This window comes from Pararge aegeria, chromosome 22, assembly GCF_905163445.1.
Source record: "Pararge aegeria chromosome 22, ilParAegt1.1, whole genome shotgun sequence".
In the NCBI taxonomy this organism is placed as follows: domain Eukaryota; kingdom Metazoa; phylum Arthropoda; class Insecta; order Lepidoptera; family Nymphalidae; genus Pararge; species Pararge aegeria.
The window spans coordinates 4,713,567-4,857,745 of NC_053201.1; the positions used below are offsets into that span (position 1 = coordinate 4,713,567).

Consider the following 144,179-nt stretch of genomic DNA (forward strand, 5'->3'; position numbering starts at 1 on the left):
TCTTTTCAATTAAGGAAATCACAGATGGAAATGAATCATAAATCATGTAGGTGGTATTTAGAACCGCATTAACAAATACTTGTTACTCCAAATAAAATATTAATTTATGTTCCATGAAATAAGAAAAAATAGTTGAACTAGGCAAGAATACGAAATAGCGAAGGAACGTCTGCAATTTCTTAGTTTTCAGTCTGATCCAGATAGCTTGCGTCTGCATAATCTAGAATAGAGAGAATTTGCTAACATAACTTTGGTGGGGATCGGAAGAACATACTTTAGAGCACCGTAGTGAGCTCATGGTTGCAAACTCTCCTGCTCTATTTAACACGAGTGGACCAAGATAAATCTTGATCCAAGTGTATGCCTAGTTCTGCGAAGCGACATCCCGATTGCATAGAATTGAGAAGGGAATGTTTATTAAGAAATAGATTCAATTGTTGGTAAACTAGTCTGTACAAAACTTTGGACAGAAAAATTAAAATACGTATAGGACGAAAATCGGCATTTGCGTTTATTGTTACAGAAGATTGAATAATTTAGGATATGGGTTAGGACGAAAAAATAACATCAAGAATAGGAATGATCATATTACGGATAATGCAATCAGTACCAAAATCATTCGAGGCGATGAACATTATGCTCTTCTTAACATCATATTCAGAAAAAGGCACGAAGTTAAAGGGAGGAAAGTCTGGAGTTACGGTAAAAGAAAGAAGCCTAGGGGTATTTTCTTTATTGACACTATCGATTGTATCAGTAGTAGAGAAATGCCGATTCAATCGATATCAAAATTAATAGGAGTTTTATTGGATATACCAACTCCGAGGGACTAAAGAAATTTCCATGTTTTGAAGGTATTTCGTAATTAATGATACTTGACACGGTTGTCGTCAGAGTTATTCACTTTTAACACATCAGACAACCATGGCACTGGCAGGTGACTTTTTTAGGTCTAACTGGAGCATGCGTCTCATACAGCTGCGTGATCAGTGTGTTATAAACCTGTACCTTTCGATCAATCGAGTCGATGTCTGTGACCGCAAATATCGACTCTATTGATTGTGATTGGAATCAAGTAGACTGGCATCATTACGAAAGCGACTGTTGTCGATCCCTCGAAAATTACGCGGCAGAAGTATTCTAGATTACGCATTAGAACGTATTGTGTAGCAGAGAACAATCAAATCATCAAATGAAAAAGCATCAGCCGGGCCACTGACCGTGCTTGAAGACAACATCCGGAGTAGAAATCTAATTGCCTATTGGTTCAATTTTATTTTTAATAACATAGATAAAATACAACTTAAAGGCGAAATACTTTAAAGTAATGTCGCTTATTTTCCAAGGATAGCAACATAATATTTCCATGGATACCCGTGTTTGTGTTCTCATTGGTTTACATTTTTATTATTGAGACTGACCTCGCGTATTGTACAACAGAATGTGTTGCAGTTAGATTAAGAATGAATAAGCTTTAATTAGATATAAAACATATTATTAAATAACTAAAGAGAGTTTTTACTTACCTGATTTAATCTGGCAACCTTACAGTTGCGCCGAGGTGGAAGAAGGCAACTTTAACTTTTGAATTTTGTTGGATAGGGAATCTTATATAGTGAACGACTTTTTTAAACAACTTATGAGAGAAGACCTCTTAAATTTAATTAAGAAAAATGCAATGGTATCCGTACGCAATTTAACTTTTACTTATGATCTATTTGTGTACACTAGTTTATGTATTAGTATGAAGTTATTCGCATGTATGTATTTTAAAAATCTGTACCACCAGCATCCTATTCTCCTCTTTTTTTTCCTAATTAAAAGGTTGCCCAGCATAGATCGCTATTAAGCGATAAGGCCGCCTTTTGTATTCTACTTCTTTTTTTGTTTCTGTTTTTATTATGTTTTGTATATGTTAATGTTGTGGTATACAAATATGGGAGTTTAATAAATAATAATAATAACTGGGCAACCAATTCGCGATATATCAATGAGTATATATATTGTCTATCATTTATATCTTGTCAATAATAAATAAAAGATGAGGGTATAAGCTTCTTATACCGGAACTCGCACTATGTAGTGGTTCAGCAATGGGGTGGTGATGATGATAATTATGATCATCATTCACACAAATATTTTAAATGCAAGTGTGTTTGTTTATAAGGGAAGGGAAGGGAACTCGGGAATAAATTAAACGCATTGTACGAGAATCAGTATTCTTTTTACACAGTAATAAACTACCTCAACCTCGCAACTGACGCTTATATACTTAAAATATTATACGAATCTGGCTCCTTACATAAATTTATTTAATTTTTTAATAAAAATTTCTATCTGTGTGAATATTATAGTCATATTTACGATTTATAAAACGAATGCTACTACAACGAAAGTGTGCATCCTCACTAAAAAATCATGGAATTTTTCTCTTACATCTAAAATCTATCAAAATATGCAATCCGTATTACATAAACGTAATATAAATTCATTAATTCATTTCTAGCACTGAGGATCAACGAATCTCAAGTCCGTTAATCAATAATTATGAATGTATCTATACATTTTCGAAATTAAAACAATTACATGATGTATTTCGCATTACGCTTAGCGTGGGTATTTACAAATTTAATAATGATTCCACCAAGAAATTGTAATGTGATTAAAGGATTAGTTGACACATTAAAAAGTTAAAATATAAATATAATGCGGCGAAAATAAAACGACGTATTTCTAAGTTCAAATAAAATCTGTACATACATAACATTCCCCGCACAGAATTCTTAATTCTAAACTCATTGCAACATTTCAAAAAAATCTATCATATACTATGTTAGACTGTCCTTTTGCAGACTGATATACAAAGTAGAAAAAATATACATTGTTACCACGTTTACAACCATAAGGAAACTGTTCATGAATCAACACCGCTGTTGCCTCCTAAGTAAAGCTCCGCAAGGATGTGGTAGGAATTTGCAAAAAGCTGTCCCAACTTCTTTCATGCCACCAAATGATTGTATGATGAAATCTGGAAAGATTAAACAAAGAAATTATTTATAGTAATTATTTCGATATTTACACAAATTTAGCTGCATATAAATTGATAGCCTATTCATTTTAATCCAAGGCTCACAAGAATTTCAAGAAGTCCTTCTATCGGCTTTCGTTATCCGCACCATATATAAATACATTACAATTTTAAGTAAACAAGAATCTTGTGCCAAACTTGAGCAAGTCTTCTTGCTATCCATCTCCCTTTCTCTTAGAATAAATATAGAAGAAAATATAGATAGAAAGAAAGATCTTTCTATATATATTTTCCCTTCGTCTTCTTTACTTCTCCGTTTGTAGTCTGTAGTTTGTTGTCTGTTTTTCGCCATTTATCCTCACCCGAATAGGGTGGCCAGCCCATCACATAAAAATTATTATATCCCCTGAGAAAGGATATAATTTATGTGTCCATACGCCAAAATATGTATAGCAGGAAATAGCAGGAAACAGCAGGGAACAGCAGAAGTTTACCCCTTTTTAATGGAGAACAAAATAAAAAAGTTGCTCACTTATGCTAGCTGTGGTGTTTAATATTGATTTGCCTACTTCATCACAGGGTTAAGATAGTCATATAAGGGGAAAGCTGCATATAGAATTGTTTATAAATGTGCATATACATTGACATGGCCTGCCTGGATGGTCTAGTGGTTATCAAATTCGACTGCAGATCACAAGGTCCTGGGTTCCAGCTCTGAGTTCTGGTCAATTAATTCAATGAGTGTTTGGCTTATCTATTGACAAAGATTCTAACTACTAGTCCGGACTGGAAATTGGTGGGGATTCACCCCTGTGCCTCGGAGATCACGTTAGTTTTTCTGTGTTTGTGCGCTTGTGTAATATCTCACGTCTAGTTGGAAGAATCTCTCTGGAGATAGACCACGGTGCATGAAATTGGTCAAGGACAATGTTTTTTTTTTAATTTGCAACATTCATTTTATCTCTTCTTTATATTTTGACTTCAATTAGCGACCTATACGCCTGAAGGTAAGTAATGAAGCTAACAATAACTTACCCTAGCTGGTGAGGAGTGCTATGTTTATCTCCTTGACCATTTTGACGCGGTGCAGCATCTTCGCTAACGCGACGCGACTAAGTGGCTGCGTTGAGTACCACACTGGCGAGTCTGGTACACAAGACCTTTCAGGTTGTAGGTAGAAGACATCGTTCCTTGTACGAACAGATTCTGGGCTATTGGAGTTAAAAACACTAAAATTATATTTATTTATTGAATGTTCATCAAAATTCCGCAGTGGTTCAGTAGTTTTTATGTAGTTACCGGGAGTTATGTATGAGATATTGTAGTACAATAAGCATTTTTATTGCTTTTGGGAGTTACTGTTTCTAATAAGAGTGGTTCTTGTGCTAGAAACAAATACCTGAAAAATGTAAACATTTAGTGTCCTTTTGGAGTTAAGAGAAATACAGATAAGTGATCGAAATTGGAGGCCCAAAAACATTTTCATTTTACCAGGTCACATTAAAACTTACAACTGAATATGTTGAGAGTTCAAGCCTAAGCACACAAATCCTTACTGAAGTAGCATTGTGAGCCCTCATTACTATAAGAGAATGCCTGTACATAGTATTGAGAGATTAATGAGTTCATGATGGTGAAGTTTTAGTTATTGAGGGTTCAACTATGTACAGCATCCTGTAAAATGTAACGAGACGGTTAGATAAACATATCCCGTTCGAAGGCTCGAAAATTTATGAAACTTACCATTTTGAAATATAAAACTCGTATAATTTCACAGGACACCTTAAAGGGTTCTCTTCGTTTTCTTGTTGTTCATACACTTTCTTTTTTCTTGAATTCGCCTCTAGAATAAATAATTAAGCATTAAAACACACTAGTAATTGAAATTTTTGAAACTATAGTTTACTAATCATCACCATCATCATCACTTCAACCTATGGAAGTCCATAGCTGGACATAGGTAGTTCAAAAATCCACGGCCCTGGGCCGCTTGTTTCCAGCGGCTCCTGATTCCTAATTAAATCAGAAATTAGACAACTATGCTCTTATAACTATAATTTATTTACTTTGGTATCAATTGAATGATGTAGATTCTGTAGCTCTTTACCCGCTTTAGGCTTTTAATTCTTTTACATACCTCTGTTTAAACATGGATTCTTACATAGATTAATTACGTCTGTTAACATATTTCATACATTTCACGGGTACCTGAGGGTTTTTTATAATTATAATTCACGAATTAAGCAGATGGCTAATCAGATCGCCTCTAGACAGACAACACTTTGAAAGGGTATACAAGGAACCCGTCCTACAAAGTTACACAGAACCACCCTCTTCAGACTGGAACACAGCAATTATTTATTTATCTATTTAAACTCTTTATTTACTCCACTAAATAGTTAGGAAAATAAGGGACGAATAAAGAGAAAAACAAAAGAAAGGCGGCCTTATCGCTTAGAAGCGATCTCTGCCAGGCAACCTTAGGATTAGGAAAAGCAAGAACAGAGGTGTAAAATGATTATAAACCTACATTCAAATAACTACATACAAATACATAAAAAAAATGCTGCGTGGCGGCAGAAATAAGCATGGCGGTAGGTTCTGCCCTGACAAGCTCTGTCATAAAAAGCTATACTTTTGCTACTATTAAATTAATATGACACTATAAATCTCAGAACATTATTTTATATAATTAATAACAATTAAGATTATTATTTATATAATCAAATGTTTCAATTTTGCATGTTGTTGTATCAGCAGAATATGTTAGAACTTTATGTCCTAAACCCCAATAACTACTCGTATCTAGCAAAATAAATATTTCATTTCATTACTAGTAGGCCTTAACAACATATGGCTAGTGATTCTTACCAAGCGCTGATTGTGGAGGATAGAATCGCAGCAATACATTCCTGGAGCCGGGTATCTTGGCTTGACCCGGCTGATTAGGGTTACGTTTCCAATGCTTCATTATGTGCGAAAAGGACAACTGCATGTGCTCATCTACGGTCTGTAAGAATATTAGTATGGGTAAATAAAAGGCAAGGTGCACAAGCGACTATAAAACCCAATTTCAGTATCTTTGTAAAATCTTCTTCGTCTTATCCCCCAAATAGTCTCTAAATAAGCAAGAAATCAAACGTTTTGCCAGTTGTTGCATTTAAATCACTCAAATTGAGTCCTTTTTCAGATAATTTTTATTTTTGTATTTTAATAGATTAAAGCTTTTATTTTACAAAAATATGCCTGCCCTATCACACCTTACTCTATTCTTTTATTTACCATTTTGGCTTTCACAGAAATTGGGGAAGACAAGATGGAATGAAGCACACCTAGCCTAGTTGATTATGTGAAATTATTTTACTTTTGTGTTTTATCCTTTTTCTTTTTATTGTTGTATTGATATTCTGTGTAACCTTTTTGATCCCATAAATTATTATTATTGAGAAATTTGACTTCAGATCACATGTATGTGGGTGCGTAATGCGTATGAATTTATAGGTGAAATATTGTTTTAATAATATCTAGGAAAATCATTATTTTCTTCTGTAACAGAAATCTGTAAACACATTCGACTGGTTGGTTGTGAATACGTATCTCTGTATGAAATCTTTGTACAGTTATTTCTGTCAAAGTATTTATATTTTAATAGCATGAATGCTGTTATACTCCACTCAGTATTTAAAGGCACATTTCGAGTCAGTTCAAAAAGACAAATCAAATTTGTATACATCTAATTAAATATCTCAAAAAAAAGCGATACTTACAACAAGATTAAAATGTTTAGTGTTGAAAAACATAAGTGTGGATAGCAAAACGTGTGGTGAATGTGCTCCTAGCTGTTTGCTCTCCCATAAATGTTCTTCTTCAACCCTAGTTACTATGTATTCTGTAACAAAAACATTTAAATTCAATTTTAATATTTACATAGTGTTATGAGTGTACAGATGGTGTGATAGCCTAGTGGTTAGGAGATCGGCTTTACTTTCGGGGGGCTCAAATTTAAATCCCAGCAAATGCACCAATAACTTTTCTTAGTTATTTGCGTTTCTAAGCAATTAGAATATCACTTCTTTGAGAGTGAGGGAAAAAATCGTGAGAAAAACTGCAAGCCTGAGATTTCTTTATAAGTCCACCAATCCGCCCTGGGCTAGCGTAGTGGGCTACAGCGTTAACCCCTTCTCATTGTGGAAGGAGACCCTTGCCCTATAGTGGGCCGTTAATAGGGTAATATGATGATGTATACATGTGCCGTGTGATGATGGCAGATCAGAATAGCCCCCCTCCACCTTCTGCGATTATCCTACTAGGCGACTAAGAGAAGAATAGAAGCATACTCTGCCACCTACTGCGCCAATCCCTCTGCTCAGATTCGTGATTATGGGCAAACCTTCCTGTTGGTAGAGGCTTTAAGTCCAGCAGCCATTAATAGCCACTTTTCTAATAAAGTTAGAAACTACACACTTGTGGCTGGTGGGAGGCTTCGGCCGCGGCTAGTTAACATTGACGTGCCAACCGGCGATTAGTGTTCTATGTTCTTTTTTTTTGTGTTTTTTGACTACTTTATAAATGAATACATTATTTACTTACATTAAAAATAAAAAAAACACATGTTGAAAAATGACACGAGATTAGAGGAGAGTAATGAGCAAAATACAACCATATCTGAAGGGTTTGGCGAGGTCGAAAATTAACACATGTAATTAGTGGATACCAAAATCACATATTTACGTATACATAATTAAGTAGTTATTCATAAAAAAGTAACCTGTAAGGAAGTATATGGGAAAGTATACTTACGTGAGTCATTGTATAAAACTGAAAACTTTCTCGCAACCTCGTCCAAACAATCCGTGAATTTTTCATAGTACGGGTCTGTGAATATGTTGTCTATCCTACCATTTTCAAAGAGATATTGCTGTATACCTACGAACAAAAAAAGGTTTAATTTACATAAATTGTACCGCCAAGAGCTTTAACGTTTCAATACGATGTGGGTTTAGAACGCAATACATTTTTTTCAAGATGTTCTCGCAATTATATTTTTCCTCTAATTTTAATCGCGTGGTTAAAAATCACAGGATTTATCAGATTCGATAGTAAATTATTATTATGTTATGTTATGTTATGTTATTTATTAATTTGCATCAGGACTTTTCGGACTCCTTTTCCTATAGCGCCGGTACACGATTCAGTCCGACTAGAGGAATAAATCTTAAGATTGTTACGGTCACTGAAAGTGTAACCCCATCTCACCATGTTGCTGGTATATAATAAAGGCGTAGTCGTATTTTAACTTTTGGTCGGCTTCGGCTGTACCACATAAAGACGAGCGTAGAAACCAATTAGGGTTATGGGTTCAATATAATTGCTATAACCCTAACAGGTTAGCCCGTTACCATCTTAGACTGCATCATCACTTATCAGCAGGTGAAAATGCAGTCATGGGCTAACTTTTAGTGGATTAATACAAGTTCGAAACACTCACCTAAAACCAAATAATAAATAGTGTCCGGTGCGTATTCGCTACCGTTGGGTTTCCGCACCTCCTTGACGAAGAGGCAAAGGGAATAGTTGAGCTCGTCTGCGGTCAGCTGCAGGATCTCCGACTTGAACGGCTTCCGTCGTATCGAACTCTTCTCGATTTCCGCGTTCTTCGTCATGACCCATTGCTTCCATGCGTTCACTCCGAATGTGTACTGGAAGAAATAAATATAGGTAATTTAGTTTTTAATTTTAGAATTAATTTACTTTTTCTTACAGATTTTTATTACAAAGGCACGATCGTAAGCGAATAATTATTAGGTTACGATCCTGCGTAAAAATCGAGGGATGACTTTATACCTGACATGCCACTAAAAAGGCTAGCTCGTTACCATCTTAGGCTGCATTCATCAATTACCACCAGTAGCCTTAGTACAAACTTGGCTCGGTCGGAGTCTTATGAAAATTAAGCTATTTCGCGGAGTGTAGCAAATTATGCTACACTCCGCGAAAAGCAGAAGCGATCTGTATGGTGTAATTTATAATTTCTTCAATCCTTATACTCCACACCAAACAGATCTTCGGCAATGTGACGTCTAGGGCCTCTACACACGTTTCGCTCCGAAACCGGAGCATCCTCAGATGTAGACTTTACAATTTGTTAACAATTATTCGCGGAGCAAATGAAGCTTAATTTTCATAATATATCATGGATTTCCGTAAAGTGACGCCTGCTTCTATTCAATATAGCTTGGAGTCGTTTTCGAGTATTAAGCTCCGCATCGTCAAAATAAAATAGACCTAATGCCACTCGCTTGGGAGTCGCAAATCCTGTGCGCAACTTCTGATTTTTGTTTGTTCTACAAAATTGCAGACAAATTTGACTATTTGAAAACGACTATACGAAGTATTTCGATATTTAAAAAGGACTCCTCGATTGAACGGGAGCAAATCTGCGATCAAAAAATTCATTGACTCAATTGTAGACATATTCGCATTTTGCGTGGATTTTCCAGCCGACCGCGGGGTGATTCGGGAGGAACGTGCAGGCGCGGATTCGCTTCGTGCTGGCAGCGGAGGGAGAAGCGTGTCCGCACCTCCCTTACGTATCAACTCACTGTCAAGCACATTCCCATCTGGTTTCTTTTATGGCTCGAGACGCAGGTGCGTTGGAGGATGCCATTTTCCACACCCTCTCTATATAAAAACTAATATGAACTCGCCTTTAGACACACTGTTATTGTTTCTCTGCTATTCGCGGGGTGATTCTGGGAGAAACGTACAGACGCGGGTTAGCATCGTGGCTACGAACTCCGCGTTCTGCTAGCGGCAGGGAGAGAAGCGGTTACGCCGTCCCTTCTTCATATCAAATCACCTTCTAGCATATTTTCCCATCTATCACCTATTGCAGCTCGCGATGGGAGGCACACGTGCGGATAAAGATGCAATTTTCCACAGCTCCCCTATAAATCAACTAGTATGAACTCACCTTTAGACACATATTCGCATCTGGCTTCTCCTGCGGCTCGCGGGGCGGTTCGGGGGCAGGCGCAGGCGCGGGTTCTCTCCGTCGCTTCGAACTCCTCGTTCGACTGGCGGCGGGAGGAGGTGCCCTTTTCCTGGCAGCGCCCGCGTTCACCCCGGCCACGCTAGACGCCCGCAGTGCTGCCACTGCGCGTTGCTGTTCTAGCGCCATCATGTGTTGGTGCATTGCCTCGCCTTCTAAACCTAAATACAAGACAGATTATTACAAGTCACTTTAACATCTTCATCTCATTAAAAACCATTTTTGACGTGACAACGTCTTATAATTCGATGGAGCCGGCTGCACGCACGAAAAAACATGACTCATGCGGCGTTACCTCGCCCTGAGGCGTTCCATTTAAAACTTGAAGTGCAAGCGAGAGCACGGAACGAGCGACGAAGAGGCACAATCGGCCTCCGCGTTCGGAAGCGTTAGACATCTGTCTCTCTCCTACTTGAGTGAACGATGCGTCCGCGTGGACAACTGCTCCAATAATACATTTACTTGTTTTCGTTAAGTATGAAGTGCAGTGAAAAGTGACTGCCGTCAATTGTTTATAGCAAAGATAATTGCGGCGATAAAGGTAATGATTCTTTCGATATTAAATATATGTTCAGTGCTATAGTATCGAATATACATAAATAGTAAAGAGAAAAAAATTGACATAATAATATTTATGCATACAAATAAATTTAACTTGATAAATTCAATTGTGATTTCCAATTTACCTCCTTCTTTATATCCATACAAAATATCTATCAAACAAATTTTCTTTTGAAAAATGCAACCATTCCATCAGTATTTTCTTATGACGTTGTCACTTTCAACTATCATTAGTAAACCGACTTTACAGACAACCGTTTTTTTTTCTCTTCTGGCCTTTTACCCACCCAAAGACACCTGACATTGGCCACAGATTAGCCAATGTCAGGTGTCGTTTTAAAACCAATCATTTTAAATACATTTTGAGTTATAATAAAAAAAATCACCTGGTAATCCTGGATGTGAACTGGGTGTGATTGTGTTAGCTGTCATAGCGGACTCCAGGTCAACGGGCTGGTCTTCATACTCTGTGGCCATCTTCAACGCCATCTGAAGCATGTCTTCCCCGAAGGCATTGTTACCGTCTATACCGCCTACAGGACTGAACCCTTCCTCTAAGGAAAATAGTAAAATGGATTTTTGTTTATCTGTACTCAATTTATACGAATGCCTTAAAAATATGACACTTGAAAAAATATGACACATGCGGCGTTACCTCGCTCTGAGGCGTTCCATTTAAGGCTTGAAATGCAAGCGAGAGCGCGGAACGAGCGACAAAGATGCACAATCGGCCTCCGAGTTCGGAAGCGTTCAACATCTGTCTCTCTCCTACTTGACATTCGTATAAATCTGTCCACAATTTATACGAATTTCTTAAAGCATACATACAATACAAAAACAACAACCACAGTAAGCAAAGCGAAACACTTCTGCATACAGCTATCATAGAATTTGACTATTCAAATATGCTATCTAATGTATTGAGGTAATAGAAATGTCGCAAGTCTAATTCTGAAAATAATTATTGATTTTCGGATGGACAAAATTCGTTATGAATAAATGCTGTATTAAACAATTAAGAAAACCAAGATCAATCTAAAATAAATTTCTTATGTTGTTGACATCCAATCAGCTCGCAGGGAACGTAAGTGTGGTTCGCATTTCCGGGTTTCCTGCAATGTAAGACTTTACTTCTACTCCCCTTGAAGGTGCTCACCTTCAGGGAGAGAAGTAGTAAAATCTCTGCAAAGGCATTTTCTAGGGGCCCCAACCTACAACTCATCATTGCTCGCCATCAAGCAGTGTCTATCTTATCTTTACTAATATTATAAAGCTTGTTTGTTTGGGTGAACGCGCGTATCTCAGAAACTCTCGTTACAAATATAAATACTACTTTTGTGTTGGATTGTAAATTTATCTAGGAATGCTACATAACATCACTGTACAACCAATAATAAGATCTCAATACGACTCAGCATTCCTTTGTTATTCTTACATTAGAATTTTTTTAATTAGGTTATTTCCCCAAATGAATGCGGGTGAAACCGCGGAACGCAGCTAGTTATACGATAAAAAAATACGAACCATTTTCTTCCTCTGTATCAGAATCGCTCTGATCCTTCTTCTTATCACCAGCAACCATTTCAGCCATCATCAATAGTTCAGCTTCAAACGGATCGGTCGGCATTTTATCGTGTATCTTATTAATTTCCTTCATAATCCCCTTCGCAGAATTCCTCGTTGTTGGTATAAATACAGGAGTCGGGATAGGTAGCGGTATGGGAATAGGTATGGGGAAGGGCAATGACCACATAACACAGGGTACGGGGACGTATATGGGGACGGGGACTGGAATAAGTACTTTCCGTTCTAGACTCGAGTCAGTTTGACATTCTTTTGTGCATGGATGGGGACGGCAGGAGACACCTTTTGATACCATCATTGGTTTAGACATGGTAGCTTTATTTGCGACTTCGTTGGGCGGTAACGTTTTAACTATTACATGGTTGTATATTTTTGGGGGTGGCGGCGGAGGTGGTGTTGGTGGTTTTGGCGGGGGTGGAGGTGTCTTAGGTGACTGAGGGGGTTCCGGCTCCGGCGGGGGAGGGGGAGGAGGTTGATTTCGTTTCGATTTGGCACGTGTCACTTGTACAGAGGGTGCGGGTGCGAGCGATAGCACGTTCGATATAACCGGTAGTCCAGATCTTGTTTGTGCTTTAGAGGCTGTGAAAAGAAAATTTTAATATAAAAAAATATTTTTCTCTTTGAAATAAAAAAGAGCATTAACAAATGTAGTACCAAATGCCACAAGATAAAAGCATAATATACAAATTGTAACCTAATTACGAAATACTGTTATAGTTCAAACCAATAGAAGCATATTTATTTTTCCATACAAACTAATTCAAAACAGTGTTTACTTATGACAATTCTATTGAAAATAAAAGACCGACACGCGCATAGTACTACGCTCTGCGACACGTACTTATTAAAGTGAAAGGAGTCACTTGATTTTAATCTTGCATGGGATGTATTTCTATAGCAGTGGTTTACTCAAAAACTATAAGCGATTCGGTTTTACAGATAAGTTTCAGAGACGGTAATTAATGTACTATTAAAGTATGTGAAGTTATATTTCTGTTTTCATTTACACGTTCTATAATATTGACACAAATATAGGATTTATAACGAATTTGACTTCCAGTTGTATACGGGTAGAACGGTAAAGATCGTGCATATATAACAGCGTATATACGGGTATGCTACCATATCATCGTTAACATCATAATATCGCGTATGAATTTTTCTAGTTATGTGTCAGTTTAACTTTGGATGATTGGACAAAAACTGCCGTGCTCCCAAAAGGTTGGAAATGGATGATAAAAATGATACCGGCACGAGCGATATATTTAATACGGTCAAATACTCCATTACCAGAGATTGCTCATATGATGCCTACATTATATGAAAAATGTATGAGATGACGGCGATATTCGTAAACTTAAAACTAAAGCTAAGAGGGTTCCAAACACACCCTGGTCTAAGAAGAAACACGAAACAAACTTAGCCGTGTCTTCTTTTTTGCTATCACCATCTCAGATTTTCATTTAAAATTATTAATATTATTTACATTTATTATTAGCTTTTTTATCGTAATACTGTAATAAGACTTTTCTATAAGCTGGGTTAGATTGTAGTTTGCATTAAGCAAACTTTTTGAGATGCCACACAAACTCCAAGATGCTACGCAATCTCCAAGATGCCAACTAAGAGTTTCTTTTTACTTCTAATGTTAAATTATAACAGTCACATTTTTCCTTAATTTTAGAACGTTTTAAGTACTTACAATTATTCTTATGGGCGGGGGCGTATGTTCTCCTCGGGGCACCGGTTGGTACAGCCTTCGGTTGTTCAACGGCGTCGCCTGCCACCTCTTGTGGTGCTTGCTTTGAATACTGTCCCTGTTTTTAAAAAAAACAAAAAATTATTGACCACATATGTGCGGGATGACTATTAGATAGGACTTCATATACGGTATATATGCGTAATCGTTTGCAAATAGGTATAGGTCGCTTTAATCCCTACTAATATTATAAATGTCAATGTAAGTTTGTTTGTTACGCTTTCACGCAAAAACTACTTAACCAATCCTCATGAAACTTGTTGTGCACATATTCTTGGAAGCTTTAGAAGTAATATAAGAAACTTTTTATCCCCACATTAAGCTCGGTTCCTTTGGGAGAGGGGATGAGTGTTTGACGATTTTACATCATAACTCCGACAAATTACAACCGATTTAAATAACTATTTTTGTACTATAGAGGTTATAATATGAGTTTAATTTTGCCCGAATGTGGTTGGAGATAGAGGACATAACTCCTCAGCGTACAGCAGCAAACCCCTCATTTAAGGCTTAGCGATACTGAATACTTTAATTTTTTTTAGATCTACAACAAAATTTAATGCCACATCAAAAAACAAAATCAGACGCAGACGAAGTCGCGGGCGACAGCTAGTAATTAATAATTGAGGGCTTACTAAATTTCTAAATGTACAGTAATTATTTTGATAGAGTGAGCTTTTTTATTACAATAGAACTCGAATATAATAAAGAATATTCGAGTTCTATCGAATGTAACTTTAGATCAAATTAGTATTGGCACCTCAAATTAGAATTGTATTAGATTTTTATCGGAAATAAAACAGGCTCTCTGATTGGTCGAACTGTGAGCCAATCAGATGGGGTGAATCGATTTATATAAAACACTCACTGTGTTCTCAAGCACTCAATCGAATTAGAAGAATTAGGCAGCAGTACCAGAAGAAATAAAATTATTATTTAGTACACAATGGGCTTGAGTACTTTCGGCTCTCTTGGTTTAACATACACAAGCGTCTAAATATCTACCAAAATTCAGTCCCACAGTGATCTCATATTTTACGAGATAATTGTCATACCACTTTTTCGCCTTATATCTTTATGACGCTAAAATGGGTAGACATAATTATCTAAGCCCTGATTGCTGTATTTTTTAGCAATATGTATTGTCATCTAATAATAAGTTTCTGGTTTGATTTTTACAATGGCGTTTACGGGAAATCATTATTTTTCAATGAGAAATGGGTTACTTAGGTGTGAAAGACTAATGGTTATCACTTTGAAGAAACTTCAATATGGGGTTTTTACCTGGAAACTCATGACACACTGGTACGTACAGAAGTTCCGCACAGTTGCGTCTGACATCGTGAGATGGTACTGCGCCATTGCCCATAACTTGCACATGTCACATTTCATTCTGCAAAAAAAAAAAAAACTTAAAATCGACACGCAAATCTGCGATGCTCTTTGGTGGGATACATGTAACCTTTCTATATATATATTAAAACCGTTAAATTGCTTAATAACATCTCTCACAAGATGGGAAAATTAAATTTAAATTGCACATTGTTAATGTTGAAAAAGAGTTGTCAGCTTCTACAATTTACAATCAGCCTTCCGACCGGTGGTAGTCACTACAAACAGACAAATTGACTTTTCAAAAGTGGTTCTAGAATAATAATTGAAATTTTTGTTTAAATTTTAGCTTAATAAAATCGTATTATTTGGCCTGCTAGTTTTTCAGGAAAATCGTTGTAGAGTGAAAACATCAAAGCTCTGGTTGGCTACAGCCGTAAATCATACGGCTTGAAAATGGGTTAGGTGTTTTCGTGTACGTCATAACAACTAATAAAAGCGAACGATTCTTGAACGTTCACTGGGTTAAATGTCTTTTCGATCTCGCACTTGGAAACGCGTCAGGGCGCGGGCGTCCTTGCATTGTTCCTTTGAGCCTGTATACACGTAGCGGTTTGTTTGATATAGCGTTCCATAAAAATTTTGTCTGAATGAAACTGATTTGCTTAATCTTAGTACATTAAAAACTAATAACAATGGATTCGAAATGGTATGAACCCATTTCTGCATAGAGGTTTTAAAACAGAACATATTGTGATAGTTACCTTCTAGAAGAAACAGCATTAACCGAAACCTGGTAGAGCGTGAGACAGTTGAGAGAGCACATCATTATCATCAGCCCATTGGCCTGCCCCCTCCTTATCATATCAAAGTTGTACTTTTTCACCTTACACCAATTACAGGGCACTATATGTCGAGAGTTGCTTATATAAATGTTCATACACAGTTTGGAACAGAAACAAAATGGCTGAGATGATGTTTCGTAAATAGTGAAAAATAAGCTCACTTTCCTTTCGAAATATTTTTTACACCAACGGCATTGATCTGGAATTAAGAAGTTTATTTTGATTTATTCATCCCAATATTGCAAAGCAACAAAATTTGTACCTTTTTATATATGTTTAGATAACATACACTTTGAATTAACAACAAGGATAGTACCTGGAAACATATTATTGACGAATTTGAATGCAGCAAAACAAGGATCTGAGCACAGCCTTTGCTGAATGTCTTGTCCAACCTCAACTTCAATAGTTGTTGCTTTTTCTAATGAACACACTGCACACTTTGCCCAAACCGGCTGGGGTATGGGATTCTTACTCATCTGATCGAACTTTTCCATACATTGCTGTGAGCAGAAGTCTTTAAACTGGCCTTTATCACCAACAGGAGCTAAAAAGCCTTCATTACCAGATGATATATCCTTCTGACAGTAACAGCATATTTTTAACCCTTTTTTAAACTCTTCCAGACATCCTGAGTTGCAAAATTGTCGTATATCGTAACCGAAGCGCACACAATACTTCCCTAAACTTGTATGCTGCACAGCCTTTTTACAGTTAGCGCACTTAGAACCTATTTTATTCTGGTATTTTCCTAGGCAGACTTCATTGCAGAAGTCCATAGCTTCCCATGTCAGCATTTTCTCTTCATTTGTCAGAATTGAATGACATTGGTAACACGAGCGTAAAAACGTCCGATCTCTCTCATCGCGTGCTGCTTGCACCATTGCTGGTGTTTTCGCTTGTATTTTGTATGCTTCGTCAAGATATTTATCTGTTGCATTACTAATTACTTTAAGTTTTAACAAAGGAGGATTTTGTCGCGGAGTTTTAGGCGTCAGATTTCGTGGAGTCCTTTTCTTCTTTAATATGTACCTACCATTTTCCTTAGAGTTCAAATTCCTTAAACACGTTTGTTCACATATAGACAAAGTTTGCCCATATCTATGCATACCATATGCACACTGCTTGGTTGTTTTGCACACACAGCATGTGTCTTCTATGGGCGATTGTTTTTCTTCTACTGTTATTTTTCGCCATTTATATGTATACCTGTCCCTCTCATCTGCCATCATGCTGTGTAAGCACTCGGTTGAACAATAAACTGTGTCCTCTCCATCAAAATTGTAGAAAAAGTAGCACATTTTTCTTTCTTCGCATTCAGAACAAGTTAATATTTCTGGTGTGATTTCCTCAATCATGTATGAAGCGACCACACTATACATTCCCGGATTTTTTGCTATAAACGGCTTGATACAGTTTGAGGAACAAATGTAACTGTAATTTGAGTCTTTGTTTGAAAACCGGTATATACAGGCTGTGGTTTCTTCGCACTGCACACATGCTGCCCTCGTTTCGTTTATTTGTCTAATAGGGCAATGATCAGTCTCCTCGTGTTCTGCTGTCTCCTCATGCTCATTTTCTTTGTCTGTAAGGTAGATTATATATATATATATATATATTTATTTATTTAAACTCTTTATTTGTACACCACTACACAGTTAGGAAAATAAAGGACGAATAGAGAGAAACACAAAAAACTGGAGTAGAATACAAAAGGCGGCCTTATCGCTAAAAAGCGATCTCTGCCAGGCAACCTTAAGATTAGGAGACAACAAGAGCGAGAACAAATAGGTGGTGTAAAATTATTATAAACCTACATACCAATAACTACATACGAATACATAAACAAAATATACACAAATAAAAACATAAAATAAAATATTTATAAATAAATTTAAAAATAATAAACTAATATATATTCTGAAAAGCTATATTAATTAATAGTGATATAAAAATAAAAACCAGTCGTCTTATTGCGCAAGATAATAAGCTTTAACTGCATTTTTAAACATATCAAGCCATTTTGCCTGTCGTATGTTCGTAGGGAGAGCATTCCACAATTCGATAGCCTGAACTGCGAAGGAAAGCTTATAAAACTTCGTCTTGTGGAATGGCATGCTCAAAGTCAGCATACGACAAGATCTTAAGTCAGATGCCGCTCCTACAAAGTTAAACTTATCCTTCAAGTAAGGAGGTGTTTTGGGATTAAATAACACACAGTACAGAAGCGAAAGTACGTGCAGATCCCGGCGACGGCGAATAGGGAGCCACTTGAGCTTTTGACGAAATTCAGATACGTGGTCATACTTGCGCAAGCCAAATATGAACCGAATAGATATATAATATATATAATGATGAATTTATATATATATATATATATATATATATAAATTCATCATTCAGAATTAGTGGCGTGCACTGAGTTATTTACCAGGGTATGCATACAGCAGGAAGATTACACCAAATGGTAAAAATCCTCCTGCTATATGAGTTATATATCATTTTTAGGATAGGCAGTGCTTTTGTGCATTTATGTGCAAGCCACTGTTCAGAATGCATATTATTTAAAATGTTAAAAAGCGATCTAGTTATTTTTAAGATGGTGTTATCAGGTTTGTATCTTGTATTCAGGTTTCAAATTATGCCTCACCACCGCCATTTTCTTGCAACGCGTCTTCACTCTGGTTTGCGTCCGTAGCGTCAGTATTTTCAGGAATGTCTTCAGTTTGTACTGTTTCTTCCGATGCCCCTTCTACTGGTTCTGTCACATCTGCCTCTTCTTTGGGAACTGCTGCTAATGCTGCTTCTATATTGTATGAAAGCAATAAAAAGTACAAAAATATTATTTCGACCAATGGCACTTTAGATAGCTAGCTCATAGAAAGATAGCTTTCACAGATTTTGCATTTTTTTTTGTATAAGGTCCAAATTAAGAACTGAAAATCTTTTAAAGTATTATGAAAATTAAGCTTAATTTGCTATACTCCGCGAAAAGCAGAGAATCTGTTGGTGTAATTTATAATTTTTTCAATCCTTATACTCCACACCAAACAGATCTGTAATTTATAATTGTTAAGTCAAAACATTCCAAAGCTAAATAAATAATAATAATCGCCATCTAGCCCAAATTAAGCGTAACTTGTGTTATGGGACTAAGATAACTGATTCATATTTTTATGAATAATATACATAAATACTTAGATTATACATATAAACACCCAGACACTGAAAAACATTCATGCTCAGCACTCAAACATTTTCCAGTAGTGGATATCCAACCCACGGCCTTGGACTCAGAAAGCAGGGTCGCTGCCCACTGCGCCACTCGGCCGTTAAAACTGAAAATCTGTTTCTCTTTATCACCCATATAAATTTTCTAGATCTACATATCATGATATCATAGATATTGATAATTAAAAATATAAAATTCCTAAAATAATGATGAATTTAACTAAGTCACGAGTCACAAGTAATTTACAGTATAGACAACATACCTTCATTACGTTTCCGTTTCTCAGCCAACACTTTCTCAGCTTCTGCCTTGTCAGCCTCCGATATCTCACGCTCAGTGTCAGGTAACAAACAAACTTCTTCGTCAGCTCCGGGTTCTTGATGTTCTTCATCTATAATATATAACTTTTTTGAAATGTCTTTTTTTTTGCCTTTATGAATCTCTCTTAACACTCTATCGGAAGGAGTTTATGCATGAGGCAATGATAAGTAACTTACCAGGGGCAGGGGCTTCACTTGGCCCTTGATCTGCATTGGTGTCATCATCATCTTCTTCATCTATATTCACAGTTGTGTTAGCATCTTTGCTTGATGATTCTGTGTTTGTATCTGTACTTTTCAGAAGTGTGTCGAAAGGGTCTAATGCCTGTAATTTTTATACTTCCATTAAATAATTATTAAGATTAACACTCTGCTACTAGATACATCTCAACATTCTCAACGCACTCAATACTCTCAACTACTCTCAACGCACCCACAAAGGTCCATTAGCACCTGCTCTACACTACACTATTTAAAAACTGTTGATATGCACACAACATCAAAGCAAAGATAAAACCAGAATATAAACCAAAAATAGTATTAATAAAATCATTAATAAAGATATCACATACCTGCGTGTGATCTTCTTGCGAGTCATCCAAGACATTTGGGGCAGTCTCAAATTCTGGTTTACCTATTTCTCTCTTCTCATCATCATTAGCTGAAACTACTGAATCATTTTGATCTTTGCTATGACTTGGTTTACTATCCTCTGTTGCTTCAGCATTTTCACCCTCTGTTTTTACATTTTCTACATCATCCTCTTGGGATGTACTTTCTTTATCATCTGAAGTTTCTTCTTTTGTGGGAACATCCTGTTCGGAATCTTGTGAAGTATTTTGTGACGCTGGTTCAGAACTATCTTCTTCAGTTTCTGTAAAATAAAAGAAATTGAGTACTATGCAGACATCAATGTTGGGCATCCTATCATAATTAAATTGAAAGAAAAAGTAGTTTTATATAATAATACAAAAATCAATAAAACATTCTCTAAGAATGTTGACACAATCAAACTGTTAATAATATATTGAAATTTTTTTTTTCAATTTATGTTGTCTTCTAATTGTGAATCTTGAATGCAGTGCATGTTTCTCTAATTAGCAATATTAACACATAAATGATTAAATTTTTAACAGATTATGCCTTTTAAAAAACTAGCTCTACCTGGCCGGGATTTGATATGGCTCAGTCTGCTATTAATATCTGTTCCTGTTTTTTATATATATTATTAAATAGTCATAAATAGACTACAATAAGTAAGCAAGCCAATACACAATAAGTAAGCCCCAAAGTGTAGCTTGTTTTATGTATGATATACACAAATACTTATAGTATACAAATAAACACATTCACACAAACATGTTCCAGTTGTGGGAATCAAACCCACAGCCATGGACTCAGAAAGCAAGGTTACTGCCCACTACAGCAGTCAAGCGTCATTAGAACTTAGGGATAGAAATAATAATTAATATTCTATGCCTTATAATGATTGAAGATTCTCTTAATTTTCAAATTATTTAAAACATAAAAATTTTTATAGTAACTTATGTATAGGAGATATGTATGACAGACCAGCACAACACACAGTTAAATAAGCACATACACAACACACAGACGGAAGTTCGATAGAACATTTTGTTTAGTAGTATCTAAGTTTATCAATTACAAACAATGCAAAGCCCTTTTTATGTATTCAATATTTCCTTCAAGTGTGGATAAAAACCCTTTCAACTTTAAGTGTGATTAAAAGACATGTATAATCAGCATTGGCGGTAAGTGAATTGTATCTTAAATTTCATATAAATAAAATTGAAACAGGCAGCATTTCAACCTGCATCTTTCTAGCAATCTCCTGAGTGCTGTCCTAATTAAATCACCATCATCTCAACCATAGGGCAGCGGTCAAGCATTTTAGTCCATATTTAATTGAAATACCTTTTACAGTACCATCCTCCTTCTGCACATTTTCTTGACTATTATCATTATTTACACTATCACTGTCCTTGTTGCCATGATCCAAATTATTTAGGAGACTATCTTGACTAATAATATCTCTAAATGTGTCATCACTGAGGTTGGCATCAACACTTTCAGCAGGGACGGCTGTGTCATCTGAAGTCTGTGGTTCACCACTGTCTAGGTCCTGGTTCCCTGGTTCCTTTTCCTTATCATCCATATTTAACTTCTATAAGAACCTCTCAAGACAAGAACTAAGCGCATCTGAAAAGAATAATACAATTTTTTTATAATCTGTGTTTGAAAGTCGCCGCGCCCGGCAATATTTTTAGGTTATAAGTGATACGGGATTCTTATATGGTCAACATATAGTGGAATTCTACCCATGTTTATGTTGTGTAAATAACAAACCTGACCGGAATAGTAGTAATTCTGATGAGTAGTACAATTAGACTGCAATTGACGCTATAGGCAAATACAAGCATAATATCCCGCGCTTATTCGTTTTCTTGTTATAACACTGTGGGAAGCGGTTTAATAATCCAATATGGTTTGTCATGTATTTGTAGACACCAGATATATTATTAGTTACATGATTTTATAAATGTAGCAAACATTTACGACTTTACAGTGACTTTATGGTGCTTTGTAACTGAAGAGAGCGTAAGGTCACATACTTATGAAAACGACTTAACATACGTTATGAATTTTATACAAACACAACTTACTACATTTTTCAAAGGCTCAAATGAGTCAATAGAATTAAATTTTACTTACGAAGGCGAAATATTTAACAAATCACTTGAAAGACACAACAAACGTCCACCATTTTGGAATCAACTTGTGCTACAATTTGTTGCGGATATGAACAGACCTATCAAACTGATAACTTATTAATTAATTTCATAGAAACGGTGCACATTGTTATATCGTTTGAAAGTTTAAAACTTCTAGATTTATTTTTCATCTCAATACAGCGTAGAAAAATTAGAAAGAACAATTTCACAGAATAAAAAGTATTCAATCGCTTGAGAGTTACTTTAAAGGATTTTGTTTGTAAAGATGGTAGCAGTGCACTAGCGTCTTTAGTGATGCGTCATGCCACGTTAAAATATCGACTATCGGTAAATGGCAAAAAAATACTTATAGCTATATATAGTGTAAATAGCAGAATATATATTAGTTTTTTATCCATACAGTTGCTTCTTTAAAATTTGTTATCACTTCTTCTATTCCAAGAGCTTAATTCAAACAAAAGTTACGTACGCAAATCTAATTTAAATGTTTCGTTAACGTGTACCATCATGCTATTAGTATGCATGTATTGCACTTGCAACTTCAAAGAGAAATTCTTATATATTTAAAATGTTTATCCTTACAATAAATAGATTACATAAAACATTGTATAGATATTTTCTAACAAATAATTTATCAAACTAAAAGAGGAATCATTTTTAACGTGGGTTATAGGGCAAAGCAATGAAATAACAAAGTATTATGAAAATAATTAAAATTAATTTAATATCATAGCATAAAATATTACACTTACATTGTACAAAATAAAATTACAATAAATTCCATCTTATAAGTTTTTGGCACACTCTATTGTTTCAATAGATTTCTATCGATCTCTGATTATTTATCGGTTCTATTTGAGCTTGATATTATTGAGAGAAAATTGATATTATTTTAACGATTATGATAATTTTAAATTATGAGACAATAAGCAGCGGTGTTTAATACGCTTACAGAAAAGAATAAAACTTATTTTCTTTATTCGTTAACTTAAGGAAGATCAACTATTAAATAGAATGCACCCATAACACACCCACAATAATGTTTCCTATTACAAAATGTATTTCTGTTATCTATTGGTTCTGTGATTGGTGGCTAGTATCTTGAATTTAACGATCATTGGTAAATTTAACATCACCATTATTTATAAAGCAGCCCATTGGATTGAAATGTAACGCTAATAAAAGTACAATCTCGGTCCTCCGGAATTATTATGGCGGGTTCGTGTTTTTTCAAGCTCAAAATCAAAATGAGTAGTTATGTGCGCCGTTCGGGCGGCGACATTGACAGCGATTCGTCGAATATTCTCGTTCGCCATTTTGTGAATGCTTTAAGATTTTGTGTTAAGTAATGAAGCTTGGCTCATCCTGGTGGACCTCGAATTTCGCGTAAGTGTATCTTGGTCTTTGTCTTTACCGGGCCTTGTGTTAATCGATTTTTTCGGGATTTGTGTATGGTAGCTTCAAAATTAGGTATATTAACTTATATTAGATTCTTTTTTGTTTCCCTTACTAGTGAAATGGAGGATAGTTTTTGTTGTTTGGTTAAGAAACTGTGCTGTTCATTTTGCAGCGGCCAGGATGTCTGAGAAGTGTATTGTGGGGAAGCCCGTGCTCAAACGACATGAGGTTGCAAGGCCTATACACATCCAGAGGTTGGAGGCCGCTTTAGATATCAGACCGTTTGTGAGGCAGGTGGAAAGGATACTCAACTCGGACCGTGGGAGCGACAGTGATGATGATTCCGACAGCAAATCCATGGCTAATGAGATGTCGAAAGGCGATAGGAACATGCATGGTGTTGTGACCACTAAACCAGGTAAGTGCATCATTCAAAATTTAAAGCTTAAGTGCCCTAAGTATGCACTGGGAAGATAGGAAACTGCATGTTAAGGAGAAGTAAGTGAAGGAGAAATAACACATCTACTATTGGGATTGTTGATAAAAGCCAACAGATAGGTTTCCATGAGTTTGCTTCTGTGACATCAGTATACTAACTTCTTACTTCCTTTGTCGCTACAATGCTTTGTGGGTCTTCCAATACAAACTGGTTGGGTTATAGAGTCCTACCTAAGAACCCCTAGAGTCCAGATTTTTTTCTTTACAAACCCTTGTAATCCTATAAATTGCAATGGGGATGTATTAGGGAAGACTGTCAAAAAATATTCAAGATGCATTAGGGAAGACTGTCAAAAAATATTCAAGATGCATTAGGGAAGACTGTCAAAAAATAATCAATAATAAAAGACATATCGGGTTACATGGGGGTCTGGATTAGACAGAGTCCGGGTTACCAGGGGTGCACTGAACTCAAAAAAAATGCTTTGATAGTAGAAAGAGTGTTAAAAACAGCAGAGAATTGGAAGGTGGAAGCATCATTTTGTGAAAATGGTTGATGCACTTTTGCCACTGCCACACTTTGATGTGGTGTAAAAAAAACAATGCACTTCACTGTACATACACTTGTCTGATTGTCAGACTAGGAAATTAAGCTTAATTCTATTTATATTTATGTTTTCTTTGTTTTAGAAAGACAGAGCGATCGGCTAAGGCTTTACAACTTGGCATCAGTAGGAGAGGAAAGGCAGTGGCTCAGGGATGTGCTACTATCATCAGAGACAGAGTCGAGCAGTGATGAAGACAGCCCCTCTGCTAAGGACCAGAGGATACGGAGACTGCTGAAGGAGAGGCATCGTCATAACAAATATGCAAAAGACTATTATAAGGACCCAGGAGTAAGAACTTTTAATTTTTTACAATCATTTGCACTGTCATATATATACTATTAGTGTATCTATCTGACTTTGGTTTTGATGCCGCGTGGTTTGATGTTCTTGCATTGAGCAGAGCAAAGAAGTGGATCAGTGTCGCGAAAGTGTCAGTCGTCAGTTTTTGTTGTAGCAAGTGTGGTCGAAATTATCGCTCACAAATTGGTCTGTACAGTCACAGGAGAAAGTGCCTCCGAGACAATGTTTGAATTGTCTAACATAGACAATGAGGCCTGAATGATGATGATGAATACCAGTATTACTGTTGCATGCCCTGTTGCATTTTATGGTAAGTATATACGAAATGACAGACAAAATGAGCATTTTTTCAGGGTATCACCAAGTCAACTTTGTTCTAAGAAACACACAAAAAACTCAGTCAATTTTATTCATTTTGAGAACCATACATTATTATGTGTGATGTATAAAACATGATCATAACTGGATTAATTTTGAGATAACTTTGTTGCCGGCCTTCAACCCATGCGTTGAGGTTTTTGTTACCCAACAGTCTGTTTCAGATTACAGTGTGTGACGAACTGTCACTGTCGGTGAGAAAAAACATAACATTTGATATATTTCCATAGAACTCCCGCTACATGTACTACGGCGCTGGTCTCCTATCAACCATCGACCGCTATCCGGAACGCCGAATCAGTAGGCCGGTACCTTCCGCCGGTAATAGAGGTCGCAGAGGTCGTCCGTCCGAAAGAGGCATGACTAGAGGCCAGAAACCTAGGAGAGGTCGGGCGAAAGATGGACGCGGTTGTGTTGAAGGTAGCGATGTGGTAAGTGGTTTCTAATTAGCAATCTTGTATGGTCTCTACGAGTCAAAATTCATTTATTTCAAGTAGGCCTAATATAAGCACTTTTGAAACGTCAAGTCTGTCTGTGTGTAGGGACTATACCACTGGTTCGGAAGGCAGATTCTACGTAGAAGAAGCCGGCAAGAAACTCAGCAGTTGCTCTTTTCCAATATCAACAATTTACAATGTACATTTTAAAATTTATTTTTCTATCTTGTGAGAGATGAAAGCGGAGCTGGATGCCAAGCAACCTTGTCATTAAGAAATTCATCAATTGTATAGTAACCTCGCTGAAATAAATGTGTTTTAACACATTCTTTAAACATATGCATTGGTAGGTCCAAAATAACCTTGGGAATCATATTATAAAATCGTATACTCAATTCCACAAATGACTTCACGAGTCTATGCATTATGCTGTACTGTAGCCAATTCAAAACACGAAAGCTATTCTAAAAAAAATATTTTTATACATAAGATATGTAACACATATATTTTTTTAGCCCGATGGTATGGACTGGGAAGAGCAACTAAAACATCTCAAGGAGGAAAATGACACCGATGACTTCACTATCGTCGAGAAACCAGGAGTCAGGTATTATATATATATATTAATTTTTAATTTTGGTAACTCCTTCTTGTGTATGTCCGCCTGGCAGAGATCTCTTTTTAGTGATAAGGCCTCCCATTTACCTGTTGGTTTTATTTAGTGTTTTTTTTTGTTTATAATTTCATTCTGTTAGGTGTACAATATTTTCATTTCATTTCATTTTTAATTTATAGTAAGTTACAGTCTTCTGTACTGTTATTTAGAAAGAGTGTTTGAGTATTTATTTTATTAAATTACATCAGCATTTTAGAATCGCCGGTATTTGACAGTCGCTCCGCTATGTTATGTCCGTTTTTACTAAACCTACGAATCGCCTAAATCGAATGCCTAATGATTAAGGCGTTGTCTAGGGAAAAAAAAAAAACCGTTTCACCAACTCTAAAAAATGATTGATGAATAGGCGTCACTTATTCAAGCATAGCCTTCTTCGTTAGAAAAAACGGTCATAACTGTTTTTTTAAATATTCAACTACAAGAGCTACCTTGAGTGCAATCTCTCCTGGTGCAAAATAATCATGCATTGAGATCAGTGGCGTGCATAGCCCTTGGACCCAGGGTATGCACAAGGTGTTCAGCACAAACATAAAGTAAAATTAAAATTTAGATTTTAGATAGGTATGTCGGTTTATAATCAAATTACTTTACGAAAGTTATACCTATTTTTGATTGATTTAATACTATCGTCTATCTACTGGTAATTGAATAAAAGTACATACCCTGATTTACGTCACAAAATTATGACACACCATTCGGCAGCATTTTCTAAGCACACTGATGATGATAATATTTTTCCAATATACCATGTTTTTAGCGTCTTTATGAAAATTATTAAGATCACAATATCCTTTATCATTCCACACTTTACGTATATTGGACAATAAAACAAAAGGAAAGCAAAATAATCGATTGGTAGGTATGTACAAAGCCGCTTAGCCAAGAATAGTTTTCGTAATATTTATTATTACGTGTTACTTTATCACCTTTTTTTGGGATATTTGTAACATTGGTACACTCCTTCCTTTGCGAATGATTTCTAATTTTACGATATAAGTAGGGATAGAAATTAAAGTTTTCTCTAAGTACTTTTTCCAGGCACACTGAACCCAAACAAAGACCGCACAAATATGCTTTCATTATAAAATGAATGAATAAACTATAAATTAACCTTGACACATTAAACTATAACTACTCAAACTTTTACTAAAGGTTAAAGTTACTGAATTTATGCACTTGAACCGTTTATTTATCACCAACGCCATACAGCATTGTTCGAAGGTAAACAATAATGGCGATTGAATATGCTATAGATAATATTGCAATCGAAATTAGTCTTTAATTTTTTGTAAGTATGTGTACGAACGCTATTTTATTTTGATATGTAAACAATAAATAGAAACCATATTTATTGTTAACTCTCTCACTTTCCAATGATTTCTGGAAAACCTAAATTATTCATTTTTCAAAATTTAGACAGCGTTTGGTTTCATAGATTATTTTCAAAACGAAAGACTAACTCGATAATATTAGTTCCTTAATTTTCTTAAAAGACACTAAAAGGTATTTACATTTGTGAATAATGTTTTTAATTCTAAAAAAAGAATAATGGCAGTTAACAACAATAACAAACCAAGCAAATCATTTTATTCATAAAAAAATCAAACACGTAATTGATTATATTATAGTTATATTTTTATATATATATATATATATATATTTTATTTATATTTATATATTTGTATAATTTTTAAATCTTATTTATTGCACCACCTACCTCTTTTCTACGTTTTTTCCTTTTACGCCATTGGTTGCCTGGAAGAAATCGCTATGTAGCGATAAGGCCACCAAATTGTACTCTCTTGATTGTATTTATATCTTTGTAACTACTTTTTGTTTCTTTGGTGTACAATAAAAGTGTATTCATATATTCATTCATCCATTTCCGTAAGCAGTGCTTTTAGACACCCATACATAGAGAATTTATGAATGAAACTGTTCTTGTGTGAACCGATGCTAATCTTGTAAGTACAAGCGCACGATTATAACATTACGCGACACACACTACTAACTTGCACGCACACATCTAGCAGAACGATTCTTTTTTTTGGGCGTGCTTATTTTATTTGATATTTCTATGCAACAGTGGAGGGCGTCATATGTCGAGTGATTCTTAATAATGGATTTACCTTGCAATCGATAACATGAGATTTAAATAATAATATAGGTATTTTTACGTGTTTTAAAAGGTAAATGTTTAGCGTTTACGGTTAAAAATTTAAATACGAAGTAGAAGATTTTATTTTGTACGCTATGCGCCTCGCGCGCGCTGGTTGCGCTGTCGCCTGTCTAGCGACAATTGACCTAGAAGTTTGGCCGCTCATAACTAGATGGCGCTTTCATATATTTTTTACTTAGTGTTTTTTTAATTACAAAACTTTAATGGTCCTATCTGAAGGCTCTTTAAGACCCTGAGGGTAGGGTATGCACTGCTTATTTGCATATATGCAATGCACGCCACTGATTGAGATGTTAGGTCAAGGTAGTTAACTCTATATGGCTTAGCGGTCACAATTTATTAAAGGTTGTTAACAAGCCACTAATGAAGAATCCAACCATACGAAACTTCTAGGTGCATGGTTTAGCCATTTAAGCCACGGTTAGCTTTTGCTGCTGAAATTTAGATATGCATTGCATTTTAAACATTTATCACTTGATTTAACGGTGAAGGAAAAGATCTTGTGTCCGTTACACTTCAGTTCACTGTAGTGGGGCGGTTATTTGTGACAAATGAATGATTAGCGTATTGATACCAAAAAAACTGTTTAGCTGTATTTTTAGTATAGATTACCCACAGAATTAATAACATACAGAAACCGTGTACATGACTTACATTAATTAGCATATAAGCATCAAAAAGCACTCCACTTTAGAATGTTTTCTCAAACAAGCGACCAATCACTTCATACCATTTTGCAGTTGACAGTAATTATTTTACCTCTAATGTTCTAAAGGTTTTTCCATAAAATTTGAAAATGGGATACCATTTAGCAGTTGGCAGTAATTTTTTACCGCTAATGTTCTAAACGTTCATCATAAAATTTGAAAATGGGAAAGACTTTGTGAGCTAGCAACATTCCGCGGGTGTAAAGTGAGAGGCACGTGGAGCGTTTTCACTGCACACTTGGACACAATACATTGCATGCAATAATGGCTGAATGAGAGTTCTGTGTCCTTAATTCAATGAAATTAAAACTTTTCTTGTTGTTACAGAGGTCGTAAAAAGTTATCGACCCTCAAAAGCCCCGAAGCGTTGACGGCTCGCCGCAGACGGCATTGGCAACTGCTAGTCAAAAAGGAATTAGGCAAAGTCCAAAGGGCTAGGACTGCCGCACATAGGGAACTCATGCTGCAGAGGAAAAGATTGGCCACGCTTTGCTGCAAACATTGGCGGCATGTGGCAATGCAGGTAAGACACGCTATCAAACTAGTGACAGTGTATGGTTGGGGCAAGCAATGTTAGGAAATTAGAGTCAAAAGTCAAAAGGACAGTCGCACATAGAGAACCGATGCTACAGAGGAATAGATAAACGTTGCTGGAAGCATTGGCGGCATGTGAAATGCACGTTATCAACAAAGTGAAGGGATAGTAGCAGTATGGCAGATACTAGAACTTTTAGTCAAAAAAGGAATTTGGCAAAGTCCAAAAGGCATGGACTGCCACACTTTGAAAACTGCCATTGAGGAATAAATTGCTCTCACCTGTTGGTGGCATTTGGCTATGCAGGTAAAACTAGTTTGTATGATAGTTGAAGCTATGGTGTAGACGACATTGCCAAATTCTAGTCAAAGAGGAATTTGGCAAAGTGCAAAAGGCAAGGACTGCCACACTTTGTAAACTGCTATTGAGAAATAAATTGCTCCTACCTTTTGGTAGCTATGCAGGTAAGACTCGTTTTTATGATAGTGGAAGTTATGGTGTAGATACTGGCAATAACATTGCCAACTTCCAGTCAAAAAGTAATTGGGCAAAGTGCAAAGGGAAAGAACTGCAACATTTTGAGAACTGAAAGAGGAATAAATTAGCCTCACTTTGTAAAAAAAATGGCGGCACATCGAAATGCAGGTAAGACACATGTTATAAAATAGTGGGCTCATAGTAACATGACTTTCTATTTGATTATGATTTCCTAGAACAATGATTGCACCTATGAATGTACCTTTAAATCACATGTTGACAACATAAAAATGATGTTGATTACTGCAACTTACTGTAAACACTTTATAATTTGTAAAGTAGGTATATAAAGGAGGAGGTTAATATTTCGCCCATCATGATATTATTTTTTTCGCTTATACAATTATTGATAAGCGCAAAAAAAAAATTTTTCCTTATACACGCTCTGATAACCAAAATAATCGTGAATCATTGCGAGTTGAAAAAAAAACTTGTGACTTAAATACACATAAATAATATATACATAATAATATTTTATCACGTAAATATGAATAACAAAATAATGTTTATCTTGAACTCTTTTATAAACCCTCCTGTTTTTATGTATTTTGACGCGATCATTTTTGTACTTTAACACTATCTGTCTGCAATACACCTGACCGTCCATACGAAGACTACAACTCAACGGAGTCCTATGCTGCTAGCAAGATTTTATCACTGTGTACGCGGGGGCATCCATAAAATCAACTATTAATATGTGTATTTAGCTGATTTTATGGCTGTCACCGGGTATATTACAGTGGATTTGAATCATCGGACGACGACGCTGCAACGCTCGGCAAGATTCGAATCCGCCACTCAAAGAACATTCTCAACGCCCGTGGAATCGCCTTAAGTCATTAACTGTGATTGTTGTTATATATTAAATTATTTTATGTGTGTAATCTGTATTAATAAATAATTGGAAATATTTGCAAGTAATAATATATATGTATTTATTGTTAAAATTTAAATTGTAATAAACATTTTACTTTAACAACAGCCATTCACTTAGAATTGCTCTTACAATAGCTCTAAATGTTTACATTTACAATACACCCCACTATTCGGTTTTCTATCTGTTTTCCGAATCCTAAGGTTGCCTGAAAGAGATCGCTACTAGGCGATAAGGCAGCCTTTTATATTGATATATTTCAAGATACTCTAGAATAATGCTATATGAAGAAAATTGTATCAGTATGATCTTGAAAGGTTATTTACTACGTTACTAGTAGTAAATAACATAATTTTCGTATAATAAATACTATATGTTGTTTTTGAAGCGGGGATAGCGGGGACTTCGACTTCACTTTCGAGTTCGAATCCCAGCACGCATCTCTAACTTAGAAAAGTTATGTGCATTTTAAGCAATTGAAATATCACTTGCTTCAACGGTGAAGGAAAACATCGTGAGGAAACCTGCATGCCTGAGAGTTCTCCATAGCGTTCTCAAAGGCATGTGAAGTCCACCAATCCGCACTGGGCCAGCGGACTTAACCCCTTCTCATTGTGGGAGACCTGTGGCCCCCCACTACAGGGAGTGGGCCGGTAATTTGCTGATATGATGATGATGATATGTTGTCTTTATTTTAATTCTCTGTTAACTCTTTCACTTAATACATAATTTTACTGTATTGTTTGTATATTGGATTTTTTGTTGTAGTTTAAGAACAACCTGACTGATACAGTTCTGAATACAGTTGCTGGACTTTTTCCAATAAAACATACTTTTATTCCTTACTGTTCCAGCACGGTGCAGATCGTTCTGTATTTTAGCCTAAGAGCAATTGTGTGAATGATAGTATTTTAATATGATTGTATAGTAGGTTAGGAATGGTTCTTATGTAGGACAGATCACCTGCCTAGCAAAAGAAACCTTACAATAAATAATTTTGTTACCAAATTATTTTGTAGATTTGAATACCTACCACAAAAAATTGTACTTATAGATGGGACCTATGAATACAATTTTTTGTGGTAGGCATCTAAATTCAAAAAGTAGTCTTAATAATTAACTTATTTATTATTGGAAAAAACACAAAAATTAGTAATTTTTTGTAAGAAATAATATTTTATGCCTAAAAATGACGATAGAGAGCCAAAATTTAATATTATTTTTATCCATGTGTTATTGTGGATTTGATACTGTATAACTAAGTATACATACTCTTCAGTGATTTGTCCGGTTTACAGTTTATAAAGAGTTTAAATGAATTTAATTTGTCTGTGGTGTAACTATGAGCTATATCATATATCATATATTTTTCGTGATATTATGATTTAATTGTGCATGTGTGTATATAATTAAATGAAATAAACTTAAACGTTTAATTTATATGGTGAAATGTACTAAAGCCAATTTTGTCTAACCTATCCTATAATGTAAACAATCTTTTCGGTTAATTTTAGCTAAAAGTTTATTTTAAATTGTTATGAAAATAATAGTGGTAACCTGCAGCAATAATAAACTTAAAAACTATTTTAAAGTAAACCGGTACATCAGGAAAACGCAGAAATTGTTAAAGAGTTTTAACAATGACTACAGACCTGTTGACGTGCACTGGCAGCTAAATATTCTGAGTACACGCAGACTACAGATGAAACAGACACACTTTCTGTCACTTTTGAAAATCTTTTTTTTTTTTTTTTTTTTTTTAACACATTTATTATAATTTTATAACATACTTTACACTAAAAAGCGATGTAAAGATTGATTGCATTATAAGTTAAGTTAGAAATGGAGTTTACGTAGCCAACAATGTATCTGAGTTTTTTTTTCATCAACAGTCGCAAAAGAATATGAAGGAAACCGTATGGAGATGTAAGAGGCTCAGTCGAGAGATGCAAGCGTATTGGAGAAGATACGATCGCGCCGAGAGAGAAACCAGAAGACGTATGGAACGGGAGGCCGAAGAGCAAAGGAAGGTAATGTACCCTAATGGGTCTTGTTTTATGTGTTTTATTTCACTACAAGTTGACTCTTACCTTTTGCTAAGTGATGAAAAGTTGGTAGCAGGCAAACCAGTTCCTAAGTCTAATCCTAAACGCTAGAGTGCTCGATATACTTCCCTTCATTGGGATTTTTTTATTCTACACAGATTAGCCTTTGACTGCAATTTCACCTGGTTGTAAGTGATGATGCAGTCTAAGATGGTAGCGGGCTAACCTGTTAGGGAGTATGGTAGTCATACCCCTAATCGGTTTCTACGCGACATCGCAACAGAACACTAAATCGCTTAGCGGCACGTGTTTGTCGGTAAATAGGCACGGCAAAGCCTCCCACCATACCAGAACTGAGAAAATTCAGAAGTTATAGATTTCCAAATATCCCCTGCCGCGAATCGAACTCGGGAACTCCTAGTTTAATTATTTGTCAATCAATAGTAGAGTGTTAAGTGCATTAATCCAGTAATTATAAATTCCCGAATTAGCCGTGCTAGGGATCGAACCGTGTCCTGTCCCAGGGTGATTAACAACAATTTAAAACTCTTCAGTTTCAACAGGCCCATGGTTAAAGGAGACTACTTCCTATATCAGGAGGGCTCTTTGTGCCGCCTGAGTCTTAATACAAGACATAATACATCCATTTCTGGCTTATGCACCCTTATTTGCAACCTCGGGAAGAGGGGTGGTCACAACTCTATTCTGAATTTCCGTCAACACACGCCACTTATAATACAAAGAAATAATAGAATATTTAGATGTAGCGGAATTTTGAAAATTTTAATGTTATTTTCTTCACAGATGGATGTAGAGCTAATGGAAGCGAAACGCCAACGCCGCAAGCTGAATTTCCTTATCACTCAAACTGAGTTGTATGCGCATTTCATGCAAAAGAAACTGAACGCAGGCGAGGTCTGCGACAGCGATGCTGATATGATACTCCAACAGCTGGACGAAGATCGGGATCCGAGGCTGGCAGCTATTGATAACTACGATAGGTGAGAATATTAAGAGTTGGAGGGGCGTGAAGTACCTCTTCACTTTTTTAAAAATATCAATATTTTAGGCGGAAATTTTTGCTTTAGACTCTATTGATGTACCGAAGTTGAGGGTCAGTGATTGGTCCGGATATAACGAGTCAGTGGAATATTACTCCGTATGGATGAAGGCAGACACGCCTACCTTTTAGTAGCGTTGAACTCCACTAGATTGACATTTCGCCAATCAGAAATTTCTTCAAGGATAGTTAGGATTTTTCTTCCAAGAAATTAGTCACGTTGAAATGAATGAAGTCATCCTATTTATTTTAATGTTAATGTTTGGATGTTTTTTACTCAATCACGCAAAAGCGGCTAAACAGATTTGGATGAAACAGATTTGACATGCATGTAGCCTTTGACATGTAAAAAAACATAGGCTACCTTTTATCCCGATTCCTTAAGTAGTTTCCGAAAAATCTTTGAAATTTGGTATGCATGTCACCTATGCTGTAGAAAAGCACATGTTTTTCTATACTGATTGCATTTTTCAAAAGAAAATTTTAATTTTATTTGTTTCATAGATATTATCGTTGCTATAAAAATTTACACCACATTCACTTTTCACTGCACTTCATCCTTGCCGAAAACATGTAAATGTATTATTGTATAGAAGCTGTCCACGCGGACGCATCGCTCACTCAAGTAGGAGAAAGACAGATGTCGAACGCGGAGGCCGACTGTGCCTCTTTATCGCTCGTTCCGCGCTCTCGCTAACACTTCAAGCCTTAAATGGAACGAGCGAGGTAACGCCGCATACGTCATGTTTTATCGTGCGTGCAGCCGGCTCTATCGAATTATAAGACGTTGTCACGTCAAAAATTGTTAACGAGCGATGCTTTAGACCCAATTCTGAAGTCCATGCAGATGAAGTCGCAGGCATTAGCTAGAATATTATAAAGGAGAATGTTTGTATGTTTGTTACTCATTCAAGTCGCAACGATGGAACCGTTTTGGCTAAAATTTGTAACAGTCATAGATGGAATAACATATAGGCTACTGTTTATTTTGGGAAATAAGAGAGTTCCCGCTGGAGTAAGAAACCTTAATCCACGCGAGCGAAGTCGCGGGTCTCATCTAGTAAAAATAACAACAGTTTTTTTTATTCCTCTTAGTGAAGCAATGAAGGCTCGAGCTGCGAAGAACGCCCGGGAAGCATTCCAAGCGGAAAGAGCACGCACTCAAGCTTTAGACGCTTCCGATGGTGCAGATAAGAACGAGCGTAGGGGGGACTACGACCAGCCCGCTATCTTCAACGGAACTCTCAAGGGTTACCAACTTAAAGGGATGAACTGGCTCGCGAACCTTTACGATCAGGTATGTGGCTATCCATAAGCAGGTTAAAAAGTTGAAAAGCCAGAACTTAAGTCCTCAAAGTGATGCTAAAGTACCAGGGTAGCATGAGTTAGCAGGGAACGCGAACTCTGGATGTGTCAGATGGTACAGATAAGAGTCAGCTAAGTGTGACTACGACCAGCCCGCCATCATCAGCGGCATTTTTAAGAGATAATTGGAGCACCTGATCGGAAAGGTGCTCGAGCGAAATGTGGCCATAAGCAGAATTTTCAGCCTGAATGCGTTATTATTTTAGTTGAAAAGCCAGAACTTAAGTTCTGATAGTGATGCTCAAGTACCAGGGTAGCATGAGCGGTGGGAGCGCGAAATCTGGAGACAGATAAGAGTCAGTTCAGGGGTAACTACGGCCAGCCCGCTATCTTCAACGGCGTTCCTTAGGTTTACCAGCTTAAAAGTGTAGCTACCGTCATGATTAAAAAAAGAAATAAGTCCTCAAATACGGGCTTCTTCCTTTATTATTTCCATCAGCCTTACTATTCAGCTTGTATGGGAGGTCTAGAACCAGCTACAATGCTTTTCAATCACTTCTAGTATTAATTAATTAAAAAAAAGGATGTCGGGCAGTCTTTGGGGACGGCCTATAAAATTAAAAACTAATTCTATGTATATACAAACAGCTCATGGAAAGCTTTCGGTGACGATGTTGCGAGTTCCATGATTTATTTCACCAAAAAAGTGCATAACGCGCCTTAAGAAGTTTTTACTTCGAAAACATACACGTCCATGTGTAGACACAGTTTTATTTGTAATGACAGGGTATCAGCGGTATTCTAGCAGATGAAATGGGTCTCGGGAAGACGGTTCAGTGCATAGCATTTCTGTGCCACGTAGCAGAAAGGCTGGGCGTTTGGGGACCCTTTCTGGTAGTGTCACCCGCTTCTACATTGCACAATTGGCAACAGGAGATGCAACGATTTGCGGGTGATTTTAAAGTGGTAAGTTTTAAACTACCCATTGACAACTTGGAGATGTTTCTTAAAAATTTCAAAATTTGTATTAAACGTGAGCTTATAGAAAAGTCCTATTATAGTAAAGTGAGATGGTGATAACAAAAAAACACCTGGCTAAGTTTGTTGTGGACATCTTCTTAGACCAGGACCCGTTTGGAACCCTCGTAGCTTTAGTTTTAAGTTTACGAATATCGTGTTCGCCATCATCTCACTACCTTGTAATTCTCATGTAATGTACGCATCAAAAGTTGCACCTATGGGCCTACTTGAATAAAGATATTTTTGGCTTTGACTTAAATTCCACATAATTAGATCGCGGTAAAAACCGGTAGTGTAATTTACAAGGCTATACTTTTTCCAGGTACCGTATTGGGGTAGTCCGAGCGAGCGTAAAATTCTTCGACAATTCTGGGAACGTAAGGACCTGCACACACCGCAAGCGGCGTTCCACGTAGTAGTGACGTCATACCAGATCGTTGTATCCGATCTCAAGTATCTGAACCGCGTATCATGGCAGTACATGATACTCGACGAAGCGCAGGCTATCAAAAGTTCAGCCAGTATGCGATGGAAGTTATTGCTTGGCTTCAGTTGTAGGAATCGGCTGCTGTTATCAGGTAATAAGAACAGGTAATTTTCTGAATTATATAAATTAATACTGCAATCATTTTTGGATAGATGAATAATTGCTAAGATTGTAAAGTCACAGCCGATCCACTCCACTTACAGTTCTCTAAATGCAGGAACATGATGGCATTACTAAATTGACAAAGAAAAAAGATGGTCATCTTTCAGGCACGTAGTTCAAAAATTTTCCGCTAGATGTCATAAGACCCTAAATAACCAAATACAATCGCACTTCGAAGATTACTGAGATGGCGCTATATGAGCTCTTAAAATAAGTTCTTAGAAATTGCGGCTAGATGGCGTTATCAAATAGTTCCCTGGATATCCACTAGTTAGCATTATACACCTTAACCACGAAGTGACATCGCGCTTCGAAGATTCCCACTCGCGTAATAACCTCATCCCAGTGGCCGTATGAAATTAAGACCTTGCTTCATTGGATCATATCTACGGTAAGCTTCTGATGTCCTCGATGATCGTTCACCTGGGCCCCTCGGGGACCAGTTGGGACACTGTCGCTTTCTGAGCGGCTGTTTTTGACCCCATTTTAAAAAACTTATCTTTAAATTACTATTGCCTTAATTATTTTTATGTATTTTGTATATTATAATATCTTCAATTTTCATTCAGTATTAGTATGTAGAATCTTGTTATCATTAAGTATATTGTACCTTTATTTTACCTTTACCACAATAAAATCATCTTACTCACATCCTGGGGTAGCTGGAAGAAATCTCTTATAGAGACAAGCTTTCCTTCATGGAACTTATGTTCACAATCACAATTTTATGGTACATAAATAATAAATAAGGCTCTCTGATAATAACCTTTATCTTACCACGAACGCGAACTATAAATACCAAGGAAATAGAAGCAGATTTACAAGAATTAGCTTATAACTATTCAATTTAAAATGACCGGGAGTGTCCTTCATAATGGAACAATGAAAGTTCTAGATTATATCTACGCTATATGTAGGTTACTGTAAAACAATAAAACAGACCTTTTTTATTATTATGTTACTTTTCTAGGAACACCAATACAAAACAGTATGGCGGAACTATGGGCATTGCTACATTTCATAATGCCGACGCTGTTTGATTCTCATGACGAGTTTAACGAGTGGTTCTCTAAGGATATCGAGAGCCATGCCGAAAATAAAACTACTATAGATGAGAGTGAGTATCATTAGTTTGACCAGAGTTTCTATGCCCCATTTTTTTTTTTCCAGCAAGCGAATTCTTTCGTTATTTTGAGGGTTCAGTATACAAATGAACAAGACCCTATTTATGAAATGTAAAAGTAATCTTTCAGACGTATAATTGAAAAATCTGTATTAATAATTATATCAAGAATACACACATTAATTATAAAAACTGATACTTTCCTACTTTCAACATTATATAAACCATGTCGAGACCAATTTTTTTATCACAGAAAAACTGGAGCCTTAAAGTATAACAGATTTAGAAAAGCTCTGACCTACGCTACAGGGTAAAAATCCGTATATAAAAAAATAAAACCTATTTAATAAGTCTTCACTATATGTGGGTCGGTTCTTACATTTGTCACAAGGTCAAATCTAAGGTACAGGTTTAGTTAAAATACGGCACGGCAAAAAAAAATAAAGAGAATATTATTCCCATACAAAATCTTAAAAAACAATAATAAAACAAAAATTCAAAAATTTTGCGTTTTCGTAAAAGTCATACTACCCTCAGCGCATTTGAGCGTTATTTTATCAATTTCATTGGAACACATTCGAAATATTTACTTGATTGCTTGCTCTAATTATAGTTTTTGTTACAGAACATCTATCGAGGCTGCACATGATTCTTAAACCATTCATGCTTCGAAGGATCAAGAAGGATGTAGAGAATGAACTATCCGACAAGATAGAGATTATGGTCCACTGCCCGTTGACTATTAGACAGAAACTGTTGTACATAGGTTTGTTTGTCTTTCAATCATATACATTTTGACGGGCCATACGGCTTTCTGACTCCAAGGCTGTGGATTCGATTCCCACAAATGGAAATATTTTGTGCAATGAACATGAATGTTTTTCAGCATCTGGGTGTTTATCTGTATATTATAAGTACATATTTGTGTATATTATACATAAAAATATTCAGCAGTCATCTTAGTACCCATAACACAAGCTACGCTTACTTTGGGGCGAGTATATCTATTTATTTATAAATTAGCAAATGTCTATTCCATATATTTCCATTTATGGTATGCTCAAGAATTATATGTGTTTTCGGACTTATATGTGTTTTAAATCTAAAGCTTACACTGTAAAGGAAAAATCGCTTTTCATATATTTTCTAACAATGTGTTTGCACTTTTTTTTTTTAGCACTAAAGAAGAAAATAAAAATAGAAGAGTTATTACATTATTCTGTTGGTTCGGAATCTGGTCATAATGTAGATAAAAATTTTACATCCAATCTCATGAATTTAGTTATGCAATTTAGAAAGGTAAGACCTTGCATTTGAATACTATGTAATCATTTATTATAGTACCAAATATAACCTAAAATAAACTATATAAAATCTAAAACGTCTTCAAAATCACCGCAGCGAGGCATAGTTCCTAAGATGCTGGCAGCATTGCATGGCCAAACTAATTCTTTGGCCAAGAGCCCGCTCTAGGATCACCGGTAGACTCGATAACCCTTTTTGATAATTCTTTAAAAAGAGCTCGAGCCCCCGGATCCCGCAGTCCCAAAGTCTACTCCAAAAGGCACAAAAACGAAACTGCATCTTTTATAATAAATGTAACATTATAGATTGTGCTAAATAAATTGAAATTGAGACTATAAAATAAAACCGGCTCTTTTTTTCCTTTCCACAAAGATCTGTTTCAGACCTGTCTCTGACCCATTCAGATTGTGTTATAATGACAGAAAGTATTATTCAAAATTCGATGGATTATCCAATTTATAACTTATAGCATGTTTTTTTTTAATTGATGTAAATAAAAAAAATCTATTTAGAGTTTCATATTGCACTAGTATAATTCACACTATAGTCGTAAAAATTTAATAGGCCCGTTTTGACATTTGTGCAAGACCATAGAATGTAACTTGGAACGAAACTGAAAGAAACAAAAAAATAAAAATAAATTACATACAGTGTTTTAAAAAATACGTAAATTTTTTTGGGACGTTAAATAATATGAAAGAATATATCGCGAGTATTCTTTTTGCGCTTACTTCATAGTAGCATGCAATTTATAATTGTTGCGAAACGTTCCGAAAACAGTTACGTTCTCAGTCTTTTTTTTTTATACTAGAGCATAACCATTTTTTTTACTGAATATCGAAATTAAATATTGTGTAGTTATCTTTACTGCAAAGAATGAGCTTGGTTCTCAAAATGGGTTCTAAATAATGAGTCTGAGTTGATGTATCTGACCAAGCGGCACATGACTGAAGCGTCCCCGCGCGCACTGCGCAGTTTTTCGTTCCTCATCTTGTAAAGTTGACTGTGCGCTCGTTTAAGTTTGATATATATTGTTTACCATTACGTTAACTATGGCTCTTCTATTTTGGACATTAATTTAAACATAGTGATTTAACTCGATTTTTGTGTTTGTTGTTATATAGTACTAACTCTGTTTCAACATGTTGAAAAGTGGACGTATAATAAACAGCCAGACACGCGTATTGGTTGTGAAGTTAAAGGAATACTTTGAACGAACGAACACTTTACAATACATAATAATATCAATCCAGTACTGATACAAACTTGAATTGATTTATCGTGAGTATCGAGTACAGAGTCTTATGGTTCCATAACTAGTTACGTCGCGATGACAAATGTCAATACGGGCCTATTACATTTTTACGACTATAATCTGTTTTTGTTGTATTTATAATGAAGTTGTATAACGTTACTTTTAATATTACTTTATATTTTATTAGTATTTATGAAATTTTGATCAGGGCTCGTCTGAAAAAGTACTACCGCCATGCTTATTTCTGCCGCTTAAACAGCATTGTTGCTATGCAGTGTTTCCGTCCGGTTTTTTTACCGGCACATAACGCTTCTTCTTCTTCGAAGAAGAAAACATAACGCTTAATACCTGCACCTCAGGTTGATGGGTACAGGGCGGCACGTTGCAGCACGTTTTCCTCGCATGCCCTGTGAAGTGTTGCTCTGTTTATAGCGTTTAAAAAAAAATTGGTCCGTCAATTATTACTATATAAAAATAAAATACCTTCCAGGTATGCAACCATCCGGAACTATTCGAAAGACGTGACGTACGCTCTCCTTTCGCGATGCAAATCGACGATTACCATTTACCAAAGATAATCGCCGAAGATTGTATCCTACTGAGAAAGATTCCCTCAAAACGACACATTTTATACAACAAACTGTGCGTTCTATCACCCGACTATGTACATAGGAGTATCAGTGATAGTTTGTATAGTGGCTATGCATTTATGAGGTTTATGGATCTATCGCCAATAGAAATGTATAGAGTTATGGTATGCGGCTGGTTGTACGCGTAAGTATTCTTTTATATTTGTAAACCGGCAGACATCGTCTTGCCAACTTTGCTTTGAAATAAACACAATAAAGTTTCATCCAAATCAGTCCAGCCGTTTAGGAGGAGTTCGTTGACACCCCAACTTCTGCCTATAAAACTTTTGTGCACACCTATAGAGAAAAATTAATTATTTTATTTAAATATTCCGATCTATGCAGCTGATATATCAGAAGTGAAGCAGAATATATGCAGCGCACGATATTTCAATCGTGCCAACTGTCAAACTACTGAAAGTTAATCTTAAATAATCGATAAGTTTTCTTAAAAGTTTCTGCGGAACTTTAAGAACCTCCGTCATAGTAGAAAACTTAAAAAAAAAATGGATGAAAATGATGGATGGATGGTAGATGACACTGTACGGGATAAGGTGATACGCTCGACCGTAACAATAGGAAGATTTTTCTCCAAACGGGTGATCGTGCTCGGGGACCGAATTCCATCCATTCTTGTTTGGAAGTTGTAATATGAAGTTGATATGGTCAATTTTTGTGAACACTTTATTAGCGCGATGCAGAATATTTGTGGCGCCATCTAGATTGGTAACGTGAAGACCGCTACAGACACTAAGAAGGCGCAGTTTGGAGTGATAAACTTTCCTGTTCAATCTATCTATTGGAAACTGCATTAAAATTCGTTGCGTAGTTTAATAAATCTAAGCTTACAAACAGTGGGAGCGACTTTTTTTATACCATGTATTGTTTACATAGATGATGATGATGCAAGTAATAAATCTTTTCAGAATACAACACATAGATCAAAGTTTAGAAAAATATGAGAAACTTCGTCATAGACAACAGTGGTGGCTATCAACACCACAGTGTGAGGTGAAACAAGAAATAGACGAAGACACGTGCGACAGTGGGACAGACTATGATAGAGTGAATAGTAAAGACTTTCTTCTGATATGTCCAGATGGCGATGTTTTGAGAAAGAGGAAAGATGATTGTCTTCTATGGAAGGAGCTGTTGTTCACTGATCCACTTTGGGTTGAAGGTAAGTTCACTGTCAAAAAAGTGCATTAGTTGACGTAGCGGTCTATACCCCGTAACACGTTCGCGTAAGCGTCACACGACGTCGTTTTGATTTACGCAACGTCACCCGACGTCCTTAGAACGTCTGTTATAAAGAAAAAAAAAATGGCTGTGGCACGACTTTTGTGTGCCGCAATAGAGAAGATTCTTATAATTTACACCGCTGCTCACGCGAACGTATTAATGAGTTACTTTACTGACAGGACTGTTAACATCTCCACATCACTCACACAGTCTGTGATTGTTAGCGTGTGTTTAATTGTTTTTTTAATAAACTCCTAGTTTATTAAAGAACAAACAATTTGAATAAATCTATTTATTGCACAATGGTTGATATAATTGAACCTCGTTTTCTCGCAATTTTACACTGAATGAGGAGAAAAAAAATACGCGATATTCGCCTGGACCCCTTTCTCTCACGTGAGATTGAATGAGGTTCTGCTCGACCTTCAACCCTTCCTAAATGCCTCGCATATTTATTAGACGCCCCTTACTTCCGTGAGGGTTAGTTGCATAAATAGCTAATGTCTGACCCATAGCACTGGCACCAAAGCAATCATTTCTCAGTGCCCAATGTTAATTTTTTTACCTACGTTTTTTATTCGATCGCGTGAATGTCAAAATTCACGCGATGCGAAAGAGCGCCATCTTCTGACGATACAGTTTTCCAGTATTGTAACTAGATAGCGGTAGAAAATCTCACACTTGGCGTCCAGTACTATTACTTTCTTATTAAACTCTCGTTGGTTTTTGATATCACCAACTATGCGTATTTCGTTATGATAATATAGTGTTCTCATTCAGGTGGTCCATTCTACATCCACACCGAGCACACTTTGCATTACATGTCAGAGACTGTCGAACATCGAGCTTTGAGGACCAGGAACTCTAAACTCATTGATGGACAGGTGAGTTTTGAACATTACTATCTGATTAAACTATACAACGTATAACCGGATTACGAAATAATGTTGGAGGATGCCTGAGTATATTTCATAAGGAAACACCCCAGAAATATTAAATCAAAAGAAGCATATTTATTTTTCCATACAAACTAATTCAAGACATTCTTAGTGTTTACTTATTACAATCCTATTGAAGATGAAAGACCGGCACGCGCATAGTACCTACGCTACGTGGCGTGTGCCTAATAGAGTGACAGGAGTCACATGCTTAAAATTTTGCATGTGATGTTAAGGCCGTATTTGATTTTTCAGTATGAACTATAGCAGTGGTGTACTCAAAAACTATTAGGTTTTCGGTTTTACAGATAAGTCTCAGAGACAGGGCATAATGTACTTCTAAAGCCTGTGAAGTATTATTTTATATAAGCGGTTAATATAGAAGCGATGGAAGCCCAGTACGCATCTAAGTTTCCAAGTTTTATTATCTAATTTTCTAAGTTAAGTATGTTTTGAGCAATTAAAATACCACTTGCTTTAACGGCGAGGAAACCAGTACTCCTGAGAGTTCTCTATAATGTTCTCAAAGGTGTGTGAAATCCACCAATCTGCACTGGGCCAGCGTGGTGGACTACGGCCTTAACCCCTTCTCACTGTGGGAGGAGGCCGATGCCCTGTAGTGGACCGGTAATGGGTTGATATGATGATGATATTATATAAATAAAGAAATGAATGAATGAAAGCAAGCAATTAGCCGTGTGGTGACGGCAGAAGACAATACTGTTGTCACCACCCCTCCTCCCGCGGTTTTCGTACGAGGCGACTAAGAGAATATAACGGAGCGGAATATAACCAGCGGGTTCCGCTGTGCATCTACTTGCGACTGCAATTACTAACCCAGCGTAGTGATCATGGGCAAAACCTAAAGATTTTTCAAACTATAACATTTTGTATGCTTGCCACTCCGCTCCTACTGTCACAAAACAGAAAAATTCTAAAGATAGGTAAACTTTAAAATGGTGTTGGAAAATAGCAATCTGCTGAGTTTCTTGCCGGCTCTTATCAGTAGAATCTACCTTCCGAACCGGTGGTAGAGTCACTACAAACCGACTGACTTGACGTTTCAAAATTGCTTATAAAAAAACGGCCTACTTGAAATAAATGAATTTTGAATTTTTTAAGAAAAAACTTTCCTTCACAGACTGAAATGTTGAGCGAAATAAAAACCGAAGAGGGCGGAGTTATAGCGGTGGAACCCCAGTCGGTGGAGATTCCCGAGTTTCCTCACGTGGAACGACCACCGAGAGTTTACCAAGATGTGCCCACACCGTTACCAGCTTTCCTCTATACTGTACAGCAGAAGGTAATTATGGAACCATCGGAAAGAATATCGAACGTCTTTCATTCTACTAATAGTTAGAGTAGCGTTTGTTACTAACAACTTTTGCAAGAATGCAAACAAAATCATACTCAATAAATATTGCGTACTTTCATGGTGTGATGTCTTTTTATGTGGCAAAGCTGCTGATATCGAAACTTTATTATATTGCAGAAAAGAGATCAATACAATATAAACCTATATGACGCGAATCCCTCCGTGAGAAATTTAATGAAATAGTATAGTATATAATAGTATATGTAGTATTGGTAAGACAAAATAATAATCTTTATAAACAAAAAGTGGTTAAAAACAGTCGACTACAAGAAATGGTCATACATTATTAGTGTCATCTGCATATCGTCTGCGAAAGGAACAGGTGTAAAATGTAAATAGTTGATGTTGGAAAAGAGCAACTGCTGAGTTTCTTGCCGGCTTCTTCTCGGTAGAATCTGCCTTCCGAACCGGTGGTAGAGTTACTACAAACAGATGGACTTGACGTTTCAAAAAGGCTTATATTAGGCCTACTTGAAATAAATGATTCTTGAAATTTTGAATTAGAATTGAATTACTTTTTTTCATTTACTTGTTCCAAAACAGGTTGTTAGCCCCTGGTGGGGTAAGTTATGATGCAGAAAATGTTAACGGGCTAACCTACTAGGGGGTACAAATTCTGTGGGGGCAATATGTTTTCCTGGGATGCCAAAAATGTTGCAAAGTTAGGGCGCAAAGGAACGGCAAAAAACAAACAAATATATTACTAAAAAAACGGTTTGCAAAAGTATATATATATATATATATATATATACATATGTTTGGCCACAACCTCACTCGTTTTTTCGCACGTCCACGTAGGCTGGTAGAAAATCCTTTGGCATTAAGTCCGCCTTTCGTTTTTTTTGGTTCTGCAATAAAGTGAATAAATAAATAAATATAATATTAGTAGGGGTGATCCGTTATAAATAACATTTAAATACAAACTTTAATGTCGCAGGTGCAATCGTTCGCCCTCAAGCCGTTTGCGGTGTCCAGAAGCTTCGCCCACCACTGCGTGCGTCACCAGCACAGCGAGAGTGCAGAGGGCGAACACACCCTCGCCAGACTCGTGGCAGCAGCCCGACCGCCGCAGGGGTGGGCGTCTCTACAAGTGCCAGGTATCAAACAACTAACAGCATTTTTTAACAAGCTTTTATTAGCTTCACCTGTATGTTTGTATGTTTGTAACCGACTTCTTTGGACGCTATTTTGACCCACTTTAAACGGTCAGATTTCGTTCAAACTTTGTAGACATATCGAGGACCGATGTGACGACACTAATTTGAGAAGATTATTCAAATTTTCAATATAAAAAATAAGAATTTTTAGTTTTTTCGAACTATTAATTACAATTACTACAGCGCCATCTAGATCCAAATGTAAACGCTTTTACAAAAAAAAATATATTTTTAATTCACACTACTATTAATTTATATTTATTGAAATTTTTAACACATTTTAAGAAAATAAAGTTTTTATAAATTTAAATTAAGAATATAATTTAAAATTATAAAAAAAAAAATTTCTATTTTTAGTTCGGTTTTCTATAAAAAGCGTGTTTTTTTAGTTTATTTTAAACTATTTTTTATTTACGGTAATGGTAATAGTGTATTAATGTGTCACACGGTATGTGAAAAACCCTCGCCTATAGGCCTAGGGCAACCTCACCCTTCAGACCGGAAGGCAACATAAATAATATATTATTAAGAATGACGCATTCATCAACGCGTAATCGGCTTTAGCCAGTCGGTAAAAGCTCTACGTCTTTACAAGTGTCAGGTATCAATCAATCAATCCTTCAATCAATCAACCAATTAATCAATCAATCCATCAATCAATCAACCAATTAATCAATCAATCCATCAATCAATCAACCAATTAATCAATCAACTAATCAATAAATCCATTGGACTGTACACAGTCAAATTCGACCATTAATATTAATCGCTTATCGCGATGGAGATTAATTGTTTTTTTTTAATCCACTACAAAACAGCCCTTGACCGCCGCAATCTCACCTCGTGGTAAGTGATGATGCAGTCTAAGATGGTTGTGGGCTAACCATGGTTGCGGGAAGGAGGGAAGGGAGGATTGTGTACAGGCCGCTATTAATCAATCAATTCAATCATGACGGTCGATTGGCGTAGTTGGCAGCGACCCTTCTTACTTAGTCCAAAGCCGTGGGTTCGATTCCCACAACTGGAAAATCTTCGTGTGATGAACATGAAGGATTTTAGTTTCTGTGTGTTTATATGTGTTTTGTAAGTATTTATGTTTTTTTTTTTTTTTTTTTTTTATTAAATCCATCTATCAATCGACCAAACATAAATTAAACAATCAATCTATCAATCTATCTTTGAATAAACATGGTCGTCTGCTGATCATAACCGTGCCGCATCACACATATATCACAATAGTCACATTTCATTCGCGTGTACTCTTATTATACTTTCCTTTACTGCCCATTCTTTTCTCTTTTACTTTAAGGTACATTCATTATCTCTAAGAGTTATTTTTTGTCCACCAGATAAAAACCAACTAGTGAGCGACGCTGGCAAACTGACTGTGCTGGATTCACTACTGAAAAGGCTGAAAGAACGCGGCCACCGCGTCCTTATATACAGCCAGATGACCAAAATGATTGACTTGCTGGAGGTATGTTGGACAAAATATATTTAAGGCTATTTGGAATTGGGTCCTTATATACAGCCAGATGACCAAAATGATTCATTGCTGGAGATATGTTTGACAAAATATATTAAGGCTATTTGGAATTGGGTCCTTATATACAGCCAGATGACCAAAATGATTCATTGCTGGAGATATGTTTGACAAAATATATTAAGGCTATTTGGAATTGGGTCCTTATATACAGCCAGATGACCAAAATGATTCATTGCTGGAGATATGTTTGACAAAATATATTAAGGCTATTTGGAATTGGGTCCTTATATACAGCCAGATGACCAAAATGATTCATTGCTGGAGATATGTTTGACAAAATATATTAAGGCTATTTGGAATTGGGTCCTTATATACAGCCAGGTGACCAAAATGATTCACTTGCTGTAGGTATTTTTGACAAAATATATTAAAGGCTATTTGGAATTGGGTACTATGCATTGTATTTTCGTCATCAACAGCATTACAGTATGTAGTATTATTGTAATATCTATGGCGGCAACGGTTTGCAATGCACTCGCTGATGAAAGTCCCTGGAGATTTTTAAGTCTTGTAAAGAGGCGACTATTTGTCGCTATAAGTATGTTAATACTATATGTGTATGTATGTGTATTTATATATGACTATATTTATAATTCTATTTAATTATCTATGTATTTTTAGTGTGCAAATCTATGTAATTATATGTATACAATAGCGATTTCACGTCACTCATTGCCTTATTCCGTTAGTTAAGGTCACTTTTAGATCACTTTTAGTGTTATGGCCGCCTTTTGCACATTATTATATTAAAGTGTTTCGGGTGTGCGTTTCCTATGTTCTGCAATAATATTGTTTAAAAAAAAAACAATATGTATCATTTATAATAGTTATATTCGAATTTATCACCATGTAATATATTTTTATTGCCGCAGAAACCCATTGCTTAGGAATTACTTTCATTAAAGGTAGCCTGGTAGTGATCGTTCTAGCGATTAGACCGCCTTTGTACCCGTAGTTAAACTAGCTAAATCAGCTTTTAAGCTCGTCTATTGTTCCTTTCACTTTATGTGTTTTGCTTTTGAGTGTGCGATAAAAAAAAGCAAACAAACAAACAGCCCATAACAGTCCACTGCTAAACTAAAGGCCTCTCTGTTATATTCCCTTAGTCACCTCTTACCACCTCGCGGCACCTTTCTGCTCAATGAAAAGTTTTTAATACAAGACCATTTGGTCTTGTATTAAAAAGTTTTCGAATTTTATGCACGTATGTTGTTGTTGTACGACGGCCGACGGGTGCAGTGGGCAGTGATCCTGCTTTTCATGTGTGAGTCCATGGATTTGTGAGTTGTGGATTCGATTCCCACAACTGGAACATGTTTGTGTGATGAACATGGATTTTTTTCAGTGACTGGATGTTTATCTGTATATTATAAGTTTTTATGTATATTATTCATAAAAATATTCATTCAGTCATCTTAGTACCCATAACACAAGCTACGCTTACTTTGGGGCTAGATGGCGATGTGTGTATTATCGTAGTATATATATTTTTTTTTATTTGTGTTGGTTTTATTACAATAAACGTTATAATTGTACGACAGGAATACATGTGGCATCGTAAACACAAGTACATGAGATTAGACGGCTCCAGTAAAATCTCTGCACGCCGGGACATGGTTGCTGACTTCCAGGTACGTATACAAAATTATATTTCGCAATTATATTTACTTAAAGATAGGATAGGATTTAACAAAAAGGTTGTACTTGGTGCGGAATAAAGTGACCAAAAATCCTAACGAGAACAATAGAAAGGAGAACTCCGCTTGGTATTCTTATTCATAAAAGTGTTTGCACGACGTCCAGTAGATCCGATTCCAGTTTGGCACCCTTGTATATATAGTTTTTGGTAATTATCATCACCAGTGTAAAAAAATGTATGTACGCATAAAATATGCCGTATATCCAATCCAATATACAAAGTTTATCTATCAAAGGACGATAGTTTGAACGCTAAAATAATAAGCTTTTTATTGTACCAGGCTCGGACAGACATATTCGTGTTCCTACTGTCAACGCGAGCGGGAGGTCTTGGCATCAACCTGACTGCGGCTGATACTGTGAGTGTATTGTCTTTATTTTATTGATTTGTTCATTTATTTAGATGGGCGATGTGTGGGAAACTTCGTGACATATTTTCGTCCTAAATCTCCTAAGTGTGTGAAGACCAAAGTCTTCGAACAGTGCGTATTGCCGCACTGTTCGAAGACGAGAAGATGCAGTGATGACTTACGGATCTATAACTTGGTTGCCTACTATGGGCTTTATAAGATTGCCGGTTTTCACTAAACATAGGGAACGCATTAATCGGTTGTCTAGTGATTTAAGTGATTTCTAGAGAACGTTTCTCCAACTCTTATTTAATGACTAACGCCATTTAAAAATACGACAGGCAGTGCGTATTGTTTAGGGAACTCGTAAAGTGAAACTTGGCTGCTGGAAAAAATATAAATTCGATATATTTTTTTTTAATTTAAATCTGTATGCTAGCACTTTATGCTCGGATGAGGCGTCTTCAATTTTTTATACAACGTGTAAATGAAAACCGAAATAATATGTGACGTCACACATTTTTAAATTTATGTATGTATTTAAAAATAATCGAGAGAAAACAGCTATTTTCATTTTATACTTATTTTTATTAAATAATAGTCTAATAAAATCAAAATTTTTAATTCACATCCAAACTTTGCGTTTTAGTATTTTAAATTTAAACATGTGACGTCACAAAAGTATTGACCCCCCATGCCCCTTGTCACACGATGTCACACTTCGGTGATACCCTCCCTCCCCATTAACGTGTGACGTACTTTATGGTATGGATGGCCCAAATTAGACGTACATCTTGTACAGTCTCTGAGACTTATCTGTGAAACTGAAAGCCTAATAGTTTTTGAGTAAACAACTGCCATAGTTTTACTGAAAGAAATCAGATACCTACTGCCTTGATCACATGCAAAATTAAAATCATGTGACTTCAGTCTCTTTGTTAGGTACTATACGCGTGTCGATCTTTATTATATAAAGCAAACACTTTGAATTCGTTTGTATGGAAAAATAAATATGCTATATTTTTACAGCTTATGAAATATATTTATGCAATTTTTTGATTCACTTTGGTAATTCCATAATTTTAATTCAATATTATTGTAGCACCTTACCTTAACCTAACCTATCAATATATGAATGTTTGTAAAATCAAAAATTATTAAATAGTTCTTTGTTTATAAAAAAAATATTATTATGTAAATAATCACGTTCTGGAAATAAAGTCTACTTTATTTATTGATTTTATATTAACGCTTGTTTCTACTCAACAGATTTAATTTTTTTTTTGTATCGTACAGGTGATATTCTACGACTCCGATTGGAACCCGACAGTGGATCAACAAGCCATGGATCGCGCTCATCGTCTCGGTCAAACAAAACAAGTGACAGTTTACAGGCTCATTTGTAAAGGCACCATCGAAGAGCGAATAATGCAGAGAGCCAGAGAGAAAAGCGAAGTAAGTCATTATAAAAAGAGAACACTACATAACTTTTCCAATTTTTTATAATAAGGCCCAGCACTAGATAGGCTAGCCCGAGCAAGAGAATAGCTTTCCCCGGGGAAAATAATACAATTTTATCTTTCTATATAGTTTTTTAAACTTTCTGAGCATTGGACCTCGAGTGGAAATAACATCTGATTAATATACTTGTAATAATAAACGGGGGTAATAGTCTGCGATTCCCAGTTGCCGCGCTTTGGCAGATGGTGACGTGGTGGACATATAAATAAATAAATATACTACGACAATACACACGTTGTAGTATATTTATTGATTTATTCGCTATCTAGCTCCAAAGTAAGAGTGGCTTGTGTTATGGGTACTAGGATAGCTGGTGCATATTTTCAAAGTCAAAGACAAATATTTCTTTATTCAAATATGCACAGAGATGGCACTTTTGATGCGTACGTTACATGTAAAATATGATATAAACTCAAGCTACGAGGGTTCCAAACGCGCCCTGGTCTAAAAAGAAGCCTACAACAAACTTAGCATATAATACACATAAACACTTGTAATATACAGATAAATCCCTAGACAGTGTAAAACATCCATGTTCATCACACACACATTTTCCAGTTCCAATTATATTGCCTGTCAAGATATAAAAAGACGTGTCCACCTGCCAAATCATGGCAACATCATTTCTAGATATTTTTTTTATTATCTTGATTTGTATACCACAAAATGTTAACAGCACGAAAAGAACAAGAAAAGAAAGACGTTTAAAACTAGGATACCAAGGGCGGCCTTATCGCTGTTATAATGTTATGTTTTAATTTGAATTACTTATACAGATACAAAGAATGGTCATAAGCGGTGGCAATTTCAAACCGGATACGCTGAAGCCGAAGGAAGTTGTATCGCTGCTTTTGGACGATGACGAGATTGAACTAAAATGTAAGTAGAATTTCGTACCTAAACCTTAAGATGGGCCTCGCGAGGGTAAAGTTTAATGGATTCAGTGAAGAACCTTCATATATTTCTTCAATTTTATAGTTAGGCTGTACGGGACGAAGCCCTTAGTGGCAAATATGTCTTTTGCTTTATTCTTGTGGGACTGTTGGAGAGGCTTCGGCCGTAGTTGCATGTGCTGCGAAGTGATTTCGAGTTCCTGTACACTCGTAGAAACAGATTACGGTTATGAATTTTAAAACAACTGTAATAACTGTTAACATGCTAGCCCGGTTCCATCTTAGACTGCATCATCACTTAACACTAGGTGAGATAGCAGTAAAGGTCTAACTGGTAAAGGAATAAAAAAAATACCGGAGCCGATAAATCACAAATGAATAACATAAGAAATATTTTGCAGATCGTCAGAAGTCAGAAGAAAAGAAAATAATAGAAGAAAGAGAACGCAAGAGAAAAATGGGAATACTACCGCCGGTAAAAAAATTGTACAATTTGTTATACGTAAAATGTTTCCATACAAACTTTCATCCCCTAACCCAAAATACCCTTTAAGTGTTTATTGAAAACGCTTTTAGTGTATTTTATATGAAACTATTTAAACTATTTCCTGACTTGGCCTAACCTAACTTAACGAAAGGCACGAGGCGTAGGTTAATTAAAAAAAAACTTTCATCATCAATCCCCATTTCATCTCTTCAGGGGTAGATGTCCTAAATAAAAAAAATCCCTTTATTTAAATATAAACGTTGTATGTTTAAATCGCTATCTTAAGAACTAAATGTCCGGTGTTTAAAAACCTACTAATGTTGAAGACTATATAAATATTTTTGTTTTTTTTATATAACGTGGGTGGTCACCCATTTTAGCTGCACGGTCGTGCATTACAGCTAAACAGCAGACCAAGTGTAAACAAACAAATAAATGACAAGTCTTTCGCCTAGTAAAGAAGGGGTATACAACATACTAAAAAGCCGACTAGAATTAAACTTGGTTTTAATTTTTACAGCAGAATAAAATTTTTACCCATTCTCTACCAACGACCTGTCACTTCTTCGTTTACTTTTGGTCTGCGTATAAATTGGTCGCACTATAGTTATAAATTATTAATACGAGTGATTTGTTTGTATGCAGGCAGCGCCGGTTGAACCGAAGCGGGCGCGCGAATCCGCTTCAGAACCGGGCAGTCCTTTACAAGTGGACGATGATAGCGACCAGTTGCACATAGACGCCTCGCCGCAACCTCATTTACGTGAGTATAGATCAGTGTAAAGAAAAAATAATGTTTCTATTATTTTTTATCGTGTTTAGTGAATTTATTATCATTTAGTGGGTACGTGTTTGATTATTGCTGAGGAAAGGATATTATTCTATCAATTAGTTTTTTAATGTCAAATTGTAATTATTATTTATTATTAATTTTTAATTTGAATTTCGGAACTTTAATTAATTTAATTTTATTTATAAAATGGATATTTCCTCGAAGTGTATGTATAAACACTATGAAAATTATAAAATTATAAAACCGTATCAATGAAATATGGACCTTTGAAAAGTAGATCGAAACCACAATATTTCCTACTAGATGGCGCTACAGTCGCTATAAAACTGATATAAATGCAAATACTAATTTCGGCATCGGCAGTTGGAGAGCCGTAGCTTTGGCGCTCAGGCCGTGATTGCCAGAGAGTTGCAGGCTCAAATCCTGTCGGTTTCGAAATTTTTTAAATGCATTTTGAATTTATAAAATTATACAATTAATGTTTCTTTAAAATGTCCACAGCATACTCCCCGCCCGTCAGATCTAGCTGGACTAGCAGTAGATCGTCCCGCGGAGCCCGACGCGGTAGACCGCGAGGCTCTCGGCACGCGATTGGTCGCCGCCCCGAAGCCACGTCCGCCGACCAGCCGCCCGCTTCCGCTGCTGCCGCTGCCGTGGCCGCACGTGCTGGTAAACTAAGATGAAATATCTTCCTGGGCCTGTTGCCGGACTTAGTTTGCTAGAACCGTCCATTTGTAGGGCCTCTTATTGCGGGTTGCAGACTAATGCCCGTTGTGAGTGGTAAATGTATGTCTAGGATTTCTATTTGATTAGGCGTAACTTACTTAGGCATCGCCTTGTTCGACGTTAGAGTAAACGGGAGACCTACTTATTTTAATTAACTAATAGAGGATAAACGACTATAATACAAAAAATGGTTAAAATTTAAAACAATACATAATAAAAAAAATGTGAGTACTAGGCTTGCATAAACTGAAACAGGTGCAGCGCTGCTCGACTCTGACGGCCCGCTGGAACCGTTGGAGGCGCCGCCTGCTATGGAGGGGCGAGGCAGGAGGGGGCCGGGGCGACCGCGCCTGCGTACCCCCAGCCGGCCCACGCGACCCAGTCGGCGAGCCAGGCGGCCCCGCGAGCCTCTGCTGGTGCCGCTGGCGCCGCCGCCGTAGCCCCGACGCGACCCGCACATACCATACCAGGTACGGGCTTCTACCGTTCATTTTTTAAGTGAAAACTATATAGCCGTTTTTAGATTCCTGGTTTGGAGTTCGTGTAGTTAATTGATAATTTTAAAAAATTCCATAAATTTATAATAATATTCCTTTATTGCCATACTCTATTGTTAATACAAGAACTCGAACTAAATTATTACCAATTTATTATTAACAATATGGCAATTGGCCGCAAACTCAACCTTATGCTGAGCATTGGCAACAATATAATTTCTGGATTTTCCTTGGTCTGGTCTGGTTAGAGGCGTTGACCGTGGCTAGTTATCACCCTACCGACTGACCACCGTGCCAAGACCGGCGAAAATCACGCAATTTTTTTTCTCCAACGTGAGATTAGATGAGATTTGACTCGACCCCCTCCCCCCCTTATACATCTCACGTATTTTATGAACGCCCAAGAGATTAAAGGATTCAAAAGAATGTTTTGCATATTATAGTAGAGATGCCGAGGTCATCTGTGACGCCAACTCAAGTTTTTCCCCCAACCAAAATCTCTAAAGAAATCACTTAAAATTTCTATGCCCAGAAATGGTACAATATGTTGAATATTATGGTTATAGCATAATAATTGATAAATAATAATAGTTTTTAATTGTTTCAGATTAAAAATATTGGAACAGCCTGCAATAAAGGGGTTTACTAGTGGCTCCACCTACTGAAATGCTGTTACAATTAGATAAAATACTCTACTGTACGTGTACAAGTTTGTGTGGGATAAGATATTACCTCTATAGTAATTGTATAGTCTACGATTTATTGCATATTAACTTATGTACAAAAGTTGCTTTTATTCTAAAAGCATTATGTTGCAAAGTTTATAAAACTTTGCTTAAAAGTTACTTGAAATACATGCTAATAGTCTGTATATAAAGTATTTTAGATATTAATTAAAACAAATTAGTGTAATAAAGTATTTTAGATATTAATTAAAACAAATTAGTGTAAAATTAGCTAAATAACTTTGTATTCGTATCGGCAATAAACTTAATTTGTTTGACTAATTATTATTTTTTCCAAAAACTTGCAAGCTTATGTTTGACCAAGAGGAAGTAGGCATTTTTGAAAGAGAGCTTGAGAAAAGATGTTTTTTAGTTCAGCCTATTTTTATGGCCTTCTGGACTGGCCTGTTGAACCGTGATAGTTTCATGATCTATATTTTTAATTATTCTACGTCTGTTTTTATTGGTCTATAACTATTTTAATTGTACAATAAGTAATGTTATGCAACTAATGAAATTAAGTACCATCCTTGATTATGGCACTTGTTTAGAAAAATAAACGCAACGGCTGCCATACTTGTTTTGTTTTATTTATTTTATTACAAAAATATATTATGTTGAACATACTTTAATTATGTATTTTCTGAATTTTATTATTTCATTGATTCAATATTTTTTTTTTTAATATATTAATTTAAAATATAAATCACTCTTGAACTATCCTGCTAGCAGCGAGCTTACTAGTATCGCTTAAATCAGTATTATTTTGAAATAACAGTACATTTGATACCATTACGTACCTTGAAACACTTAACGATTTTAATTCTGTAATAAAATTTTAATATTATTTTAAGCGATGATAGTTAAGAAGCAGTTATTATTTGCTATACTCAAGAACGCTTGAACAAACACTTAATTTTTAGTTAAAAAGCGCCCAAAACTGCTTTTGCTATTTCTCAAAACTGTCTGTGCTCTCGGTCGATAAAGCTAAAGAAATTGTTTTCCTTTTTTAAATTTTATAAAGAAACATACTCGTTTATATTTATTATGCTTTTTGTCGATACTTATGTTAATTTGAACAAAAGGTTTTCAATATTAAGGAATAAAAGATTTTAAATATTTTCTGTTACAAAGTAATTTATTATTTTAAAGTGTTTCGAAGAGAGTATAAATTGAATAGAATGTTGACTTGAATAGAATGTTGTGAATTTTACAGCATGGGCATATTGTGTAGACTCAACATTTTGTGTAAATTTCGTATGATGAAATAAATAAAAATTTGTTTGTATTTCTTGATTTGTTATTTCTATCATTCTAATTTCGTTGTTCCGTCCTAAAATTAATTGATTTAAAAACGTATTCTATCTACCAGACATTAAAAAAAAAAACTGACTTACTGCCAACCTTCCTTGGAGTAGTAGTTTTTTATTCCACTTCAAGTTGACAATTTCACCTGGTGGTAAGTGATGATGCGGTCTAAGCTGATAGCGGGCTAACCTGTTTAGAGTATGTCAGTCAAAAGCCAAAAGTACCCATAATATAAGTGAGATGTGCCTCTCTTATATTTATAATACAAAAATTTCACTAAATTTCGCTAGGTATAAAAGAAATATTTATTTATTTTTACTCTTTGTATACCACATCATTTAGAAAAGAAATACTAAAAACCAACACCTAAAGAATGTAGTTGGATACAAAAGGCGGCAAACTTAGGATTAGGAAAAATAAAAAGAAAAACGAAAAGGTGGGGTACACTGTTTGAAACATACATACTACGACAATCAATACAATAATCATGACAATAATCATGAATGATTTTTCACTTTAAAATTCAAATCATTTGTTATGATGAATTTCTTAATGACAAGGTTGCTTCGTAGCATCCGGCTCCGCTTTCATCTCCCACAAGATAGAAGGATTGAATGTTGAAATGTAAAATTTAAATTGTTGATGTTGTAAAAGAGCAACTGCTGAGTTTCTTGCCGGCGTCTTCTCGGTCTCGGTCTAATCTGCCTTTCGAACCGGTGGTAGAGTCACTACAAACAGACAGACTTGACGTTTCAAAAGTGCTTATATTAGGCCTTCTTAGAATAAATGAATTTTGAATTTTTAATATGTTTAATCATTTTTTTGGTAACTAATTGCGAATAAATTTAATATTTACAAAATTATATAGTTTTGGTCCCCACCTATGTCCAGCAGTGGACGTCTATCGGATGATATGATGATATATTTGGTGTGTGCTTTGACCTGAATGTTTAATTTATATTATTTCAAAACTGATTTTCGATATTCTTTTACACATCAATTACTTCTTTGATTACCGTACCAAAATACAGAACTTTACGGACGTGAGCTGCCAAAATTATCATCCCAAATTGTTTTAAGTCTTACTAGCTGCGCTATAGTTTTATTTTTTTTATCATGTGTACTTCCATCTTGTCATTAACCCGGTAGGTACATGGTTACCACGCCGGAGTCATACAAAAAGCAGTAAATTATCCGCCTGCAATGAATACTAATGCGGCCGTGAAACTTGAGGTATGAGTTGAGAGATCGAGCGAAATCTGTCTGTTCGTATCTAGAGATCAATCTGGGCAGATTTGTGTGGAGGAATTTATATGGGAAAAGCTTTGTAGTTTGTAAAAAAACGCAATGGCGTAGCGGTATATATGTAATGTCGAATCAGTAAGTTGCGGATGATTGTGGAGTCTTAAACACTGCCTGCGATCACGAATTTCAGATACTCATGTACGGAGTTGAAACGTGTACCACCAAGGCAAGAGAAAGGCAGAGGATAGACGCGTTCGAGATCTGGTGCTGGAGGCGTATGTTGAGAATACCCTGGACAGCCAAGCGCACAAATTAGTGTTGCCCAAATTCAGTCTTGGTCTTGCAGTCTTGGTCTTGTTCTTGCGTTTTTGCAAGACCAAGACCAAGAACAAGACCGCGTATTTTTAGCAAGACCAAGACCAAGACTGACCGTGCAAGACTTGAGCAAGAACAAGACATAGCCTGCAAGACTCTTGCGTCTTGCAGCTAGGATTTAGCGCTATTTCACGGAGTAGTTAGGTGTAACAGTTCGGTGTATAGGTAGGTAGGTACGCTTAGGAATTCTATGAGACGCAAAAAACTATATCAAAGAATATGAAAAACTGGACCTATGCGCATTACGACTAATACCATAAACATAGCGAATAAAAAAATATCTATTAAAATCAAACTGAGTGCATGCATAGTTATGTTTTAACCATCGGCACTTTGATAATGCGGCATCAAAGGTTTTGTACTTACTTCTCAAAGAAATTTGCCGCTTTTCGGAAGTACATGGTTATGATACACGCGCCGGCGGCTTCTTTTGAAATCTAAAACAATCGTTGCCGCCGCGCCGAAATCATAACATTTGACACTATTCATGCAAAATAATTTCGAATTTTAAGAGTACCTACAGGTGTTCCAAAGAATAAATAAGTTTCAGATTGGTGATTTTAGATTGGTGGAGGACGCATGAGACAGAGTATCCGATTTTATCGAAAATGGCCCGTGATTTTCTCTCAATACCTGCAACTTCAGTACCTGCTGAGAGGTTATTTTCTAAAGCATCATTAGTAATTAGAAAACATAGAAATAGGTTAAGTGATGAGTCAGCCAGATGGTTACTTTGTATTAATTCTTGGTCAAAAGAATTGATATAAAGTATCATAACCTAATGATAAAGCTGTTGATTTGTGTTGTATTTTATTTTTTATTCAAATAAATGATAAATCGTAAAACTCTTTTATTAAATTTCTTATAAGTTGAGGGTTCAATCTCTTTCTAGACAGATAAGTATTGTTCTTTAAAATACAGTCAAGTTATTGTAATTAATTTGTTTTTTTACATGTTTTAGCAAATGTAAGCTTATAAATCATAAATGTTTATTAAGAAACAGTTACTTCCATGGAAAACGACATATAGGTCAGTTGATTTTTCGAATTTCTTATCAAATCTTCAGTTATTTATTAATCTGCTTGATCTTTACTATGGCTATGTTAATTCAAGCTCACAATGTTCCAATTCTAATACGTTTTTCTAAGATTTAAAGTAAACTTTAATAAATAGTAATAGACTAATAGGTAATTGCAAGACTTGCAAGACTCTTGCTGCAAGACCAAGACCAAGACCAAGACTGGGAGCGCAAGACCAAGACCAAGACCAAGACCAGGTGTATTGGCGCAAGACCAAGACCAAGACTGGCTAAGTCTCGTCTTGTTCTTGCATTTGGGCAACAATAGCACAAATGTGTCTATCCTGGCGTAGCTAGGAGTTAGTGTTCGACTTTTCTCTATATGTTACCAACGTTTGCTTTCGTATTTCGGGCACCTAATGCGGCGGGAGAATAAATAAATAGCCTGGAAAGAATATAGTTACGAGCAACACCGAAGGTAAAATACCTAGAGGCCGGTCCCCAACAAGATGGGCAGATCAGCTGAAAAAATCAAAAGTGGTGCCGCTTCTATCAAATCGCCAAAATGGCCTCCAACAGAAGCCGATGGAGACAGTTTACCAGCGCGAAGTTAAGATCTCACCAGGACCATGATCTTCAGTGATGAAGATAAGAGAGAGAGATGCAGAGGATAATTTTAGAGGATTACGAGTTAGGGGGCCTATACCAATATTGTTAGGTTTTCGGTTATTCTCTACTTTAAGAGAAGATGCTAGTACTAAGCAGACGGGCATAAAGAGGTAATATTAATGATTAAAGAGCTTGGGTGTGAACTATTGCTCTACCAGGTTGCTTTTTAAATATTTTCAAATGCCAATGTGAGATGGTGATAACAAAAAAAACATCCGGCTAAGTTTGTTGAGGGAATTAGACCAGGGCGCGTTTGGATTCGTCGTAGCTTTAGATTTAAGTTTACGAATGTAGTTATCGCCATCACTACTCACTACTATGTACACATTTTGTATGTAATCAACGCATCATTAGTGCTTGCTATGTGCCTATTTGAATAAATAAATATTTGACTTTGACTTGACAATAGTGCCAATTTTTGTCTTTAAAAAAATTACCTACTAAATTGACTTGCCTTAAAATACTTAGTAGATTGCTACTATTCTCATCCATCGAGTACAGAGCGAAAAGGATAGGTATTTTAGATCTGTCAATTTGGTTACGAGATTATGTCATGAGACTCATATTTTTCAGTGTGTAGTCTCATAGGATAATATGTGACAAATCGAGTATTAGGTTAGTCTAGGTTAGAAAATTTCTGTCATGAGGCTTCATCATATCAACCCATTACCAGCCCACTTCATGGCACGGATCTCCTCCCACAATGAGAATGGGTTGAGGCCGTGGGCCACCACGCTGGCTCAGTGCGGACTGGCGGACTCACACACCTTTGAGAACATTATAGAGAATTCTCAGGTTCCCTCACGATGCTTTTCTTCATCGTTGAAGGAAGTGATGTCAAACATCACTTGCTTAAAACGCAAATAACTTTTTACGAAGTTAGAAGTTAGAGTGCGTGCTGGGATTCGAACTCGGCCCCCGAAAGTGAAGCCGATGTCCTCCCAACTAGGCTATCACAGCTGCCGGCAGCTTGTCGGCTTTTCGAAAAAAATATATGTTTATCTGCTGACCTACATCATATAACTTAAATTGAGTATTGGATCCTGCGGGTAAGTCACAGGTTTCACATAATATTATGTACCTAAGTAGTTTTGAACTATTCTATTTACGTTTTGAATTCCTCTATTACAACAGTCCTGCATGGCATTAATAGGCTCGAGATGATTTATTTATTTATTTATTTATTTAAACTCTTTATTTGTATACCACAACATTTAAAATATAACAAAAACAGAAACATCGAAAGAAGTAGTAATACAAAAGGCGGCCTTATCGCTTAATAGCGATCTCTGCCAGGCAACCTTAGAATTAGGAAAAAAAAGAGGAGAATAGACTGCTGGTGGTACAAATATTAAAATACATACATGCAAATAACTACATGCTAATACATAAACTAGTGTGCACAAATAGATAAAAAGTAAATAATATAATAAATAAATAAATATAAAAATAAACTAATATATATAATAACAACACTTACATAATTAAATACTTTTAACATACAATAAATGAGTAGGTAAGTACATATATACATACTATTAAAAGTCGTTAACAATATAATGGGCCTTAACTGCTCTTTTAAATATCGCCAGTGATTTGGATCGTCGTATGCTCAATGGAAGCGCATTCCACAATTCCACAGCTCGTACGCTAAACGAACGCTTATAAAATTTTGTCCTATGATAAGGCATACACAGCGTCAGCGCACGGCACGATCTTACACCAGATTGCTCACCAAGAAAAGTGAACTTCTCTTTTAATTACGAGGGAGTATTTAGATGAAATAACACACAGTACAGAAGAGAAAGTACATGCATATCCCGGCGACGACGAATAGGAAGCCACTTGAGTTTTTGTCGAAATTCGGAAACATGGTAATATTTGCGAAGGCCAAATATGAACCGAATAGCAAGATTTTGAAGACGCTCAAGTTTATTAAGCTGATCCTCGGTCAGATTAAGAAAGCTTGCATCCGCATAATCGAGAATAGATAGAAAGAGAGAATGTGCTAGCATAACTTTGGTCGGAATTGGAAGAAATGATTGCAGCCTTCGCAACGAGCTCATCGCCACAAACACTTTCTGACTCAGCTCTTTGACATGCGCTGTCCATGACAATTCCCGCTGATGCTGATGATATTGGTGCTACAAAAATAATTAAAAAAATTACTTAACAATTATCCATTGTGAAGTCAACATCGCCTGAGGATGCTCTGGTTCCGGATGGAAACCTTCGTAGAGGGTACATTGCCGAAGATCTGTTTGCTGTGGAGTATAAGGATTACAGAAATTATAAAACACACCTTACAGATCGCTCCTGCTTTTCGCGGAGTAAAGCAAATTAAGCTTAATTTTCATAATAAACAACAAAAGTACCAACAGAAATAGAACCTCTTTTTCGGAAGCCGGTTAAAAACGTTTTATCAATTCAGTTAGCGATTGCATGGGTACGTTTACACCTTTATTGGGTTGGTAGCATGTTTAAAGTGGATTTATGGTTTTTGCGGTGCATCATTGACTCATTTACTGGAATCGTGGAAATTTATACAACACTCCGCCTTATTAGCTTCCGAAGTGATTTGTTATTTTTGGTTTTTATTTTGTGCATTTTAGGAACCTTCCCACACATCTCGCTTGAACTCAAGTAAGTACTTGAGGTAAGTGATAACACTCGCCTATAAGCAGGGCACGTTAGGTTAGGTTAGGTTAGCTTCACGTTCCCAGTGTCTATCAAACTGTGGTGCTGAGTCCACGCCCTTCAGACCGGAACACAGCAATACGACAGTGCTGCTGCTTGAAGAAATAAGGACCTGATGGCAGTAATAGTGCGTTGCATAACTTCGTAAATTGAGTTGCTTCGGGTCGTCGCAGTACGGTCGAACGTAGGAATGACTACAATGTGTTGATCCATTGTGACGAAGCAAGGCAACGCACTAATGAGGCATCGCCTTAAATTATTGTATCACAATTTCGCTCTCGTCTCAAGTGGTTACCTATTCGACTTCGCCGGAATTTGCACATTCTTTCTATTCTCTACTGTGTGTTGTTTTTTCCTTCTTCTCCACCTTATTTAAAGGAAAAATTTGAATTCGTTGGTCGCCCTGGTGAAGTTCTCCGTACTGCAAGGAAGTTGATCTTAAGGGTGCATTCACATAATTCATCTTTCTTCCACCGATCTTTCACTGTTCAGGCTGTTAAGCTTTGGAATGCCTTGCCTCTTGAAATCCGAGAGGCACAGTCTATTACCATTTTTAAAATTTACTTTTAATTTGTTATGTTTATGTGGTGTACAATAAAAGTGTATTCATTCATTCATTCATCATTCATAGTTTCATCATCATCATAGCAACCCCGGAAATGGGTAGATGAGATGATGATGATGAGAAGGGTTTAGGCCGTAGTCCACCACGCTGGCCCAGTGCGGATTGGTGGACTCCATACGCCCTTGAGAATATTATGGAGAACTGGCATACTGGTTTCCTCACGATGTTTTCAATACGATGATGTCTCGACAAGTGATATTTTAATTGCTTAGAACGCACACGATTTGGAAAGTTACCTCTAACTTTGTACTGGGATTCGAACTCGGTCCCCAGAATGTGAAGAGCTGTCTGGCCCCATTTAGTTTATATTAGTAAAAGTAGGTACTTTAGGTAGGTCGGTATTTAGCAACGTTAGTTACACGGAATGGGACTATCAACGACTGTATGTAAATTGAAATAAATTATTTTTAAAAATAAACATTTATTCAGTCTTTATCCGTCAATAATGTTTTAAATGCTTGCGAAAATCGTAAATTTTCTCGGTGTTTACTTAAAACCAATTTAAATATTCTACCCGTGTAGAAGGATAAATTATAAAATCTATCTAAAGGGGTTTGCGCTTGACGTTATCATTCGTCAAAGTGAGTTGGCAATATTAAGATGAACAGAATTTTCTTCGGGTTTTTTATCCCCTAAAAGTAAGCCCGTAACTGTAATCTCACATAGTCTAAAGTTGTGGTTGCGGGCTAACTCTTATCTATCTAGTGGCAATTAAATTTATTCCATAACCCTAATCCGTTTTCCAAATTGCCTCTGCCGGTGATCGAACCTGGGTCCCCCGGACCATGTTCAAAACCATAATGCACACTAAGCGAGCGACGTCTACAAAATGTTGGCGGGAGATTATATATTTTAACCATATTATAGTTTATTCATAGGAGTAATGGAGTTCAGTACAACGGTATATCCCCGCTTAGACATTATAAATTAAATGATGTACCTACCATAGAATTAAGAATATATAGAAACTGTGTACACGCTTGATGATTGATGAATCAAAAACCACTCCACTTTGATAGTGTTTCTCTCTCAATGGGGAAAATGACAAAAGTTTTCGAGCTAGCAAAATTCAACGGGCGCGGGCGTGAAGTAAAGTAACGCGGAGCAATTTTACTGTTTTGGACACAATGCACTGCATGCAATTATGCCTGAATGAGGGTTCTGTATTTTCTTAATTCTGTGGGATGTTCTTTACCTTTTATCTTAACTTCTTCAACTCCAAAAACTAATCAGCTCTTAACCTTGAAAAACCACGTCGAATGCCGTTTTGGAAATCGGTTGATTCCTTAGTGAGAAAAAAACCAAGAAAGTGTGTTTTCGTATTTACTTCGAAATTCCTAGGTCGATCAATTCAAACTTAAATATCATGAGGCTTAAAAAACCGTCGAACGCCGCAAAGAACGTGGAAATCGGTAGATTCATTAAAAAGTTATTGCGATTTGAAAACTCCACAAATACATGAGAAACAAACAAACATCGGAATAAATGTCTTTAAACCAACAAATAATGTTTTATTTAATATCTATCAGACTTTTCAGCTCGAAGAACTCAAAAGCATAGAACATCTATATCTTTTTGAGCTCTTGTTTGATTGTCTTAGTAGTAGACGTTTCACGTTTTAGTGGCATAAAAAAAATTCAACATAGGTACCACATCTTAATAAGTTTCATTAAAAAAAATACGCTCAGACAGAAATGAGTGGGTTTAAATATGCGGTTAATCGTGCGTAATCTATGAGTACGTGGTTAATCCGGCACTGCAAATATCACTTTCTTCAACGGTGAAGGAAAACATCTTGAGGAAACCTCCATACCTGAGAAGGCATGCAGGTTTCCCCAAGATGTTCTTAAAGGTGAGTGGAGTCCACGAATCCGCACTGGGCCAGCATCGTGGACTATGACCTTAACCCCTTCTTATTTTGGAAGGAGACCCGTGCTTTGTAGTTGGTGGATGTGATGATGAAAATGATGATAGTCCGTCAATTATTACTAAGTATAAAGAAAACCTCCAAAAGGATTTTCCTACCCGATCGGGTAGTCTATACAACGTATGTAATGGTATACACACTAGCGTATTAGGGTCAGCGCAGACAGAGAGGAATAATCCTCGCGCGGTCTCGGGCATTTTTTTACGGATCGTGTATGCTCGAGCATGCGTGCGACCGCGCGAGCCTGCGCGAGTAAAGTGTGTATTTTAGTGTAGTAAGTGTGTATTTTTTCCCAAGCATTCATCTTTACTACTTTGTCACTATATGTTCTGTTCGATACATTAAATAAACATTCATGCAATGATACCAAACATATTAATTTTTCTTCGTCCATTTTACTGTTCGTTATGTAGGTACTTCGGATTAAAAAATGACGTCCACTCTCTTTAAACTCAGTGGTAACACTGAAAGTACCCGTTCCGACGCGGGCGCCGACTCGACGCCGCGCGGGGATTCCCGCGCATCCTCGAGGACGCGCGAGCATTTTTTGTCAGATTCAAGCATTTTTGCACTTTATTGTAATAATTGTAAGGTTTATTTTCAAGTGCGGTAACAAAATCCTCTCCGCTGCGCTCCGTTCTGTCTGCGCTAACCCTTATGGTACCCGACAACAAAGTGACATTTTAATTTATTCTCATCACATCGAATGGCGCCCGGTGCAATTTGAATCTCATGAAATGCATTTCCGCCTCTAATCGTAATCAAACTAGCGTTGATAGATGCATTAAACATTGAATCCGATAATCTGTAATTAGTGTATCTTTAATGTTGGCTACAATAAGTATCTAGGTACCTACGATCTTGATTAATAATTCTCTGTGATATAAAGTTCATTGAACTTCAAAGCAAAGTGCAAATAAATGAACAGAACAATAGAAGGAATCCGAGGTCATGGCTTTGAAATTAGTTATCGTGTTCAAATACTAGGCGAGTTTTGAACGCGCCGCGTAATTCCAAAAAGTGGATATCGGCTACTTCAAAGACTGGGCAGGTATTGTAAATACGTGTGTTGCGATGACAATTACTCAGGTGACTAAAACTTAGTATTTGCATATGCCGTAGTAACGCAATTTAAATTAATGAAAAAAACATGAGGTAAATTACTAAGTAAAAGTTTCAACACATACTTTTTTATTTTCTCATACTTTTCGAGCCTGTGGGTATCTGCTAACTAATTGAGCTAAACTTTGTATATTTTGTGTTGGGTTTTCAGACTAGGATACTTATATTCGTTGAGCCTTGTCGTACCTTATCAGTGCACTGGTGGTAATATATGGTTCGGCTGTGTTATGAAATCCATACCCCGAATCTTTATACACCAAATCGTACCGGAACGCTAAATCACTCGCGTCTCTGTCAGTGTTACCATAACTAGCCACGCCCGAAGCCTTCCACCAAACCAAATCAGAGAAAATTCCGAAATTATAAATTCCCATACTTTTTCAGCCGGGCGTCGAACTCGGGATTTCCCACTGACCACAGCGCTCACCACTGAGCCTAGAAGGTTGAAAAGCTAATATGCGCTAACTTAGATAATATACGTGTGAAGACCTTCTTGAGCCTTGAACTTCCTGCTATAGTACACATAACCGTTGGTGTATTCAGTTGTAGTGCCAGTTGCACTCGTAAACGCAATTTGTATGAACCGTGCGAATCTGTAATAATGACCCCTCACGACTTCACTACGTGATATACTCGCATGTACGTTGGCAAGTATGGAGAAGAGCTTTCTATTAACATCCGACGCAAAAAGATGTTTGTTATTTCGAAAGCTCATTTACGCTAACTTAGGTAATATATGTGTGAAGACCTTCTTGAACCTTCGTTTCTGCTATAAAGTCAAAAGTCAAAGTCAAATATTCCTTTATTCAAATAGGCACATAGATGGCACTTTTGATGCGTTATTGTATACAAAATGTGTACATAGCAGTGAGTAGTGATGGCGATAACTACAATCGTAAACTTAAAACTAAAGCTACGAGGGTTCCAATCGCGCCCTGGTCTAAGAAGAAGCCCACAACAAACTTAGCCGGGTGTTCTTTTTGTTATCACCATCTCACATTGTCATTAGAAAAAATTTAAGAAGCAACCTGGTTAGAGCAATTGTTTACACCCAAGCTTTTTTATCGTTTACGTAATCCTTTATACTATAATAGGACTTTTCTATAAGCTTTCGCTTAATACAAACTTTGAACTTCTTTAGTGACATCCCCAAGATATCAACCGGTAATTTATTGTAAAATTGTATACAATTTCCTTTAAATGAATTGCTTATTTTGTGTAGTCTAGTGTACTGCACTGCAAGTTTATTTTTGCTTCTAACGTTTAAATTATTGCAGTCACTTTTTCTTTTAAATTTTGATATATTTTTGTGAAAATACATTAAATTTTCAAATATGTATTGGCTATAGAGTGTCATTATTTTAACATCTTTAAATTTATCTTTCAATTACTCTCTCGGACCCATTTTATAGATCGCACGAACAGCCTTCTTCTGCAGCACGAAAATAGTGCCAATATCAGCAGCATTACCCCATAGTAAAATTCCATATGACATAATGCTGTGAAAGTAACTAAAATAGACTAGCCTAGCAGTTTCTATGTCTGTCAGGTGGCGTATCTTCTTTACTGCATAGGCAGCAGAACTAAGCCTGTTCGATAAATTATTTACATGAGGGCCCGATTGAAGTTTAGCATCTAACGTTATTCCTAGAAATACTGTTGTATCCACCGGATTCAATTCCTCATTATTAAGTAGTATAGTGGTTTTTACATGTTTAACATTTGGTAATGTGAATTTTATGCACTTAGTTTTATTTTCATTTAAAACCAAATTATTAGCTTCAAACCATTGTACTACTTTAGCGAGATAGTTGTTTACATCGTCTAAAGCTAATTCACGTCTCTTAATTTTGAACATAAGTGATGTATCATCAGCAAACAATACTATCCCGTGATTGTCCTTAACAAGGTAAGGCAGGTCATTAATGTAAATAAGGAATAGAAAAGGTCCTAATATAGAACCCTGTGGAACACCAATTTTCACAAATGACCCATTAGACCGCTTTCCATTAACGTCTACCATTTGCACCCTATCACGCAAGTAGTAACTAATCAAGTCGAGAGCTACACCCTGAATTCCATAGTGGTGTAGTTTTCTGACTAACGTTTCATGTACAACACAATCAAACGCCTTAGACAAATCACAGAACACACCAAGTGCATCATGTGACTCCTCCCAAGCTTCAAATATATTATGTATTAGCTCAACACCAGCGTCGATAGTTGAGCGACCCCGTGTAAATAGGATATATAGTATACACTATAGTACTATATACACTATAGTACACATAACCGATAGTATATTCATTGTGCCATTTGTATGAAGCGCGCTAATCTTTGATTCACTACGTGATACATATTATTGCATACTCGTAAGGAACATTGGTAGATATGGATAAGAACTTTTTAACCGACGCAAAAACAGTGGGTATATATGTTTGACGTTACTGTGTGTTTGTATGTGTGTGTATATAATTTTGTTTTTATTTGAAAGGTGAATCAGTCGGAAATGTTATTAGCTATGTTATTGAAAATCGGTCCAAGAGGGACCGCGCCCCCACAAAAAAGGCGAATTACATATTTTATCACAACTCACTCAATATTGGTATCAAATAAAGGGCTCGACTAGTTCAATGATGTATACAATAAAGATGGCGCACTAACTAAAAACTAACTACTAACTCAAACTCAAAATAATTCTTTGCTTCCGCGGTATTTAACTTTTTTTTATTCTAATACAACTTAGCTATTAACTGTCGTCGCACCTGGTGGAAATTAAGATGCTGTCTAAGATAGTAAAGGGCTAACCTGATACGGGTATGACAGTGATATTAGAAACCCATTCTCCCAATTGTTACGTAAAATTGTACCGAAACGCTAAATCGCTTTACGACACTGCTTTGTCAGTAGGGTGGTCACTAGCCGTGGCCAAAGACTTCCACCAGATCCAGACCAAAGGAAATTTGGAAATTAATAATTTATAATAATAAATATATTACTACAATACACATATCACCATCGAGCCCCAAAGTAAGCGTAGCTTGTGTTATGGGTTCTAAGATAACTGATGGATTTTTTATGAATAATATACATAAATACTTATAATATATATTTAAACACCCAGACACTGAAAAACATTCATGTTAATCACACAAACAATTTCTCAAACTGCGCCAATCGGCCGTCGGCCCCGCCAGGAATCGAACCAGGGATATCCCACTTACAGGGCTCACCAGTGGCACAGTGGTGAACTTTTTACCAAGTCCATTTCTATGCGCGTAGGACTGGTGCCGGGCGGGTGACGCCGACGCGTCGGTCGGCGGCTGCTGAGCGAACTGTTAACGGGGCCGTTCATTACCGCTCTCATTCGTATTCGACCCTCACCCCCATTCGTCAGTTCACTGAAACGAACCCGTACAGCAGTAAATACTGTTTGTAACTATAACTTGAGACATTTCAAATAAAATCAAACAGCATTTATTTCTTTTGTTATAAATAAAATCCTTATTCACTCTCATTATTCTTCATTCTCTTCATTATTTTACAAAATGTTGTCTTATAACATTGGATATAATTACTAACAATAAGTATTATTTTTTTTAATTTAAAGTACGTACCTACCATCTTAAATAGGAATCATCATCATCACATTAACCTATTACCGGCCCACTACAGAGCCCGGGTCTCCTCCCACAGTGAGAAGGGGTTAAGGCCGTAGTCCACCACGCTGATCCAGTGCGGATTAGTGGACTGCACACACATTTGAGAACACTATGTAGAACACTCAGGCATACAATTTCCTCACGATGTTTACCTTCACCGTTGAAGCAAGTCATATTTTGATTACTTAAAACGCGCATAACTTATTCTTAAGTTGGAAAATCCAAAAGTGCACGCCTCATAATATCATTCATTACAATAAAATTGAGATTGTTTGTAAAAAATAATTAAACTACATCTAATTATTCCGTGAAAAGTAATAGGCCAACCAACTCAATAAGTGAAGTATTTCGCTCTTTATCGTGACCACAAGATACGGGATCCGCACATACAGACACACGGATGTCCAAGACAGAACTTTATTTAAACAATTTTTTAATTAGTTTAAATAATAAAAAGAGATTTAAAAAAATTATGTATGTTAGAAAATAGTGTTTTTTTCTCTACATTTGTCTATTTATATTCACTTGTAAAAGCAATAAATAATAAAAAAAGTGACATTTTAAGTTGGAGTATCACTCGGTGTGCGTAAACTGACAGTAATACCCACCTCAACGCTTCGCTTATAAGGCGTGCAAAAGTTAGAGGTGAGTGCGGGGATTCGAACTCGGCCTCCCGAAAGTGAATCGCTTTGGGTAGACCCAATGCGTTATCAACGCTTCATTAAATAGGAATAAAGTCTTATAAATATACCTATTTGAATTCGGTTTTACGATAATTCGGTTTTCGGTTTTGACGGCCGACTGGCGCAGTGGGCAGCGACCCTGCTTTCTGAGTCGTCGTGGGTTCGATTCCCACAACTGGAAAATGTTTGTGTGATGAACATGATTGTTTTTCAGTGTCTGGGTGTAAGATAAGCTTGGGTGTAAATTATTGCTCTAACCAGGTTGCTCTTCTAATAATTTAAAATGACATTGTGAGATGGTGATAACAAAAAAAAAAACACACCCGGCTAAGTTTGTTGTGGGCTTCTTCTTAGACCAGGACGCGTTTGGAACCCTCCTAGCTTTAGTTTTAAGTTTACGAATGTGGTTATTGCCATCATCTCACTACCGTGTAATTCTTATGTACGCATCAAAAGTGCCACCTATGGGATACTTGAATAAAGATATTTTTTTTTTTCTGTGGGGCTAGATGGCGATGTGTGTATTGTCGTAGTATATTTATTTATTTATTTATGATATGTATTATTAGTTAATACCTAGTGTATGTACTAAATGATGTTGGCGAAATGTATATTTAGTAGAACAAAGTAGTACCTATAACATTAGCCTTAATCATTGTTGGAGGAGACCCGTGTCCTGTAGTGGGCCGCAGTGGCGTGCATAGCCCTTGGACCCAGGGTATGCACAAGGTGTTCAGCACAAACATAAAGTAAAATTAAAATTTAGATTTTAGATAGGTATGTCGGTTTATAATCAAATTACTTTACGAAAGTTATATTTTTGATTGATTTAATACTATCGTCTATCTACTGCTAATTGAATAAAAGTACATACCCTGATTTACGTCACAAAATTATGACACACCATTCGGCAGCATTTTCTAAGCACACTGATGATGATAATATTTTTCCAACATATCATGTTTTTAGCGTCTTTATGAAAATTATTAAGATCACAATATCCTTTATCATTCCACACTTTACGTACCTATATTGGACAATAAAACAAAAGGAAAGCAAAATAATAGATTGGTATGTACAAAGCCGCTTAGCCAAGAAAAGTTTTCGTAATATTTATTATTAAACATACGTGTTACTTTATCACCTTTTTTTGGGATATTTGTAACATTGGTACACTCCTTCCTTTGCGAATGATTTCTAATTTTACGATATAGGGATAGACATTAAAGTTTTCTCTAAGTACTTTTTCCAGGCACACTGAACCCAAACAAAGACCGCACGAATATGCTTGCATTATAAAATGAATGAATAAACTATAAATTAACCTTAACACATTAAACTATCACTACTCAAACTTTTACTAAAGGTTAAAGTTACTGAATTTATGCACTTGAACCGTTTATTTATCACCAACGCCATACAGCATTGTTCGAAGGTAAACAATAATGGCGATTGAATATGCTATAGATAATATTGCAATCTAAATTAGTCAAAATAGTCTTTAATTTTTTGTAAGTATGTGTACGAACGCTATTTTATTTTGATATGTAAACAATAAATAGAAACCATATTTATTGTTAACTCTCTCACTTTCCAATGATTCCTGGAAAACCTAAATTATTCATTTTTCAAAATTTAGACAGCGTTTGGTTTCATAGATTATTTTCAAAACGAAAGACTAACTCGATAATATTAGTTCTTTAATTTTCTTAAAAGACACTAAAAGGTATTTGTGAATAATGTTTTTAATTCTAAAAAAAGAATAATGACCGTTAACAACAATAACAAACCAAGCAAATCATTTTATTCATAAAAAAATCAAACACGTAATTGATTATCCACATCCGTAAGCAGTGCTTATAGACACCCATACATAGAGAATTTATGAATGAAACTGTTCTTGTGTGAACCGATGCTAATCATGTAAGTACAAGCGCACGATTATAACATTACACGACACACACTACTAACTTGCACGCACACATCTAGCAGAACGATTCTTTTTTTGGGCGTGCTTATTTTATTTGATATTTCTATGCAACAGTAGAGGGCGTCATATGTCGAGTGATTCTTAATAATGGATTTACCCTGCAATCGATAACATGAGATTTAAATAATAATATAGGTATTTTTAAAAGGTAAATGTTTAGCGTTTACGGTTAAAAATTAAAATACGAAGTAGAAGATTTTATTTTGTACGCTATGCGCCTCGCGCGCGCTGGTTGCGCTGTCGCCTGTCTAGCGACAATTGACCTAGAAGTTTGGCCGCTCATTACTAGATGGCGCTTGCATATATTTTTTACTTAGTGTTTTTTTAATTACAAAACTTTAATGGTCCTATCTGAAGGCTCTTTAAGACCCTGAGGGTAGGGTATGCACTGCTTATTTGCATATATGCAATGCACGCCACTGGTGGGCCGGTAATAGGTTTAAATAAATAAATAATAAATAAATATACTACGGACAATACACACATCGCCACCTAGCCCCAAAGTAAGCGTAGCTTGTGTTATGGGTACTAAGATGACTGATGAATATTTTTATGAATTATATATACATAAATACTTAGAAAATACATATAAACACCCAGACACTGAAAAACACCTATGCTCATCACACAAACATTTTCCATTTGTGGGAATCGAACCCACAGCCTTGGACTCAGAAAGTAGGGTCGCTGCCCACTGCGCCAGTCGGCCGTCTATAATGATGATGATTATGACTAACTTGTAGTGGAAAAGAAGAAAAACCTGAAGCTAGGAATACATGGAGCGTCTAATTAATTATATACTAGGAACACTACCGACTCACCTTCCAAGACACACCCATAGCATACAACCGTCTATTAAAAGCAGACATCGTTAGATAAATCAAACGATGCAATTTTCCACCTCTATACCCCGCGCCATACATCACGTGACGACAGATACAAACTGGTGTTTTTATAGTCATATATCATCACTCCGCCCTAGCCACACCTTTGCCCATCATAGTTTTTACATCTCACCGTTCAGCAAGCGCACAGTAAAGCCTGCATCACGTATCTCTCTGCAGGTAGACATAAAATTCAAATTCAAATATTCTTTATTCATCTAGGCCTATAACAAGCCAACTATTGTTCGCCAACTTAAACCAAAAACTACCAGGGTTCCAAACGCGCCCTGGTGTAAGAAGAGCTTACAACAAACTTAGCCGGAAACATATATACGCAATACGAGCTCTACCCCTTGTCGACATAATATTATTTAGGTTCATTTGTTTTGTTCTGCGGTTACAGAACGAACAAATTAACCTAAATAATATTTTTAATGTGAAAGTGTTTTTATTTATTTCTTTTTTTGTCGTTCCTTCAAGCCTTAAGTAAGCAACCAATCAACTTGATTTTTGGCATCGGAATATTCCATATCCTGTAAGACAAGGACATCAACAAAGCGAAAAAAGGGTAGACAATTTTAAAATTTTCAGAACTGATCATCTAAAATGTTTTTAAAGTGGTCTGCGTTGATGTATCTTAATTCTACTTTGTTCAAGTAAATTACAAACAACAAAATCATATTTTTAGTAATTAAATACAGTGGGATAACTTTAATTACTTTTCATTATTAATTTCCGGATAAACTTGATGTCTCTCAATAATAATAATAACGTTTATTTCGGATAAAATTCCATATCTTGTAACATTTATCTTATTAACTATATATTTTATAAATTAAAATTGGCCAAACATATCTCCATAGGCTAAGGTAACTAGAGGGTACCTCTTGAGCACTTGGTGTATGAGTGTGTACCAACCCAATGCTCCATAAAGGGATTAATCAATACAAAAAAGTTTTTTTTAAATCCTATCATTAAGAAGGCTTGGGTATGAATGCCTTTAACTAGATAGCTAATTGGTTTTAAGTAATACTGTGAGATGGTAAACCCAGCTTAATTTTATTGCGGGCTTCTTCTTCAACAACAAAAGTTTCAAACGCACCCTTTTTGTTTTTTTTTCTTTAGCTTTAATTAAAGGAAAGGATCACCTTCATTCACATATTTCACTCACAATAATGACAATAATACGCTTTAAATTGAAAGAAGAAACAAACGCTTAGGTGCATGTACCACACAAATTTGTATAAAAATAAATTGATTTCATTAACCCATCTGTATGATTGCTAAACCATAGTTCATACTAGGGTCGTTAGAGGGTTGTCCGTGTTTTTGAGTGCATTCTCCCAACGTGTAAGCCGATAATTGGGTGTATTTGTGAAATGATGCCCTAAATGGTGAATATAAATCATCTGAGAAAAACCGTCAATTTTAGACAACGATTTGTTCATTTCGCTTCCGTACATTCCTAGTATTTCACTTTTTTGGCTTTACATTTGGAATAAATACGCAACTGGACACACATTAGAGCAGCGTTGTGGGGCCAAGCTATGTTTTTCTCACTTCTATCTTGGATAGGCAAATCCGCAGCTATTGGAACAAGGTGCAAACCAGCCAGGTTTACTTATTATTTTATTTTTATTTTTTTAGGTCGGAGATATTTTCTCCACGGGGAAAGACAAAATGTAAATCCCCCTCCTATAATTTTATCCACTCGCCCAGCATTTGCAGATGGGTGAAAATAATATACTCATAATTTCCGACTTTTGGTTGTTGGACAAGTACATTTATGCATTGTCTGAATATATAATCGGGGGATAAAATTGTTGTCTCCGTGCTGAAGAATTAAAACTAAATGAGTTAACAAATTAAATGGTAATTAACGCACATAAATTAAATAGCAGCTAAATAACATAATTTATTATGTAATAAAGCATTCAAGTCTACGACTTCCAAATTAACAGTTGATTCCGCACATGAGTCTACAGTTTCGTAACCAGTGATGACAGAGTGCTCTGGTATCCAGACTAATAATAAAGCTATCTTAATCCATTTTGGTGACTGCAGTACAGAGCCTCCTTGATTTCTAAAACCATAGGGAACCTAGACTTACTCCGGAATGGACTTTCCTTAATGGAGTATAAACAACTAAGGAGTGTGTAATAACAGTTTTCTTCATGTTATGGGAACGAGCAAAAAGGATTGCTTCCAGCCAGACAACAGCCTCCTCTGTGAATAGGTACCGAAGACTCCGGAGGTCACTTAAATTTCAAACCAAATCTTAACCTTGTAACCCAGTAGGCTGCACCAACACCGCTTTCCGGGGAAAGCTTTGAAGCGTCAGTCCGAATGAGGAGTTGGTTGGACCAATTGTGACAAACTTTGCTTTTTAAACCCAAATTTTTTAGATCTTTTTGTGACAGTTTTTCCCAGAAAGTACTGCTACCATGCTTATTTCTTCCGCTAAGCGGCACTGTTGCTACGCTGTGTTCCGCCCTCCCACCAGACCAGACCAGAGAAAATTCAGAAATTAAAAATTCCCAAATTGCCTCTACCGAGAATCGAAACCGGAACCTCCTACTTAAAATTCAAAGCGCTCACCGTTGCACCAGGGAGGTCGTCAAACGTGGGGACACCTTAAGCCCACTCTCCTATGGCTTTACCCAGCTCTGGGACATTGGGAATAGGTTGTAGATGATGATGGACGATTATGAGGCAGAGCGGTTGCTTTTAAAATAACACAAGTTTATTTTTCCTCAACAATAATTTTATGAATTGCACGTGACATAAACACGTAGGTTCTATTAAAAACATAAAAATTCCCGTGGAAAAAAGTAGCGTGTAATTTTTTATCGGAAATAGCATATTACACCCCAAAACACACGACCAAATACAGTTGGTCTACAGAATGTCTCTTATTCCTTTGTAATGTTACAAAGGTTGAAGAAGCCAGGGGTCTTTCAAAATAGCATGGTGTAAGTATCGCTTAAAAACACAAGGGCGGTTGAGTGAAGTCTTGAGGAGTGTAGAATGACGGATGTCTTTACAAGATAGAGGACTTGTCAGTGGGGCTTAACGTGATCTTAGGGGGTAGATGTTTCTCAAAGTTTTAGTTTTTTTTTAAACTCGACAACTTTTAATAGGTTTTATCATAATATTCAATTTTTCATTCTCAGAATGAGAACTTTTTTGACGTGACAACGTCTTATAATTCGATGGAGCCGGCTGCACACACGAAAAACATGACGTATGCGGCGTTACCTCGCTCTGAGGCGTTCCATTCAAGGCTTGAAGTGCAAGCAAGAGCGCGGAACGAGCGACAAAGAGGCACAGTCGGCCTCCGCGTTCGACAACTGTCTCTCTCCTACTTGAGTGAGCGATGCGTCCGTGTGGACAGCTTCTATACAATAATACATTTACATGTTTTCGGCAAGGGTGAAGTGCAGTGAAAAGTGAATGTGGTGTCAATTGTTTATAGCAACGATAATATCTATCAAACAAATAAAATTAAAATTTTCTTTTGAAAAATGCAACCATTCCATCAGTATTTTCTTACGACGTTGTCACGTTCAACTATCGTCAGTAAGCCGACTTTACAGACAACCAATTTTTTTTTTTAGTAATAATTGATGGACCAAGCCCCATCGTCTTTAAACAACACTTCGCAGGACATGCAAGGAACGAGTCCTGCATCATGCCGCTCTGTGACCATCAACTGTGATGAATGGTAGACTTTACACGCCTCTGAGAGAATTATGGATAATTCTCAGACATGTAGTTTTCCTTTACGGTGATATTAAATTTCTTGAAACGCATATAGCTCTGAAAAATGCCCGGCAAACTCGGTCCACTTGGCAGTAAATATCTTATAGTCAAAAAATAATTTACAAAAGGCCGACTAAATGCAAATGCATTTTATAGCAGCGAAACTTGCGAGAAAAAGCGAGTTTTCATTCATAATAATTAATTTAATAGTTTTACTTACTTACTAAAGTTTTTGACTATTTCAGGTGAAAGTTAATTCTGTTGGGCGTACTAAAGTCCTAAGTTTTAATGGAGTCCTTCCTTCTTAGCATTTAACAGCTCTCTAGAGTTCAAATCTAGTTAATTATCATCAAAAAGTTAGACATACTAATGGTTTAACTAGGTTTGTTTGGGTTCAGTGAAGGATAAAATCTACGGCGCAATCTTTAGTTTTGTATTATTTACCTTCTACAAATGGTACTCAGATGCCTACGTGCAGAATTTGATTGTGATTGTTAGAGCTATGTGGCTTTAAACCTAAGCAGCAGTTTGGTGGATACCGGGCAGGATTTTTAGGACGTGTTCTTTGGATGCCCTGGGAAGTTTTGTTTTGTGCATAGGCGATGGTACTTCTCTTAGCATCAGGTGGATCATCTGTGGTCCGTCAATTATTACTATAGTAAAAGATAAGCTTGTCGAATCTATTTGTGACCAAATGAAGAGGTAGAGCTACTGGTATCTACTCAACGCGAGTTGCAAAGCTAATCTGGCAATAAGCGGGGCCCATAACTCACAGGAACGATGGACGTTTCATCTGATGGGAGGCTTGGGTCTCGGTTACCGTCCTACCGACTAAGACGTGCATCCAAGACAATTTTGCGTGGAAACCGTTTAGGAGTTGGGATTGATATAACTGCTGTACCCCAATCCGGTTACCCTGTAATCATCTTGGCTGCATCATCACGAACCAGCAAATGAGATTGCAGTCAAGGGCTGTCTTATATATATAATAGGACTTGAACTTCTTTTGCGTTCCGAAAATTAATGATAATCTTAGGGTTTTTCGGTTTACAAGTCTGGGGATTCATATTGTGTGTAACGATGGGGCTGACATATAGGTAATATAGGTAACCTATATAAGTCCCTTAAATAAATAGATTAAATAAAAAAAGTCTGGGGAGTGCGTTCCACGAAGCTATTGAAAATATCCTCATCGTCGAATCCACTGCTCTCAAAAATTTGAAGCGAGTGCATAGGCTTCGAATACGCTTCGAAAAACTGAATTGTATTTTTGAAATCTGAATATTTTTTTATTCACTCGCTATTCGCACCATTGTGCAAACGTTGGAATCATTGTGTGACACTGGATCGAGTATTTAGTGAGGACATTTTCAATGGCTTCTGGAAAATTTAAATTATCAAAGTTTCTATGTCACACAAAAACACTCTTTTAGTTATAGTATACAAAAATCCTGAAATGATATAAAAAAGTTGAATTTTAATTTTAATTTAATTTAATCTAATTTTAATTTTTAATTTCTGATTATAATTTGTTTTTATTTATTTATTATTTTTTTAATCTGAGTGTCTTTTATATTCATTTTATTTTAATATGGCTCAATTTTGTATATTGCTCCCCGACCTAAAATAAAATGACTTTATTGTATTTATTTAAGTTGCGTGGTATTATTTGCTAAGCGACGATATATGGTTTTATTTATAAAAATCCAAAAGCTCTCGGTAGCACCTAGGCGTAGTTAGTAAGAATGCTATTTTAAAGAATTTTCTATAAAATATAACCATTCCTACCTAGCTTTTGAGTAACAATTTTAATGAAAAAAAACGTCTTTAAAAGAATCATCTTTGAGAACCTCAGAGCCGTAAGCGATAACATATCGTTCTCGCGAAAGGTTACTATATCCTGGCCCCTAAACGTTTTTTACACTTCGAATCAAGAAGTCACCCGCAAAAAATGAGCGTATCCGATTCACCCTCGTCTTCGGAAATAGTACGCAAAACGTGTGTTTCATTTACGTGACGATTTTGTTATGACTTAAATTACTTATGAGGGATCCGTTACAAGGAAAAATAGTTTTTGAATATGCGTAGGTACCGCTTATCTGTACCGATTATTTAACCAATTCTAAAAAAAGATGAAACTAACAATTCGGCGTGTATTCCTTTTTTTATTTATTATTAAATCAGGCGCTGAGTGCTGCTAAATAGCTTGAAAGAAAGTAGGTAACCATAAACAATAATCTATGACATTTTGCACAGCAAATAAAAAAATATTCTACGACAATACACACATCGCCATCTAGTCCCAAAGTAAGCGTAGCTTGTGTTATGGGTACTAAGATAACAGATGAATATTTTTTATGAATAGTATACATAAATACTTATAATATACAGATAAACACAAAGCAAAAAGAATTGTTGACGATTGACAAGTTTTTTTTCTTTACTGACCACTCTAGTTTGTGGCTTTTCAAGCTGCTTGACACTGGCAAAGTACATTGTGCTGTTTTGCCATTGTGCACTACGAAAAGCCATGAATCAAAAGAAGAAGAAAATTATCTAGTTCAAAAAATGGATGAATTATTTATTTATATCTTGGGATGAAATAAAAAAAAAAATACTAATTATGCATGTAAATATTATTGAGTATTTTGTTAGGTACTAATTTTTCGTCTGCAATCACCAAGGATATCTCTAACAGGTTAGACTGCTATCATCTTACTTCACGTTAAGTTATATAACCCCTTTTGTACCTACTCGACATCGTACCGGAACGCTAAATCGCTTGACGGCATGTCTATATCGGTACAGTGATAACTGGCCACGGCTAAAACTTCCCACCAAGCTAAAAGGGATTCGAAATCAAAGACGGAAACTTTTTATGAGTATGAGCTATCTGTTAAGTTTTTTCGTAAATTTTAGTTATTGACACTAATTTGACATCCATATACATCCCTAAAGTTTATTAAGTAATATGATATAATTTGCAATTAGAATAGATTTGATCCTAATCGACATCCTAGTATATATAGTACATAATGTAAACAAAGATTCAATTATAAAAATTGCTTTCAGCATATTACGTCTTCAGTAATTATTTGAAGTCCTCCAACATTATGACCCAATTTTCCGTATAACAACCACATTTGCATGTCGCGTTACTAAGATGTCACGTAAAGGAACGACAAAATTTTTCCGCTTTTATCTTAGTCATAGAATAGATGATTAGATTCCTTTGTCAATACTTGTAATGATAAATGAATTAACACAAACATATACTACGACAATAAACACATCGCAGGTCAATAAAACATTTTACGCAAAAGTTGAAGAAATGGTTGCAAGCGAAAAATTTCTACTCCGTAGATGATTTTTTCCAATATGACAAAAAACAACTGTTACATATGTATTTTATTTTGACATTGAACACGAATTTTCAATTAATGTTTCTGATTTTTTTTTACTCTAATTATTATTACCGTTATTATTTGAGTGTATTAAAATTGCATGTTTTTTTAAATTAACTCTGTGTGTTAAAACACGCCAGCTTATGGCAATACGCTGTGTGTGTATTATACAAATACAGCATCTATCTATCTATCTATCGCCATCTAGCCCCACTCTAAATGTAACTTGTTATATGGATAGTAAGATGACTGATGAATATTTTAATGAATAACATACCTACATAAATTATTGTAATATACATAATACTGTCTGGTTGTTTATATCATGTGTATAATATACATATATACAACCAGACACTGAAAAACATTTATGTTCATCACACAGACATTTATCAGATGCGGGAACCGAACCCACGGCCTTGTATTCAGAAAGCAGGGTGGCTGAACGTTGCACCAATCGGCCTTCAAAATCGTCAATCGTCCACTGGCCCACTACTTTTTAATGTCACTAAGGGTCTCGTTTCGGAGTGAGAAGGGTTTTGGCCGTAGTCCATTACGCTGGCCAAGTGGACTTTGGTGGATTTAACATGCCTTTGAGAACATTATGGAGAACTCTCAGGTCTGCAGGTTTCCTCGCGATGTTCTACTTCCCGTTAAATTTTGAATAGAAGAATTTCCGGAATCCCATTTATACAATGAAAATTAAGCTTAATTTGCTATAGGTACTCCGCGAAAAGCAGTAGAATCTATACGGTGAAATTTATTATTTCTTGTGAAATATAAAGATACTCCACACCGTTTTGTGTGGATCTTCGAAAGTGTATTCTGCAAGCACGTATCGGAGCATCCTCAGGCGATGTTGACTTTACAATACCTATTACTATTTATTATTTTATTATTATTATAATATTATAAATTTGAAAGTAAGTTGGTTTGTTCCGCTTTCAAGTTAAATCTTCTACACTGATCATCATGAAACTTTGTACACATATTCTTGGAGGTATTAGAAGTAACATAGGATACTTCTTATCCCGACTTAAGCTCAGTTCCTTTGGGAGGCGGGATGAAAGTGTTTGACGATTTTAAACCATAACTCCGTTCAATGACCGAAATAACCGATTTAAATAATTATTTTTGTACCATAGAGGTTATGATATTCGTTTAATTTTGCCTAAATTTCGTATAGATCTGATGAATGTTATTGGAGATAGAGGAGAGAACTCCTCAGCGGACGGCAGCAAACCCCTCATTTAAGACTTATCGATACCTAAATACATAAAGTGCTTTTAGTGCTAGGACAAAATAAAAAATGTTAGAAATGTTCTTCGTTAACCTTTAGCATATGAATTAACTAAGTATGCGATTTCGATTCTTCATTTAACAATTAAGTTATATTCTTTGTAAGTGATAGAGCTGAAACTGATGACTGACAGTTCTTTCTAGATATTGTTTATTATGTGAATTGATAAATTTCTTTTTAAAAACAACACCAGTTTTTATGAGAATACAAAACTTAAAAATATCACTAAAAGTACACTGCCACAATAAATGCCATATGTCTCTTAAAAAACAAAAACAAACGCAGACGAAGTCAACAGCTAGTGAATAATAATATATAAATATTAATAATAGCGAATAATATATAATTATGTTAAGAACTATTCATTGTAAACAATTATTAACAATTATTTATTGTAAAGTTCCTTCCTGAGGATGCTCCGGTAAAGAAGCTTCAAGCAAATCGTTACGTTATTACGAGAAAAAACCTGCGAATATTTTTTATTGTGGTACTTAAGGAAATAGTCCTTACTATGCATATCATCACCGCCGTTCAGTAATCATTAGTCACCCGACTCCGCCCTCTCCACTAATACATCATCACAGTATTTTCGCACCCCCATCCCTTATAGGACGTGACTTTTAAAAAACCTAACAGATGTATCCGTCAATCATTACTTGAGGGGTGAAGTGTCTTAAAACTTGCGTAACATTGGTTTAAAAAAGGAACTGGTATTGTAGTGATAGCCTAGTGGTCAGAGCTTCGGTTTCCCTTCGTGGGGACCGAGTTCGTTTCCAGTTCGAAGTTAATGCGATTTTAATGTAAGCACTTACTTTTACGGTGAATACTATGAAAATGTACCCACAATATTTAAAATTATAGGTATGATATCCCAATTTGCTCTTAATCCCCACAACATCAGTTGTTATATATTTCCCATTAGTCGTGCTAGCACGAGCTGGATTATTCCTGTACGCTGTATTTAGTCAGATCAATACAGTGCCTGGTCTGCATAATGGCTTTTGTACAGTCGCAGTAACAAGTCTTAGTAGTAGTTGAGCTCTTTTTGAATGAGCTCGTCCGGGGAAGTACTACTGCCACGCTTATTACTACGCGCCAAGCAGTATTGTTGCAATACTTGGTTCTGGTTTGAAGGGCGTGGTTTCCGGTGTTATTACAGGCACCTTCGCCTCTGAGGTTTATGGACACATGGCTGCACGTGTTTCTTGCATGTCCCATGTGTTGTTTTTTATTTATACCCTTTATTTGCACACCCAGGGCCTCCAACTTAAAACACGCTCACCGCCATTATCACACCAAATTGATGTTATAATCACGTTCTTCAATAAGAAAAACGTTATATTGTGTCACAATAAAACTAATCACCGCATTGAATCCTTAATAAAAGATATATGCTCAAATTCGGAACTTTGTTTGACAAAACCCAAAAAATTATAACTACCAAGGCTTTGATGTTGCCAGGTCAAGTTATCGGGGTTGGCAGCGGAATCTCTACCGGAGATTCTTAACATCTCTTGCCCCACCGTTACCATAACGTTACCATAGTCTGAGAAACATATCACATTTCTGCAAAGTATTCGTAAGTAAAGGGGGTTTTTCATCAAATTCATTAAGTTTTTTCATCAATTTACGGTTCAGGCCATTAAAATATGGAACGCCCTGCCGTTAGATTTCCGTGAGGCACAATCGATTGGGACCTTCAAGAAACTAGTGAAGGATCATTATTTGTCTCTATCAGCCGAACATCGCTGAAGCGGATCATTTTAAGTGTGTAATTTTAATTTTTTATGTATTTCATATAAATTGAGGATGTTATATGTTATATATTTACATATTTATACTTATATGTTGTATATGATTGTTAGTAGTTTACATTAATTATGAGTAATTTTATGTATGTTTATATCTTATTTGTATTTATATGTAACATATTTATATATATATATATATTTTATTTATATAGTTGTATAATTTATTTATATAATTTTTAAATCTTATTTATTGCACCACCTACCTTTTTTCTATGTTGTTTCCTTTTACGCCATTGGTTGCCTGGAAGAAATCGCTATGTAGCGATAAGGCCACCAAATTGTACTCTCTTGCTATCTATTTATATCTCTGTAACTACTTTTTTACTTTGGTGTACAATAAAAGTGTATTAATTCATTTTCATATTTAATTTATTACTAACACTTTTGCAAGTAACATTACATCGACGTGTGCGTACTATATTTCGCAAACAACAGTCTGCAGGCTTTCGGTTAATTAATGACAGCTTATCAATTCATTACACACAGCCTGCGGGGTTCAATGGACGTTTGCAGAGGCTTATCGGCTTACGATGGGATATCATATTGATATTAGTCGATATCCGTCGCCGTTAATACCACTGTAGGATTGTGCGATTCATTAGTGGAATCAGATGAACGGTTTGTATATCAGGAAAATTTGATATATGGTAGATTTAGAGTTGTAAGTTGATTTGAATTTCTACTGTTGTTTGAGTGCAATTGAAAATTATTATTTTATGAATTTAATTAAAACCAATCCTGGTGATTGGGTTGGATATGACGTTAGTACCTTTGTAGAATTTAATGATAATTTTATATATACTCGTATCTCGTCTATTTCAATGGTTTTGATTGAAAAAAAAGGAAAAAAAGATTACCAAAATACTCAGTAAAATCAAAAAGATTTTAATTTTTTTTCCCAAAAGATGAATAACTAAGAAAAAAGTACCTTAAATTTCCGAAATGGTTATCTTTCATATAATTTATTTTCAGCGCGAAAATTTCATTAAATCGTTTAAAGCGGATAACCGTTTATTCAGAAATATATATATTTATATATATATAAAACGTTTGGTCGAGAATAACATTAAAATATAATAAATCCTAGTATTTATTTTTTTTATAATTAAAATTCCGAGCCGGTGGTAGAATTGGTACAAACAGACTGACTGGACGTTTCAAAAGTGCTTATAAGCTTAGCTAAATTGAAATAAATGAATTATGATTTTTTTTGAATTAATTTTGAATTTTACTGAATTTTAAATACGAAAGTTTGTAAGGATGGATGGATGGATGTTTACTCTTTCACTCAAAAACTACTTAACGGATATTGCTGAAATTTATGGAGATAGAAGATATCCTAGATAGATAACACATTGGCTAGTCTACGCGGACGACGCCGCGGGCTAGTTATTAATAATAAACTAATAGCTCTTTCAACCCTATTTAGCGGCACTCTGCATTTTAATATTCACTATGCAAAATCAAAACACAATAGCATTCCATGTTTTGCATGAAAATATGTAAACAAGTACCAACGTCGGAAAAGTATGAATGCTATTTCAGATTGTTACGAGATTGTTACGAGTTTTCATTTTGTTACGAGTTATGAGCTTTGACTTTTGTCCCCAATCGTGAAATAAAATCGCAATCAAAGTTTTCAGACTGTATTCTGACATAGCGTGCTGGGTACACCGTTGACAGAAACGGATTGCTTTTCGAATACCATACGTATTCGATTATTTGGAAACATCGAGTTTATAGTCTGTAGAGTCTCCATGGTCAAGAAAAAAATGTATTTTATAATTCCTTGTCGCGATAGACAAAGTCTAAGTCAAAAATATCTTTATTCAAGTAGGCCCATAGGTGGCACTTTTGATGCGTACATTACATGAGAATTACACGGTAGTGAGATGATGCAGGTGATATCTGTACCATGATGACCATATTCGTAAACTTAAAACTAAAGCTAGCGAGGGATCCAAACGCGTCCTGGTCTAAGAAAAAGCCCACAACTAACTTAGCCGGGTTTGTTTTTGTTATCACCATGTCACATTGTGATTTAAAATTATTAGAAGAGCAACCTGGTTAGAGGAATTATTCACACCCTAGCTTTTTTATAGATAACGTAGTTCTTTTATTAGCTTACGATTATTACAAACTTTGAACTTTTTTTTTTTTTATTAGATAGATATTTTTACAGTGTGTACACTATAGAAGCGGTGATAGCCTAGTGGTTACGACATAGGCTTCACTTTTAGGTTGGTCGAGTTCCTAGCTCGCACCTCTAACTTACGTGCGTTTTAAGCAATCAAGATGAAGGAAAACATCGTGAGGATACCTGTAAGCCTGAGAATTTTCTGTAATGATGTCAATGGTATGTGAAGCCCACTAATCCGCACTGGGCCAGCGTGGTGAACGACGGCCTAAGCTCTTCTCATTGTGGGAGTGTGCCCTGTATTTAGCCGGTAATGGGTTATTAAGACGATGTATACTTTGTTATGTATACTTTTTGTTGGGGTCTTAAGGTGCTGCAATGGTGACCCCGCACTGGTAAACGCAGCGTAGGTCGACCCCCAAACAGGACAGATGACATCAGGCGAGTAGCTGGGAGCCGCTGGAGGCAAGCGGCCCAGGACCGTGTATTGTGGAACTCCCTACAAAAGACTTATCTCCAGCTGTGGACGTCGATTGGTTGAGATGATGCTGACGATGATACTTTTTTAATGGGATTTTTAGTAGTGGTAGAGATTTTTGTAACGGAGCTCAAATTCAAATTCATTTATTTCAAGTAGGCCTACTTTAGAAGCACTTTTGGAAAGTCAAGTATGTATATTTGTAGTGACTCTACCACCGATTCGGAAAGCAGATTCTACCGAGAAGAGCCGGCAAGAGACTCAGTAGTTGCTCTTTTCCAACATCAACATCTATAATCATTTTTCTATCTTGCGGGAGATGAGAGCGTGGCTGGCTGCTTCCTACCTTGTCATTGAGGAATTCGTCAAATGTATAGTAACCTCGCTGTACTAGATGCGTTTTTACACATTTTTTAAACGTATGCATTGGTAGGTCGAGGATTTCCTTAGGAATCATGTTGTAAAAGCGTATACTCAACCCCACAAATGAGTTCTGCACCTTTCGCAGACGATATGCAGATATCACTAATTTATGGCCGTTTCTGGTAAGTCGATTGTTAATTTCAGCTTTTTGTTTATAAAGAGTAATATTTTGTCTCACAAAGACTATATTATTATAAATATATTGCGAAGCTACTTAAAGAATAGCTATTTGTTTAAATTTTTCACGAAGCGATCCGCGTGATCCAAGTTTATATATTGGTCGTACGGCTCTTTTCTGTAGTATAAATATACTTTCAATATCGTCGGGGAAGTACTATCAAGCTTATTTTTGTGGCACGTCTATAGACTACCTTGCTCTATGATTCAAAACGGAACGCAGAAAAAATATCAGTTTAAAATTGGTTTTTGCTCGGAACAAATATTCTTTTTTTTATGTAATTTCAATATGAAATCAAAAATGAGATTGTTTTCATGTCCGAGGACGATAAAGAAAATAGTTTTTTCTGATAATCTCTTTACAGTTAAAACGGTATGTTTTTATTAATGCTTTCTTAGTTTATCGTTTTTAAGAGCAACATTAAATAAGTGGGTAATCCGCCAGGAAAACTTTTTTGAAACATTTTTTCAAATTTGGTATTGGTATTTTTTTTTCATTCCATTAAAGTTAGAACAATCGTTAGCGTCAATAACGCTTTTTAAACCAGAAATCTTTAATAATTTTACTCTTAAACGCGGGTAGCTTATTGTAGGTGCTTTTTTCAAGAAGCGGTGATAGCTCAGTGGGTAGGAATTCGACTTCATTTTCGGGGGGACAAGTTCAAATCCTAGCACGTAACTCTAACTTTTCCAAGTTATGGGTTTTGTAAGCAATTAAATTATCACTAACTTCAACGGTGAAAAAACGTCGTGAGGTAAGCTGCATGTTTAAAATTTCTTTGTAATGTTCTCATAGTTGTGTGAAGTCCACTCCGCACTTGGCCAGTGTGGTGGACTACGTCCATAACCTTTTCTTATAGTGGGAGGAGACCCGTGTCCCGTAGTGACGTAATGCGGCTGGATGTAATCCGGTTGCACTTTCATCTCTCACAAGAAAAATTTATGTTAAAATGTAAAATGTAAATTGTTGATGTTGGAAAAGAACAACTGCTGCGTTTCTGGCCGGGTTCTTCTCCGTAGAATCTGCCTTCCGAACCAGTGGTAGAGTCACTACAAACGGATGACGTTTAAGTGCTTATATTAGGTCTACTTAAATTAAATGAATTTTGAATTTTTTGAATTGTATGAAATAACAGAGGTAGGTAAACAGAACAACATCACAGGGCGTGAAAGAAACGGGTCTTACGAGTGCTGCCCTTTTCCCATCACCAACCTGAGGCGGAGGTGAAAGCCCCACGTGCTTGTATTACACCAGCAGACCGGAACACAGCAATGCTGGAGTAAGCATAACGCTAGTACTTCCCCGGTCAAGCTACTACTTCTGAAACTTTGTTAAACATATTGTATACCCTCTGCGTTATATATTATGATCATGATATCATCATCATCATCATCATCATGTCAATCAATCGACGTCCACAGCTGGAGATAGGTCTTTTGTAGGGAGTTCCACAATACACGGTCCTGGGCCGCTTGCCTCCAGCGGCTCCCAGCGACTCGCCTGATGTCATCTGTCCACCTCGTTGGGGGCCGACCTACGCTGCGCTTACCGGTGCGGGGTCGCCATTCCAGCACCTTAAGACTCCAACGTCCATCGGTTTTCCGAGCTATGTGCCCTGACCATTGCCACTTCAGCTTCGCGACTCGCTGAGCTATGTCGGTAACTCTAGTTCTTTTACGGATCTCCTCATTTTTGATTTGATCACGTAGAGATACTCCTAGCATAGCTCTCTCCATCGCCCGCTGAGTGACTCTGAGCCTTCTCTGATCTTCTCGTCCAAAATCCCTCAGTGCCTTAAGACTAAAGTCTTCGAACAGTGATGACTTACGGAACTAATCATGATATAGGCTATAGCTAGGCTAAAATCCTTCTAGTTACCAATGTATAGAAGTATATAAATAAATAAATAAATAATAAATATATTACGATAATACACAACTCGCCATCTGGCGCCAAAGTAAGCGTAGCTTGTGTTATCGGTACTACGATGACTGATGAATATTTTTATAAATAATATACAAAAAATACTTATAGTATACAGATAAACACCCAGACACTGAAAAACATTCATGCTCATCACAAAAACATTTTCCAGTCGTGGGAATCGAACCCACGGCCTTTGACTCAGAAAGCAGGGTCGCTACAAACTGCGCCAATGGGCCGTCAAATATACCGTCATATATATAAAATATAGTAAACCATTGCGCAAAAATTTCTTCTTCACTTCTCAATATTAACTTTTCTGACGAACTGTAGTGTAGTCTACGCCCACGACACGACAATATGTTTTAGATAAACATTATGAGGAAGTGCGTTACCCACAAGCCAGAAATATTGAAAGTGATTTAGCGTGATTGTTGCGCAGTGAAAGTCATGGTGGGCGGACATCAAATAACCATTGCGTTACCGTAAACGACGTAGCCTCGTAACAAATAAGCAAAGCGGAGTCTTCACCTTGACGGGGAACGTTACTCATCGTATCGTCTTTAGCAGAGTATAGGACCATTGGGTCCAAAAGTATTATCGAAATCTATCTTGTGATATGCGTGAGTTATTGCATAATACAAATACATGTTAATGTGTGCGAATGTTCGTACGAAGTAAGGTAATATTAAACCAAAAAGCGATTTGATTCAGGTATATAATATATAAGAGGACCCTGTAATGGAAGTCGCTGAGGGTAGCTTGTAACAATCCACAATGAGGGCAAGGCCGTGGAATATGGAAATCATTAAATAATACTTATATATAGCAGTAGACGTCTATTTGCTGTCATTATGGTAAAAAAATATTTGACATGGATAACAAAACCGCGATTCACTCAAGTCATCGTTATTTTTATTTCATCACCATCAACCGATTACCAGCTTACTGCAGGCCACGTGTGTCCCCTCAGAATGAAATGGGTTTAGGCCGTAGTCGTCTAGCTACGGCAGCGGTCGGCCGAAGTCGCCTGCCAGGTGATAGTTGGTGGAGTACAAATGCCGTTGAGAACTTTATGGAGAACTCTCAGACATCCCGGTTTTTTTATGATGTTTTCCTTCACTTTGAAAAAAGTGTATTAATTGTTTTAAACGCCAGTAACTTTAAAAACATGGAGGTCACTGCTATGACGCCTTTTTTCTCGCACTCATTCGCACGTAATCGTTAAAATACTCAATTTTTGGTAAGTCAGTATTATTTTGACCTATATCGACTAACTACAAAATAAGAGGCGCTGCGTAACGCAGGAACGAATAAGATTAATTTTATCAGAATGAGCAGATTTCTTCGTGATGAAATATTAAGTATTGCTTTTTGTTTTAATTATAATAGTTAAGCGCTATGTCTACTCTTCTTTTAAGGCGTGTTACTTGATGCTTCGTAACGAACATGTAACGTACAAACGAAAACATGTATTATATATGCTGATTGCGGTACGGCGCTAGTTTAAGTATTGTTCCAAATACATACGGGATTAATCACAGAAAAGGTGGATATTGCATCAGCGAAGTCTGAAATAAACGAAGGGAATGGTAAAATTGGTAAAACAATAAAGCGAATAAGTATGGTTTTGTATACCAAGCTTGTTTATTTGTTTTTTTTTAAACCATTAATTTATTGTTTTGTAATTTCAATTTTATTCACAGCAAGCATTGGCGGCAGGTAAATTTTAATATACACAATTTACTAAAAGCCGAGCTGTGATAATAATTTGCTAGTTGCTTTAATGGCAAAGGAAAATATCGTCAGGAAACCTACATGTATAAAAGTTCTCCATTGTTGTCCGTGTTCCCAAAGGTGTGCCGAGTTTACCAATTCACAATTGGCCAGTTTAGTAAACTACGGCCTAATCCCTTCTCATTCTGAAGACCCGTGCTCTGTAGTGGGCCGATAATGAATTGATGGTGATCATCATATAAAACAGAATTGTATTTCAGACCCCTTTTTTATTTTATTTTTAGCCCAAAGGTTGATAGACACGCTCACAGTAGCAGCGGTGTGCACTTTGGAAATTTAGAATTTCTGAATTTTCTCTTGTCTGGTCTTGTCTGGTGGGCTTCGCCGTGGCTAGTTACCATCCTATGATAGACGTGCCGCTAAGCGGTCCAAACCAAATCCAGTTAGGGGTATTGATTTAATATAACTGCCATACCTCTAACAGGTTAGCCTGTTACCATCGTAGACTGCATCAGCACTTACCAGTAGGAAGGCTAGCTCATGCAGGAGACAAAAATTATAACCCCCTGATTATGTCCCCTGAAAGGGGATATAATGAACGTGTCCTGCTAAAGCACGGGAACATGGAATAGGAGAGGTTTACATCCGTTTATTATTACACGTATATATTCCATTTGTGCGCCATTGCTCTGAATTTTAATATTATCAAGGAACTTTATCTTTTTCTTTTCCTGTCGCCATAGTATTCAGAGTTTTTTTGATTAATAAAGCTCCATATAGTTATTTGTTTTTAATTATTGATAACCAAATTTCCGCGGAATTGTATACGATGTTTTGGTAAACTTTTCTTTTTTATGTATTTTTTGTGGTGTGCAATGAAAGTATTTTTTTTTCCTTCATTCATTCATTCATATTCCACTTGTGCGCCATTGCTCTGAGAGTTGATATAGCTATTGGAGAAGATATATTTTTACCCCTTCCCCGGGGAGATAATTGACTCTTGCCCATGCTAGCTGTGCTGGTGAGATTGCAGTCAAGAGCTAACTTATAGCAGAATAAAATAAAAATTCAAACCCTATTTTAAAGCAACCCAAAAACGAACCCGAGAGTCGCTTGCTGGTCACTCTCGCCGCTGCGCCACAGAGGTCGTCAACCTGCGTGTTAAGTCATAATTGCGTGTCACGAGAGCGTTCCGCAAGGCTCGCGATGCCCGTGTTAATAAGTTGCAACACCTCCTTTGGCCGACACTCCGTTGCGTAGCTTCCAGAATGTTTGAACGAGACGCTCAATCTACAGAGATGCGCTAAGCTGTGTAGCCACAGAACTGAGGATATAAAGAAACCGTGTACACGACCTATATTGAAGCATCGAAAACCACTCCACTTTAGGAGTGTTTCTCGAACAGGCGGTTTGTCACTCAATTCCATTAAGAATAGAATAGTATAGAGAAACTATATTGCAACATAACACAATAGGAAAACACACAAGGAAAACAGTAATAGTACTTAGTGCTAGGGTGCAAAGGTGGCCTTATCACTTAGTGATCTTTTAAAGGCCACCTGAGCGTGCGAAGCCGATAAAAAGTTATTACATTTAGCAGTTGACAGTAATTATTTTACCTCTAGTGTTCGAAATCTTTACCGTAAAATAGAGAAAATGATAAAAGTTTGTAACTACGCTACGCGGAATATTCCGCGGGTGTGAAATGAGTTGTGCGCGGGGCGTTTTCACTGTTTTTCAAATAAATAATAAATAAATATTAATTAGGATATAAATATAATACTATACAATTATAATTCTGACATAATAATTAAAGGTCTGTGCGTGTGGCCTCGTAAATCAATTATTATTGTTTTAATATTATCAAGGAACTTTATCTTTTTCTTTTCCTGTTGCCATAGCATTACGAGACGCCATATGCAAAAAACTACTATTGTTATGGTTGTCAACACGTATTTTTAATGTTTCTAATCAACAAACAAAGCACTATATAGCTATTATTTTTTAATTATTGAAAACGAAATTGCTGCGGAATTTTATACGCTGTTTGTTATACTTTTCTTTATTTACTTTTGTGTGGTGTGCAATGAAAGTATTTTCATTCATTCATTCATTCATAAACCAGGATAAAATTGTCATGCAAGGTAATTTTAATGCATTGTGTCCTTAGTTCCTGGTTAATTTTCTACTGCAAAACTTTGGTCGATAGCCGATTAAAATAGTGTTCTATGTTTAACCTGAACATTAATCGAAGTTTTTTAAGAAACGGAAATGATTTCATACCGTTCAATTAACCAAGAGAGGTCTGATGTGTTAATTCTGTAAACCGTTTAACTTCTATTAATTGAACCAAATCAAATCAGATGTGAGTTGAGTGAGTGAGTTCCTTTTTCTATCCGGATAAATACTAAAACTTACACGATTCCAATATAAGGGTTAATGAACGAAACCGGTTCAAAATGTTTACAAAGCTCACTCTAGTACCCCTACACATATGAATTTTTATATAGGTACATTTACTAAATTGTATTTAAAAGTAAGGATCCAATAAAGAGAAAATGAAACATCATATTTGTATAAAGTTAAACTTATTTTAATAGTAACTTAACCCTCTAAGTACATTCATTTAAAATTAGCAGACAAAACCGATGTGATCTAACTTCTAATATCTACTTAAATAAAGTGGGCATCTCTATTATTTGGATGGAGAACAAAATTCGTAAATTTGGCAAGAGCAGCCATTAAATCATGCTAAGCAGGCATACTCTACTTTGTTTTAGTCTTTTATTACAATCGTTATTCCAGTGTAGAGCATTAAACCCGTCTATTATTCTCCTTCCATTCGCGTGTAAACCTTGCACCTTGCACAAGTAGTAGTCCAATAAGTGGTACTTGATTCTGACCTCGTATACCTACCCTTAACAAGTATATTTAGTAAGAGATCGCTCACCTCCCAATTCTCCATGGTTCTTTAGTAGATACAGAGTATCACTCAATAGGTCGACTGATTTTCACGTATGATTTTAGTTTTCTTCTAATCCTTCGCTTCACCTTGCATAATTCATAGGTTCTTTAAATATACGGGCTTTATTGTCTTTTAAAGTAAAGTCAACAGATACTATTTACAAAACTATTGCACCATGACATTGACTGGCTGAGAAGTTCCATCGTTTATCTCTTCAAAGTAAATAAGAATTATTATATCCATTTTAAAATTTTCATCCTGGTGATGGAAATACGAATATGATGCTTTTTATACCGGATAACCACCCTTTATTTCCACGGGATTTAGAAAAATTCCCTAGATACCTTCACTTCCACCAATCTTGGCAAATTTTTGATAGCTTTTGTCCAGGAGATAGGATCTTTTTACGCTGAGAACGAACGGTTCCCGTTAGCTTTTTAATAAAAAGATACGAATGCCGCAAAATATAGTTTAAAATACTGAAGATACTCGTCGTCTAGGCCGAGAATTTTAGTCTTGTGTCAATACAATGATGGCAGTTGCTAACAGTCTAAAATCTAACATATAACATGTTAATTGTCCTCAAAGAAATCATCTGTGAGTGGCACTTTGCTGATCTGATCGTAGGTGTATGTACTGAAGAACCGCTGTGTGACGTTCATAGCATAGTCTATCGCGTAATCGAGGATCGGTCCTCCGAACTCAGCGGCTACAAGTTGAGAGTTGGAATTAAGTACATCAAGGATGTTGGCACCTGTGGATTAAATGAAAAAGCAATTATATTATAGGAGCTTCTGGTCTCGAGATACTTGATAGTTTTAGCCGATTCTATATCTCAGTTGACACCAAGCTTTAGCGTACCACTTCGGCTTTAGCTGCCACTGCCACATATAACTTGTTAAATCTATTTATTTTTCATTCTGAAACCTAAGTTTTCAAATGAATTAATTTCAACTCGGTTGGCTGATACAACTCTGTAGTAGGTTTGGGCGTTACTTGATGGGAAGTTTCCACAGTGGCTCGCTAAATTTTGTGTCAACTGATATACAGAACAATCCTGTAGCATATCTCGATCCGCATTAATAATATGTGCATTTCCTAAATTCTAAATTCATTTCCAAGAACAATACAAATTTCAAAATTCACAAATAAAATAACGGAGTCACTTTCAAACTACAGTGCCCGATTTACTCATTAGTAAGTATGAAGTTTTGGACCTAGTCGACTTCTACCGGCTTCGTGACAAAAAGAAAACCTGGAACGTTAATCTAAATTCTTTTGAAGATGCTGCTTTCTGAAATGTGTTAAGCGTAAAGCGTTATGACAAGTAGAGTGATTAGCAAACACAATGTAAATATGGCTAACACAATTGGCTGAAATCGACGAATTCCACCCATAAAAAAAATTATGATAATCTGAAATGATTATCCATGGCGCATAAGCCTGATGATTTCTGTTGATAAATTAGATCGAATGTCCCCCGTAACTGCAATCGGTGACGTCACGTTTTTGCATGAAATTGTGTCACTATGCAAAATATATTACGTTACGTTTTAAATGTCATATAGATGCAATATTGAGGCAGTGTTTTCAAGGTCGATTCAAGTTTTATGATGAAATTCTATTTGACCCTTCTGGTGCTCTTGTTCATATATGTCACAGAATTGATCGAATAAAAACAATTATTAATATTAATGTAAAAGATATTAACTAAAATAGCTGGGTTGAATTGGAATCTAACGGATGTTATGTTTGTTATAAACCTTGTTACAAGAGTTAAATTCTAAACATAGTAAAGTAGATCTCTAATAATTAGTGCATTTACAATCTAATTAGTAGGTAGGAATCTATACTTATAATAAAACTGTAATTGGAAGATTTCTGCACATTTAACATATTTTGAAAATTTTGACCGGGGGATGTCTGTCTGTCTGTCTGTCTGACTGACTGTCTGTCACGTAAAATAATAGTAGGTACATAGATGGTTACCCACGATGATTATGATGTTAGCATCAGATATATTCTAGCTTCTCGATTGACTCATACGCGGACGAAGTCGCGGGGATCCACTAGTCATGTAATAAAATATTTCAAGATATACTTACTGATTGCAGGGCTCCCTCTAAATAAGTTCGTAAGATTAAGCTTGAGATCTGAACCATAATCAGCCTTGTATTTATAAGAATTGATCTTGTAATGCCCTTCACCTTTCTCGTCCTTAACAACCTTTTCTAAGACCTCTAAATGTATGTGTTGATTCCCTGGAAAAAATAAAACATTTTTAATTTTCCTCGTGACCTAATTATTTGCATTTTACAAGATTGCTTAAATTAAAATATGAGCAGTAATTTCCAAAGATTCTTATTTGGCGGTAATTTATCCATATTTTCCATCAGGTGGGGTTACGGTCAAGCGTGAGTCTATATGTAATAAAAAAGTTACTCCACCATTATAGTTGTAGGTAATTTCTCACAAATGCATGTAAAAGACTATGTTGAAGGTTATTTCATAGTCTATATTCAAGGTTACAGCAGATTGCTTCTTAAATAGTTTTAAATGACACTGAAATGCTTCCGGATGGAATTCAGTTATCACCATCAACTCACTTCTATGTCATATTTTACATGTAATGTACGCATCAAAAGTGCCATTTATGTGGCTACTTGACTGAAGGAATATTTGACTTTGACTGTAACAAAAAATTTAACTTACAGATTTTGATTTTAGCGCTCCCTTCAGTATCCAGACTGAAAAGCAAGATCCTTCCGAGGATGCTGTAGTGTCCTCTGATAGTAAAATTGCAGTGTATGTCGAATATAAACGTACGTTTCTCCCTGCGTGACCTGATGAAAACAAGTTTTTGTTAAGATCTGCATTTAAAATATGACCCTTTGAAAGTAAATCGAAACTGCAATCTTGGCTTTTGGGTGCCATTACAGTTGCAGATCAAACTATTTGTACAGATATTTCAACAACAACGGGTAAATAAACAAGTGGTAGCCTATAAGCTGCATTAATTTAATATTATAACTAACAAAACGAGGGCCTGATAATTGCAACACAGTTGTTACTAATGCAGTTATCATGAGTTTTTTTTATATATACTGTTCCAAATAAATAAAATTATTATTAAAATTAATTAGAACTTTGGCTTCACTAGCTGTAGGCCGTGGTTGGATTCAAGCACGCATTTCTAACTTTTTTAATTTATGTGCGTTTTAAGCGTTTAAAATATCACTTGCTTCAACGGTGAAGGAAATAAGGTAACCTGCATTTCTGAGAGTTCTCGATAATGTTGACAAAGGCGAGTGGAGTCCACCAGAGTGTGAGTGACTTAGGCTTAAAACTACCCTACCCGTGCCCAGTAGTGGGCCGGTAATGGGTTGATATGATGATGATGATGGATAAATAAACTAGGATTGGTCAATAGAACAAAAATGAATAAAATAATGATTGATTGAATACACTTTAATTGTATACAACAAGAATGATATCATTTTATCTCGAATACAGCAACCACTTGATAAAATAACGCTAGTCAAAAATAAACAGTGAAGCCAAAGCATAATTGTATAAAGTGTAAATAGAATCAAGGCACACATTTTGATTGCAAAGCTTCTACAGCCATACGAGAAGATTCTTAGCACATATAAACAGACTGTGTTCACAAAAGCATTCAAATATTGTGCGTCTAAATTTGCATATAGCGTAAATAAATGATATGTAAATTTTAGTCCATGTTTTTGATACTAAATTACCACATACCGTTGAGGTTTTTTTGTAAATTATAAATAAGAAATTTCTATAATATTCGGGCGTATTTAGAAGTCTATTTAAATAGGTACTTATATATAAAAACTGAAGGTATACCAATTATCATGTCTTTTAAATCAAAGGCAAATAGGTTCATTATTTGTCATTATGTGTTTTGCGACCCTGCTTTCTGAGTCTAAGGCCGTGGGTTCGATTCCCACTACTGGTAAATGTTTGTGTGATGAGCATGAATGTTTTTCAGTGTCTGGGTATTTTATTTATATGTATATTCTAACTATTTATGTATATTATTCATAAAAATATTCATCAGTCATCTAAGTGCCCACAAGCTACGCTTACTTTGAGGCTATTGAGGTGTATTGTCGTAGTATATTTATTTATTTATTATTTATTTAATACATATTTTTTTAAAGTAATAACTGACGAATCAAGCAGTTAGCCAATCTGGTGCTTAGTAACACTCAATCGCTTATTAACAGAGTAACATTTCGCAGGGCATGCAAAGAACGTGTCCTACAAAGTGCCATCCTATATCAATCAATCTGAGGCGTAAGTGTTAAGCCTAATGTGCCTATAATTACACCGGCAACCACGCCCTTCAGACTGGAGCACAGCAATCAATAATTTAATAAGGCGACTGATAAAATTATCAAATCTTTGTTATTTCGCTTTGAGTATTCACTCAGCCATAACGTGGATCTGGTCAATTAATTCGTTTAAACTATTATACAAGCAGCGAAATCCTGCCGTTAGCGAATAAACCAGCATTATATTGCCTTGACACTAGTAGGTGCGCTAGACTTTGTAACCTTATGAATAATGTTGTAATAGTATAGATGCATTATTTCTGTATTACAAAACAACGATTTAAGAAAAGGCCAGTAAAAAGAGATTAATAATGTTAACAAACTTTGTTTGTTGCGTAATTTGTGTGCGAGAGAAAAGACTAGTAGGTATATGTGTACTAAGAGTTCTTTTCTCTCTTACGCTATTACCGCAAAATTTTGTTTATGTACTAAATATTCCTTGCTTTGGATTTACTATAACCTATTTACCCTTTCGGAATATAGGTTCCCTTTGGTAGTTCTTTTTGGATTTTTCAAGGCCGTCTACAAACTTCGCTTATTACTTGCGGTTCCCTGCTTAGTTTGCATCTGTATTTGTAAAGAAATCTAAACTTGTATGAATGCCTTAATTGTTTGATCTTCTGTTACTATTTGTACTATTATTCCAAAAGCAATTATAACATTGTAATCCATGTAATAATTAATTCCTGTAGTTATTGAGGATTTAAACTGTCCTAAATTGTTTGTATCCTCTTCGGTGATTAGGTCATATTTCGATGCAACATAAGTTTTTTTAACACTCTTCCAAGTGTGTCAGGGAAAGCTAAGTACGCCGTTTGCTGAGTGTGGCACCCGCGCTATCACCCGCAAAGCAATGTACCTTTATCATTAACAACATACCATTTATGTGTTGTATAAAAAGCATGGGAGATAGCATTGATCCTTGTGCAACGCCAGGATAATTTGTGGACTCACATTGAGTAAGCGTGGAAACTTAAGGAATTAACGGTGTACAGCTCACTTCTATGAGTCAGGTCCTATGCCCAGCTTTTCATTTAATTCAGGATAACGTTGTAACCGCAATTATTTCTATTAATAACCACTTTCTTAAAAAAAAACTAGTTATCAAGGTTTCATAAAATTGTAATTATTGAAGCAATCGTAAAAGACGTTTTAAATATTAATCACAAGATTCTCAATACAGGGATAACTTGTAATTGTAGAAATTTCTTGTCAGGAAGGTCACTGTGCCCAGCATAAGCGTCATCTTTGATTGATGGAATTTTCGAGTAAAAGGAAAATTATTAGAATAATGAATAACATTAAAAATTTCCTACAATACCGTTTGTCAATGCTTTGCTCAATGATGGAATCTTGTTTTAAATATCAGTTTGATTTTACTTTTTTTACATGGCTAAACTATGGCAATGGAGCTGAGACTAACACCCTAAAACTATTCTATCTATAGGTCTATTTATAGTAGACCTCCCTCTCGGTAAACAGAAGACATCAAGAGAGTAGCAAGGAACCGATGGGCAAAACTGGCATAAGACCGCGTTATGTGGAAATCTCTACCAGCGACGATGTCCACTGCAATCGTTTTACACCATGTTGATGACGATTGATAGATTATAAGTTGATTTTTTGTTAATAATTGACGGACCAAGCAGTTGGTCCATAAAGTGGTAAACAATCGCCTATTAGCAGAGCAACACTTTGCAGGGTAAGCAAGGAACAAGCCCTACAAAATGCCGCCCTATGTCTATTATCCCGAGGCGTCGCGCGTCGGAGTTAAGTCGAGCTCTGTCACAAAAAAATCTACAAATGCTAGAAGGTTAGCGATCCCTTTTAATAATAATATAAGGCCATCAAATATGTAATCATTATAAGTACCTATTGCAAACATTGTTATGTTTAAGTGTGAGGAACTGCATGCTTAAATGGAACTTCTAACCCAAGGTCAACATTAATGGCCGTTTTAAGACGAAATAGTAGTGTAATTATGTTCTCAGAGGCAGACTTAATATACCCGTGTAACATTTGAAAGTTGACTTCAGTCAAATGTCTAATATTGTATTGCAGAAATGGCATGATAATTTTGAATCTGGGTTGAATATCCTATTTTTTTTAGTAAACACGGTAGCATTATTGTGGTTTATAGCATATATATTATAGCCTGATAATATATCTTCGTGATAGTTTAGCGTTCTTTTGACGACTTGTTTTTACTTATATTTAGATCTACTTTTAGTTATTACCTGTTTTGTGTACCTAATAACAATAAACAATAAACAATGAAATGTTTCAAATCGGTTCAGTATTTGCTAAGCCTATTGGATACAAATAAACAAATACCAACCAAAAAAAATCTTTCCTCTTTAATATTAGTTTAGACTATTTATTGATTACCGTGTTTACTTCACTGTCACCATCAAGTAAGGTCCTGTCAAAAATCCTGGGTATACTTATATGACAAAGAGAAGAAAGAATAATGATGACATAGTAATACTTACGACACTTTATCAGGTATGCACGTACTCAATCCAGATAGCTTGCCATTGTGGAATGTCATTTTGACGTTTCCCGGTAAGTTCATGGTGATGTTCCTATCCAGGTACAGGGGATCCAGGGATGGTATTCCAGCTTCTGGAATACCTCTGACGACTCCCGGGATAGCATCGAGAGTGGCTTTGGTGAAACATTCGTCTGTAAGTTCGCCGCAGGGGTGGATAAAGTCAGCTGTAAATAAAGGTATATATAAATAAAGATAGATATAAATAGATATTCCATTAAAAGTTTTTCAGTTGAAAAAAAATTTTTTAGTAAAATACTGCTGCCCGCGATCTTAGTCCACATTTATTGTGGTTTTTTTTTAAAAATGGCGCGGAAACCGTTTCTTTTCCTGGGATAAAAGTAGCGTATTTTACTTTCCGTCAACTTTGCCGAAAATCATGTTGATCGGTGACGTAGTTTGGACGGAAAATAAATATAAACAAACGCACTTTCGTCTTTATAATATTAGTAAGTAAGGATTTACGTATGCGAAAATGCAATTGTTTTAGCCTTTTTTTTTAGTTTTATTTAAAATTCTGTATTGTATGTCACATAACATAAATTTATTTATTTAATTCCCGTTTCACTACACAACTAACTCGTAAGCTTATAGAAAAGTCCTGTTATATTATTAAGGACTACGTCAACGATAATTATTGCTCGAACCAGGTTGTGTCTTTAATAGTTTTAAATGACAATGTGAGATGGTGATAACGAAAAAAAACAAAACAGCCATCTAAGTTGGTTGTGTGCTTCTTCTAAGACCAGGGCGCGTTTTGGAACCCTCGTAGCTTTAGTTTTAAGTTGACGAAGTTAGGTTACTACTATCAACTCACTTCTATGTAATTTTCTACATGTATTGTACATATCAAAAGTTGCATCTGTGTGCCTATTTGAATACAAAAATATTTGACTTTGACTTTGATTTTAGTATTGCGGTTACCAGTTTAATCCCTATTAATATTATAAATGTCAATGTAAGTTTGTTTGTTAGTGTAGCTTTCACGCTAGAAACTGCTAAACCGACCCTCATTAAACTTTGTACACATATTTTTGGAAGTGTTAGAAGTAATACAGGATGCTTTTTATCCCGACATTAAGCTCGGTTCCTTTGGGAGAGGGGATTAGTGTTTGACGATTTTACACCATAACTCCGAATTATAACCGATTTAAATAATTATTTTTGTACTATAGAGGTTATTATATGTGTTTAATTTTGCCCAAACTGTGGTTAGATATAGTGGGCAGAACTCCTCAGCAGACAGCAGCAAACCCCTCATTTAAGGCTTAGCGATACTGAATACTTTAATTTTTTTTAGATCTACAACTAAATTTAATGCCATATCAAAAAACAAAAACAAACGCAGACGAAGTCGCGGGCAACAGCTAGTAATCTAATAAACAACATAAAGTACCTATTTAAATTTTTATAAGTGTTTTTACCTACACTTGGGCGAGCCGTAGCTAAGTGGTTAAAGAACTCAGGTTGCGATTGCCAGAGCGATTTAAAATCATGTCGCTTCCGAAAATTTTAATATGCATTTTAAATTTATAAAAATTGAAGTAAAGTATGTTTGTATTTTGTCAGTGGATATATTCGGGTGTTAATTTTTTTTTCTCCTGTCTATGCTATTAGCTAGTGCTGTTAATAATATTGCAGCGAACTTTCACTGCATATGAGTGCAACCATACGAATGCTATAGAGATTTGGCATTGAAAAAATTTTGCAACCCGAATAATAATAATTAAACCTCCCGTTTGATCTGCGGACACTCATAAACATATTGCGACATTGGACAATTTACTTGACGTGTTTCAAAATGTCATATTTTAACATAAATTCGAAGGCCTCTCACTTCGTACACTTATATTTAATGTAATCAATTGAGCCAGTAAAAATCACTAAGTTTTTAGAATGCTGTTAATTTTTATATTATTTATTAGACAGAAGCAGGCGTTACTTTGTGAAAATCCATAGTACTTGTATTATGAAAATTAAGCTTAATTTGCTATTATACTCCGCGAACAGCAGGAGAATCTGTATGGTGTAATTTATAATTTCTTCAATCTATATAGCAAATTAAGCTTAACTTTCATAATTTATATTATTTTAGTTTTCTAATAGCAACCATTTCGGACTCTTGACACTACCGGCTTACCACTATCATTAATAGTTAAAATATACTTAATTTTATTTATTAATAGTATGTTATAGCTCATTTAGAAGCGGTTATATCCTATCCGGTAGGACTTCAGCTTCACTTTTGTGGGGGGCAGAGTTCGGATCCCGGCACGCACCAAAAGCATCTCTAGTTTCTTTCTCTCTCTTTTCTTAGTTATGTGCGTTTTAAGAATTAAATATAATTTGCTTTAACGGTGGAGGAAAACATTGAGAGGAAACCTGCATGCCTGCAATCTGCACTGGGCCAGCGTGGTGAACTACTGAACTTGGCCTACCGAAAGTGAAGCCGAAGTCTTAACCACTGGGCTATCACCAGCTCGCTTGTGTATTAGAGTAACATTAATGATGATGACTGATAAATAAGAGCCGCAGAAAAGCGTCTTTTGAAGGATATTTCTAAGGATATTTTTATTGTTGTTGCCGTACCTTCCGAACAGGTGGGAGGGTCACTACAAACTGACAGATTTGAGGTTTTTAAACTATTTATAAATTAGGGCTACGTGCAATATCTTTTTTTAGGCCGAAGTGGATATTAAAAGAAATTAAAATTTGTTTTTGAATGAGGATTTACTGACATCGTCATCCTTTCGTTTTGATTTGTTTTTAATCCTTGAACAACACCGTTGTCTCATTAGATAAATGATTTATGTATTCAGCCAAATAGGTAACCATTATGTAACCATGTTTATAATGATGTGTCGCTTATGAATACAATACGCTTCTCACTATTATTTACAAGTACTTCACATACAATCGTTTAACATATTCTATTGTTTGGTATTTAGCGTTGACATTATTTTTAGGACTTTAGACTAGACCCTTTTAGAGTTATGTAAAAAGAAAAACCATAGACTTATTATGACGCAACGTACATTAGATAGATAAATTGTTTGAACGTTGCGTCAAAATCTACTAGCTATTGCATGTGATCTCCGTCCGCGCTTTTTAAGGTTTGTTACGAATACCGTAAGACCTATTTTACTCTTCGTCCTTTCAACTAACTGTATGCCAAAAATCGAGTGGATTGGTTGCTGAGTTAGGGCGTGAAGGAAGGACAAACTAACAGACAAACAAAGAAACACACTTTCGCATTTATATCTACTATTAGTAATATAAATAATAAGAATGTAATGTATATTTAAGTGTATAAATCTCTATGTATCTAAGTAAGTATATTAATGTTGTTTTGGCTCATTTTATGTATTTATTTTGTACACGGGCCTGAGAGTAAATCTCGAATAATAATAAATATACTACGACAATACACACATCGCCATCGAGCCACAAAGTAAGCATAGCTTGTGTTATGGGTACTAAGATGACTGATGAATATTTTTAAGAATAATATACATCACTACTTCGAATATACATACACGTAGTAAGTAAGTATTACGTATATGGTCTGGGTCATTTAACAAACAAAATGGAACCTACTTTTTGGTGCTAAACATTGGAAGGACGCCAAGCAGATGCACCAGTTAGCTTTTTATTACCGGCTCGATTAATCTAGTCCAAAATCTTTAGATGACGGAATGAATTTAATAAGCTAGGATTGCTATCCTAGCTTATGCGCGTAAAGCCCGTATTCGAAATGAGAACAACGCTTTTAAATGTTTGAAAAAGTTAAAAAGACGTTCCATTTTCAAAATGTGCGGAGCGCCGAGCTTTCCCCTTCGGTGGGAAACAACGCTCACAACGCGTCGGGTAGCGTAGGTACTATGCGCGTTTCGGTCTTTTATCTTCAATAGGGTTTTCTGAATTAATATTTTTACAGGGTGATTCCTTATGAAATATACTTATGCACCTTTCAACATTATTTGATTTTATACAAATATATGAATTAGGTAATTAGAATCATAAAATAAGCCTCATGCGACGTGCTCTCCGAGCCACAAATGAGCCGATGGGAAAAAATCCCAATACCGAACAATATTTAATCATTGTTAAAAGTATAGTTATGTAAGTTAAACGATTGCAAAATTACTTAAATCTGTCACGGATTTCCTTGCTTTATCTCTAAACATCCCTATTCCATCTATTTGAAAAAAAAGCTTCAAAGAGAGTTTTGTTTTTTTTTTTCCAGAAAAGGAAACTGGATTGAGAATAAAATTGTTAATAATCACCACGCTGGACAGACGAGTTAATGATCCCAGTAGAAGTTAGTAGTAGCATAGAGAATGCCGCTGCCCGTTCTCCTTTATATTCCGTTTATCGTACATTATAGTAGAGAAAGAGAGTTAGTTAAAGAGAGTAAACTCTCTTTCTTTACTAATGATACACGGAACGGAACGAACTCGTTTAAAAAGATTTATAAAACTTAATAAATACTGAGTTATAACTTACGCAAAGGTACCAGCTGCAAGGTGTTATGGAAACATACAAACAACACGGTCACACCGAACACGTTGGCCAACGTTTCGAAAGCCCTGGCCATTTTGAAATACACCTATGTTTTATTTACGGTAATAAATATTAAACAAAATAAAAATATAAACAAACGTGAAGAGCCACAGAAGCGGCGCACGCGAGGCGAAGTGTGGAAATGGCTTTATTTCTTAACTCCACTGGATATTTTGAAGTTGCAATTAAAGAGAATTTCAAGGATTTAGGCCGCGGTTCTACCGGTGCGTCTGCGGAGATTACAGATAATCGTCGTGTTAAAGCTGTAGTGCAGTAACAGTTGTTTATGCTGCTCTAGTACCTTGCAGATATACAATTTATATTGACTAATAACCTTGAGAACTCGGGATTTTCCATACTAGGTAAATATTTGGCCGGGTTGGTGGCTACACGCATTAGGTTGAGTTCCGTATATGACGATAGAGTATTATAACGGGCATGGTAGCTAATTTTGAAAAACTGCCTTATGATTTTATAATTTTTATTAGTGTTTTTATCTACACCTGGCGGAATTATCAATTTTATAAATTTAAAATGCATATCAATATTTTCAGAACTGATAGGATTTGAACCTCTGACTCTCGCAGCCAGACAGTCGCAATCCAAATTTATAAAACTGCATTATTATGTTTGGAAGTATACACGATAGATATCTTATTTTTTCAGAAATTAAAGCTTTCGTAGATATAAATTGCAAAATAATATAAATATGTTTTACTTAATAGAGGAAACATGCATCATAAAACCATAAAATGAAAAATATATTTTTATTCGTCTTTTTATCCTAATCTTCAGAACTACATACATTTTGATAGGAGGAAACTACGCTGCATTATAAACGCTAGTAACGGAAAAAGCAAATTCGATCCATTGTTTCCCAGCAAAAATGTAACCTACCTTTTCAAATGTTTTATCATCAAATATTTTAATAATTCAGATTCTTGAAAAGCTTATCTTTAAATAAATCGCGGGGATCTGACAAAACATTTTCAATATATGTTCATGTTATTAAAGCAAAGAAGTAAGGTTATATTTACCACAATATTTTGTACAACGTAAGTTGTTGAAATTCTCAATAATTAACTACTTTAGTTTTTTTTTTTTTTTTTTTTTAAAATATAATTTTTATTAATACATAACTATAACCTAAAATAAACTATTTAAAAACTAAATAAAATCTAAAACGTCCTCGAAACCACCGCAGCGAGGCACAGTTCCTAAGATGCTGGCAGCATTGCCCCTCTGGATGGCCAAACTAATTCGTTGGCCAAGGTAACTGCCCGCTCTAGGATCACCGGTAGACTCGATAACCCTTTTCGATAATTCTTTGAAAAGGGCTCTTGCCTCCAGACCCCACGGTCCCAAAGTCTCTACTCCAAAAGGCACAAAAATGAAGCTGCTATCCAGGTTTTCATATTTACAAATTAAGCAAATAGATTTTTAGACAGAGAAAATTGAGAAATTATAAATTACCAAATTCGAACCCGGAACCTACAGCTAATAACCCCAGCTATTAACACTGCACCAGGGAGGTCGTTACTTCAAAGACACTATCTGTAAAAAAAAATCATTAATAGACCATAACATAGCACTGCTAGACCTAAAGCCTCTCGGGATGGTTTTCCCATAATCACCACGCCGCGCTTGGGAGACGGGTTTGTAAACTCAGTAGATGGTAGTATTTGCTCGCTCTCCCTTATGTTCCCTTAGTCGCCTCGCACGACACCTGTGGGTAGAGGAGGGATGATGAACTGTATTCTGATCTGCCGTCACCATACAGATACCACAGATACATATTTACTACTCAAACGTGCTCTAATATTGGCCGATTTGACGGCCGATTGGCGCAGTTTGCAGCGACCCTGCTTTCTGAGTTTGGACGTGGGTTCGATTCCCACAACTGGAAAATGTTTGTGTGATGAGCATGAATTTTTTTCAGTGTCTGGGTGTTTATATGTATATTCTAAGTATTTATGTATATTATTTATAAAAATATTAATCAGTCATCTTAGTTAGTACCCATAACACAAGCTACGCTTACTTTGGGGTTAGATGGCGATGTGTGCGTTTTCGTAATATATTTATTATTTATATTATTTTATTTAATATTACTCCACAAATTTTACATACATACGAAGTTGTATTGAAATCGCACATTAAGTTTGACTTATTCTGACCTATAATCCATACGCTAACGAACGCGCCATCAGATGTGAACACGTACAGAAAACTTTGTACTCCATAAACATACAACACACAAATACGTAAATAAAGTGTGCAGATTTGGAGAGGAGATGCCTCCTATTTAGTCAAAGTTATAGTTAACATGTTTGTTAAATTTTTTTGAAATTAACTAAAAAATTATAGACGTATATTGTAGCAACAAAAATGTACTACTTTAATAATTATTCATACAATTGCATGCTAAGTATGTATATAAGAAGGGCTCCACGAAGCCTATATCGCTGAAACTTTTATGTAGCTACACTTTTGTAACGGGGATTGGAAAAAATCATCAAATTATTATAACGCATTATCTAGTTATCATTATCGGACAACCAAGTTTCTCTCAACATTAAATTTGACAATTGTAAGTGTATACTGCAAAACCTTTTTTTTTTGAAAAACTAAAATGTTGACTTTAGCTAACTTCAGGATGTCAGTTTTTTGTGCCGGTGTGCGCGCTCATCGTAACAATTTACTCACATCCTAACTCGCCAAAAGAAGTATAACTTCGGATGATTAGGTAAGCCAAAGTATTTAAACCTATTAACGTATTAATAATTGAACTCAGGCAAGGTTGCGAAAAAAAGCTTGTTATTAAGTTATCTTATAAAAAGAACACAAAAGGAAGAGATTCAGGTATAAAGCTGTGTTTTTCCGCAGGTCTGATTTTTGCTAAACTTTCCGCTGTTAATTGTTATGTTAGAGTACCAACCTACGTCTTTCCGTGAGTACCTAAATTTTAATGCGAAATTGTGTTTGTATATCTGTCTGTTTATTACATTAGCGGAGTAAATGACTAAACTTATCCTGCTGCACTCCACTTAAGAACGAAAGGTAGATAGATAATCTTTGTTGCAATGAATAAACAATACAAGAGAGCAATGATAGTAGTGTTACAATCTGAATTTATATATTTATTTATTTAATGGACAATCAACAGGTTACAATAACTCTTATAAAACTAAACAAAAAATGAAAAACATATAAATGTTATATTGTAGGCCCATTTAGAGACTGCCACAACTTGCGAATAAAAGACTAGAATGTCAGTTAGAAAGTGATAAAACGATTAAGAAGAGAGACCTGACATTATGAGCTATAAGATCTATCAAGCTGTGACATAAACTAGCCGGATACAGTGCCGCTAACAAAAACATACATTTTAGAATTAATTATTACAAAAAATAAAAAACAAATACTTAAGTTATATATAAAATAATATTAAATGCTGGCAATATATACTAAAGAACAAAACTAGCTAAAGTAATACAAAAAAGAGCAAAGGATAAAAAAATACTAAGTTTAAACAATACCACAGTATTGTGATAGGAAGTGGTCCTTTAGTATTTTTTTGAAGTTATACTTATTTTGGCGCGATGGAGAAAAATGATGAGAGTGAATTTTAACGATGCGCGCGTGTTAGAATATCATAAAATAACAACTTGATATTTATCATATTTAATTATGATTTATTGTAAAAGTATATTTTAAAGTTAATATTAATATCCTCACATTAAATATAAAGACCATTTTTATTAGTCAACATTCAGTGATGTCTGTCACTATACCGCTGTCAATACAAAACTTTCATTATACAGTTTTGTAATTGTATTTTAAAAATAATATTTAGAGTAAGTGAAATTAATATAAAACCATTGTTGTTAAAGTCATCATACAATGATGTTATTATACTTTAAGTATTAATATTTGTTCATACAATTGTCATTATACAATTGTGTCACTATACTTTAAAATTAAAGCTTTCCGGAAATGGATATTAGTAAAACACGTGATGTCGAAAAGTATAAAACTAATGTGCCTTGTCAAAAAAGGGGCAGTCTCTGTTTTGCCAGCAAACAGTTGGTCCTTCACGTGGGTTACTCAGGCCACCACGCTGGCCGAAATACTAAAGTTAAGTACTTTGCACAATTACTGTATCATTTAATTACTTTTCATACGATATATAATAAATAATTATAATGAAATATTGTAAATGTGATATTTAAAAAGAAGGGTTGCTCTGGAGTTTCTTCCGCCACTTCTTCTCTATGACATATGACCCCTTCCGAAGTGGTAGTAGTTTAAAAAGAAAATATTAACGGGAGGATTAATGTGAAATATATTACCATCATACTTTAACGGAGTGTTCCTTGTTTTATTTTTATCTCATTTAATTTGGGATTAATTATTACTTTAATGAGAAGAATTATTATTCTATTGCCCATTCGTTTAAATAAGATCATTATATCAAAGGCCTTGCTACCTATATTGATAAAAATCTATTACGCGCACACCGACACCTGAATTCTACATCGCAAAGTTAGTCTTATGTGGCATGAAAAACTTTGTTCAAGTTGTATATTCTAGTATTTTTATATTTAGAACACGTGTTTCGTAACAGTACAAACAGTGTGAATAAATAAATATTATTAAGTTAATAAAACCTTTTTTATTTAAATAAAATCTTTTTGATTAATTTTAATATTGATCGTTAATCACTACTGCATTTTAGTTTTTTTTTCCATACGCTAAAAAAGTATAACTTCTAACGCGTGTACATATGTACACAGACTCTTATTTTTAAAATTACGAAGACTATCCTCTATTGTGTCTTTGTCAAGCACTATTTTAATGCTGTTATACAGAGTTAACATCCTATTAATATTTAATAGGTGCAGAGACCCCTAGATTTGTTTTCGAGACACCAGCTTTAAAAGGCAAATAGTTTTTTACACGGCTGAACGGCCTAGGGATTCTTAAAAAAACATTATAAAGTAAATCAGACGCATCTAGGGCATCATTAAAAAGTCTGTATAAAAAACAAAGGTCCAATAGCTTTCTACAGTCCGATAGAGTTAATATGAATATAAATCCGATACAAAAAAACCAAAAGTACCAGTACATCAAGGATAGTTTCAGATGATAACAGAAAGTAGGAAAAATCGTAAAGGATATACCAGAACTACTTTTTTGACATATCGCTTGTCGGATAGAAGCAGGCGTTACTTTGCGGAAATCCATAGTATGTTATGAAAATTAAGCTTAATTTGCTATTCTCCGTAGCAAATTAAGGTTAATTTTCATAATATATCGCCTGCTTGCAGTTACAACGTTCCATATAATTTTTTTTTGTTTAACATTAGTCATTTTTGGATTGTATAATTTATAGGTTAGAATGCATCGTGTTGCTGTCAAATATCGTAGATTAAAAAACAACTTTAGTTGAACGTAGGTTTCATAGGCTAAATAGGTTTTGATGACTCCCCTGGTGCAGTGGCGTGCGCTGTGGTTCTTTAATAAGAGGTCCCAGGTTCGATCCCTTGTGAGGGCAATTTGGGAATTTATAATTTCCAAATTTTATCGGGTTTGGTCTGGTAGGAGGCTTTGGCCGTTGCTTATTTCCACCCTATAGACAAAGACGTGCCGCCAAGCGATTTAGCGTGCTGGTACTATGTACGTAGAAACTGATCAGGGAGATGGGTTTAACATAGGTACCCTGTAACAGGTTAGCCCGCTACCATCTTAGACTGCATCATCACTTACAACATGGTGAGATAGGATAAAAGGACTTTGTCCATGTTTATCACACGGGTGACGCCTGGGTGATTCGACTAGTAAATTTATAAAATCCATCAAGGAAATAAAATTGTAAAGTATTATTAATTTACAATCAAGTTTTTAAATATCAAGAAGTATTACCAAGAAATTCAGGTATTCTATTTTTGAAAATTCTTATATTCTCGTTTGACGTGCGTTTCTTAATTTAACTGCAGTTTTTTCCTTATTCCACTATTTATAATGTATTTTTTTATTTTTTTTCTATTCCACTACAAGTTAACACTTGCAACTAATCTGCCGGTAAATGATGATGCAATCTAAGATGGTAACGGGCTAACCTTTTAGGCGTATAGTAATAATATTAAAGGTAAACTCCTGATCGGTTTTATCGTACCGGATCGCTAAGTAACTTAGGGTAAAAAGGAGGTAACTACGAGTAGCTGCGGCCGATGCCTCCCACAAAAATATAAGCTAATCTAATAGTATGCTTACATATAACCTACCATATTGATGTTCAACGGAAATTAAAATGTAAGATTCAAAATTCGTTTATTTGAATTGAGTTTACTCTATTAGAACTTTTAGAAAGAAAGAAAGCTTGAAAGCCTTATAGCCAAATTAAATAATTAGAACAAAAATAACCTTTTTATCATCATCATCATATCAACCCATTACAGGCCCACTACAGGGCACGGGTCTCCCCCCACAATGAGAAGGGGTTAACGCTGTTGGCCACAACGCTGGCTCAGCTCGGATTGATGGACTCAACAAACCTTCGAGAACATTATGGAGAACTCTCAGGCATGCAGGTTTCCTCACGATGTTTACCGTTGAAGTAAGTGATATTTTGACGGCCGATTGGCGCAGTGGCTGAGTCCAAGGCCGTGGGTTCGATTTCCAGAACTGGTAAATGTTTGTGTGATGAACATGAATGTTTTTCTGTGTCTGGATGTATGTCTGTATTTATAAGTATTTATGTATATTATTCTTAAAATTATTCATCAGTCATCTTAGTACCCATAACATAAGCTACGCTTACTTTGGGGTTAGATGGCGATGTGTGTATTGTCGTATAGTATATTTATTTATTTATTTATTTTAATTGCTTAAAATGCACATAACTTAAAAAAAATATCAGAATATGTAATTCATTTATTTCAAGTAGGCATACTTGACGTTTCATAAGCGCTTATTAAGTATAAGCGCTTATGAAACGTCAAGTATGTCTGTTTGTAGTGACTCTACCACCGGTTGGGAAAGCAGATTCTACCGAGAAGAGCCGGCTAGAAACTCTGTAGTTGCTCTTTTTCATCATCAGCATTTACAATCAATTTTCTATCTTGCGGGGTATGAGAGCGAGCTTATAAAAGTTAGAGGTGCGTGCTGGGATTCGAACGAGACATCCCGAAAGTCGTCACCATTTCAACATACCATACATTTATGAAGGCAAGCACTATCAATCGAGTTCTACCCTCGTTTAAATTATAAATATAGGATTAATATCATGAGAAATTAAATGCATTTAATTTTATTAATAAACGTACGTCTGTACTAAGTTCTACGTAAAATAAGTTATTATCATCCGTTATGTGGCTCAATAAGTTGTTAAAAATGTTTAGTTTATATGCTGTAAAGTTTTAAAAAGGTGTTGTAACCTGCTAAACTTTAAGTAATATATTATTTATTTGTTTAACCTAGGCTAGTCACTAGGATATGAACTGTAATACAATTATTTAACTAATAAACATATTTAAAAACAAACAAACAAACTATCAATCGAATGCGATGTAATCGCGTGATCAAAATAAGATAATAGTGAAAAAGTGATGCTTGTTTAACTTTTAGAAGAAACAATGTAGTGGCGGATCTAAGTGGGTGGACAACTAGGTCACGACTCACGACCTCCTTACGCATCTTTCTACGTTTCTATCGATAATCATATATCATCTCTATCAGGCTTTTAATGTCCCACAAGATTTAGCTAATCTAACCAAAATAATAAAGGCCATGTGAGAAAAACTGTTTTTTTTTTCGGATTGTGTGTAGCTTAATCCTAGTGATTAAATTAATGCTAATGATTACAGCGTAACGCGGGCTTGTTGGCGTGCCTCAGAATGGGGCTCTGCCGGGAAGAGTTTGAACCCTAGGGCTCGAAGAAGCGAAGGGAATGTCGGCCTGAGGGCACCTCAAGTGAGGGCGAACCTCGGCTCAGGTGACGATTGGAGGGAAAGGGTTGCGGTCGCCTCCGAGGCCGGTGGTGTGAGCACACGTCCAGATGACGTCAGAAGTCGGAGAACGAGGTCCCCGACTTGTGTGCAGACAAAAGTGGTGTAACCGTATCCAATTAGCTACACCACTATTGACTTTGGTAAATATCCATAAAAACCAAGCAAAAACTATTTTATATCATGAAATTCCGCAAAGTAACGCCTACTTCTATGTAATATATAAAACAGCAAAATTCAAAAATGAAAATTTTCTGCTTCATTAGTTGCTGTTACAGATAGACAGTAGCTAATAACCATCTTGAGATTTTTTTAATAGCGCCATCAGGGAGGGTCATTAGGGGGGCGAATGCAAAGTTCTTCACAAGTTGAGTCCCAGGGCTCGATGACATCGCAGGGAAGGGGAGACGTCAACCCCAAGGGCGTCTTTTACGAAGCCTGAATCTTGATTCAAGGTTGCGTTTGGACAGTTTGGGTTGTTGGACACATTTTAATATCCCTATCCCTATCCCTACTAATATTATAAATGTCAATGTAAGTTGCCTGTTACGCTTACACGCAAAAAATACTTAACCGATTCTCATGAAACTTTGTACAAATACTCTTGGAAGTGTTAGAAGTAATATAGGATACTTTTATCTCGACATTAAGCTCGGTTCCTTTGGGAGAGGGGATGAGTGTTTGACGATTTTACACCATAACTCTGACATATTATAACCGATTTAAATAATTAATTTTGTACTATAGAGGTTATAATATTTGTTTAATTTTGCCCAAACTGTGGTTGGAGATAGAGGACGGCACTCCTCAGCGGACAGCAGCAAACCCCTCATTTAAGGCTTAGCGATACTGAATACTTTAATTTTTTTTAGATCTACAACTTAATTTAATGCCACATCAAAAAACAAAATCAAACGCAGACGAAGCCGCGGGCAACAGCTAGTAGTAGAATAATTTACACCATTATTGTCTTTAAGAATAACCATTATTGTCTTTTAGACGAATAATATGTTTGTAAAATGCGTAAGCAAAAAATGAGGGTTACACCATTTTTTCGCTCATGACCTCAATTGTATTTCATACTTTTGAACGACAACCTTTAAATAAGTAGACATATACTGTGATATACCTTTCTATAGAACTTGCCCAATCCAACGATCACCGAAGTTTTTTTTTATTCTGTTAAAAGAAGGCCCTTGACTGCAATTTCCCCACTCAATGCAATTGCCCACCAATCCGCACTGGGCCAGCGTGTTGGACTACGGCCTTAACCCCTTCTCATTGTGGGAGGAGAGGATTGCCCTGTGGGCCGGTAATTAGTTGATATGATGATGATGATGATGACTGCAATTTCAGATGCAGTCACCATCATCAGATTTATGGATACAGGGCGTCACTTTATAGTGGATGGGTGTCCATTTATGATCAGATGAGCCATATGCTAGGTCAATTATTTCTATAAAAAAATATACATTTCAAGTTCTAGTGAAAAACATTTTTTCCATACGGTTAGTTAACAAAAATAGCTCGATCTGGCATGAAAAGCCCCATTGAATCCAAATGCCAAATTTTCACCAGCCAACAATCGTGCCCAGCCGAGCGTGCATCTCAATTGAGCCATTTGCGATCATTTGTGACAGACGGCCATTTCAAGCCATGGGAAACGATAAAGCACAGTTTACACAACCAATGTTTAATTGTAAGTTTAAGGTTTTCGTTAATTGGTTAAAGTTTTTTTTAAGGTTCTTGGTTTCATTTCAGGTAGGTAAGATCTGTTAGGTAATGGATTTTTTAGTATACAAGCCCGCAGTTAGGTAAATGGCAGTGTCCAACTTTCGTCCAGTTACAAGTCCGATCTGCAATTAGTCTTCTTCAACTAAACATTACTCGAATATAGATGGAGTCCGCGTGGAACCTTCTTAGTGCAGCCTACCGGACGCGCTTCCAGCTATTGCTTCGTTAGCCAGGGACACTGTTCTTGACTGTCAAGTAATTCTTAAATAATATAAAAAACACTGAATGTAGTAGGATACAAAAAGATATCGCTTATTAGCGATCTATTTATTGTATCTGCCTAATATTGGTAATTTTATTCTTGTTAAACTTTTCATTATGTACAGAAAATGTGTATTAAAATAAATAAAATGAACGATGGCACTTTGCAAAACAACATTCCAGCCAGATAATCTAGAGTAAGCTTTAGGACATCATCGTATTACATAGGGGCATTATAGCTGCATTGATACAGCGTGAGAAAGTGTTTCACGCTCCGTTACCCGGTACATGACCTAGCCCGCCCGTATCAACTGATATAACCGAATTTATAATACATTTTTTTTTTTATTAACGATAAGCCAGCGCTTGACGACAATCATGCCCGTTAGAAAACAATGATGATGTCTAAAAATATGATTGAGAAACAATTATGTTAAATTTTTACAAATCTGTATCACTTATTATTTAAGAATGTATGTATGTATGTTCTTAAATAATAGGTGACGAAGATTTATACTACTCAAACCTAATTGTTTCTTTATCCTATATTGATACATTTTATAAGTATGAAATACAAAAACGCCCTCTCAAAACTGTGTATCCTGCCACGTATAATTTAGGTACCTTCAAGGCTAGAGTGAATAGACTTCTTCTAGGCAAGCGTGGTTGGTCTTGAAGCACGCTTGCCTGGTACAAATTATAAGCTTGCAAACGAATAATTGGGTAGGTATAGCAGCATCTATCTTCTATCTATCTATATATATATAATGAAAATGGTCTTCGTTTGAGGCTCAATCACGCCTAAACCACTGATCGTATCGACATGAAACTACCACCATTCGATGCGAAATTTTTCCTAGATGGTTTATGGCTATCTATTTTTTGAATTCCAACATTCCTTCATTTTTTTATTGCTGTTTTACTTTTATGAACATTTATCCCGCTAATAAAAACAAAAGATAAGCATTTTCTCTTGATTCTTTTGTTTTCATGGATTTCAACAGAGTGTATTAAACGGATTATGGTTTTTTACATTCAGCTAAGAATCTACTCACGGTAGTGGAGAACGGCTGGACCAATTGGGCTTTTTTTTATCTTCAGAATTGTCAGGAGAAAGTTTTGTATGTAAGAAAATTTTAAAAAAGCCCGATAAAAAGTTAAAAATTTCGATGATAATCGAAGAATTCCCATCTATATAGTCACTCACCACGAAATCTCGGGAACCATAAGACTTAGAAACGTGAAACTTGGTAGGAATATTACTTTTGCTATGTAGAGGTCAGCTATGAATAGATTTTAAGAAATTCATTCCCCAAAGGGGATTGCGGGGGCGTTAACAATGAACAATTCCAGTTTTTAAACTATAGCTCCTATAGACTTCAAATTTGGTAGGAATCTTCTGTAAGAGGTGTAGAAATAGGCTATGAACGAATTTTACGATAGCTCACCCCACAGGGGGTTGCGGGGGTTGGTATTAACAATTAATATTTTTAATTTTCCAGCTAAAGCTCCTACAAGCTCCAAATTTTGTAGGAATTTTCTATAAGTGATGTAAAAATGATTTATGAACAAATTTTACGATATCCCACCCCAAAGAAGATTGCGGGGGCGTTAACAATGAAAATTTTCAATTTCCAAGCGATAGCTCCTATAGACTCCAAATTTAGTGAGAGTGTTCTATATGTAATATAAAAATGATCTTCGAGCGGATTTTACAATGAATCACCTCCAATAAGGTTCGCGGGGGTGGGTGTTAACAATAAAAAATTTCAATTTCGAAATATAGCTTCTAAAAATTCTAAATATGGTAGGAATCTTTTATTATTCACATAAAGAACATCTCAAAATGGATTTCAATAAAGTCTACTTCCGACAGGAATTGCGGGGGTGGGTGTTAAAATCTAAAATTTTTATTTCTAACCTGTAACTTCTACAGACTCCAAATTTGGTGGGATCTTCGTGTATGTAGGGATATTCGTCGATGTATTTCCTTACAACAATCGTCTTTTTGGCAGCGGAGAAAAAGTCATTGAGAGGTTTCAAAAACTTAACTTTACATGTAGCTATCCAATCAACGGACTAAGAATTTTACATTCATTTTACTTTTGCAGACTACATAACCGACGAATTCTTTTATTGCGGGATCGCGGAAATGTAACAGATTAAAATGAATGCATTTTCCAAGCACATGAGATGTGGAAAAGAAATTTAGTTACTTATTCCAATAGAATTCATAAAAAACATGCACAATTAATTTTCTATAAAAAATTGATGTCACGGAGAAAATTTTAGTTAACAGAAAATTCGTCGCACTTGAACCTAGACAGATTTCAACTTCACATATGAGACTTGCAATGACTTTAACTTAAACTTTCAATGCTCATTTCAAATTTTTTTCTTCATGTCAATTATTATTATTTTTTGGAAGAAAGGCACGGAAATGTTATAATGATTGCACATTGAAAGTTACAATGAATATTAGTGAGAAAAATCACCTGGATGAAAGATACAGGCTAAATCGATGGAATTTGGAATTTGAGTAAGTCTAAACAATATCGATGCTTACAGTTCTATCCGCGGGGCCTATTTATGTTCATACAAAAATAAAAAAAAGGAGAATAATAAAAATATGAAAAAATAAAATAAAAATGAAACATAAAATGTAATTTATTTCCTTTTTCAATTCGCCCAGCGAAGCGGGCTGGAAACGGCTAGTATATATATAAAAGAGAAAGTGTGTGGGGTATGTTCCGTATAGGCTTCGAATATATATCGCCGTATAGGCGTCGGCCGGACCGATTTCAATGAAACTTTCAGGGAATCTCCGGATTGACAAGTCCTGTAATCCTGTCAAGTTTGGTGACGATCGGAGCACTCCTATTTTTGCACTGTCAAACTAACAAATACAGCTTTTATTAAAAAATTAATAATGTAAGTTTATTGTTTAAATAAAATAAAGCAAAATCTAGCCCAGCGAAGCGTGCTGGGTACGCTAGTACAAAATAAAGAGTGGTAGATCATAACATTATTTATCAGAAAAAAGAACTAAATCCGACTAAAAACTAAAATCCGACTGGGGGCGGCTAAATGGTCTTGACAGGATATAATATATCCTTTGCAGCTAGCTCGAATTTGAGGAGGCGAGATGTGAAATATCTTAACTCTACTTAGCGTTTACAGTACCGATTTAATAAAATAAATATCTAAATAACTATCTCGTTGGTCTAAGTGGTTAACATGTTCATCATGTCTCTTAAAAAGATCAAAGTTTGTATTAAACGTAAGCTTAAAGAAAAGTCCTATTGTGGTATAAAGTACTACGTAATCGATAAAAAAGCTTGGGTGAGAATTATTTCTAGCTCTAACCAAGTAATTTTTAAATGGCATTGTGATTCTATGTAGTGTTAAAATTAAGAAAGCCCAAAACTTCTATCGTGAGGACAATTTTAAACAAGCAAGTGTGTGGAATCCAGTAGTAAATTATGCAAACCAAGAAAGCATCGTAGGTACAGCTTCTCAATTTAAAAGTGGCTTTGTCAGTGTAGTATTGTTATTTATTATTTATACTCTTTATTTGTACACCAGTTCAGAAAAACAAAAAGAAAGAACAAGAAAGACAAAAAGAAAGACAATTCAAGTACGCAGTATATAAAATATGCGGCCTTATCGCTAAGATAAATCCTTATCCTTAAATATCCTTATCTTTATCCTTATCCCTGATCTCTGCTAGGCAACCTTAGGATTCAAAAAACTAAAAAGAAAGGAAGAATCATTGTTCGGGAGTTTAGTATGTCGGACAGTTCGTGAAATACAAACAAAAAGATTACGAAAGCGGGTAGTTAGGTTCTTCCCGTGACATCAAACTTGACGTCTCGCACCTCCGCAGTCTCATCTTGACCACCGTCCATGTAACTGGGTCGAGTTATGGACAAATCCCATAATATTATTGTGGTATGTACCCGTTGAACTATTTTTTATTTCTTATTATTATTATTTGTTAAAGTGATATTATTCACAACTGAATTTTAACATTTACAGGTCAAAACCAAAGCAAATGCAGCGTGCGGTTTGATGGTCTATGTGTCGTGATGAGATATGTTGTTTTCTTATATCTGCATGAACTTCCTAACTAGTCTAAATGTATTTAAAATAGCAGCTTTTCCATTATTATCTCTTGATTTTTATTGAGTTTAGTCTTAAATATACCCTCTTGGGTATATTTAAGACTAAACTCAATAAAAATAGAATAGAATATTTAATATGATTATGTCTTTTTTAAATTTCATACGATTGTATATTTGTTTTAATTTTTATTACACCTTTGAGCTATTTATTGTGACATATTTTGTTATTTAACAATTCTTTTAATTATAATCTGTTTCCATAAAATGATTTCTAAATGTTATGGTCTATTTATGAAAAAAATTAATATCCCTTCAGTACAAACATTCTGGCAAATAAATAATTATTTGATAATTTTAACCTCTAAAAGAGGAGATTTTAGACCCCTGTTGTGGGCAGGACTATTGGGAACTATATATATTTTTCTTTATTATTATTATTATGTTTGCGAACTCATTGTACGAGGTATTCATGGCCAAAATTAAAACAAATTGCAATACAAAAGCCCGCCCGAATAGCGGAATGAATGGTTTACAAATCGCTTCATTTTCTTATTAGGCAGACCATTAGGCAGCAACAAAACCGTCTGGCGTATTGTTGGGCACAAAACCACTAATTTACCGACACTGGCACAATGAAGACTGTTTGCTTTATGCCGTTTTCGATCGTTGCCTACCGTGTGAAGCGCTTTTGATACATGCACGGATTAAGGTGATGGTTTTCCGCCCACATGTTTTGCGAATCACTTTTTCATAGATAGGTAGGATATTACAGCCAAAGTTAATCCTAAAGAATAAATTGAATTAATTAAGAAGTATTAAAAAGCGGTGATAGCCTAATGGTCAATACTCCAGTTTTACTTTCGGTGGCCCCGAGTTCAAACCCCGGCCCGCACCTCTAACTTATTGAGCAATTAGATAACACTTCCTTAGAAACTGGCATGCCTGAGAGTATTCCATAATATTCTCAAAGGCGTATGAAGTCCACGAAACTGCACTTGGCGAGCGTGGTGAACTACAGCCCTTCTTATTGTACGAAAAGACCAAGTACCCTGTAGTAAGCCAAGTACCCTGTAATCGACTGATATGATGATAATTATAAAAGTCTACTAGAAAAGAACTTACAAATAATTTCAACAATTTTATAAAAGAAATTAAAAAAAAAATTGAAATTGTATTACATTTATTTCAAATTTACGGGTATAATAAACTAAAAGTGAATAAACTTTAAACTGTGGCAGTAGTGATTTAATACTGAAATATAATTAATAGAATTTGTAAAATACATTCCCAACATTTTTATTATCTTTTTTAATAGCTAAGTTATTGCTCTTTTATATCTCGCAGGTGAAATTATTATTTTTAACATTTTGTAACTTATAAAAAAATATACATTACAATCTAGTAAAATTTTCCAAGTTTCCTCATTTGGGAGGCTATAATATATTAACCCGAATTGGCAGAAAAATCGGTTTAGGCACTTACTGTAATTTCTGGCAATCCAGCATGGGAGAATTAATAATACTGCTATTGTTACCTCAAGCCGTTACTGAGACAAAGTACTGTGACACGAGGACGTACGAACAGACAACGAAATGATCTTACAAGGTTTAATTGTTGTTTCATTGACTGTCCATATTCTTAAAAGTGACAACTATAGCAATTCTGTTGACTACAGTTGTACATTAATTTCTGAACGAAACTTAACTGACTAAAAGTTCTTATTACTTATACTTTTACACATAATAAATTGTAAAACGGAAAGCACTATTTTCAGGTCTTTTTCATTTAACTTAGAGATATATTTTAGTTAACCTACAGTCCTACAACAGGCTGTACATGTTTTGAAAAGAAATCAAAATGGCGGCTTATCGGCGCCATTTTGAAATATAAAAATGCGAAATGTTTGGCAGTCGTGTTTGTCAATAAATTGCGCACTCGTTCGGATTCCTAGACATCACGAAATTTAGAAACATTGCTGGAAGTCGGTAAAAACTGTATCTGTGTGGAAGATGCACGGACAACTTCAACTGTAAATCTGAGTCGTGCCGGCTCCGCCTGGTGCATACTAATGCGAAATTTGTGTCGTTTCCACCACTCTTGCATTAGATAACATTACATTACAAAGCCTTAGCCTTCCCTTTAGTTTATTTTTCCCCTGCTGGATACAAAATTAGCAAGTCCCAGGTTTTCTAAGGAAAAAAAGCATCGTGCTTTGTACGGTTAAAATTTTCGTGTAGCAAATAAACAGTTTTATTTTTTTAAGGAACTTCTTTAGAACCATTGTGGCAGTGAAGAAACAAATACCTAAATAAATGCATAGGAGAGAATGAGATAGAATACATTACGCATTTCGTTTTCTTATTCTATTTACCATGAAAACTGATAAGTATATAAAGAAACTAAAACATTAATATATAGGAGAGAATGAGTTAGAATACATTACACATTTATTTTGTTTTGTATTATAGTTTTATATTAGAATATGAAATAATTTTGAAGCTTGGTAAAATATAATAAACCTTAAATTTATTCTTATACTCTTTATACTCTATAGTCTATAGTCTATATCCATCTCGTTCTAACGTAGGTTACTTTTTAAAAATTTCACTTCCACCGTGCGTGAAAATTAAAAACGGTTTACCTACTTTTTTATTCCGCTACAAGTTAGCCCTTGACTGCGATCTCACCTGATGGTAAGTGATGGGGTCGTAGTTTTAGGGGATTCTACCAGTTATATTTATTATTATATCTATCGTACCGGAACGCTAAATCGCTTAGTGGTCCGTATTTGTCGGTCAGGGTGGTAACTAGCCATGGCCGAAGCCTCCCACCAAGCCAGACCAGAAAAAACTAAGAAATTATAAATTCACAACTTGCCCCTGGCGGGAATGATAGAGCTCGTCGCTGCTTCAGCGAGACCGTCGAAATTCAAAAAATTCAAAATACATTTATTTCAAGTAGGCCTAATATAAGCACTTTTGAAACGTCAAGTCTGTCTGTTTGTAGTGACTCTACCACCGGTTCGGAAGGCAGATTCTACCGAGAAGAAGCCGGCAAGAAACTCAGCAGTTGCTCTTTTCCAACATCAAAAATTTACATTTTACATTTTAACATTCATTGTTCTATCTTGTGAGAGATGAAAGCGGAGCCGGATGCTTAATACCCAATTGTATAATAACCTCGCTGTAATAAATGTGTTTTAACACATTCTTTAAACTTATGCATTGGTAGGTCCAAAATTTCCTTAGGAATCATATTATAAAAGCTTATACTCAATCTCTGACTTCTGTACCTTTCGCAGACGATATGCAGATGTCACTAATTTATGACCATTTCTTGTAAGTCGACTGTTTATATCCACTTTTTGTTTATAAAGACTAATATGTTGTCTTACAAATACTATATTATTATAAATATATCAAAGGTTAGGTAAGTTAAGATTGTAGCGGAAGAAATCTCCTGGTGGCATAACTAGCTTCCTGGGGAAAAACCTTGGGTTACTTACCCTCTAAAACCCTCACACCCTCGGCACGTATTGGGAAGCTCCAGGATCTAGCCACGACCTAAGATCCTAAGTCTCCCATAGATAAGACCAGATAATATTCAGAAATTATAAAGTATAAAGGGACTTTTGTACTTCGCACTTATTGAAAGAAAAACAACAGATTAAATAAATCGATCTCCTCCAGCCAGTCGTTGCGGGTTACATGAGCCCGCAAACCCACTCTGGAGCAGCGTGGTGGATTTCAATTCTCTCCTATGGAAGAAAAGGCAGAAGAATGAAGAAAATGATGACTTATTGCACACCAGAATGAACTGCAGCAGGTTGCGCCTCAAGTATTCTATAGTTTGTGTTATTAATAGGTATTTGCTATGAGTTTAATTAAATGAACGATTCAAGATCTAGTGGATATTTTTCAAGTTAAATTACTAACAGATAATATAATTAAATGTGTTTAGTTCCAAAAATGGTTACAAAGAACAAACAAATTGTTAGGAACAAAAAATCTGTACCAAAACACAGATAGCAGGACTTCTTGGGCCCGTTGTGTAAAACTCTAAAGATAAACTACAAATAGATGTTAGTAGTTGGAAAATCTAAAAGTGCACGCCTCACAATCTTAAATTAAATCATTCATTAATAAAATTGAGGTTATTTGTAAATAATATTGTATTGCTATGTGCGTTAAAATATACAATAAATTAGATGCAGGTCTAAAAAATCCACCTACGTATTTTTTAAAGAAAAATCTGGCGCATTGGCTGTGTACAAAATATTTCTATACAATATCCGAGTATCTGACTTCGAATTAAAAATGATATTATTTTGACATTATTATGATAACATTGATATTACCTGTATAATTTAATAAATAACTTTTCAATGCTTGCTCAACAAGATTATGCAGACATGTGTAATGATTGTTCTTGTTGTGAATTTTACATATCGCATGCTTAACAGTAGAATATGGAGGAATGTTATATTATAATAAGACCCTATGTAAGCTCATATTCAGCGAATAAATTTCATTTCATTTCATTGAAAGTTACTATGCATAGATCATATACTTCGTATTCCTTTTTATATAGAAGCAAGGAAAGTACCAGTAATTTTCTTATTAAGATATGATTGCAAAAATACCCTTAAAGGGTTTTATAACAGCCGATTGTCAACTGCTTAAAACCTTCTACAAAATGTTGCTTTTCCCGAAGCCGATACTTCAATCCTTGAGAAGTTCTCCCGGCTCGTCACCATCAGCTCCTTTTTTGTGCCGAGCATAATTTGCTTACCATAATCAAAACGCAACCAGTGTCATACTATATACATAGTTCCGGTGGCCATATGTGGTCTTCATCATCTGTTTCACTTGACCAAATTTTGCTTTTCGGATAACAAATGCTCAAGTTACTTTAAAAATATAATCAAATCGCTATAGATGTCCCTTTAATATTTAAAGAGTTCCCTCAATTTTTCCAGGATCCCTTCAACAGACTTTGATCTGATGAAAATGGGACAAAATGGGAATTTTTCAACCAAACGTTTCAAACAAAAAAAAAAAACAGTTTTTCAATTCGTTTTAACAATGACAGAGTTCTGAGCTAGCAAATATAAATAAAAAAATACAACCGAATTGAGAACCTCTTCCTTTTTCGTAAGTCGGAAGTCTGCTCTTCTCGGTAGAATCTGCCTTCCGAACTTGTGGTAGAGTCGCTACAAACAGACTGCTGCTTATAAACTAGGCCTACTTGAAATAAATGAATTTTAAATTTTAAATTTTGAAAAGCTTTCCAATAAATTCTGCTCAAGATATTTTTGAGACTAAAAAATAGTAAATTTTAGGAATATCGACAAAGACGTGCCGGCTGCGGCTAAGCGATTTATCGTTCCGGTACGATGTCGCATAGAAACCGATGGTCGGTAGGGTGGTAACTAGCCAGAACAGATCAGAGATAATTCAACAATCATATATTAAAAATTACCCTTGCCGGAGATCGAACACAGGCATTCCACAAATAAGAACACAACGCTCACCGCAGCGCCACCGGGGACGTCAAAATTTTCTTTTAAATTTAGTAGTGCTTCTTTTCCTTCTAATAACTAAATTCAGTATGCCATCCAAAGATTTTGCTTTTTTAACGCTATAATTGTAGGACCAAGCTTGATAGTAGTGAAATCCCATCGCCTCTAAACAGAGCAATATTCGCAAAGTATGCGAGGGATACGTCCTGCAAAGTACGCCTATACCCATTAATCTGAGGCGTGCACGTTAAACCTCATGAGCCTGTAATTTCACTGGCAACCACGTCATTCAGGCCGGAACACAGCAATGCTGCAGAAATAAGGTTGGCTGTAGTACTTCCGAGCGAGCTTTGTCACGAACGGCTCTCCTACTACTTGTAAAAGCTACTTACATAAAATAGGCGTAAGTTTATAATTGCTACGGTCGACGAGAGATTTCGAGACACGTCTGGCGCCTCCGATAGGAGACATGTACCAATAGTTTACAAGAATGGCTATTTCGGTGGCATGTCGATGCTTATTTATAGAGCAAGTGAGCCGTCAAGTGTTTAGAGTGATCTTGAGTTAGTGTACCGAAATAATCTGTTAGTCTGAGCGCAGTCTCTTTGAAATTATATTAAGAACAATTAATATTATAACTCCATTAACTTTGGATAGAAGCTGGCGTTATTTTACGGTAGTTCATGATATTATACAATTACTCGTAACACTTAGCCTAAATTATATAAACGTGTTTGCAGTAAGAGATGTGTATTTGTGCGACAATATTTCTGAAAAAGTTTTATTGTATTTCGTTTCAATTAATACTTATATTGGTATCACCTCAGTATTTGTAGGAAGTAAAATCCAAAGCAAAAGTTATATCAATAATAAACAAGTGAATTCTTATATCATATTTTGTATATTTATATTATAAATAATATCTTCAGAAAATGTTTAAATTATTAAATTTTTATAAATTTTAACAACGATGTTCGCCTACTCGGCAATAGATGTCGCTATGCGACGTGAGCTTTGCTTTCGTATTTTAACTCCCGGTTAACGACTAGTATCAGGTTTTAGTGAATTAACTGGCGCAGCCTTGACATGGGTAATCTTTTGAACCCCAAAAATCGTCCAGTCATCCAGTTAACGACTTGGTTGGATTAAAGTAATGCTATCAAATGAAACGTTAAAAGTTATGTCTATATTTTGTTTATATAATATGGTTAATATATATAAGTATTTTCTTTAGAAGGATTTATTTTTCAATGAAATGAATACGCCATGTAATATTTTTAATTTGAAACACAGACAATAATCTACAATCACATTTTTGAAAGATAATAAATAATAACAGGATATTTAAGTAGGTAGTACAAAAATATACGCCATCCCCAAACCGCACTGGTGTTATTTCCTCTCTGGATTTTGCAATATAGGTTTAACGTGTCTGTTTGTTTGTTTGTCGGCCTATGTTCGGCTCAACCGTTGAATCGATCTTGATAAAATTTGGCACTATTGTAGCTCGCAACCTGAAGATGGACGTAGTGTAATATTTATCCCAGATAATCTACTTATGGAAATTCCCTGAAAACGTTTAATTAAGTATTTGTTAACCTACATCTTTGTGAAATTTGCATAGAAATTGTTTGAAGAATATATTTTAACCCGGGTAAGGGTTACTGCGGGTTTTTTAGAAACCCGAAATAAACGTGGATATAGTCGCGGGCCGTAGCTAATGTAACATTATAAATGGGAAACTGTGTTTGTTTGTATGTCCTTCCTTCACACCCTAACCAATCAATTCGATTTTTGGCATAGAGTTTGATGAAAGATCGGAGAGTAACATAGGCTTTTTATCTGACGAAAATAAACCGTTTTATGTATTCTACTGGTGAGTGATAATGCAGTCTAAGATGGTAGCGGGCTGTTAGGGAGTATGGTAGTCATACCTCTAATCAGTTTTAACGCGACATCGCACCGGAACACTAAATCGCTTAGCGGCACGTCTTTGTCGGTAGGGTGGTAACTCGCCACGGCCGAAGTCTCCACCAGACCAGACCAGAGAAAATTCAGAAATTGTGAATTCCCAAATCGCCCCTGCCGGGAATCGAACCCGGGACGAAATTCACAGCGTTCACCAATGCGCCGGGGAGGTCAGTTCTCATGGGATTTGTAAAAAAACCGCAATATACGCTGACGATGAACGCGGGTAACAGTAAGTGTCCTATAAAATCGTGTTGGCTGGCAATCCTAATGTATTAATGACACACACGCTCTACATTCGTACTAGAGAGTACAGAAATATCCTGGATTTACACTATCTAGGAACAAGTTGTGCGAAAATTACTTTCGGCTTTAGCTAGCATAAAATCTGTTGAAGCATAAAATCGTTAAAGACTTTAATGAAAGATACCTACCTAGTTTATTTGGCATTTAACTTGAGGTTTACTGTGATTGGTCAAGCGGGACACAAAATTGAACGCCGCTAAGGGAAGCTTATCGAAAATAAGTTAACAAAAAATTTTAAGAGAAAAAAAAAATTGACACTAAGTTTGTTTAATTGACTAAAAAAATTGTTTCAATTTGTTTGTTAAGTAACACTATGTTTAAAAAATAAATCTAATTTCACATCTACAATTCGCGTTTATAATATTAGTACTTATACCTAGGTAGACGCAGATTTGTCCGGTTGTCGCAGATTAATATTGTTTAGCTTACAAGTGTCTTGCCGGCTCAATCAAAACAATAACTTTCGCGAACATGTCTGTACAAGCTGTGGCTGGAGGTCGGGCCTCACTCCATCACACGTGCCAGCGCTCCCACGGTCCGCGGGGGTCCGCTCCGGACCTCCACTACTGTTTTTTTATTATTAAGTGCCAATTGATTAACGCGAAATCTCTTCGATACATACAGTGCGATTAGGTAATAATATCAATGCACGAGTTTAAACTTTGGCACACACACAACTGTGGCGAAAAGTTTAGATGCATAAAGTGTTCAAAATCTACCTGTAGTTACCACGGAATCCAATACTCAATATAATAATAAATAAATATCATAATATAAAAGTAAATATAAATATATACTAATAACTAAAATAAATATACTACGACAATACACACATTGCCATTTAGTTCCAAAGTATGGTGTGTGTGTGCGTGTTATGGGTACTAAGACAACAGATGAATAGTTTTTCTTTATGAATACTTATAATACGACAATACACAAATCGCCATCTAGTCCCAAAGTGAGCGAAGTTTGTGTTATGGGTACTAATATAACTGATAAATAGTCTTTTTTTTATGAATAGTATACAAAAATACTTATAGTGCTTAAATAAATATATATACAGATACAGAACACCCAGCCACTGAAAAACATTCATGTTCATCACACAAATATTTTCCAGTTGTGGGAATCGATCCCACGGCCTTTGACTCAGAAAGCAGGGTCCATTGCGCCAATCGGCCGCCACTAATGTAATAATATCTATGTGATTTAATATCAAAATATACGTGTCTGAAATGTGTACAGAATTCCAACATCGTTAGTTTATAAGACAAACGTAGCGGTGATAGCCCAGTGACAGGACTGCGACTTCATTTTCGGGAGGCCGAGTTCGAATCCCAGTACCCATCTCTAACTTTTTTAAGTTATGTGAGAGTTCTCCATAATGTTCTCAAAGGTGTGTGGAGTCCGCACTGGGCCAGCGGTGATGGACGGCGGCCCGCCTATCCGCAGGAGGAAACCCGTGCCGTAATGGGTTGATATGATGTAGACAAACTTAAATTTCTGTTATTATGCCACTACATTAAAGTATTTCGTTATAATAATACACAACAGTTAAATTGTCCGTGTCCGTCCGTCCGTCCGTTATATTAGTTATATCTTTAAAATCATTTATGTAAATGCATTTCTACGTGTAATGAGTTCGTAAAGTAAACTATGGGATAAAACTCATTTATTACTTGTAGATTTACACTTTAGTAGCGATGATAGCCTAGTGGGTAAGGCTTCAGTTTTCCTTCCAAGGAGACCGAATTTGATTACTTGTAGCTCAGCTCTAACTTTTCGGAGCTATGTGCGTTTTTAATTCGAGCAATTAAAACATCACTTGCTTTGATGATATCATGTCTGAGAGTTCTCTATAATGTTCTCAAAAGCGTGATGAGTCGGATGGGAATCCGCGCTTGGCCTGGGTGGTGGACTAAGGCATAAATCCTTCTCATTACCGTTGCTTTGTAGTGGGCCGGTTATGGGTTGATAATGATGTTCCGGCCCATTAATTGCTACTATATAAAACTATATAAAAATATATCGATTGTTATTTTTCATATGCATACTAGCGTACCCAGCCCGCTTCGCCGGGCTAGATTTTGCTTTATTTTATTTAAACAATAAACTTACATCATCCAAATTTTAATTTAAGTCTCATAATATATTAAATCATTTATTTCTCTCCGTATTAATTCTCTTCTATTCTCTTCTCGAGCGGATGAAGATCATTATCTACACCCATGTACACCCAACAATAGAATATCATCATAGTAAATAAAAGCTGTATTTGACAGTTTGACAATTATAAAATAGGAGTGCTCCGATCGTCACTAAACTTTACAGGATTACTCGCCAGGTCAATCCGGAGATTCCCTGAAAGTTTCATTGAAATCCAAAATGGAACATACCCACACACTTTCTTTTTCATATATATAGTTAAATGATTTAATGGAAAGGTAGTTTGGAAGCACACCGCTCCGCTTTCATATCTAACAGGGCAGGATCACATCAACCGATAGACGTCCACTGCTGGACATAGGTCTTTTGTAGGGAGTTCCAAGTTCCACGATTATGAGCCGCTTGGATCCAACGGCTACCTGCGACGCGCTTAATGTCGTCTGTCCACCTCGTTGGGGGTCGACCAACGCTGCGCTTACCAGTACGGGGCTGCCATTCCAGCACCTTGGGACCCCAACGTTGGGGTCCCAAGGGCAGGATAATGATTATAAATCGTATATTTTTGGTTTTGGAAAATAATAACTAATTATCTAATAAAAAAGTAAATAAGCAATCCGATAGTTTAATATCGAACTAATATCTATAATATTCACAATCGTGTTAGTCTAATGGGATGGGACGCCATGCCGCGGTCGTCGCCCCCGCCTGAAATAGTCAACCTTGACCGGGCGCCCTGTTTACCCGCCATCACGCCGAACGCTCTGATTCTGTGAACAAAATGTATCCATTGTCCTTTGCAGCTTGTGAAGTCACTATCTATAACAGATAAAGGCTTTTTACAGAAAACCTACAACCCAAACGGCTGAAAGTAATTTGAAATTTTGAGAGAACATTAGTTTAACCGCAGAATTAAGAATATACAGAAACCGTGTACAACATATTGAAGCAACAAAACCTCTCCACTTTAGTAGTTTTTCTCGAACAGGTCACTTCATTTTATTTAGCAGTTTAAAGCAGTTGAGTTTTATATCTAATGTTCTAAAAAAAGAAGAAAATAGGAAAAGTGTGTGAGCTAGCAAGATTCCGCCGGTGTAAAGTAAGATGTGGGCTGGGCGTTTTCACTGTTCTTGGACACAATGCACTGCATGCAATAATGGCTGAATGAGGATTCTGTATCCTTTCTTTGAACATTCGAAGAACGGGTGGTATTTGTAGCTTATTGCTTTGTTTGTAGCTTGCTTTCTGTAAGTTATATCAACAAGTAAATCATTTTATTTTATATTTATTACTTAAAGATGAACTTAACAAGCTAAAACTACATCACTCTCTGCGGCCACCCTTATACAAACAAAAAAAAATACTAAAAATAAAGGATTGAAAATGGATATAATAATAATAATAATGTATAATTAAGTCAAAATAGGTATACTACTAAAACTTTGTTACAGGAAATCACATACCATCGAATAAGCTTTGGAGCCTCATTAAAAAAGTGACATAACGTCGGAATAGCTATGCAGTTTTTTTGTCACACTTCAACTGAAATCGCCTTTAAAATGTCAGAGCGTGACAAATACTGCTCAATTATTCCGACGTTATGCCACTTTATATTAATAAGGCCCCTAAAGTACAGTAAAATATACAATGACAAGGTTGCTTGGAAGCATCCGGCTCCGCTTTCAGCTCTCACAAGATAGAAAAATGAATGTTAAAATGCAAAATGTAAATTGTTGATGTTGGAAAAGAGCAACTGCTGAGTTTCTTGCCGGCTTCTTCTCGGTAGAATCTGCCTTCCGAACCGGTGGTAGAATCACTACAAACAGACAGACTTGACATTTCAAAAGTGCTTATATTAGGCCTACTTGAAATAAATGAATTTTGAATTTTGAATTTTGAAATGTAACATTAAAAATATAATAAGCTAAAATTTATTTGGAACATGAAAGCTTTTTGTCGCGCGTATTGAACCCATGTGTGCGATGCTTTCGTCTTTTTGTTATATCGGACAAAATTAATTAGACAATTCCTCGGTCTCAAGCGCAAGGACACACGAGAGATGTTTTGTTTCACAACTATTGCTTGTCGGTCTTTTATATGAGAAACAATGCGACAGTCTGTAAAAGTATGTCATGTCGTATACTTACGCGGCTGTAGACTGAAATCTAAATGAATAAATGAATGAATACACTTTTATTGTGCACCGCATAAAATTACAGAGAAATTGTAAATACAAATTTTACACAAAGTATACAATTAGACGACTCTTCCAGGCATCCAATGGCGTAAAACGAAGAGAGGTAGATTGTGCATATCAATATACACATATATCCGCATATATATATAATACTATATATATCTGATGTATATAATAAACTTAAACACAATATTATATATACTTACTGACAGTGGCGTGCATTTGATACACGCACAAAAGCACTGCATACCCTAAAATTGAAACATAGCCCGTATAAGAGGAGGATTTTTTCCATTTTATGCCATTTTCATGCTGTATGCATACCCTGGTAAGAAACCCAATGCACGCCACTGCTTACTGATAGTTAATATAAACATATACAAGACGTGTGGTAAGTAAGGGTTTTCGATCAGGGTATGCATAAGCAGGTACACGGCATAAAATGGAAAAATTCCCTTCCGATACGAGCTATATAAAATGATTTGCGTATGCAGTGCTTTTGTGCATATATGAAGTGCACGCCACTGGTTTACTATGGTAGTACTGGTAAGTATGGTAGTGTCAGTAAAGGAAAACATCGTGTTTATGCCTAAGAGTGCTCGATAATGTAGGGCTACGATGATAAAGTATAATAGTACGGGTAGAAGAAGTTCAAGAAGAAATATTAGTACGATTATTATTCAATACGATAACAAAATTTCACATTGAACTGTAAAAGTGTCCTTACTGCTGCATGTAACTTAGCAGACACAATAGTTTTTATACCAGTTAGATAAAGTTAGAAACAATCAGAATATAATTGATATAAAGATAAGTGAAATCCCTATCCCTACTAATATTATAAATGTCAATGTAAGTTTGTTTGTTACGCTTTCACGCAAAAACTACTTAACCGATCCCCATGAAACTTTGTACACATATTCTTGGAAGTGTTAGAAGTAATATAGGATACTTTTTATCCCGACGTTAAGCTCGGTTCCTTTAGGAGAGGGGATAAGTGTTTGACGATTTTAAACTGTGGTTGGAGATAGAGGACAGAACTTTTCAGCGGACAGCAGCAAATCCCTCATTTAAGGCTTAGCAATACTGAATACTTGAAATTTTGTTAGATCTACAACTAAAAAACAAAATCAAACGCAGACGAAGTCGCGGGAAACAGCTAGTACTACAATAAAAGACTGCGTCGTTCGCCTTTTGAGGGCTTTTAGTTAGGATGTTGTGCCACAGATCATGGGTTCCATTACCAGTTCGGCCAAAAAATTAAAAGGTTTGCTTTTAGGAGTTAAAAAATGGTTTTGTTCACTACCGTATCTTGGAGACTAAGTCTTTATTTTCGTGGTTCTACGAGGTAAGTTTGAAGCCCCAAGTTGTGATGGCTCTGAGACTGCGTGCTGGACATGTTCCTCGTAACAAATTAGGATATATTATGAAAAGGGTGAGTTCACCTGAGTGTGAAAGGAGAATGCCGGAACACGGTTTCGTTTGGTGCCTCATTTAAATTGGTATAAAAAATTAAGTTTTTATTTTTAAAAAAAACCTCTCAAATCCCGAGCCTTAACTTCGATGAAAAATCTTGTAATGAAATAGATTATTGGGTATAATATATTGTGAACAGTACCATCAATAGGTAGGTACAATAATCGCATTTGTCAAAAATAACCTTAATTCACGAACTTCATTTGCATGTAACTCTGAAATCCGGCAAACTAGAGTTTTAATGTTTCGGGTAATGTATTGTAAAATAGACCAAGATGTCCTGCATTTGTTGGTGGAGTGTGTTCGGAATAGACCAATGAGGGACCTATTGATATGTAAATTAAAATTAATCTTTGTGGTTTGGGGATTTGGCAAAGTATGGCGGCACCTTATTCAGAGGTAGCCAGGATGCTATTTAAGACTTTAAGTTAGGATAAGAGAAAAAGGAAGTATTAATTTTCGTAAAGGGGACGATGGGGCCGACATTATTATTGAAGAAAAGACCCGAATAAATAAAGAATTAAAAAAAACATAGTATAGGAAATTTTAAAATCTTCTAAAGCCGCTTATGTGCTCACGCTCTACGTTCATAACAAGTCTGCGCACGTTCATCTTGGGTGGGTTTTATTTCTTTTACAAACCTCTTATCTGTAAGTAGGTACTTGAAGTTCATTGTTTGCGATAATTTGGCAATCAATTGCGCACCAACTTCCCATGCTGCCTGCGTTCTTGCGTTTGATGCAGTGATAATAAATAGCTTGTAATCATATCGCAATTAATTTTTATGACCGCTTAAATTCGTCACATTACCGGTTAGCCTCATGGTGCAACGGTACAGACCTAATTAAATCCAGAGGTGGTTTTGATGAAGTTCCCGATGAAGTGGTATGTATCTATACTATTACATTTTTTTTAAAACTATGATAGACTAGGGCTTGACCACAATCTCACCTGATGGAAAGTGTAGATATGGCCTATGATTAGACGCGGTTGCCTAGAAGGTGCCTATTCATTCTTGTTTTAAAGACACCCAGGTTGTATGGATTAGGAAACACAGAACTCGGAAGAAGTATTCAAAACCCCAGCGATACGTATAGGAAAAGAAGATGCAGTCACCTAGCCCCAAAGTAAGCGTAGCTTGTGTTATGGATACTAAGATGCCTGATGAATATTTTTATGCATACTTTATAATATACATACTTTATAATATGCCTATAAACACCCAGACAATGAAAAACATTCATGTTCATCACACAAATATTTTCCAGTTTTGGGAATCGAACCGCCGGCCTTGGACTCAGAAAGCAGGCTCGCTGCCCACTGCGCCAATCTGCCATCAAAAAGTAGTAGTAGACTTTTTGCGACAGAGCTTGCCCGGTTAATTCCCACTGTCATGCTTATTTCTACAGCCAAGCCGGATATCCCCATGGCAGGGCGTGGTTGCCAGTGTAATTACAGGCACTCCTACGACTCAGGTTGATGGACACGGGGTGCACTTTATAGGACGCCCTTTTCTTTCCATGCCCTGCGATCTGTTGGGCCAAAAAAAACGTTAGATACATTAATTAATGAAAAACTTGTGCGAAATTTTTAACTGGGTAATAAATGGTTGAATCGAATCAAATTTTTTTTGGTCCACAGTTATAAAATACCCTGGACCAACACATACGTTATTTCCTATTTGTGTATCAGATATACCCGGTGGAACACGTCGCAGGCGAAAACTAGTATTTTGACAATAGAAGTGTTATAACATAACGCGATTACGCTTGAAATTTAACGACACATCTGCAACGTAGGTTTATCCGTAGATCATCATAATAAAATTGTGCAATCTACGCAAAGGCGACAGCCTCTATTGTGAGTCACGCGCTTATGTTATTGGCGAATTAACACAGATTTTTACATTTTGATATTAGAGAACAGCGGAAACTATAGAGTTTCATTATGATAGTCTATTATTGCACTATCCTCATCATCATCATCATATCAAACCATTACCGATCCACCACGCTGACCCAGAGTGGATTGGTGGAATCCACTCACCTTTGAGAAAATTATTGAAAACTCTCAGGCATGTAGGTTTCCTCGCGATGTTTTCCTTCACCGCTGAAGCAAGAAATATTTTAATTTCTTAAAAAATGCACATAACTTAGAAAAAGACTATATAAAAGTGGTGTCATACTTCTAAATATGTTATTCATAAATAAATAAGACCTGTAGATGCAGTTTCAATAATAGTTTTGTGTACAACAGAATCAGAATCATAATGTTCTTAAAATAAAGTAAAACGTCTTCCTCTATTTTCTTTAATTTGTACCTACTCCATCCCATTTTATGTTCCAATATCAAATGATAAATGTGCAACAGTGTTCCCATGCTACGAGTGCCTACATTCTTCTTGTTAATGAAAACGTAATCCTTGTCGTTACGTCCTCGTCACGTACACGTTAGCCCCTCTCGTATCGGTACATGCTTTGTGCTATCTGGATAGTGGGGTTTAAAAAAAGAAAGTGTTTAATACTCTCTCGTGACGACATTTTAAGCTGTCTTTAAAAATTTAATTATCTATGCTGAGCTTACTACAGGAATACATACTCCTGTTCGCTTCTGATTATCTGATAATTATCCGACTATTATATTTAATATTATACATAATTCTTATAAGATGGAATAGGTAGGTAGGCTAGAAGCTTATTGCCTGATAGCGTGTAGCCTTAATTAACTAGATTCATCACAACAACCCACTTCAGGGCACGAGTGTCCTCCCTCAATGAGAAGGGGTTAGGCCGTCCACCACGCTAGCCCAGTGCGGATTGTCAAAGTCAAAGTCAAAAGTTAAAAAAATCTTTATTCAAGTAGGCCCATTAGTGGCACTCGCATCAAGCGTACATAAGAATTACACGGTAGTGAGATGATGGCTATAACCATATTCGTAAACTTAAAACTAAAGCTACGAGGGTTCCAAACGCGGCTGGTCTAAGAAGAAGCCCACAACAAATTTAGTCGGGTGTGTTTTTTTGTTATCACCATCTCACATTGTCATTTAAAATTATTAGAAGAGCAACCTGGTTAGAGCAAAAAAAGCAAACTGGTTAGACCTATTGGTGGTCTCCACACACCTTTGATAACATTATGTAGAACTCTCAGGCATGCAGATTTCCTCACGATGTTTTCTTTTACCGTTCAAGCAAGTGATATTTTAATTACTTAAAACGCACATAACTTAGAAAAGTCAGAGGTGTGTGCAATAACTTCTACAATTTTTTTAACGTGTTGCTAAATGAGGTGGATATAACTTAAGCTACTAACATATACCTAATCCATGTAATTATAGACCGTGAATAAATATTTTAAAACTGGCAGATCTAAATAAACTACTATCTATTCTTTTGAAAAAAAAAAAAATGAAAATTTTACTTCATAACTTTTCTGTTTTTTATTTAGCTGAGAGATCAGCACCAATTTATAACATCAAAAGAAAATTATCATCAGCGTCATCGCTCAGTTTTGGACACACCTAAAAACAGATCTAAGAAGTAACGTACCACAGACCGACGAGACAAAATTAGGAAAGCCCTTTGTGGACTATGATATAAATAGGCAATTACTTCATTGGAATTCGAAATCGAAACTATAAAGAAATAATGTTTATAACTCCTAAAGCATTTAATACAAGGAATCGATTCCCGGACCCCGTCATTATAGTGATATATCTCATAATCCACCTTCTCATTAAGCTACAATTAGATTTCCATACTCATTTCATCTTAAACTTACTATTTGAATCGCTTTGAAAAAATGATTCATAAAGTTCCGAGGGAAAGTCATTATGACGAGATAATAATGTGATAAGTTTTATCTACTCTCATACAGTAAATTCGAATTATTAACTTGAAAAACGGGCTTATATTGACATAACCGACAACGAAATTTAAAAACCGAATCATATTATAACATATTATCAAAATTAAGCTTAATTTGCTATACTCCGCGAAAAGCAGGAGAATCTGTGTGGTGTAATTTATAATTTCTTCAATCCTTATACCCCACACCAAACAGATCTTCGGCAATATACCCTCTACGCACGTTTCGCTCCGAAACCGGAGCATCATCAGGAGATGTTGACTTTACAATGAATAATTGTTAAGTAACAAAAAAGTCACTTCGGAGCGAAACGTGCGTAGAGGGTATATTGCCGAAGATCTGTTTGGTGTGGGGTATAAGGATTGAAGAAATTATAAATTACACCACACAGATTCTCCTGCTTTTCGCGGAGTATAGCAAATTAAGCTTAATTTTGATAATATATCATGGATTTCCGCAAAGTAACGCCTGCTTCTATCCAACATATTATAACAGTTTAAATAGAAGCTGACATCGCATACTTTGCGAAATTCCGTGATTGATTGAAACACAATCAATGTAAGTAAAGCTTAATTTTCTATACTCCGCGAAACCCAGGAGAATCATTAAGGTGTCATATCATAATTTCTTCAATCTTTATATTCATAAACTTAGCAATCGTTTTGTTTTATTTATTATTTCACTAAAAGGTAGTTAGTTAGTCTAGGTTTTCTCTAACAGAATAATGTTTTTAAATATAATTTTACCATTTTGGACCATTACGGTACACATACAAAACCACTTCTTGAGTGTGTACGGTGTGTACCGCAATGAATAAAAAAAAAGATAGCTAAGGAGATTCCATTATTTTTTTTTGCTAACACAACATATATGCGTCGCGCGCTATTTTTACAGGATTAGGTACAAAACAGTTTTGATTTAATTCTTATTTATCTGTGGCAGTAAATAAGTTTTACCTTTGCTTAAACTTAAGACTTGGCTGTTTATGTCTTAATTTAAAAGCAGTTAACGCAATTGGATTGTATCTGTGTGTGAATGGGGACAGTGCTTACGTTGCAGGGCGTTTTCCATCCATCCATCCATTTTTGAATCGTGTCCACAACGGAGTCTCCTAGGAAGCTCTCATCTCTCATAAGATGGGTAAATTTTAAAGACTTTATAATTATGGTAAAAAAGCAATCTGCTGAGATTTTTGCCGGCTTTTCTCGGTAGAATCTATCTTCCAAAGAGGTGGTAGAGTTACAAACAGATTAACTTGACGTTTCAAAAGTGGTTTTAAACGAGGCCTGAATTTAAATTTTTTGAATTGTGTTGATTGATGAAGGGGGTCAAAAACCTATGTTTCTATTATTAATAAAATCCATACATATTAAGGCTACAAATTACCAGCAACTTAACATTAATAGCCTCATTATTGTGTGAGTCGGATCGTAATTTGTTCAATGTTTTTACTTTATTGAACCATTTGTCAGTTGCGCAGGCGCGGGATTTCTTTCAATTACACATTCCGTATAACGAATGTGCGGTGGAAAGCGGGCTTTGAATGTAAATAATTTTAGCTTTTCTTATGTTTGAACATAAAATTAAATTGTTTTTTTGTAAAACGGACACATTTTGTTTTATACATTAACCATAGAGAAACCGTAGAACTTAATTTAAAAAAAAAAATAACAGTACTAAATTAGTGAAACAAGTAACAGGTACGTGCGGTAGGGCTATATGACGCAGTATATCGTAATATGTTGTGTAGAATTGAGGATGAAGTGTACCTATTGCACGCGGACTAAGTCGATGTAAACCCTTAAGTAAGTAAAAAAAAGGTTTCTATAAAACGTTGATCACTCCAAAATTAAAACTTTTTGGTCTCCAAAACTTTTTTTTGTCGCCCAACTACACGCAGTTTCAAGACTGGTTAGTATGTATTTGTGTCACCGTAATAATATCAAATACTAAATTCATTTATCAAGCTTAGTAGCTACTTTTGACGACCTCCCTTGCGCAGCGGTGAGCGACTTCCTGTTTCAATTCGCGGCCGGGGCATTTGGGAATTTATTATTTCTTAATTTTCTCAGGTCTGCTCGGTGGGAGGCTTCGGCCGTGGCTAGTTACCACCCTACCGACAAAGACGTGCCGCCAAGCGGTTTAGCGTTGCACTTGGTGGTGACACTTACCACCAGGTGAGATTGCAGTTAAGGGTTTACTTGTAATAAATTAAAATGAAATAGCCTTGTACTTTATACGCTTTAGTAGTAGATAGAGCTTTTTGTGACAGAGCTCGTTCGGGTAATCATTGTTGATCATTGTTGCAATGTTTTTACTGTATTGAAACAATTTATATTAAACTAGCGGACCCCAACGCCATCTGTCGGGCTGATTTGTGAATCTAAACCATCCAGGGTGCCACCCTAACGCATACTAAAAAAAATCATTCAATTCGGTCCAGCCGTTTAGGAGGAGTTCAGTGACATACACACGCCCACAAGAAATATATATATAAAGAAGATATTCCGGTCAACCCGGCCCGTCAACTATAAAAAAACCTCTGGAACTTCAAATCTGTTACAACAGACAATTTTTTTTTTTTCTTTTTTTTTTTCGGATTGTTTGTAGCTGATTAACCCAAATTTGTAATGATTTTAACAGCGTAACGCGGGCTTGTTGGCGAGCCTCGGAATGGGGCTCTGCCAGGAAGAGTTTGAACCCTAGGGCTCGAAGAAGCGAAGGGATCGTCGGCCTGAGGGCGCCTCATGTGAGGCCGAACCTCGGCTCAGGCGACGATTGGAGTGAAAGGGTTACGGACGGTGATTAATCCGCTTCCGAGAACGTGGTGCGAGCCCACGTCCGGTTGACGTTAGAAGTCGGGGACCTCGTCTTCGCCGGCGAAGACGTTGATTGTGTGTTCTGATAGGGAGCATTGTCAGTAGTAATCTGATCGTCAGGGTCGTGACACAGACAAGTGTGGCAAAAGAGCCACATAGAACCCTCTAATCGTTATTGTCGGTTTAAAGTACAGTTAAATTAACCGGAACTGCAACAGCTACCGTGACATCCATAATGCGCAGTCTTTATAAAAGTAGCTACTTTGTCACTGTTCGCCATGAACTTTAGCTAATATCCGGCTGCCGTATACAGAGTATCTTAATCTACTCTCGTCCCTTCACTTGTTTATAATATCCGTTTTAATCAGTTTCGTTCCTGTACACGAAGCTTATAGAGGCTTTGTTTACGTGTACCCATATTTACAAATACAGTTAACTTAGTATAGTATTGTTTATATATCTGAAACATATCTGATATCTATCCCCTTACAATTTTGTAAACATGTATTTATGAACGCTCCATAAGTGCCTGTTATAGGCTTACATGAATAAAGAATTTTGAAACTTGAATTTAAATTTGAATTGTACTGTACTTAGTATTTTAATCGTCAAGTTTTTTATTTCAATAATTTAACAAAATTTCAAATTTCGAATTTCGAATGTTCTGATTATATTCTGCGATCTAACGAACTCTAGGTACGATCTTAAGTTTTGGTTTTATATAATATTGATCAAAATTTAAAATTTCGAATTTCGAATATTGGTTGTAAATGTTTGTATTCTCAATACATACGTACTACTTTAAATTAAGTAATTTTCCTTTATCTATCGACTTAAAGAAACTATTTTGGTTAGTCTGAAGTAATTACTGTGGCATACACGTTGTGTACACGTTGGTGCGCACGATGTATAGAGGCCTCGTGTCCCATCGAGTCTGTCGATGCTATCGCGCGGGATTCCACTTCAGTCGACTTGTTTTGTATTGGCAAAAGGTATTTTATCAATACTAAGGTTTTTATAGAAATACTCTGCAGTATACTTATTAATTTAAACTAGCTTTTGTCCGCGTTTATTTCCTATTTTAAAAAACCTGAAAGGAACCCCTTACTATTCCAGTCTCTGGAATCAAAATTGCATGTGTAAACTTCATTAAGATCGGTTTAACGGCTGAGCCAAACATAAGTAACAAGCACATAAATATACACACTTTTTTAATAAATAACATCATTGTATGGATTCGAAAAAGTTTTTGTTGGATTTTCCTTCTTACAGCCACCCATAAAGCATAATGCAAATAGATATTGTACTGGCGAATAGTGGCAAAATGGTGGTAAGCTAAAGACAGAAGACACTCTTTAGCTTACTTTAAGTTACTTTACTTCGGAAAAACATGATGGTTGCTATGGGACAGATTTAAAGCGGAATTCTCTTTTTATTTTTTTACGCCACAATGGCTGAATGGATCTTAATAACATTACATATAACTTTATCTTTCTATTTTAGGATATTAATTAAACAACGTGTAACCGAATTACGAAATAATGTTGAAGGATGCATCTCAAGAATACTTCATAAGGAATCAACCAATAAGAATATTAAATGAAAAGAAGCATATTTATTTTTCCATACAAACGAATTCAAAACTTTCTAAGTGTTCACTTATGACAACCCTATAGAAGATAAAAGACCGACACACGCATGGGATCTACACTACGGGTCGCGTACCTAATGATGTCACATGGTTTTAATTTTGCATTTAATGTTAGGGCTGTACCTGATTTGTTTCAGTAAAAACTATAGCAGTGGTCTACTCAAAAACTATAAGGTTTTCGGTTTCACAGATAAGTCTCAGAGACAGTACATAATGTACCTCTAAAGCCTGTGAAGTATTATTTCGGTTTTCATTTACACGTTGTATATTAATTATATTTTTGCCCCGAAACCTACTATCACTATATTTTAGAAATGCAAAAGCTACTTAGTGTGTTTGACCGTAGTTCACGAAGCAACTAAAACTTAAAATATTAAATAATTTAAATGGTAGAAACAATGACCATTATAAAATTGCCTTACTATTAATAGTGAACTTCGATTTATTTCACGAAATTGTTTATAGTTTGTGCGCGGGCGCAACGGATAGCAAAACACTTAACATTATTCAGTTCAGGCCACAATACGATACGTTGTAGTCTAAGAGTTGGTCACCTTTCAACCTTTATCCTTTTTCAGACTTTAGTGTTCCGTAGCACAGGCCTCCTCTGCTATAGGAGAGGGATTTAGAGAAACGTCCAGGGTACACTGACCGAGTGCCGGTTAACGGGCTTAATAATTTTACTATGACTTGAAATGCAGATCATTTCTTAACAGATAACTAACACAATAATCAATAACACAACTCGGGAATGAATACTAGGACTTTGAAACCTGTAGTGTGTAGACCAAGAAGGTCTGTTTCTTTCAACCTTTCAGCAAAATCAAAAACTCAACACTTGCTGCAGGTCCGGTATCTGTGAATGCAATTTAAAAACCTGCGGCTATTTTAAGAAGTCAATTGACAATGGAGATCAAATAGTGATCAGTCACCGTCCACGAGGAAGTAATCAAAACAAGTACGAAACGCAATAAACGTGTAAATAAAACGTAAGTTAATAATAAATTATTTTTTTTCGTTCATCATAACATGTTTAGGACGTATACAAGAAAAAAAGAAATCATGAATAAATAATGTTTAATACAAACGCCATTGTGGCTTAGTAGCGATCTCTGCCATTAGGAATAGGATAACACTAGGTTACTGCAAGTGGTAAGTACATAAGCTTAAGAATAACTACAAAATAACAATATTAATTACTCTCAATATGGGTTAAAAGCCGTGATAGCGCAGTGGGTAGGAGCTAGACTTCACCTTCCCAGCACGCACCTCTAACCTTTCTTAGTTAAGTTTGTATTAACGGTGAAGGATAACATTGTGAGGAAACCTGCATGCCTGAGAGTTCTAGATAATGTTCTCAAAAGTATGTGAAGTCCACCGGCGATACGGCCTTTTTTTTTTCTTAGTTTTTTATGGAGGGTTGGTTCAATTCTAAAATTGCCACCCTCTTAACCTAACATTGACTTCTATTTGATTTACGCGCCATTACGTGCACAGGGTCAAAAGGGAGTTGGTATAGAACACATAACCGTGCTTTTATCAACTTTCTTTTGTTCTGATAGATTAATTTTAATGGTCACAAGCTCTTCGACTATCACTCCCAGACCAGTCACGCTTTTCGGCTCTTCCTATTACAATCTGCATAATAGGGATACGTCATACGACTATTAAAATTATGCGCCTTCTTAATACATAGTTAGCTGATATTATTCACGTGATAGGTTTTACATTTTAGCATTCAATTTAGCAGTTAAGTTTGCGTATTTTTTTTTTCTGTACATATAAAAGGCAAAGGTGACTGACTGACTGACTGACTGATATATCAACAAACAGCTATAACTACTTGACGGATCGGGCTGAAATTTTGCACACAGATAGTTATTACAACGATCCATCCCTAAGATGGTTAAATGGGGGATGAAAGTTTTTATAAAATCCTTCATTTATCAATTTATTGAAATCCATAAAACTTTGATTTTAGGTTTTCGATTAAAAATAAAGAAATAGGTGTTTCACAAATTTTAAAAATTTCAATTCCAAAGGCATCAAAGTGGGGATGAAAATGTATACGAAAGTTTAAGATTTTTTTAAGTATTTTACGTTCATATTTTTCTATTAGCAGCACGACTTTTAACCTTTGTAGTTAAAATTTACCAAATCAAAAATTGAACTTAATGTCAGCGAAGCCGCGGGCAAAAACTAGTCTTATGTATATATCTAAAGACAAGTTAGTTTGTGACCTCTTTCATACTTGATGATAGGTTACGACATGATGATGATCTAGCAATCCTTAAAATGCGAGGTTTTTGAAACATAAATGAGAAGAAACACGAGAGCGTTGTGATACCTAATAAAAATAGTTTTAAGCCTGCCAACCCGCATTGGCCCAACTTGGTGGGTCATGATGATGATGA

General features: G+C 35.8%; 3 protein-coding genes across 6 annotated transcripts; 1 reads left to right on the forward strand and 2 right to left on the reverse strand.

The window, feature by feature from the left end:
* Window positions 1–2,207: 2,207 nt before the first annotated feature.
* Window positions 2,208–22,695, reverse strand: LOC120633615 (zinc finger MYM-type protein 3). 4 transcript variants are annotated; one of them, XM_039903858.1, is made up of 20 exons: window positions 22,446–22,695; window positions 21,648–21,932; window positions 20,285–20,586; window positions 19,890–20,037; window positions 19,655–19,783; window positions 18,811–18,966; window positions 16,477–17,745; window positions 16,080–16,359; window positions 15,268–15,376; window positions 13,927–14,041; window positions 12,165–12,803; window positions 11,027–11,194; window positions 10,002–10,240; window positions 8,517–8,727; window positions 7,829–7,954; window positions 6,796–6,917; window positions 5,900–6,038; window positions 4,772–4,871; window positions 4,064–4,257; window positions 2,208–3,028 (listed from the first exon to the last, which is right to left on the reverse strand). In XM_039903858.1, the coding sequence occupies exons 2-19, from the start codon at window positions 21,886–21,888 to the stop codon at window positions 4,065–4,067; spliced, it is 4,686 nt and encodes a 1,561-aa protein (XP_039759792.1). In that variant the 5' UTR covers window positions 21,889–21,932; window positions 22,446–22,695; the 3' UTR covers window positions 2,208–3,028; window position 4,064. The 4 variants fall into 4 exon arrangements, with proteins under 4 accessions (XP_039759792.1, XP_039759793.1, XP_039759795.1 ...); XM_039903859.1 differs by having other exon boundaries at window positions 22,397–22,695; XM_039903861.1 differs by having other exon boundaries at window positions 4,064–4,239; window positions 22,446–22,694.
* Window positions 22,696–23,695: 1,000 nt separating this feature from the next.
* On the forward strand, window positions 23,696–56,268 carry LOC120633661 (chromatin-remodeling ATPase INO80). The gene is made up of 29 exons (XM_039903963.1): window positions 23,696–23,851; window positions 24,036–24,281; window positions 24,992–25,197; window positions 25,818–26,018; window positions 26,540–26,631; window positions 29,914–30,109; window positions 33,425–33,562; window positions 34,382–34,578; window positions 35,733–35,934; window positions 36,729–36,908; window positions 37,285–37,540; window positions 38,582–38,728; window positions 39,360–39,500; window positions 39,912–40,033; window positions 41,785–42,068; window positions 42,850–43,103; window positions 43,946–44,049; window positions 45,245–45,406; window positions 46,416–46,575; window positions 47,985–48,112; window positions 49,723–49,812; window positions 50,161–50,238; window positions 51,526–51,684; window positions 52,527–52,629; window positions 53,045–53,118; window positions 53,776–53,893; window positions 54,425–54,592; window positions 54,905–55,119; window positions 55,754–56,268. The coding sequence occupies exons 2-28, from the start codon at window positions 24,044–24,046 to the stop codon at window positions 55,087–55,089; spliced, it is 4,383 nt and encodes a 1,460-aa protein (XP_039759897.1). The 5' UTR covers window positions 23,696–23,851; window positions 24,036–24,043; the 3' UTR covers window positions 55,090–55,119; window positions 55,754–56,268.
* A 37,602-nt stretch (window positions 56,269–93,870) lies between these two features.
* Window positions 93,871–105,901, reverse strand: LOC120633705. The gene is made up of 5 exons (XM_039904023.1): window positions 105,613–105,901; window positions 101,048–101,273; window positions 96,907–97,037; window positions 96,300–96,455; window positions 93,871–94,948 (listed from the first exon to the last, which is right to left on the reverse strand). Exons 1-5 carry the CDS (start codon window positions 105,701–105,703, stop codon window positions 94,767–94,769), a joined length of 786 nt encoding a protein of 261 aa, XP_039759957.1. The 5' UTR covers window positions 105,704–105,901; the 3' UTR covers window positions 93,871–94,766.
* Between the last annotated feature and the right edge of the window lie 38,278 nt (window positions 105,902–144,179).

Excerpts from the sequence above, each read along its gene's own strand:
- LOC120633615 (XM_039903858.1), bottom strand. The coding sequence starts at position 21,888 with ATGGATGATAAGGAAAAGGAACCAGGGAACCAGGACCTAGACAGTGGT. Across the intron at positions 14,042-15,267 it reads AGTGTGTCATGAGTTTCCAG|GGACAGTATTCAAAGCAAGC; the intron begins GTAAAAACCCCA and ends TTTTAAAAACAG. Across the intron at positions 6,039-6,795 it reads CTAAACATTTTAATCTTGTT|ACCGTAGATGAGCACATGCA; the intron begins GTAAGTATCGCT and ends ATATTCTTACAG.
- LOC120633705 (XM_039904023.1), bottom strand. The coding sequence starts at position 105,703 with ATGGCCAGGGCTTTCGAAACGTTGGCCAACGTGTTCGGTGTGACCGTG. Across the intron at positions 96,456-96,906 it reads GAGCGCTAAAATCAAAATCT|GGAATCAACACATACATTTA; the intron begins GTAAGTTAAATT and ends TATTTTTTCCAG. Across the intron at positions 94,949-96,299 it reads TAGAGGGAGCCCTGCAATCA|GTGCCAACATCCTTGATGTA; the intron begins GTAAGTATATCT and ends TTTAATCCACAG.
- LOC120633661 (XM_039903963.1), top strand. The coding sequence starts at position 24,044 with ATGTCTGAGAAGTGTATTGTGGGGAAGCCCGTGCTCAAACGACATGAG. Across the intron at positions 37,541-38,581 it reads GAATCGGCTGCTGTTATCAG|GAACACCAATACAAAACAGT; the intron begins GTAATAAGAACA and ends TTACTTTTCTAG. Across the intron at positions 54,593-54,904 it reads TGCCGTGGCCGCACGTGCTG|GTGCAGCGCTGCTCGACTCT; the intron begins GTAAACTAAGAT and ends AAACTGAAACAG.